The sequence below is a fragment of the Lepisma saccharinum genome, chromosome 1 (genome assembly GCF_977018435.1).
Source record: "Lepisma saccharinum chromosome 1, izLepSacc3.1, whole genome shotgun sequence".
Taxonomy (NCBI): domain Eukaryota; kingdom Metazoa; phylum Arthropoda; class Insecta; order Zygentoma; family Lepismatidae; genus Lepisma; species Lepisma saccharinum.
This window is the reverse complement of record NC_139229.1, coordinates 116,890,451-117,034,629: the sequence shown is the minus strand read 5'-3', so window position 1 is coordinate 117,034,629 and position 144,179 is coordinate 116,890,451. Positions and strand designations below refer to the sequence as shown.

General features: G+C 38.4%; 2 protein-coding genes across 7 annotated transcripts in view; both read left to right on the top strand.

Moving 5' to 3' along the window:
• Window positions 1-34,143: 34,143 nt before the first annotated feature.
• Window positions 34,144-98,574, top strand: LOC145999911 (pro-neuropeptide Y-like). Of its 2 annotated transcripts, none has more exons than XM_083137201.1 (3): window positions 34,144-34,202; window positions 93,361-93,567; window positions 97,852-98,574. In XM_083137201.1, the coding sequence occupies exons 2-3, from the start codon at window positions 93,374-93,376 to the stop codon at window positions 97,952-97,954; spliced, it is 297 nt and encodes a 98-aa protein (XP_082993327.1). In that variant the 5' UTR covers window positions 34,144-34,202; window positions 93,361-93,373; the 3' UTR covers window positions 97,955-98,574. The 2 variants fall into 2 exon arrangements, with proteins under 2 accessions (XP_082993327.1, XP_082993318.1); XM_083137192.1 differs by lacking the exon at window positions 34,144-34,202 and adding an exon at window positions 73,342-73,399.
• A 41,042-nt stretch (window positions 98,575-139,616) lies between these two features.
• The window catches only part of Dgk (diacyl glycerol kinase 1), a 506,799-nt gene continuing 502,236 nt past the window's right edge, over window positions 139,617-144,179 (top strand). For all 5 annotated transcript variants that reach the window (XM_083137145.1, XM_083137133.1, XM_083137139.1 and 2 more), the window contains exon 1: window positions 139,617-139,766. The gene's annotated coding sequence lies outside the window, so the exon portion shown is untranslated. The remainder of the gene's footprint in view (window positions 139,767-144,179) is intronic.

Genomic DNA, 144,179 nt, shown 5'->3' with positions numbered 1-144,179 from the left:
TAAATAATATTTTGCCGGGAACTACAGTAATTTATCTATAAAACAGAATTACGCAGAACTGAGTTACGTATAAAGCAGTCTCAACTGTATATCGAATCCGCATTTACTTTAACAAGTTAAATTTTCACTGACGATAAAATCCACGTAATTATTGTTATCGGTTACTAAAATAATTATATCTACCCCAAGAAAACGGGGAGGGGGTTTAGTTCTTTGAAAAAGGAATCGTATTATATTATCGCCCTAAGCTTAAGAATTTCTAGCTAGGGTTCTGTAATGTCTCGTGAAACAATAATTGAATTGGTCATACGTCTGGAGGACGTTATTTGGTTTGCCAAGGTTGAATTTTCTATCTATCTTAAGTTGAGAAACAATTTGTGTTAAATACTCAAACTGTGAGTTTTATAAACCCACTCACAAACACTATTTATATGCATATGGACAGTTTAACATGGTATTTCATTCAAATAGACATCAATTATTACGTATTCATCCAAACTATTTTTCTAGGATTATGATGAACGATTTTAGGGACGGTCTTGTGTGATGGACACCCCTGTTTAGGGAGGAGGGGTGTATAGTGTTCAATAAAGCTAAGGAAAAAGTTACTTTCGGTAAACACGCTGTCGTAATTTAATACTTTGTGGGGATTACAATATGGTTTGAGGGTGCGAATGATACGATTTGGGGGGGAAGCATGATATGATTTTGGGGGGAAGCATGATATGATTTGGGGGGACTCATGACATGATTTTGGGGGTGCGCCATAGGCCTTGGGGGGAGGGGATGGGCACCCCAGCAAATATTTACCTTAGGTTTGCATATATTTTGTAATATTTATATGAAAACAAAAATCTCAAAATTGATGGAACATGAGCTTTGGGTAGGAGCGAGTTTTTGAACGCACAAGGCGGGAAGAAGCAGTTTTTGAGCGGGAAACGTGTGGTCGAGTGGTGGAAAAAAGGAGAGGAGGAAGCAGCTGTTTTTTTCGGCGGCGGAACGGTGCAAAAAAAGGCTTGGAGGGAATGCACTTAGAAGAGTGAGAGCAGCGGCGGCTCTAAGGGGAGAGCCGGCGTGCCATGCTTCTACACTCAGAAAAAGAAAAGCACTTGCTTTGCCAAAATATAGTTAAATTAATACATTTACGAACGAGGCGATTCGAATCTCGTAAGCGTTCGAGCTTACAGCCGCCTCAATTCCTGCGCCGCATCCCCAGCTGTTCTCTCACTTGCTCTGGGCCAGCATAGGCTGGCTCGTGCGCAGAGGCATGCGCGGAGGCATGAAAAAGTCTCCGCAGTTAACGAGCGAGGAGTTTGTAGCCCAGTGGTAGCCATAAGACAACCAGCCGTGCCCCTTTTCGGCTGGCACGATGCGAGAGCTTTCGCATTTTGTTGACATAGTTGCAAACTTCACAGAGGAGTGACTAATCCTGATCGATTTGTAATACTCGCTGGAGAAGTAATTCGCGAGAAAGATACTTTCCTGCATACTTGGCAAGAACGAACGTAATATCTTCCCCAAATTTACGTAACCATTTAGATAGATGCGTCTAAAGAACCATCCGGAACTTTTTGTTATCGATTTCTTCCTTAAGAAAAGATATATCCCTTGCTCTCACGCACACAGACACTCACGTGTTGCAACTGACTTTGACAATATTGAAGACATTTTCTGTACAAAAGAATTGCCTAAATATCAAAGGGAATTCGCATCACCAGGGGATTTTTTACTTTAATATTTGTAAAAAATCACACGGAAAATCTATCAGTATAAGAATCTCACTTGGAGATATAATTCAATTTCTTGCATTGAATTCTAAAAATTGTAGATCTACAGTTCATTTAGCAGATAATCATATTTCAGTTGTTAGTAATACCGATCGTTGATGTACCGTCTACCGTGCTAGGGTTGCAACTTATAAACAAAGCAAGGCGAGAATACCGATCGACTCGGTGTCTCTAATTGTTCAGTGTTTTTCTTTTTAGTGAAGTGAAAGTGTCCGATGGTGTGTGAAAGGAAGGGTAGTTAGTAAAGATGAGTCAGATTAGAGCATTATTACATACACCGTTTTCCAAGGTACTATGCGATATTAAATTAAAAGTTAAACAACTTGGCTGTCCCACGCCGGATTTAAACATCAATTCTATTTAAAAATATCAAAAAATGGTAAAGGTGACAGGCTTCGAAATTTTAATAGTCGCATTTATTTCCTAGAAACTCTGGCCGACCTCCGCACAGCATGCTACGACGCCAGGGATTGCGTGTTCGAATCTCGGCCTGGGCATCGGTGTTCTTTGTGAGTGTTCACTCATCGTTATCCTCGCGAATTATCCAAAAGTAGTACAAATGCGAAGTAAAATAAACCAATCTTAGGAACTCTGAATTTTTGTAAATTTTAGTAAACAAAGCTCCATTAAAATTACCTCTTTCATTAGATTTCTATGACATATGCTAGAGAATTTTTTTCGATTTCTTGATCACGTTGGCACTAGCCGCCACTGAGTGAGAGTGCATAACTTCTCCATATAAGGACATGAAATGTCAGTGAATGGATTCCGTTGACACTATCTTTGGAGATACTTCGTCGGAGTGTGGGGGTGATGAAATTTACGCTTGTGAGTAAGGACCTTGAACTGACCCTCACTACACGTACAAATTTCAGTAGTACTACTGTGTAAGATGTCCGTTCGTAGCTAGCTCAACGCGCGCCGAATCGTATGATCAAAGATTGAGTTCGAATTTCTGCTAGAAGTAAGGAGACGTAACGCTATATTGCAAGAATTGACGTTGTACCCATTCTTGCATACTGCGATCACACAACGTGATGTAAAATTTGCGTGATCAAGGAAAAGGTGGCACATATATCACGTATAAAGAGTAACGTGTAATATGTACAGTTTAATATGAGTCAAGTGACAAAGAAATTAAACAAGTAAAGAGTATTTTAATGCGTGCAAGGTAATTGATTTCTTTCACCCGGGTCATGCTAATATATAGAAACGAGTCATTATAATTGTTTCATAAGGTATTTCAGTAATGTGAAATCTCTCTGTGTGGTATATTACTTTATGCTGTAAAATCATTCAGTGTGGTGGTTAGATAAGTATATCTAAATATTGAAATTTTGTTTCTGGCCCCAATTGGTATTTAAATTAATAGCGTAGAAGGGTTATATCTGAAAGTAAAAAGGGGAGGGAACTTGTTTCCAAAATATTCTTGAATTTGTGATTATGCTTGCTAATGGTAATGAAGGATGAGTAACAACAAGTAAATTCTCTGCTCGTTAATTTTGTGTCAATTTATCGTTAAGTTCAGAAGTGTAACTATGAGTCATTTGTGGTATATTTAAGTTTTTTACTTTCGCTTGATCTGAATAAATTCATATCTCATAAACCACAACAGTGTTGCGATTTCGTGTTACCTACATCTCTGGTGTAATTAGTGACATGGTTCACCTAATTTCATGTGCAATAATCTGAATTTCCTTTTCAGCAAGGGAAGCTCATGTTCAAGTCTGCTGTTCTGGGTTGGGGCGTACTGTAAGCTAGCACCCCCCTTTTAAGTCAAATATTTGGTCTTCTTTAATTATTCGAATTTCACTTATCAGTAAAGATTAGTTTTTTCCTCGAGCTTGCGGGAATTCGAATTAAATGTTCAGGCAAGGGGTGATCTAAAATTCAATCACAGGGCTGTTTATTCTTACCGGTTGGGTCAATATATATATATATTAGTGTTCGACGTTTATTTTTTTTTAAACTTGAAGCTTAAATGGAATAAGTTCGCAAGAGCAATTGGAATTCTGCGTGACTGTGCGTTGTCTGACGGGTCTGTCCAGAGTACAGGGGTTCAAAAGTTTTGAGTTAGAGTTTAGGGTTGGGAACATTGTAGAGCAAGTGTATGTGGACATATAGGGACGGGTAAGCCTCGCCAGCCTAGTCTCGTCATAGACAGCTAGCTTGCCCAACCGGGGATATAAAAAACAGGGGAATCTTATATCCAGTATAGCACAATTCAATAAGCACATACACTTACATCCAGTAATAACATAAAAGTACACTCATGGAAACATATTACTTAACCCTACACCTTGTAGCTGGGCAGCAATTAATTAATACAATATACCAAAACCAGTAATGGTCAATCCAACCATTACATAGTTCCCCCTTCAAGAGGGACAAAAAGAAACAATATACTCAAAACAAGGTCACCATATTTACAAAATCTTTCAACACAATTACACACCACACACTAAAAAAAATCAACTGTTCTCAGAGTAACTGAAAATAAAAGAGTAACTAGTTCTTTCATTTTATCGCATTGTTCACAATGTCCACAGATCCACCAAGCTTCCTGTTCCTTGCGAAGTCCGCCACTGAAATATCCTCTCTAGGATGAAGTCTTCCTGGCAGCATCTTCCCTGAAGTAGGTGTCATCTGATTCCTGGTTTGACTCTCCACCGAGTCCTTTGTTCGACTGCCAACTGAGTCCCTGGTTTGACTCCTGACTGAGTCCCTTGTCCGACTCTCCACCGAGTCCTTGGTTCGACTCTCCACCGAGTCCCTGGTTCGACTCTCCACCGAGTCCCTGGTTCGACTCTCCACCCAGTCCCTGGTTCGACTGTCCACAGATTTCCTGGTTCGACTCTCAACCGAGTCCCTGGTTCGACTCTCAACCGAGTCCCTGGTTCGACTCCCGACTGAGTCCTTGGTTCGACACTCGAACTAAAATCCGCACTGTGTCTTTCTTGTTTACAACGTGGAGACACGCAAATAAGGAATACTGTGTTGTGTAAAGGAGGAAAATGGGGGTAAGTTATGTACAAATGTAAACTAAATAAAAAATAACAAATAAAAGAAGATCGGCGGTCGGCGCCTATTTGTGACAGCTGGGTTCGCTGTCTAGGCGGCCTCACGGTGTCTTTCGGACCCTCATTAGCAGTTGTCGCGTGGCTCCCCTTGGCGGCCCACAGCCCTTCCTCCTCGCAGGCAAGAGCTGGTAGTTTTATGCCGGGGCGACTGGCCTGGTTCACATTCCACAATCGGACAATCCTTCCCATCCTTTGCTCTGAAAGTGTTTTCTTTAATCCCTTCAGACAATAAACAAGGACTTGAATATTCCGGTGAAAGTTCACCATAAACGCCAAGCAAGCTGCCAGATATAGTGTACTCTTTCAGCCACACCTTGTTTCCAATGCGAAATTTACATGGCCTACGTTTGATCTCGTTCTGTTCATCCGGGAACACCTGATGTAAGGCTGGGTTCGTCTTCAGTCTCACTTCTTCTTTCGTCATTTTGCTGGAAACTTTACAGGGAACGAAACTTCTCACGTAGCGAGCGATATCTCGTGTCATTCCAAGCCACGAATATTTCTCCTTGACTTTCGACAAAGTTTTCTGCTTTCCATTGTGTCCTGCAAGTTCTGAATCGTGATGTGACATCAATATTTGAGATCTCAAACTCAACGGGACCCATATCTTGGCTGTTCCCTTAGAATCTTGCTTGCAGTCTATCCTGCACAAAACTCCCTCCTCATCCAGAAACGACTGATTGGCTAACATAGCAACTTTCTCCTTATATTTCCTATTCCCAGAGAAATGCTTTCCCTCAGACGGTCCTCGTTGTCGAAACGATGGGGAAACACTGTTTTCTCTAAAGCCCAACTGGCCATTTTTATAGTCGGGATAAACGTCCGTGAACGTGGACCCCGTAGGACAGGAAAATTCCACTGCAACGTTATTTTGAAAGACAACTAGCTCCCCCAACCGGGGAGATAAAAAATAGGGGAATCTAATATCCAGTAAAGCACAATCCAATAAGCACATACACTTACATCCAGTAATAACATAAAAGTACACTCATGGAAACATATTACTTAACCCTACACCTTGTAGGTGGCCAGCAATTAATTAATACAATATACAAAAACCAGTAATGGTCAATCCAACCATTACAAGGGGTAGAAAGAAAGGGAGCAATGAACGAACGAAAGAAATAAATTAAAATAAAGGAAGCTAGAAGAAGAGGGAAAGAGAGCAAAAAACAACAGAGAAGGTAGTAATAGTTATAATTAGCAATAGAAAGAGGGTTTGTAAGACATGGAAAGGCGAAGGAAAGGGTGGGGGAAAATACAAGTGTAATAAATAATATATACATTCCATTTTATACACAGAAAGGCTTATCGGCACTGGACCTGCATCCTTGCAGAGTTTTAATGTCTGATCTGAAACACTCCGAAACCCCTTGATTTCAAGTGTACGAGTCACTAAATACGTTATTAGCGATGCATCTGTCCTATTGGGAATTTGAATCCGGCCATTTAGGATATCACACCAATTTCTTACTCCTTCAGAGAAATCAGGTCTGTTTTCAATAATACACCCCTCCCCTCCCTTGACTCAGGGAGGAACTTGACGGGGAGGACATTTTGCATTTTATCGTCCATTCATTCTCGCCTCCAGTCATGCACATAATTAATCGCATTTTTAATTTCGGTTCCGTTGCCCTCCCTACAACTAAGGATCATGCTAGAGAAATCAACCCGTTAAAAAGACACATCCAATGCTTACAAGCTAACGATGGTCTGGCGTCTGGAACCAGCCAGTATTATTAATCTGTGTTATTATCCTCTGTGGGGTTTTGTGATGTCCTCTTGTGTGATGAACGAGTTATCCTTTTCAGCCTAAACTTTTATCAAAAGTGTGGAGATTTTTAATTATCTGATACATGTGTTGTTTTAAGTTATGGTAAGGAGTTCTTCGCGAGTGCAATTTTAAAATTACATCACGAGACCTTTCGTACTACTTCATGAGGACAAGGAGCTTGATCTCGGATAACGTGATGGGTGAAAATTAAGGATGGTATCGAGACGAGACTTGGCATTGTCTCGAGTTGTAAATACCTGTCTTGTCTCGTTTCGAGTCTTGAAATATATAAAACAAACATATATAACATGTCATTGCACAAACTTTCACAATGTATCTGGGTTCTTAAAAAAGCAATTTTCCTTGATAATTTCCCTTGATTTTCCTTAATTATTGACGCCTCGTTCGGACGCTACGAAGCCTATGCAACCACGCAGATATCATTTATATGTATAAAATTCAGGAAATACTTTCGTTTTGTATGTCTGACGTCATTGCATAGTAAAGTAAATTTGATTAGGTAAATTTTTAATATCATCTGTAGCAACCTCATGGATTATATATAATACTTGGCAACGTCTCGAACGAGAACGAGAATCTCGGTTCTCTATCTCGATCATATTCCTAGTGGAGACAGTAGGGACATATCATACGTTTGATTTCAACCGATCAGCTATTCTACAATATACCTATTTAACCGCCATCTATTCGTCCTTGCAAAGAAAGAACAAAACTGAATTTTGTCACCGTTTCAATCCATATTATTTGAACAACACCTGAGACAACACATTCATTTCTCTTGATCTTGAATTTTCAACATCATCTCTGCATTCGTGGCGAATTTGCGATGGGCATTACATTATATTTGATGGATCTATTCTTACTCGCGCTTTTTAAAACTTTTTTCTCACAGGAAACCTATTTTCATATGGAATAATTTGTGAAGATAAAATGTAGTTCCCGATATTACCAGGAATTGTGGTAGGAGGAGGAGAGTTCGGCTGTTGATGTAAAATTGAATTTCATGTATATATCGTGTAAGTAATAATAATTGATGATAATACTTTCAATAATTATGATTAACTAAATAAGAATAATATATTATTATATCCTTGGAAATACTTTTTCTACTCAATGCACCAGATGAGCAAACACTTCTTATGAATGTTTTTTTTCTTTTTTCTTTCAGATTTCAAACTTGGAGTATGTGATCATTCCTATATTTTGTAATTGTAACGCAGTAACAAGTAACTGTTTCGTTTTCGAATAACCGTAACTGTAACTACTTTATTTTTTAAATAATAACTGTAACGGCAATTTAATTACTTATTTGAAATATATCGAGTATCAAAGTCAAGTTAGACTTCTTTTATAATCTTAGTTATTTTATAGTTTTCAGCATCAATGAAAAATATCAAAGTTGGCAATTTGTGGTGCACAAATATCCAATATTTTTTCACGACAAGTGCTCCTTCTAAAACCTTCGATGCAAATATTTTAAAACAATAATACTATTTAATTTATTTTTAATTTGGAAAATCTTTCTAATATTCTGTTCCAGTGCTCAAATGTGTGTTATGCTGTTCGTATCAGTCAAAATTACACATAATACCTGTAAATAGCGTATTGGTTTGAAGAACTTTTTAAGAAATATAAACTTTCTGAGATAGGAGAATTCCATAGTTTTGAAGCTTTGACCTTATATAGCTATTTTTTATCCCTTACGTGCATTCTCTAAAAATATACGTAATAGCATAAGCAGGGTCTCACAGGCCCTGTATGATACATACAGGAATTCTTCTCTTGTTTTGAATTAACATAACTTGTATTCCTGGAATCACAGATAGTTTGCTCTGAACCATGTTATTACATTTATTTATGTAATAATTCAGTTATTAAACTAATCTTATGAACATTATTTTCTTTTAAAAAATAATATTGATATGTGTTTTACACAGTTATATTTTGAATGAGTTTGTGTTGTAAGTCCACTTTATGTACAGCAGTGGTGGATTAAAGACGTTCCCTCGGAGGGGGCTGGCAGCCAATACGGCGCCCCCCTCCCCCGAACTTTCAGCGCCCAGCACACTTCACTCACAAAGTACGGTCCTACCATATGTCATAAAATCACTGTCATAACTAAAATGTTGGAGACCCAGCCGTGTACAATCTAATTTTTTTAAAGACATAAAATGCATGATAAATGTATTTCGAATATAATTTTTTTTTTACATGTAACATATACCCTTCCTTGAGAGGCTGAGAGATCGGGAGAAGTGTTAAGGGCGGCGCTAGTGGAGATGCCAACATTTTCGACCAGTAACTCCCTAACTACGACTCGGAACTTGGTAAGAGTAAGGAAACGAGGCACTGCGAGCGAAGCGAGCAAGTAATTTTTACAAAATGTATTTTTATTTGCATAAAATTTGAAATCGAAAGGGGCAATTGTCCCTCTGTGTCCCCCAGAAAGTGCCCTTGTCCGTCAGTATTTGCCTCCCCTAGATTTGATTCTTTTTTCAAGATTGGCGGGAAATGCCTCCCTGCCCCCCTGCGGTTGCGCCACTGATGTAACATGGAGCGACGTGAAACATAAAATACACACGCAACATGTGTAACCTAAATTACATAAATTTTCTCTCAAAAGTGCACTCTCCCTTTCTTCCAAACAATTGTTCATGCATTTTAGACAAAATCAGTAAAGAGAAGTCTTACTTCTCTCTCTGGTAAATTACAATGCGTTACAGCTAAGAAAACACATTGTGAGCAAAGCGAGGAAGAAAATTTTTAGATTCATTTTCTTGCAAACTGAAAACAATGTTGATTTAATAGGGCGCAAATAATTCCTCGGGGTGCCATGGCATTCTCTGTTTTACAACTTTTTAAAATTTATAATAGATTGTTCGGCACCCAGGGCTGACTCCCGCCTCCCTCTAGTTATGGTTCTGAACTTGATAAGATTTAGAAAAGCAGGCATTGCGAGCGAAGCGATCAAGAAAATTTTACGAAATGTATTTTCATTTGCATAAAACTTGAAACCTGGGGGGGGGGGAGGTAATTGCCCCCTGCAGGTGCCCTTGGCCGTCAATGTTTGCCCCCCTAGAATTGATTGCCGTCCAAGGTTGGGGGGCAATGCCCTATGCCTCCCCTGTAGTTACGCCACTGTGTAGCACACCAATCATTCTAAGTTGTTTAACTTCAATAAAATAAATACTGTAATAGATTTCTCAAAAATCAAAATTCATTAATTTTTTATTTCAATAGATGTGACTGTGTGGAACAGTGGAGCAGTTTAACCTATGTCTTTCCCCAAACAGGCAAGAAGAGCACTGTTGTGTCACCTTCCATGGTTCCTAATTCTTAGCTCTTGGGTATCTCATAAAATGCCACAATGTTTGATACATTTCGTTCCAATTTTGTGAATTTATCAATACATTGAAAAAAAACTCGCCTCCTCAAGTCTTTAATTCGCCCTTGCAGCAAGCTACTAGGATTGATAGTTGTAGTTCGCCTAATTGTTTTCCTTATATTTCGTCGCCCCTCCCCCTTTCTTCGTCATCCTTACCTTTATTCGCCCCCTCTTCGCCTCTTATCTGTCGTCTCCCTCTAATCTTTCGTCGCCGCCTCCTGTCTCTCGTCGCCCCTATCTTTGTTCGCCCCCTATCTCCCGTCGCCCCATCTTTCGTCATTCTTATCTTTGTTCGCCCCTATTTTAGTCTCTCGCTCCCCATAATAGTAGTTCTTCGTAAAACACCACAATATTTGCCTTATTGAAGAAATGAAATGAGATCCTTAAGAGTCTGTCACCCCCCCGTCCCCCTTTTTTCCCACTCTTGTATGTTTCTTAATTGACACTATGTGTGATATATTTCATTCCAACTGTGTAAATTATTTATCAATATGTGAAAAAAATAAAATTGGTCCTTGGTGGAAGTCGCCCACGACGCCCTCTCAAGGGCCTCGGAGGAGGCCAACGCCCCCCTTTAATCCGCCCTTGATGTACAGTAAGGCTAATCGGGACTTGACCTACAATTTAAAGTGGGATCCGAAGCACTATGTGCCTCCACCGGGTATCGAACCCAGGACCACTTGATTACAAGGCGACGACTAGTTATATTTTGGAGATCTAGGCTGCAGTTACTTTTTTATACATTGATAAGAATTATACTGTTACAGATGTAAGTCAGAAAGCACTTTCGCTTAGCAACTGTCATATTTCTGCGAAATGAACAGCTAAACAAGAAAATTGATGATGTATAATGATAAAGGAACTAGCTTTTGTAAACAGATTGTAATAATAATCAGTTATTCTTATTTTCAAATTCTAATATGATTCAGACAGTGGTAACGATTGGGAGGGGGGGGGGTTGGGGGAACAGTTGCCGCCCATTCTTTGCTACTCTTTGGCTCCAATATATGGCCTCTTAATGCTAAGGCTACTGTCCTTGTTCCCCATTGGCACCCAATCGCCTCTATTGGTTTCGGACGTAACAGTTTTTAAGTTATGGGCATAACGTTTTGCTGACACCACAGCAGTAAGAGAGCTTTATACAAAAATATATTATATAGTCAATCATAAGTTATTACGTCAGTTATATATAACAAACATGAATTACTTTGATGCATCTGAGAACATGTATTTTGGTTTCGCTTTTCATAGAAGTGGTAATATGGCCACCTTATGTTACCTAATCAAAGCTATTCCTCTTATCGTATGGAATATGAGCAAGTTTCCACAACAAAGCAGCATATTTGCCTGCAGTTCTTGTTGGCATTCTCGTAAGAATACTGCTATGCCTATCTTGTTACCAAAGAAGAAGCTAACGCTTCTCAACTTCTTCGCCCCCTTTGTAGTTCGTCTTCAGTCACGAGTTATGTGGCAGTAGAGGACAGTGTTATGAAATGGCTGGTGCTTTATATTAGATATATAACTCATTGCTCGTGGCAATATTGTCACATGGATCCATAAAGTGCGTTCATCGTCTGCTACGTCACTGTCATGTTTCTCGGTAAATCTTCAAAAATAGATTGTCTACCTCCCCTTGCCTTTGGGCTTTAATAACGGTTGGGCTTGTCCTATACTACGTGGTACCAAAGCTCTTCTACCCGCAATCGCAACTAGGAAAGAATTGCTTACTGTCGCCTACGTTCCCAAATATGTACATACAGATCATGACTGCACCTACAGTTGAAATGAGGTTCGAATCAATACAAATTATTTTCTTGTCTGAAAAGCCAGAACACAGCGGCGATGGGACTCGATACGCTGTCTACGAATCATCCAATGAAAAGCCGCTTGGCAGAGTTCATTTCTGCCCATCATCTCCACCAGGTAACGTTCTTCTAGGAATCTTAAGCGTCCTGGTGGGTGATGTAACTCGAGGTATCATTCATCCTCTGTAACGTGAGCACTCGCTCCTTGCAGATAGCTTAATGGTAATGAACGAGAGGTTAACTATACACACTTGAAAATGGCAAAACACAATCACTTGGATTCTACCTTCAAGTCTGGATCAATCATGGTTCAAATAGGATAATACATGTCTATCACCGATGACGAAGATCCTTGCAGGAAGCTCTTACAGTTAGCCTGTACTCGATCGCCCAATCTCTCCTGTTGCTTCTCGTTCTAAGACAAAAGACCTCTCACTACCGGTTGATCTCTATCTAATTCCTTCCTGTGTTTCCCTGGTCATTGCCCTGCAATATCCGTTGATCAGCACCTTAGTTGCCAATAATCCAGGAAGGTTTGTTTACTGACATGACATTCCTTGAATGCCTGAGAGCGCAACGACTGGTGATTGAGTTTATGAACTCTGTGTTGATACAATTCTCTATTTCAAGTAGATTGATACGATATTTCATTTTTACGTCCCTTTTCTGCAACTTCTGGTTAATTGCGACGGCGAGGATGTTTGACGATTAAGTGATTGATTGATTGAGTTGGTGTTTTAAGTCCACTTTATTCACAGTAAGGCTAAACGGGATTGGACCTACAGTTTAAAGTGGGATCCGAACCAATTACGAAGGTACACCCATGCCCAGGCCGGTACTCGAAGCCGGATCATACGATGGCGAGATCGTTAGTCGTCGAGACCTCGTTGCAACACCACGACTAGGAATCCTCTTCGGATGATAAGTAACGCTTCCTACTGAAGGTTCTATCTGCAACTGGTGACCTTGGCGACTGAAAATTTGAATCGCTGCGTGAATGTTTCAAGAATCGGGATGAAAGATTCCGGGATGGGAAGAAACGAGGATAATTCAAACAATACTTTGTTCGTGTATTAAAATTAATATAGTCACTCGAGTGTGAATGAGCATCGGGGGGAGAGGGGTAAACTCTGGAATCTAGGGGTGCGGAAGGGGTGCTGTGCTTCTGTAAGGAGTGCGATATGCATTTCATCGAAAGAAAAAAACATCAATTATATGTTTATTACTTGTATATGGAGCTATATTATTATTATTATTATTATTAATATTATTATATTATATAGTTATTTTAGCACTGTAAAATAAATTAAATTGAATTAATTGTAATTTACGGTATGGCTTTACTTAAACTCACATATATCTATTTTATATCTGTTATGACGAATAAGTAACAACTTTTAGTCCTCCGAACAAAAAAGAATTTGTTGTGGAGACTTTTTTAACATTATACATGGTAATATAATAAAAATAATTGAAAATTGCGAAAATAAAAAAGGTAATACGAGACAATAACAGAAGAAAAGAAGGATATCCGTAATTAATTGTTAGCGTTACTGCTTTAAAATTGTATGTGAACTGTTGTTAAATAACAATAGTTTTATTACACACAGGCTAATAGGAAATGGGCTTGCTCTCTTCTGTGATTTACTATGATTATCATTATCACCATTGGGAGGACATTTGGGGGTGTGGAAGAAGGTGCGAAGCATAAAAATGGTGCCCAAGCAGGCCCGTACCCAAGGCGGGGCAAGGGGGCCATGCCCCCCTTCAAGCCATGAAATACTTTAATGCGAACCTATAAAACCCACAAAATATCATGTACGATTTTTCAGATCTTGCTCCCAATTTGGTGGGGGCAGTTCACTATTTTTAATTTCTGTCCTGAGTTTTTTCGAACTGCAGTCTTGATGAGAAAATGTACTATTTTTTGGTTAATTAACATTCATACAAGTTTATTATAAGAATCATTTCTAATAGGTATCATTTAACTTATAAATATATTATTTTGTAAACATATATTATATCATTATTATACATCAAATCAAATCATGGCTGTTCAGTGGTGCTGGTATAAGACAAATAAAGGAAAATTGAAAATATTATTAATTTGAGAACACTGTATTATTCGAATACTTTTGAGAATGAAATGTAATCCATAAACAGCAAGCTGTACGCTGTGTGACAGCCAGCTACATCTAGGCAGGGGGGAAGGGGGGTGTGCAAATTCGGTGCAGGAGGTTCGAAAATCTATTCTCGTCCTGGCCGCTGAATTCTCTAGCTGCAGCTCTGATAAGGAAATATTTTCTTTCGAAAGACTATTAACAGATTTACACCATTATAGAAACATAACACAAAAAAGATGAAATTTTATTGATCATTATTAATAGAATGCAATAATTTTGTGTGTAGGTATATATCCACAGTTTCGCGCATGCCCCCTCTCAAACAAATCCTGGGTACGTGCCTGTGCCCAAGTAATCCCCCCCATAAAATCTATTGATTTAGTGATTTTCTCAAGATCTTCGCTTCTACTATGTGCATGAGACGCGTGGTGCCGTAGACTATAAGTTTACGTCTACATGTGTTGTCTACGCGTAATATACACGAATATTACATTGGCTTATAGTTACATACTCTACCGTAGACAATAAAAAACAACAGGGAAGAAAGAAATCCCAGTGGTTTTTGAAAGAGAAAGTATTGTTGTCTTCAAACATGTCGGTAGTCTGGGCCTATAACCAACTTAAGACCATCCGACGTAATGAAAGTTATCGAATTTTCACTAACGAGGGGAAAAGGGACTACCGGAAGAAAAACAAATGACAGCCATAGTGAAAACTCACATTCTTTATACACTGACAAAAGAGAAGGCTATTTTTTTGTCTTATTACTGCATGGGAAAGTGTATGTGTCTCTAAAGCAGACTTTTCCACGTGTGAAATGGTGTAAATAGAAGTAGAACAAATCTTGTCATTCTACGGATATCGCATTTTTTTTTTTGGTATGTCGCGACAAGTTCATTTTGCAGTTCAGTTAATACCTAGTGAATTGGTTGAACGCAAATAAATACTTAAAACACTTATTTCTGGACAGTGGAATACGTCACGCTCTCTATGTCCACCTGCTGATGCTGATTGCTGCTCCTAGAGAGAGCTCTGAGCGCCTTGTTGTCTACATTGATTACGTAGATTACATAGTTTACATAACTCCATTAAGCCTTGTTTCCATGATTATGAAAAACTAAATATGCTGACCAAGGCAGTAATTTATTTTATTAAAAAACATAAACTAACGTAACGTTTCAACCTTCTAGCAAGGTCTTCTTCAGACTCTGTATCAAGTACAAAAGTAACCAGATACAACAAGAAGGGTAATATATATACACAAACATTACTCCCTCCAGACTATTTAGAAAGTTGTTTGGAACTTTCTAGCAGATGACTTTCACTTTCCAACTTTACTTTCACCTAAAAGGCTAAACACTTCCATATAGAATGTGGTTGGACTTTTTAATCTCACGCTCTTTTCCCTTCATTTTTCTTCCTTCTCCTCTCCTCTTTTTCTCTTGTCCTTTCCACTCTTTCCAACATCTTCTTCCATTCTTTGTTTAACTTAAGTCCCCCATTCCAGTTCATTGTGTCTTCTTCGCCTTTCTTCTCTATTTCCTTGGCTTCCTTCCATTTTCTCACTAGCATTCTCTTCTCCCTTCCTATCTGCTTAGCCTCATCCCACTCTATGTCATGTCCTGTTTCTCTCGTGTGTTTAAATATTGCATTTCTCTCTCTCTTAAGTCGTACATCATCCCTATGTTGTTTCAACCTGTCTTTCAGCCTTTTTTTCGTTTCTCCTATGTACACACTCTGACATTCTTTACATTTTACTTCGTAGATAATCCCTTCTTCTTCCTCTTCTCTGTTTTCCTTTTTCTTGTTAGCATTCCTCGCTATTCCTAAGATGCTTCTTCCTCCCTTCCTGTAAGTTTTAATTCCTGCTTTCCTAAGCACTTTGCATATCTTTTCTGTGGTCTTCCCCATACTCCTTATTCCAAACCTTCTCTCCTCTTTTTCTTTCTCTTCCAATTCTCCCCTGCCCGTTTTCTTACTTCTTCTGTTTATGTCCAGTCTATCCTGCTTCTCATAGCCATTCTTTTCCAGCTGTTTCCATAGGCTATTTATTTTGCCTTCTTTTTCACATTCTTTCATGCATATTTTCTTGATTCTGTCCTCCATATTCTTTATAAAATTTATTTTTGTCACCTCACTTACATCACTTCTTTTGTGGCAGAATACCCCTGCTGCACACTTCTTCTGATGCCAAGCGGTTTCAATTTCTTGTCCTCTTTTCCTTTTCATCAATATATCTAGATAGCTTAACTTGTCTTTTTCTTCTATTTCAAGTTCCAATAATATCCCTCTTTCTTCATCTTGAATTTCTTTGGCAAAAATGTCAAGCTGCCTCTTCGTTCCCTTCCATATGCCAAAACAGTCGTCCACATATCTGCAAAACAGAATCATTTTGTCACCTCCCTTTTCTATCACTTTCTTTTCCCATTCATTCATAACCAATTCAGCCAATGCTGGGCTTAGACTGGAACCTATATTTAGTCCATCACTCATTAACATTATTTTATCTCCCAGTATACTGTAACCGTTATTCCAAATGGTTTCCAGCGCCTTCACTACCCTTTCACTATCCCATTCTCCTATAATTTCTTGTCCCATTCTCTTTTTAATAATGTCCAAAACGTGTCCCCTCTTGATGCTCGGGAACATACTTTTCACGTCTAAGCTAAACAGTGTCGTCTTCATCTCATTTAACTTAAGTCCTTTTATGAGGTCTACTACTTGTTCACTGTTCTTAACTGCTCTGCTTTCAGCGACAGTTAGTTTATGTTTTTTAATAAAATAAATTACTGCCTTGGTCAGCATATTTAGTTTTTCATAGTTTACATAGTCTACATTGTCTACACGTAGAATGTAGACAATCGTTGTTTACGCGTAGACACACATCACTGGACGCGTCACAAACGTTTCACGAACCCGCCACGAGTTGCGCCACTTGCTCAGAAGCACAATGTGGAGGGAGCCTCAGATAAATGTTGAACTGCCTCACTTACCTCCGAGTAAGTGACAGCTATACTGATACATTACACACCGTCCTCCTATGCAATTCAAAGCTTGAGATGCTTCAAGTCTTGTCAGCATAAACAATGGTAAACATGTTACTTTCTAAATACCTGCTGCGTACTATTGACATTGGCTTATTTGACATGCCAACATGTACAGTAATTTCTCAGATACCTGGAATCACTGCCATGCAGTAAACAGCAAATGGCTTCCGCTGAGCACTTGAGCTTTTGACGCATTACAAGGGTAAACGCACGGTGGAGGATTTGGCAACATTGATATCAGTGGATCGAGCTTTCGATAAGAGGTTGGTAAACTAATCACATGCTGCTTGTCAACGTGTCAATTGAATGGGTGGAATTGACGAATTGTCCTCTTTCTGAACGAAAGAGCCAAAAGAGATTGCGCTTGTGACAGAACCTTTTTGAAAAAATCTAAACCCTCTTTCTCTTTCCTCGAGGCGGCTGATCATCGTCAGCTCAGATGAGGCCATCGGTTGTTAGTAGGGGATCTTTGTGACCCAAGTGACAAGCAAGACATGGAGATTTCAGAACAAAGAAATAAGGGACAAGGATCTCTTCAGTCGAAGGGAACTTTCAGACAGATGCGAAAAGCGACAGGGGATTTCACACCGAAGCGACAAGCTACACGGCCTTCAGCCTATAAGCAAGTATTCATTGCGTATGCCCTATCAACAGACCGAGGCGACACAATACACGCTACTGAAGAAAAGGGCCTCCCCAATGTCGTAATGTGTGTGGGGGCTGCTTTTCAACTTTGGGAAAAGGTGGACGATGCTTGTATGGGTCAACATGGAGAATATGCAGTGCGTGGGGAGATGCTTTATGATATTTTTCTTAACTGGGGGAAAAATTCTGCGGGCGGCCTTGCCCCAAGAATAAAAAAATTGCAACCAAAGGAGGGAATTCCCTCGCCACCTTCATATACCACCCTGCTGTTACATTTTCTTTTACACGTTAGTCTATCGAGACTGTGCGAATTAGTACATGGAAATTGTTGAGAAGTGGATCGAAAATGTTTGGGCACCGAGCCCTCAGGCGAACAGAGCGTAAAAATATAAATGCTGACATGAAAGATCTATTCTTTGTTCTGATATTTTCCCCCAGGAAGTGACAGAAGAGAAAGAAGTTTCAATCTGGAAGGATCTGAAAAATCATAGCCTCGGGTTTGCCGAAGAAGTGTTCAATCAACGTCAAGATGTCTCAAACCGGAAGAAAAACCTTCCCTTCCGGCTGTTTAGACGAGCGAGAAAAATCAATCGGTGCAAGGAGTGCTGCAATACACGAAAAGAGACGAACACAATTTAACAGACATGCCATGGATACGAGGCATATCATGAATAAGAATCTCTGGGTTCAGCGATGTCTTATTGATTGAAGATTATAGCCTTGCAATGAAAAGGTTACAGTACTATTGGAATTGAAGAAAATATACTGGTGCGTGACGTCAGGAATTTATGTTTCATGCTTTGTTGTCTTGAAAATACTATAGCCTACTTAATAGAATACAGTTCAGATCGTATTTTTATTTGTTTTTGTTATTTAGCGTCGCATTTTTGTCACTTTTGGGTAATCGCGATGATGAGAATGAGTGACTATATGATGGAAATCATGAAGCGACAGCTCACAAAGAACCTTTGAACAGGCCGGGATTCGAACCCTAGTTCACTGGCATCGAATAGCGCTGTGCTAACCAGTTCGCCACGAAGGACTACAATAGACGTGTAGAGAATGAGGTCATTGACCCTTTTTAAAGAACCAGGGTAGATGACTTACCATCTTGTCGAGAAAATTTTGTTCTAAAGTTTGATGTATTTTTTAATTTAAAATTTTCGGTGCGTCAGCACTTAGGCTATTTTGCACCCGTCATGTTATACGGGGTACAGCCCCTTACCATAACAAATATCAAAACTGTAGTTTCGCGTAACTAAAATCTTAAAATATTCTGACTTAGGTTAAAAGCTGAGGCTGCACACATAAGGACAAAAAACAGGACAACACACAGAATTATACTGACCATAGGGCCAGTCGCCAGAGCCTTGTTAGTCTGCAAAAAGCCGTTCAGGGTGTACTACGTGGAAGTGAGGTTGACAATTGGGTGAACTACGTGGAAGATCACCGCTTATGCCCCTGAAATTTGATGAGAGACGTTGGCAGACCGGCGATGATTTATGACTGCAGCTAAAAATAAGATCTGAAGCCACGGAGGTCGACTTCAGATCGTATCATTGCAATAACAATAGCGATAAAGTGTATCATTAAAGCTATGTTTTTAAATCCTGAAGAGAGGGGGAGACGAGAGGGGGGGGCAGTTGACCCCTCTATTTGGCCCTGCTACTTCGTCTTTTCGAGTACTTCTCCAATTGCCATCAAATGCTCTGAAAGTCTCTTACAATCCGCAAACGTATTTCAAGCAGAGTTTTAGATCAAAAGAAAGCCTTGCGCAATATGCTGTAGCATATGTAAATCTGTTTATCATCAGCCATCTTGAACCGTGTGGATAGATTTCGCTAAAATGCAATACCGAATCAGCCGTCAAAGTTATGTAGTTACCATTGAATTTTATGGTAAATACTAGTATCTTTAAATTCACTGGTTATCGGTGTTACAAAATCAGTAACCTGCCTACCTTTCCAGTTGGCTCCACCATGAGAGACTGCAACAGTAATGACCGGAAATCAACTTTCCTCACAGTACAGGTAATGAGGAGAAGTACATTCACCTCATTTAGTAACACTGCAGTTCGTTTGTTAACACAGTGTCTTTGTAAAACATGGAAACTCAGTTACATTATTCGGTTACTTATAAGTAGGGCTAGGATTTTGATGACCTTAAAATTGCCAAAAAATGACCTTTAAATAATGCATTTATGACCTAATACCTAATGAAAGAAAATGCCCTAGAAACTTAGAAAAATGACCTAAAAATTCTGAAGGATTTGTAGAACAAATTTATAAACTACCAGGAGAAATTCAAATTACAAATTAACGTTACAGTATCTATCACATAACCATAACCCACAGCGCTACAGCCCTTGAAGGGCCTTGGCTTACCTACCGACTGCTGGTCTCTCTCCCACACTGTTCCGCCGTCACCTGTTATAGCGTGGAGGTCTCAGACCAGTGTTGGGGTGACGGGTGATCAGCCCGACGAACCCCCAGCCGTTATTGTAGGTCTTCTTGACCAGGTTACGCTCACTCACTCGGAGCTTCCCAATTTCCTCACGATGGTGGGTTGCCACCGGCCCTATACGTAGGCCGAATAAATTCCGACCAGAGCCGGATTCGAACCTACGCCGTCCCGCAGCGAACGATCTCAAGACGAGTGAACGCCTTAACCCGATCGACTAGTTCATTGCGTATCGTATGGTAGTACAAGTAAGAAAGTTCACTTTTTGTCATCTTTTACAGTTTAAGTACTGAGTTCCAGTACACAATGAAAATCATATGCAAATTTTCAAAAGTGAATGATTGTCGGTTTTCGGACAAGAGAGCCTTGTATATGGAAAAACTTCTCTCGAGTTCCCCCGACACAAGAGGAGCGTACTTGAAATGAACAATATCACTTGCTGTTAAGTCACTTTCAATTCCATAGAGTGCAAATTGCTTCCCTGACAAAATGTTCGATACAGAACACAAAATGGCCGCGGTGGCTCAGTCGGTAACGCGTCTGACTACCATGCTCAAGGTCCCGGGTTCGATCCCCGGCCGGTTCAAATCCGGAAACTTTTCTAACGTTGGAAGCGGCCCCGGCGCCCACCCAACGTCGAATGACATGGTTACCTGGGGGAAACCCTGGGGGTAAAGGCGGTCAGGGGCGTGATGCTGATCACATCATCCCCACGCATGACCGGATCAAGAAAATGTGGGGCGTTACCCCCACACCCTTCATGGCGTGGTGCTAAGCACAGGCGAGCACTTTACCTTTTACAGAGCACAAAACTTTGTACCCCTTGTTTTTTTTAGGTTTTTTTTAACAATAATCCGTCTGGCGACAATGTATTTACTGATAGAGGGGGAAATCACATTGTTTGAACTGAAATGTTACACAACAGCGTGTATCAAAAATACTGCACAGAATTTCTTTGTTTCTTCAAACACAGTCGTTCAGAACTGCGCTGAAAGCATTGAGACAAGAGTCGGAAACCTCTCTCTTTCAAAGGATTACATTTGCATGTAAAATGCCCCTTCTTTCACCAAAATGTAGAAAAATGCATAAGATGACTTTTAAATGGTCGAAAAAATGACTTGAACGGTCTAAAAAGTTTAAAACATGACCTCTACTTCGAAAAGGGTCAAAAATGCAAAAAAATGCCCAACAGAGACATCCCAATTAATTCACTTACGTGTAAAACACGTTCCTATCTACTTATGCAATGTTGCTGCCTTACCAAAAAAAGATGCATATACATCAAAATCCTAGCCCTACTTGTAAGTATTATTTTCTATTCTTTTGTAGAACCTGTACAAGAATGATCCAGAAAGTGTGACAAAATGCACAACACATGACAGCATTTTGTAGAGTTGGTTGCCATACTTTTTTATCCTCTAATAATATTATGCCTAAAAGTATTAATCTTTTAGTTGAAAAAGGAGTGAATTGAACATCCTCTGCGAAATAAAGATTAATTCGTGCACATGTTGTTGGCTTCTACAATGGCGGGCTAGAGCCTATATATTTATTATTTTTCACCTGAATTTGACATCCTTACATATTTTTTTTTTAGGAATTCCGTGCCCAAAGGGGAAGTTATGACCCCGTCACCCTCCTTGGGTACGTAACTGCTTGCTTACCAGGGACAAAATACGTTTCAGATGCTTGTGAAGGGTGCTGTTGTTTACACTGGGAGCTACAAGTTCAACGCATTTCTTACACGAGCATGTAGAAAATATTCTTTGTCCTCCAGGAAACTGAAAGAAAAATAAGAAGATATACGCGTAATTCCATGCGGTCAGTGGATTGCCTTTCAAATGCCCACGTATCGGATTTCATGCTTCAATAACTGGAATCGATAAAGGAAACCAACCAAGCGCTATGTCCAGTTTAGTTGTCTGCCTCCAAAGACACAAAACGGGAAGTGTCCTTTTAAGGATAAAAGACTGCTTTTCCAGCTAATTTTGTGAAGGAACATTTTCTGTCTTTGGTACTTAATGCGGAAAAAATTGAAACAAGCGAGGCCACCAGTAGTTCTTTTTGTTGTTGTTATATTTCAAAACAAGGAAAAATAAGAGGTTCTAACTGCTCCTTTCTGGGGACACCACAGTAGGAGACAGAACTGAGTATAAGACAACAATGTATGTTACAAGTTGTAGAGAAATCCTTTTGTGATTGACAATAGCGTGAAATCGGCGACATTACGTCATACTGTGTAAATGTAACACAAGTGATAAAATGTAATCCTTTGTACTTTTAGACATTTTAAAAGAGTAACTACGTTAGTGCGTTATAATATTAATATATTAAACTGTGGCTATGACCGTGCACTGGATATTTTCTAGAGGTGCAAGCTAAGCGGTTTCTCCAAAACGGTGCAGCCATTTAGAAACAGCTTGAATTTGAAATCCAATCCTTTACACCAGCAACCTTACATGTAAATTATCAGTTATTGAAATGAAATTATACGAATGGAATTCAATTCTCACCTCATAATCGCTTTCCCGGAGGGGCCTGTAGGTGTTTAGAAACATCGTGTCTACAAATCCACGTGTTGGAAAACCAACAAAACTATCCTACTTCGTGAAGTAGAGTTGTCGGATTATTGACTGATTGATTGGTTTGGTGTTTTTGTTTTAAGCCCACTTGAATACCAATAAGGCAAAAGTTCTTGGATTATATATATGCGAGGGTCATCCAGAAAAAAAAATGAACATTTTGGTGTAGAAACCAAACGACAAATGATGTGTGCAAATAATTTATGATACAGAAACTACATACCTTACTCTACATTTCCACATATTCGCCATACCCATACAGCTTGATACCAGTTTGTTGATACCATCATTATACTCGGTGCCGCCAATGTATTCAACCATGTGTGACAGCGTCTTTCACTTCATCAGCCCTGTAGTCAATGTAGTGGCAATATATCGGGTCGCATTCCAAGTCAAAAGAGACCAAACAAACACTCAGCACGCGAAAGGTTCTGGCAACTGTCTTTTGGGACAGGAAAGGCATCTTACTCATTGATTTTCTACCATGCAGAGCAACAGTCAATGCTGAGGCTTACTGTCAAACGATTCAAAGGTTCCGTCGACACTACATGATTGAATACATTGGCGATCATGAGTACATTGGCGGTATCCGAGTATAATGACGGTATCAACAAACTTGTATCAAGCTATGATAAGTGCTTGAATGGGTAAGGCGAATATGTGGAAATGTAGAGTAAGGTATGCAGTTTCTGTACCATAAATGTTTTGAACACATCGTTTGTCATTTTTTTACAAAATGTTCATTTTTTTCTGGATGACCTCTAAGAAATTGGGATGGATATGAAAGTAGTTTCAAGCTTGAGATATACCAAGATACACAACTAATTAATAGTACACAGTTTCCATTGTTGTAAAACAGAAACCTTGAATCTTCTAGCAACACATACAACAAGTAATCTCAAGAGAGAACTTCTTTATCCTTGTTTGAATTATTTTCACCGAAGCTACAAACATGAAGAACATAACCTGAAGAAAAGGTTGCTGCTCAGTTTTTTCATTTGTTATTTGATCCACATTGAAATCTGACTCCATCTCAGAAAAATTTAATTAAGTTCTCAGCTGGATTGGAGCTGAACGTACTGCAGCTCATTTTATGCAAATAATTACTTTCCGTGTGCTTTTTTACATTTCCGTCGAACGATGTTTCTTTGATTGTGGTTAAACACGGAACCTATTGTCGAGGAAAGAGAATATATTATTTCTTTAAATGAATGTAGGATGAAAGCTTGTCTGGAATCTGAGGTACAATGCAATGTTGTTTTCTGTTCAGACTGCCTTGTATAATTATAGAATGTGTATATTTAATCGTTGCCTCTGCACAGAGAATTGTAAACTATTCTTTTGGATGCTGGTTACAACGGTTACATAGCTCAAAATATTATGGAGCTTGTGAAAATGCGGCAGTGAGTACGTGTGTGCTCACATAAGTTATTTTAATTATCATGAGGATAATTCAGGGCGATCCGAAAGACGCACAACTTTAACTTTATCTATTTGAAAAGTCTTGAATAGAGCGCCAATCCATTTTATATCTGAATATCGAAAGGAAAGAATAATAATAGTAATAATATTTTATTTTAAGTGCTGAGCGCAGTATAAAACCTAAGACAGCACCAAGTTAAATAGATAGATTGATTGATTTGCTTTATTTTACTTCGCTTTTGTGCCACTTGTGGCTAATTTGCGAATATGTGGATGAGTGATGATATGATGAAATTGATGAATGGACACTCACAAACATCCATGCCCAGGCCGGAATTCGAACCCTGGACCCCTGACGTCGTAGCGCGATATGATAACCACTCCGCCACGGGGACCGGCAAAAGTCAAATAGAAAAATACAAAATACAATAGAATAGAATAATAGGACTAAGAGCCAGCGTGTTTACGTTTCATCACATTTCAAATTACAGTTTTCATAAGATCTGCTACCAGACCTCTGCCATTGTACGAGTTTAAAGACGTTAAACTGATTTGTTTCTTATGTTCCATTTGGATAATGTATAATATTGGATGGTCACAAGGACCCCCCCCCCCCTCCGTATTTCTGGCACAGTTTCGTACATATCCTTAATTTCTTTCTTTTATATGTATTATTCGTTTACACCCATTGCTGTTTTTCTGTCCTTCATTGCCATATACTAGGAATTTCTTCTTGTTTACTCTTTTACCATCATTGATTTCCCAATTTCTTCTTTATTCTCTTTCTCTTGGGCTTATTTTCTCTCACTTGTTTCTATTCCTTCTTATATATTATCTCGTAGGGAAATAACATATATATATGTATATATATATATATATATATATATATATATATATATATATATATATATATATATATATAAAGCAAAAAAGGAAAAAGGAAACACTCACCAGACAGTAGAAGTAGTCAAATTTTTGCGGTTGCGAGCCGCAGCGTCAGTCATAGATTAGGGCTGAGTATGTGTAGATATAGCTAAGTATCGGATGAATTTTCCCACCGATACCGTTAGAAACACGGACAAAAGTAACATTTATCCCTTTTCAAAGGTTCGTTCACCCTTCCTTGTGACCAGTTGGTAGGCCGGGACAAGAAGTTTCTGCATATACATTTTCCGAGAAATGCTGGACAAACCTCCACCCTCTTGGGAAGCAGATAATTGACAAGATCTACTTGGTAAGGGCTGTGTGGAAATAAAACAATTAATTTCAAATTTCTGTTCGCAAAGTCGTGCGGTAAGAAACGTTTATAACCAGCATTACTATCATGCTGAGCTGTCTCCGTGCCAGATGATTGCAAAGTTCTTGGGAAAGACGGATGAAGGTCGCTGTGAATTCTATTTGTTTTGTCTGCGTTCAACTGAGGAAGGAGGATTGTGGATTCAACAATGCTCTTTCCTTTTGTGTAAGTCTTTTTGTGCGATGGTATCGGCCGATACCGCAGTGACTTTTTTTTTTACTGAAATTGGCAGAGAATAAAGGAGAGCAGGGCATAGAGAGAGCCGGCCAGATGAGCGTTATTTTTATAACTGTTGCTTTTCTCCCTCTCTAAACGACAATAATGAATGTTATCAACATGAAATTGAAGAAGAGACAAAATCCACCTATTTTTTGGTATAACTGTAACACTTAGAAAGTCTTGTAACATTTAAAAAAAAATCTTTCTTTGCATCATCTGGGTCTGAAGAGAAGTTCACATAAATAAAATTACCAAATCTCACAAAACATTTTAAAGTGCTATAATACTACATGAATGTAACTCGGGAGTTATTTAATGTTATTGAAGGAATGTGATGTGATAAGTTAGTATGAATCGTTAACTAGCCTTTCTAACTTTAAACTTGAATTATACAAATATCAGTATCGGTGAGGGTATCGGCATCGATATCGGTTCAAAGTAGTATCGGCTCAGCTCTAATATATATATACACAAACACACATGGACAGAGAAAGAGAGGGAGAGGGAGAGAGAGAGAGAAGGAGTAATGAGACACATTGCCTCGACATATCACAATTTTAAGAGCACGAACGGATAGAAATCTCACATATTGCATGCAAGGGGATACTCAGGGGAACCAGTGGGTGATATGTCCCTCCTATTGTCTCAAATGTGTGCGTGTGTCTGTTTACAGCTGAATACGTGGGGATGATGGAAGTCAAAGCACTGTCAAGCATGAGGAGAAAGCATGTCTCCCTTATGAAATTCTCAAGCAGGTAAGTCTTCTCGGAAGCTGTAGATCAATATACGACTCCACTCGTACCTGATGTCACGTCAAAATTCCTTATGCGTAGCTCTGGCTCGATTGTGCATTTCGAAGAAGCAAAGTGGTTTGCTGTCCCTACCTCCGAACATACCTCGTTCACCTCAAAGGTCATTCTATAGCTCGCTTAGCTGTTCTTCAGTTGCCAAGAGACCTTTTGCCTTTCTTTCGTCGTAGGTTTTGTATTACAGAAGTACGAGCTTGGCACAAAAGCCGCGAGAGGCAGTAGTCCCTTCTTTTCCTCACTTTAATCATTGGTCGCACAATACAAGTGGTTCAGATGGCTTTCTTTATTGTGGTAGGGGGATGATCGAAAAAATTCGTCGCCTTGCAAAATGTATGCGAGCTATTGGTTAGTCTGCTGCTCCTAGTTGCTGTTATCGAGTTGTCTGCTGCTATAGGATACCATAAATTCATTATTGCCATCTTAGTTACTGACTCCCTCTAAATCATGAAAACCAAATTAGATTTGGTTTGATTTTTGTTATTAACGTCGCTTTTCTGCTACTTTTGGCTAATCGCCACGACGAGGATGAGTGATGATCTGATGAAATTGATGCAGGGACATTCACAAAGAACGCCCATGACCAGGCAGGGATTCGAACCCGGAACCCCTGGTATCATAGCGCATCATGAAACACGAATTGCAACAAGTAGTTGTAGCCCCACGAGAGATAAACAAAGCTTCAAATCTGGCCATTTTAACACAACCACAACACATGTCTACCTTTATTTCAAATAAACCATTCACATATTCGGATTAACCAGTAAATGAGTTTCAAGTTTCTGTCACCGGTATACCTGCGGGGTAAAGGGTACACCTAATTATCCTGCTCTCATATCGAACGAGAGAGAATGCGATTTTTGCGAGCTAGATCTGGTTCGTTGTCAGTGCAGTGATATCCCTCTTAACCTATCCACTTATATTTTCGCTGGCCCCATCTAACTTACAGTGCTCGTTCGTTCAATATTAACTTTACGTGGCATTTATACCCGCCTAGGATCCTTAATTTGGGAACATGTTTAGAACATACTAAGGAATTAGGATGCATAGAGAGCTGTTTTTTTCTTTGGCAACGCCGTAATATGATTTCCCCTTGGAAGTGATGTGATTTTCGTTCCATCTAAGATTTCATTTAGCGACTTTTTAATAAACTGGTTTGGCGACACCGGAACTTCTACTGCACAGGAATTTCTATTCTTCAGGAAACTTTGAAATATACTTAATTTGAAGCATACTGTTACAGTGTTTTTCCAAAAAGGCCTTTTTTTTTTTACTTGAGCAATGCCTATTTGCGAGGATACATCAGACTGAAATTGTGATACGGACAACAGCCGTTTATTTTATTGTAGGTTGAATGTTTCCATATTGTTACAAGTTTAACAAGAACAAAAAGGAAAGAATCCCATAATTTCCACTTAGGTGTAGCTCTGTTACACATCTTGTCCCTATTGTCATTCCAAACTACAGGGGCTCATTAAAGGTAACAGAAATACTGGCCACATAATACTTTCGGTTACCTTTTTTGGGGCCACCCTGTGTACGTATTGCGAATGAAATTCATAAATTGACACGATATTTCCAAATTTGCCATAAGATTTTAGTTAACATTAACAGTTTTCGAGTTTAGAACTATTATTTGATAATATACTTGGCGCGAGTCGATTGCATCATACCGTATAACGTTGTATAGTGGTTAAGCAAGTAGCACTAGCCCTATACCTATTTTTAAAGTACAATAATTTAATATTTCGAATTGTTTAGTTGGTCTACGTTGGTTAGTGCTATTAGAAGTTGTGTAGAAAGTTTTAGACTTTGTTAAATATTATTTTCATATAATACTTTATGTGTAGATTGTTAACTCCTTTCAGTTGCCATCATGGTACGATGTAGTATTTTTTTTAAAGAACTTATCGTTTAACCAGTATGTATGCATGTATTTCATTGTATTGAGAGTCTGTGGCATGCATCAACTTTGGATGTCGATAAAAAGACAGATTGTGAAATGATTGTGATTAAATTAGCATGGTGTAACGTAGTGGTATACCATTTAAAAGAACAAGGATAAACTACGTAGAAACAGGTTCCCCTTAAACGTACTCGTATTTCTTAAACAGAGGCATACGTCGCTCCAAACTAGTTCCTGTATCCAGATTTCACTCGTGTAACAATAAATGTCCTAATTTATTTTAACAAATGAAATGTAAGAAAAATCACATTTTAAGCGGATTTTTACGTGAAGGCTAGGCAATGATATAATTCCTGGACAAACATTCAGCAAACTCTCATTTCCCGCCTTGTTTGCATCCACATATGCACGGAAGATCCTGCGCTGAAGCAAGAACTATAATTTGATAAAGTAACGTTTCGTAGCATCCCTTTCCACTTTTTCCTCGACTCTTATTAAATGATTGCAGACGACCGTGTCCCTTCATCCGGAAATATCCAACAACACGAGTCCGAAATTAAAAATTACTACGTTACACCGTCCGAAGGATATTAAACATCGTGTTTTTAACGAGAAGATTGTCTACCCGTGCAGATTCATAGTAGCAAAGTTAGTGTTGTGTTCTTTCAATTTTTTTCATTATTTGTTAATGAAAAGAGCAAGGTTCACAAATGCCAAACTCTATGATATATCGTAAGAGAAACGACTTAACTATTCTTGCGTTTAGTAGAAATTTTCCGGATGTTTCGGAAACGAAATTAAAACACGTGTGTAATAGTCGCGTGCTCAGGAATTAATTATGTGTATGTCAGTAAAGGTTGTAGTTTCTTTCCTTTCAAATCTGGGCGAAGAGAGGGTTATATATCTCCACTATACTTGAGTACGCCAATATTAAATAAAGATAAAATAGAGCAAAATTATGCATACGTAAGACGAGACGCATCATTCCAAGCTTTCTTCGCATAAAATCCTTGCACAGAAACATGAAATTGACGAATTGTTCTCGGTAGTTCATGTATAAAGATCCAACAAATGTTAATTTAATTGAAATATTGGTTCTATAAAAACAGTTAAGTTTGTTGAAGAACAAGAACATGACTGATATGTGTGTCGAAAAATGCAATAACGATTCGAGAAAAATTAAACAGTACAGTATACTTAACCTGTAACCTGTGACAATGAACACTTCGAAAATATATTTGAGGAGGAATTGAAATATTTGTTATGCAATTTTTAATAGTTCGGTTTTGTTGTAGTTATTGACAACAACAACAACAACAACAACAACAAAGTCAATAATAATAATAATAATAATAATAATAATAATAATAATAATATTCTCGATGCCCGACTGCATTGAGTACTGGGCCCATGACATCGTCACCGACGGTCTCAGGTTCGAATTCAAGGCTGAACATGGATGTTCCTCTTTGACCGTCGCTTAGCTTCAATTTCATGTAGTCTACTCATCCCTCGTCCTCATCGTCGCGATTAGCCTAAACAGGCACAAAGTAATGTAAGATGAAGAAAAACTAAATAATAGTATTAATAATGTATATTTATTTCTATTTACTACTTAAACCCGAGTCCAGCAATGAATACTCCCTCCTCACCTGCAAAGCAAAATGTGTAATTCACACACTGGTTTCAATTTGCATTTCCAGAATAGAACATTTGTTCGAAATGCATTAGCATCGATCAAATTGTTTCACCCTGGGGACTAGAGGTGATATCGAAACAAGAATGGACAAGCGTTGGCATATCTAAACCTGCCTCACTCTCGGTCTCGTATCGGTTCATAAATATCCATCTCGTTTTCGTCTCTAACCTCAAAATGTATAATAATAAACAACATATACAAAGTGCCACCTCACCAACTTTCACAGTGTATAGAAGTTATTTAGACAAACAACTTTTTTTGATAACATTCTTCTGTTTGGGGTCTTGTTTCGACGCTGTTAGGTCTCGAAAATATCGAATTATAATATATCCTGAATATTGTGCAACTACGCAATTCAGGTTCTTAATTGTTACTAATAGATTTACATTGCAATTATTATATACAATGTAACTGAAAAAGTTACACGACAAAAAAAACAACAACTTGATTTAGACCTATACGAGATCGAGGCAGGGAAAATTTTACGTAAGTGTCTCGTTCTCGTCTGGATTTTTACAACTCCGTTTGGGTCTGCCTCCCCGATGACGTAGTGGTAACGCTGTCGATTTGTAATCAAGGAGTCCTGGGTTCGATCCCCGACCGAGACACATTGCACAATGGTTCCGCATGTTTCTCTCTTAGGAGCAACTTTAAAAGAGAATGCCAAGAGAACGAAGGATCAAGCTGGATGTAGAGTACTGGTGATGACGTTTCATAGCCCTTCCCAGAACTTAAAACGACGCAGCAGCCTCGTTTCAGTCGCTATCAACAACCACCAACGTGGTAATAGGCAAACACTCCACATGCAATTTCACCAACGACGTAACGAAGAGTCATCGGGAATCGGCACCTGAAGCCCTGTCGACGGGAACCAATTTGGAGATTGTTGCCAAGCGCACCTTATGGCCCTACGTCAAATTTATCGTAAAACTGAATCAATCACGCCGGGAATCAATCGTACCTCGTGTATTTGGACAGCGGAAGTCAACAAACAGGTGACAGGCGAAGACAAATATGGCGGGCGATTTGAAGGCTGTCAAGGAAGAGAAGCTGTGGCTATTTTTGAGCTAGGGGAAAAGTGATTCTTGTGAGGGGGAATAATTCATGAAATTTGTAATATCTAAGATTAATTAGAGCATCAAATTGTTTCACGCCAAGTTGGATACACTTGAAGAAAAGGTCAACGCTCTTAACCATAAATATTTCAGAAACTACAGAAGCTAGAAACCTGTAACTTGAGGATTATAATGGTCATATCCAGTTCATTTCAGGGCCATGAAAGTCGTCTCATCCGTCTAAAATATCAAGCGTATTTTAGTATCAATGTGTTTGTGTGATGAATCAGAGTTTCCAATTATATTCAAGAGTCGCTAAATCTAGTGACTAGAATTTTTAATAATGACGATGATCAAATTAATGAATTTTTCAATTTTATTTCTGATAATTCAGGAAATTGTGTAGCAGCGCATTTAGAAAAATAAACATATTTCATGTTCAGCTTCTTTTTTTTAATGATATCCCTATACCATGTCAGATGTCCGGATTGGTGGCCCAACTGACGCCATGAACTTATAGAATCCCTACTAAGGAGCTGTAGTTTTGTCAGTTGTCTAAACGATGTATTGTTTTTCAGTATTCTGATTATTGGAATTTTAAAAATTTCCTCCTTGTCATCATAACGTCACTCCTCAACCGATGAGTTTCTCCCTACTGATATGTAGAAACAGATCAATCGAATATTTTGAAACAGACTGTTTATCTTCATTTGTTTCAAGTGAATATTCAGAAGCAGATAAGAAGAGAGAGAGAGAGAGAGAGAGAGAGAGAGAGAGAGAACACTATTTCTTCTTTCACATTAAGAAATATATATTCTTTCCTATTTCTTCTTATTAATTAAGAGCTTTAAGTTTGCCTTTTTAAAGACACTTTATGCACAGAATGGCTAATCGGGACTGGAGCTACAGTTTAAAGTGGGATCCGAATCAATATATGCTTACACCGGGTATCGAACCCGGCACCACATGATTACAAAGCGACGATGTTACCAATACGCAATCGGGGAGGCCATTAAAAGCTTTAAGAACTACCTTTCTGTAATATATTCCAATTCTAAACCTAGGTGTCTTTAAATAAGTTATTCTTTTGTAAAACGTGTTTGTTTAATTTTCTCTAATATAGCCTAATATATTTTGGGGCCCAAATTTGGGGAGGAAAAGCTGATCCTGCTTTGGCGTACTTTTTTTTTAAAAAAAAAGTCACTTCTGACAGTTTTTCTTCCTAAATTTTATTATATTTAATTTTTATATACTAAATTTTATAGCATTTCTTGAAATGGATTTTGACATAGAGGGTCCTTTGGCAAATTATAGAAGCACCTTTTGACACTGAAAAATTAATTAAAAAATATAACCTTAAGAAAGTGTTGAGGAGTGTGACTTTTCATATGCACAAACGCACACACACACTTCAAGTAAATTTAAGAATCTTTCAAAGTTTCACTGCAATCACTTTAATACACACACACACACACACACACACAAGCATATCTATTTAGATATGTCTCAAGACAAAGGGACATCTTTAAAGCAAATAGCAAATTGCAAGGGTGGCATCTCTGGTGAGGTGGCACGCCTCAAACTTTAACGGTTACGATAATACAGTGTCCACGAAATGTAGACGTGACTCAAAAAAGTCAGGATAATATTCGGGACATACAGAAAAGACAGGCTCCCCTGAAAAGTAAGAGAACCGAGATGTGGCGGGATAGATTTCCAAGTGTCTCATTTCAGAGGTCCTTACTTAAATTTTCGCTCTACTTCTACAATATGTTCACCTACGCCCAGTGGTGTGCCCAAGATTTTCGAAAGGGAGGTGTTACTTTTTATTGGTAGTCCGCCCTCATTTTGTTATATTTTCCTACCATTGATGTTCAGATTTCTGAAACAACAAAACGGGATATTTTTCATATTTTCCTGAAGGAAAACAGGAAAAGACGGGACGGCAAAATGTACACAGTTTTAATATAAAACCTGGATAGTCATAAATACTTATGTCTGAGAACTAATTAAATAATTACTTACATAATGTGGTGATGTGCACTGTACTCCAACCAAACAGTCCTTTCGATTTAGAAGTCATTAATTGACATTTTGCCGATAAATGAATCTTCTTCAGTACGCCCTTGTTTTCAAATAACATTTTGCAAAATTTTACACGCATGTGATTAAATTTTACCTTATTAATCAACATAACTTTCAAAGTTTGCACTGAGAGAGAGAGTTCTTGTCATTTGTCCACAAACAAAAACGCTCGTTTAGTGGGGGCATTAGTTCCACGTAAACAGAAAGGAAACCCCAATATTTTTTGAAAATTTGGAATATGGCACATTGTTGATATTGAAATGTGAGATTATATCTACCCAACAATGCCATAGTTCGTTAATAGTAGAAAAGGTGTGTTTGTTGCAGTAATTATATGCCGATAAGTCATCGTCACAGAAAAGGGAACTTTTGGCGTCCCTTTGGCTTTTAAAACATCGGGACAGACACTCAATAAAGGGACTGTCGCGGCAAGCACGGGACGTCTTGTCACCTTATCAAAGTATCCACCAAATTTTAACTTTGTGTCCTTTTTATATTCTTAAAATTCGATGTATGACACGAAGTTGATAGTATCTTCTATGGCTAGATTAATACATATATTTTCTTAAGTTTGCATTTAATGCAATTGGTAGGTTTTTCAGTTTCATCTCCTTAGTTGTACATGGTATTAGTATACTTATATAAAAAATCTTCGTTAAAGAATAAACAGTTTTCGCCTTACGAACGAATAAACAAGACTTCTGTGCGAATAGCACTACAATGCGAACTTAATTGTTACGTCATCAACTAATGTTAACGTTGATCAAATTCTGGGGAAGGTGTAGGAGTATTAGAGACGTTCATTGCGTTTCGGGTGGGCGTCTACTGAGAACCAATCAGATGGACGGTCGCCACCGAGTCGGCCAATAGAACTCGTGGCCGAAACGTCGCGGGGAACCGGCTCACGTGTTATAAAGGTCTTGCTAGTCTCTTGTTGCCCCTGGATATAGACGACCCGCATCGCTCACCACATCCGCACGTCGCATAGCTCTCTGTCTCTACAGGTAAGTCAACCTGTTGCGCTTCACAGCGTGCTGTTGTTTGCGTCGTCAGTTTCGAGCGCGTTTGCTGTGTACGGTCACGAGAAGGAGTTGTTAAAAGCAGGCACAGGGATTTAATTTTCTGTGATCTTTTATTTGAGCTCAGTAAATGTAAATAACACTACAAATATGGACACGTTTGTTTTACCATTAGGTATACGATCAATAATTCACAATAACTGGGGGAGATTTTATTTTATTTGTACAACACGCTTTTGCTTCTGATTGTACAGGATCTTGATATAGCGTAGCACTACAGCGTAGTTAGTTCTAGTACCACTTATTCAAATATTAGACATTTTTCGAATTGCAATTTGAGATTACACATACGAGATTCATCGCCTGGTTATCAAACTAATTTCTAATGGATTCTCTTCCCGTTCCTTCACAGCCGGCCTCCGTGACGTAATTTTTAGCACAGCGCTAGGGATCCCGGGGTCGAATCCCAGTCTGAGCATGGGTGTTCTTTGTAATATCCTTTCATCATACCATCATCACTCATGCTCATCTTCGTGATTAGCTAAAAGTGGCAGAAAAGCGAAGTAAAATGAACCAAATCGAAATGAAACAAAAAAAAATCTTGCTTTATAATGCTGTAATTTTGAATATTCAAGGGATAGAGGGTTCGATTTCCAATAGTATTACAATTCCATATTTTGGATCTTCCTGTGACCAATATGTGTGTCTGTGTGTAAAGTAAACTTAAAACGAAGTTTTCAACGGAGCGTGGTAATCGTAGCCATAGCAGAGGAGCACGGTATGTATCTGTCAACTCCTTCCTACCATAGGCATAAGCCCAGTATTCAGCGACGTGTATCCGGTTCAGCCAATTTTGACACTGCTCCCAGTCCTACGTTTCTAGATCTCAGTAACTTTTTCTCTTAACAATCGGATTCACAAATTTTAACTAAATTTAATATTTGTTCTACCAATTTTTTCGTTGCTTGTTCGTACAATACTCACGCGACTGTGAGTATTGGCGAATGCAATCGTGACGTGGAAAGAACAATAACGAACTCCACGTTTCACCCATGTTTCGAATCCAGATTGCTTATTTACCACTACGTTACCTAAATGTTCAGTGACTGAACCCAAATGCAGAAAAGACAATCATTTGTAGAAAACTATGATCCTTTGAAATGTTTCCAACAATGAACCTCTTGTTTACAAAGTAATATATATCAATCTAGGGATCATTGTTCAGAATACTGTAAGTGTGCACCAAGGGCGTGTCGCTATTTTCTTGGGGTTTTATCCACTACGAACTATCCAGATAATGCTACTAATAATAGGGCACGGATGTGTTCTCCTATTAGATGGCAAATAGTATAAGGCCTCTCAACCTTCCACCTACTAATACAGTTTGTTTTGCTTTGTACATCGTCGTATATTATTACAATTATTATTAAAATTATTCGATAATAAACCAATTTCACTTTCAACTTCACCAATTCTGTCTTCATGTGCCATATATTGATATAAGTAATTATATGGTCCTTTTACTTACCTAACAACAGGATTCGAACCTCAAGTATTTTGTTTACTCATCGAACATTGCTTTACACTATTTTACCACATGAGTCAGCATTTCTTTCTAATGTATAATACATTGTCAATGGAACACAGTTCTGTTTTTATACCCTGCTTCAGTATGATTTCAACACTATGCTTGGTAAATATTGATTCTTGTACAACAACCCATTTTTATGTTATCTTAATGGATGCTGCATCTTTCATCTGCGAGAAGTTTACTTGGAACGCTGGAGAGAACGCACACAAGGATTAGAACGTGAAGGACCCAGTGTCCTCTGTTGGGTCTAGAGAATGTCCTTGTTAAATCCCACGTCACAACAGAGACCTGCAGAGCTGATCTTGTTGATATGCGGATTAGCTTCGTGAGCTCATAAGCTCTGGGTTCAAGTTTCGGGTCTTCAACATGGCGTTGTTATCTCGTTCATTAATATCCTTCTGTCCACATCGTCTCGTGAGGTAAAACAGTCAAAATTTACAAACAAACTAAAGTTAACGAGGAAGCTGATATAAACTCCTCTTCATCCCGTGAACCGGATACACGTCGCTGAATTCTGGGCTTATGCCTATGGTAGGAAGGAGTTGTCAGATCCATACTGTGCTCCTCTGCTATTGCTTCGATTACCACACTCCGTTGCAACCAAATTGGATATTGCTAAGTAAATAATTCCAACATCAATTATCGTGCTCCCAATAAGCAGCACATCCAACGATATTATATATGTATTAATCTTCCTTTAATTGAATAAGTTAATTGACCACGACATATGGAATTAGTTACAAATAGAATATAATACATAGCTTGTAAACTTTTAAATATCATTAAGTAGAGGAGGATCTAAAGCAAAACGTTTTTATGGATTTCATGTTGTGAACATTATTGAGAAGCTTTAAGAAAACGTACCTAGAATTTAAGGGGCGCTAAAGGAGAGACAGGGGGTGCTATATATATTTATATTAGGGCCCCACACTTTCTTAATAACGGCCGAATTTGAGGGTGATGTTATAAGCACCACAACCCTGACCGCCTTCACTCCCCCCCCCCCCCACCCCACCAGAGTTTCCTCCAGGTACCCACTTTATACGACGCCGGGTGGGCGTCGGAGCCGCTTGAACAGGTGGATAAAAAAATCCCGGTTCTCCCTCACCGGGGATCGAACCCGGGTCTCTCGTATGCTAGTCAGACGATATACAGTACATATTCTGTATAACATTTTCGAGTTTCTGAGAATTTTTGCCTACCCTTATCTGTCACTCTGGACGAACCTTTGGAACCCCTTTCTAAATTTTCTATTGTCTGAACTGTTATCTTATTCCAAACATATTACAAGCGTCATTGTTACTTAAAGCTATTATGTTTTTCATCATACAACTTATTCACTCTTAGGTGATGGTCGATAAAAATAATTAAATTTCAGTTAATTAATATTACAACAGATATATAATCACGTAAGCATGATTGGGTTAACTCGAAAATAGAGTAAAATTACACAAACCAGGTCATAACTTGCGGTTTTTCGCTCGTATTTCGCCACTTAATCCAACAATTAATAGTTCAATGAGAAATTTTCAACATTCCGAATATTAAGATTGTTGTGTGAAAGGTACACAACATAGTTTGTAACTAAAACTTCCTATTTCAGAAATTTTCTGTGATCGAGTACATTATATCAATGCTTTGAAATCGCATCGCAAATAAAAAGAACAATCTATAAGATACTTGCTCATCTGGTGTACCGATAATAATAAAGATACGTACTTTATAATTATTACCAGGTTATAATAATAATTGTTAATATTGATTATATTTTCATTGTATCGCTACTAGTTAATGAAATCCATATTAGCGGTCGCTTTTGTCCAACCCCAAAATTCCTATATTTTTCTAAAATATATGTAAAAATGTTTACACCTTGACACCATGCTGCAATATGTGTGATGAGGCGAGGCAGAGGAGGAAAATCAGAATATATTTCCTTACAAATTCATTTATTTTATCTGGTTTCAAGTCACTTTTACTACTTGGTGTTCCATATTTAATTTAGATGAAGAGAATGAAGAATTTAGGGGGGGATGGGGCAGATCAAGCAGACTTTCCAGTAAAGCTAAAAAAATGACTTACATAAATAGAATAGTAGTATAGAGGCTGTTGTAATAAATAGTTTATGGTATTATGACATGATCTGCGGGGACACACCATTGGCCTTGGAGGGGGGGGGCACCTCTAGAAAAATCAACATAAAATAGTTCGGTTTACATAAAACAAACTTTTGATGCCGTCAACAAATTTACTTGTAACAGAAACATCATGGTAATGATTCGTTGCCCAAAAACAGGCGAAGAATATTAGTACTATCTGTATATAGACACTTTGGCGTATAGGATGTAAAACTCTTTTCTGGCCCTAACACCATGAACGTACCTAGATTTTTTCCCAGGAGGGCAAACAACACTTTTTTCAGAGAAAAAGGGGAAGGGGAGCAAACAGCACTTTCCAGGGGGCGCAATGTTTAACTTTTTAAACATTTACAATTGAAATAACATTTATTTTACCATCCATTTAAAAAGCACAATGATCAGAATGAAGTTTTTCGCTAGTTCTCAGGGAAAAGGGGGCAAGTACCCTCCGCTTGATACGCCCATGCCTAACACGTAATCTTGACGGCCTTTTGAGGTTCCTTGCGGAGAAACGGCTTAACGTGATCCTTTCTACACGCTCTTGTTTGTTTCGTCGCTTCATTTCATTTACAAGTCAAACAGTGTACTTTTTCTCCTCTCAAAGGACGTTCGTTTCGTTTGCCGCCTGTCTAATTAGGAATGAGAAGTAGACCCTCTCTTCATACAAGCCTTTCCATAAAGTGACACGGGAAATATTTGGTGAGCATCTGTTGCCTAATTGTGTGCAGTGAAGGAGCAGGAAGGACAATGAAAGGTTTCCTGTAACTGAAGTGCCTTAGAAGCTACACTTGTCCTTATATTAGGGCAGTCCACGCAGTTCGTAAGCGTCCTGAGGAGGGGGAAGTTCAGTGCCACACTACCCTCCTGGAAAATGAATGTTAGCTTAATTTGATCAAAAATTGCAGGCTCGACCAGGACTTGAACCCGGATCTATGTCATAACGTGTCATTTCCCTACGAAGTAAGCTACCCAACAAACCCTGGCTTCGCCTGATTTGTTGTTTTTGCAGCTGTTTTGCCTTTCACACACTGGTAAAGCAATAACACGGCTTGCAGGAGAAAACCTGGGTTCGAGTCCTGGTCGAGTCTGCATTCTTCGCTGAAATTTCTACCTATTACATCTTCTGTGTGTACTAAATGAAGGGCTCGGGTGTAAAACATGGTAAGTGACATTTTGGTTATTTCTGAGTTCATTAAGAAAAAAGCTATACTGCAGATAAATTGTTTTCGTGTTGTGTTTACCAATTTCAGAAGACTTCACTGAGTCCAATGCAAATTGTATGACATGGCAATTTCTCTTGATAATTGAAGGATGGCTTTGTACCTCAAAAATTACCAAAATGTCACTTACCATGTTTTACACCCGAGCCCTTCAAATCATAACGTTATATACACATATATTTCCATTTGAGTCACAGTAATTTTGAGTAATTATTACAAGGACTGATAGTTACAAGTACAACAGGTCGCAGGAGCGCGATAACTTCAAACTGAAGGAGTGTTTTTTCTTTCTTCAGGGCACAGCTCTATTTGGGGGAAATGCGTATCTTGTCTTCTTGGAAAAAAAAAAAATCATGCGACGTCTGTCCCAGGATTTATATATTTGGAATCCCGAGGGTAACGTTTAGTTATTTTTTATATTGCCATCCTTTTCAAAGCTTTTCTTATTCTCTGCAGAGACCTCTTTGTAGCAGGAGTTTCTCCTCTAAATCCGGACTGAGTCCACGTAACCAAATTTTCTAGTAAAACGTCCTGCTGTCAGAAGGAAAGCATGCACGAATTGGAAACACACATCATTTTCTTTACAACTTGCTGCCGAACTGATTTTAACCAAAACCAACTAAATCGTATCGGTTTTGGCTACTGGTTTCTGTAAAAACTGCCTACTCTTGAAGTGATCGACAATTGAGGACTAAAAGTGGTAAACGTTGTAAGTGCCAAAAGCGAAAGTGTTGGGAAATGCCATCGTTCCGCACATCAGCCCGTAAGAACGTGCACACTAGTCACCTTCTTACACGTCCTTTGAACTACTTAGAGGGCTACCAGCCACATTTCACGTTTACCACATTATAGAGCATGACACATTTCACAGCTTAACGTGGAAAACGGTGTTTGAATTATTGTGGCACTTACAGCGTTTACCAATTTAATCTTCAATTATGCATCCTGAACAATTTCGTGTGGGAAGAAACCAGGTGTACTTTCTGGTGTACTGAAAAGTACAGGGTGGTCCAAAACTAAGGAGACACCCGAATAAAAGTTGAATAACATACTGTTCCGCAAAACTAACACTGTAGGTTTGTAATAGGGGTGGGGTGGGGGAGGATGTTACAGGACATATGACGATGACGGCCACCATATTGAACCCCGCTATTTTCAATTCAACTTCAAAATTTTAAATGCAAACCATAGCTTGTGACACCTCAGTTGAACAGGAAATTTCTCACGAGTTCAATGGTACGATTGTATACGTATTTGAACACAATTTGATACCTGGTTCTAGTAAGGCGTTGAAGTTACAAAATTACAAAATATATATATCTTCATAGATAGTGTGACAATGATTTTGACAGGGTAAGTATATTGTTTGAATGGGCAGACTACTTTCAGATGGACACTGATATGGTTGTCATGTCTTCTAAGTTCTTGTTGTCTATTGAGAATAAGTCCTTTGAATAGTAATATTGTTATAAATTTCATGCCATGGAAAGCATGTTTTTATTGTTCTTGGTTTTCATAAAAAAAGTAGTTCCTTTCCTTATTCACAGGAACGAGATTTTCACGCAGAGAACCATTTTTGGTTTATTCTTGCTCTTATGGAGCGAAACATACGAGCGGGCACATCACGCTCCATAAGAGCATATGGTAAAGCTGGGGCTCCCAGCGCACTCTTTCTTTCTCGCTCTCTTTTTCTTTCTGTTCCTCTCTTTCTATCTCTCACTCTCTCCTTTTCACTTTTTCTTTTTCTCTTATCTTTCTTGGTTTCTCTCTTTCTTTACGTTTCTTCCCTCTTTCCTTTATCTTGTGCGTGCTTAATATAAAGTTTTACTTAACCTGTACAAAGATTGAACATTTTTCATGAAGGCTCTATGGTTGGGAAGCTGGGTGTACACTCACCTCAATTAGTACTCCGGCAGTTTGTTTCTTTATACAGCATATTTGCAGAAGATACAATTCAATCTACAGGAGTATCAATATACGCTGTATAAAACACACCTTATTTACTAACTCCGCTGACCCTGTATTAAGACTACTCCACGATAGGTTACCACACCTCCGCCCACTCTGTGTGATCGGCACTGCAGTTGCAATTTGAGTGAGGCATGAACCACCAAAATGCGAATTAAAACTTAATTTCTAAAGATATCTAAATATGAACGTCTCTTTCATGTCGTACAGCCCGGACTGCACTTTGCAGATTAACAAGCTCTGGCGTCTGAACTTGGCCGGTCGATGTTGATTTGTAATTGTTTTTTCATCAATTTCATATCATCACCATACATTCTCATCTTCGCGATTAGCCAAAAGCAGCAGAAAAGCAAATTGAATAAAACAAAAAATAAAAAAAAGGAAAATCGGCTCAAATGTTGCCACTACCAAAGCAAGCTACCCTACATGTTTTGTTAGTAAGTGTTTTCATTATTGTAATAATTATCTCACCCGGAACAAATAATAGCTCATGGAGAATGTACATACGTAGTTAATTGATAAAGTTCAAGCAATGGTACCACATAGTTGCTAAGGCACTGCAATACTGTCAAGATCTTGTCCGCTAATCAATAAAATACACTGCCACGATTCTTGATCCTGCGGTGTGTTTGAACAGAATCTGCACACAAGAAAAAAAGGGACCCGTTTCAAAATTGTAGCCCAGAGATGTTTACTATCTCTGCGCAATTACAACGGTCCGGTGGAATTTTCGAGAAAATTACATCACTTTATAAGGTCTGGTACAAGGGACTTGGCAAGCGGTACAGACGGATATTTTTAACTAGCAATCAATGGTAATATGCATGCATGTCTACGTGAATAAATATGAGGATATTCATATTTCTTTTCTTATTAATTATACAAGATACGACGTCAAACGCAGAGGTTGTACCTACAAGTAGCATGGGAAGAAGTTCCAAAATAGATTTTAATTGAACAAGATCGAATCCACCGTGACGTCACAACCGTCAAACACGAAAAACACATCAACAGGAGAATGCACCAGCACACAGATCTTTGTCTATTAAATATTTTGTAGTTTGTAGTATAACAGTATCACTTCCCAACTGCATCGGTAGCAGAAGCCATCGACTAAATCGATTCACGATATTTCCTCAGAAAGTTCCGGCTTCGAGTTTCGGTGTTTCTTTGCGAGTGTGCCTTCTTCGATTTTATTTAATCTCCTTCATCCTTATCGTCGCTGGATAATGTTCGAATTGAACAAAATGTAGAAAGAGGTTTTCAGAAATTTCACGCACATACACACACTCCATGATAGCAAAATGTATGATTAATGCTCATTTCACAGAAGTCACTGACAAAGCGTGAAAATGTATTTAAAATGTATACAATGACAAGCTCACATAAGAACCAACGTTGTCAAGTTCTTTCTGTCCAGTACATGGCATCACGGCGCGGTATGATTATGGGATAATTTCACGGAACACTGGGAATGGTTTACCTATTTGATATACCTTGATTGTGGAGGTAGTATAGCAAGTCGTAATTGTTACAACTATGTCATATTGTGCTGTAATTTGTGTGCAAGGCAAGTTCCATACATAATAATGTTCACAGACTCCTGGATTATTTTTCGAAGTAATATAGATGTGGAAAGAGCAGCGGTGGTCTAGTCGGTATGGCGTCTAACTGCCACGCAGGAGACCCGGGTTCGATTGCCGGGGTGGGTGATCGAAGGTGGGATTTTTTCCGGCCTTGTCCAATCATAAAGCGACTCTGGGGCTCACCCAGCTTCAAATCAATGGTACCTGGGGGCAACCCTGGGGCGTAAAGGTGGCCGGAGCGTGGTGCTGATCACATCACCTCCAAAATAGCCGAGATCGAGAATACGTGGGGCCCTACCTGACGTCCCATAAATGTGCCTTCATGGCACGGTGCTATATGCACGGGGAACTTTATCTAATATAGATGTGGTTCACATATGGAAATTTCGTAATATATTCACGGATTACCTACGCGAAGCAGTCTACTAACTAGTAGGTTTGAAACTGCTCTGAGTTCGAATCGGCGATAATGCATAGGTTCTCCGTGTTTGTACTGTCACACACTTGAACACTCCTCTTTTTCATCGCTGTTGTTCTAGAGATTAACTTGATCCATAGCCAAAATAAAAGTTATTTGCTTGTCGCTTCCAACAAAACTCCTCATGCTTCAGGAGATAGACAAGAGCTATGAAAGAGCTAGATCTAGTTCAAAAAGACAAGTTGGGTACACTTACATCAATTACCATCCCTACTTTTTCATGCACACTTCTAATTTTGGCATTGAACAAACTAACACATTTGTAAATATCTTCTCCCCAGAACAGGAATTAATTCCTATTGTTGCTCTTGTCTCTAAATATAGGTAGATTATATAAAGCATGACCTTGATCGTTATTGTTGTGTGAATAAGTAAATAACTCGTTATTTGCCTGGCATTGAAGGGTTTCCTCTCTTTGTCGAGCTGAACAATGAAGGTATGCAACCCTTTAACAGAAAGTCATGGCATCGCTAGAAATGATAACCTTTTGTTTGCAGCGAAAATAATAGCATGTGGAACACTACTCAAAGTTGATTCGCGGGATAAATTAACCGCATTTCAAATTGTTATGGAACGACACATGTACAGTTTTAAAAATTATTAGGGTTGCGTTTACACCACACCTCAATCACAATATTATCAGTGCGAACAGAATCAGTGAAATATTTTAAATGGGAAAACTGACATAATGAGCATGTCTGGACCAGACTTTTATCGATCGTTCACGTGATACAGATTGTTGAGTCCCATTGGAACATATCAACCCGGCAATTAAATTTTGTTTAGTAGATTTGACAATCTACGGAATTTTATAATTCTTACACCTGTAGCAGTTCCTGGGATTTTGATGGGTTTCGTGGCATGGATATGGTTTTTAATCATATTGGAAAATAGAGGGACTTATAATTTTCATTACAATGGTCAAGTATTTGGTATCCCTTTAATTCAATCACAGTTTATTGACAGCTTTATTTGTTTTTGAGTTGACAACTGATCGCATGACATAGGCGTTGATACCAACAGACATATGGGCGGACCCATGTAGTAATGGTGCTTCATTTGTCTTTCATTCCATGAAATTGAAAATGTGATACCTCGGAAATGTGATACGTAGGGAACGGATTTTAAGGTGCAGCACTTTTCCAAAAATATAGCTGTTTTCATACCGATCGTTTTAGATATGTATTTTAGGACATGAAATCAAGTAAAATGAACACACTTTGATGCACCATTTTGCACCTCCTCGTGAGATTAGCACATTTATCACCTTTTTACCCCCTCTTTGATGCTTCAGCTCCCTTTTATTTCATGTTTTGTTAAAAAATTGGACAGAAAAATCAATTTTACTTTTCTTGAGGAGGTACATAAAATCCTATAGTCTCATCTTGTAAAGCAGAATGAAAGCTATAAAATGGTATAGCTCTCGTTATATAATACAGAATATATAATCATTGCAGCCCCAATAGTTCTCAAGATAATTCAGAAAAACCCGCGAGAGAAAACACAAACTTCAACAAAACCTATTCGGGAGAACTACAGTTCTCTATGCGGTCCGCGCGCATTATATACAGAAGGAGCAGAAAAAGATAGCAATGATAGAAGGTATTTTATCAGCACCTTTTTTTTGCACCTTTTTAAAAACATTTTCAGAACCTTCTTTTTCCTTTCCCGACCATAATTTTGCGCCTTAAAATGATATCCCTAGTGATACAATGTAATCATATTATAACTACAATTACCTTATATCCACTTACATAGAGTGTAAGAAACAATCAAGTGTTCTATATATTTTTCGCAGTATATGTGTATATGCGGGATGGGCCTCACGGTATTCATCTGGCTCGGGGCTACAATGACCCAATGTACTGCGCTCCATTACACTAACCAGTAGGTTACGAAGGTTAACCGCCAGCTAAAGAGGACTTCCATACCAACTTAAGTTTTTCTTAGTCAGTCACCCAGCCTCAGAGATCTTTCATATAGCTCCTAATAATTTACAGAGACCAACCTCCGTGCCAGAGTGGTTAGCACAGCGCGTCACGACTCAAGGTGTCCCAGATTCGAATCCCGGCCTGGGAATGAGTGTTCTTTGTTTCATCATATCATCAGTCATCCTCATCTTTGCGATTAGCCAAAAGTGGCAGAAAAGCGAAGTAAGATAAACCAAGAAATGGATCGAGTTAGCATTATCCTCTGTCAAGAAACTTACAACGGAAAATATTTCGGGTTCAAGAAGCATAATAAAGTTTAGAATGAAGTATACCTTGGTGTTTCTCGTGAAATTCTAGTCCATTTTTATATGTCACATGACCATCTTTCAATTTCATAAAATGAAGTTGACTACACGATGATGGACTTCAAAATGGGCACCATCAAAATGGGCACCATGTTGTTAATTTCCAAAAAGGTTTTCCCTTTTCATGTATATCACGTATCAGAAAGATTCATTCGTGTACCCACACTTATGGACCACCCTTGTACATTTCAAACACTGTAGGCTTTAAAAAGAAAGCTTGCCATTTTTTAAGAAGTGGAATTTATGCTCAAACTGGCCAATCAAAACCTTACGTACAGTCTATAACAGGATCCGAACTGCTGTGCCTCCAACGGGAACCAGGGGCTCCTTGATTACAAGGCGAGGCGTTACCATTACGCCATCGGGGAGGCTAGGCATTAAAAATTTGAAACTTAATCCTCATAGATAGAAACACTAAAAAATACTGCAGGCACCACTTGACACTTTTCCCTCTGTCGTTTTGATTCTCAGGCAAAAAATTCCGTTCCCAACTGCCTTCATTAAATTCAGTTTCATAAATTAAACCCCTTTCATTGGATGCTCACTTTGTGACGTAACTGAACTTTTGTAACGTACTGAATTCTCCAAGCAAGGCAGATATTAAATTTTCCGCTAGAGTTAATGTCTCAAGTCGCAATATCAAAGCTTCTGTTAAAAGATGTAGAAAGATTTCTCATGTTACTTCATCGTGCATTGGAAGTTACCAATCACTTTCTATGATCAAACCGCACTCATTAGTGCAAGATAGTAATTAGGCTTTAACCCTCCTACTCAGGTGTGATCTGAGTACAGACATGAGCGTGTCTGGCCACAGGAAATTGGTTATTTTATAACCTTGCAATTTGAGATTAGATTCATTATTTCACTGAATTTGAAAATTAGCTCTTTAGGTTATTTGCCCCAATCACGACATGTGGGAACAAACCCCCCTTTTCAACAATGAAATTATTAATCGGAGATAAACTCCTTGCCAATAATAAAAGCATAAAAGACGAAAATTGAAGTCTTCTTGTTAGTTTTCCTTATAAACAATATTAAAGCCATTATACTGAATTAATATTGTATTCAAGGAAATATTGCTTGACTTAGTTGTAACGATATTAAGATAACAAGTTCAAGTAGTAGAGAAGTACTCAGCACACAAAGACAGAATACAGTCACACAGGTCTGGCTGCAAGATCGGGGTACCTGAGTCTCGTTAGCCTCCAGCTTGCGCTACGTGGAACAGAGGTTGTCACTTGAGTGCTTCCGCTTCCATGCGAGAGACAGCGGTTTGATTTCCGAAACGGGTGATCTCAGCTTCTGATATGCCCAACTTCTCATCAATGGGTACGTAAGAGCAACCCTGAGAGGTATATTGGCCACAATTTGGTGCTGATCACGCCACCTTCACCATATTCGACGTCGAGAATGTGTAGAGCCTTCCTTCTAAACGACCCCGTTCCTTCATGATTTGCCGGCTCGGTGGCCGAGTGTTGGCTTCCCCGAAGGCGTGGTGGTTTCGTCGTCGACTTGCAATGCTGTCCCGAGTTCGATATTTGGTGGAGGTACGCCGCATATAGTGGTTCAGATCCCACTTTAAAACGTAGGTCCAGTCCTATCCTACGCAGATCTCCGCGGCGGAATGATTACCACAGCGCGCTTCGACATCAAGGCTCCCGGGTTCGAATCCCGGCCTGGGGATGGGTCTTCTTTCTGACTGTCCCTTCATCTGGTTTCATCTGATCATCACTCATCCCCATCTTCGCAATTAGCCAAAAGTGACAGAAAATCAAAGTAAAATAAACCAAATCAATCAATCAATTCTACTCACGCATTCTGCACCACTATGGTAGGGAAAGGAGGAGGAACAGTTAAATATAGAAAAGTAAGAATTAACTTTTTTTAAAAAGAAAAATACCCTTCCATTTTTAAAATAAAATATACGAAGCACAATAGGTCCAGACTCTCAGTTCCTTTGTTTGGAGGAGATTTCTTAAGCACTTAAGAAACCTGCCGAGTCGAGAGAAGGGGGAACATATCCTTCTTTATTACTTTGCAAAAGCCACCTTCCACCCAGCGCCTCAGGTACAGATTCACGTTGTTAGAATAATAAGGCGCAAAGCAATCGATATGTTCAAATAACGCAAGAAGAACCGAACAGTCAGTTCAATGTAAGTTTAAATTCTGGAGTTCGTTAACATCAAACTTCGGCCGTGTCGTTATCTGACGGTTAAAGAACTAAACTTTGAACACTGAATCTACACCCGATATAAGGATGTGTCTAACCCGAACGCCGCCATCTTGAAATATGGTGCCATTTTGAATTCTTTGCATCGATCGCTTTAATGACTAATATCTTGGAAACCAGTCAATCTATTTTAACAATTTTTGGTTTGAAGTGAAGATAAACGTGTAAAGATTTCCACAAATCTTATTATACTCGTATTAAAGAGTTTGTTCTCATCAAAGCACAGCCCAAACCCATGGGCCTAGAAACCTGAAAGTTTAAGAATGTCTTCCTCATATGACGTAAGCAGTGGCGTCGCTAGGCCATTTTAGGGGGGCTTCAGCCTCCCCAATCCCTCGATAAGCCCCCCCAATTTTTAGCTATTATTACATACAGTATTTCGAGAAAACATATTTGAACAATTGTTAATGCAGGAACATACCTCTAGATACATATTCTGGTAAAGAATCGTTTCGTTGTGACATAGTCTTTTTTAAACCACGATCTTACATCTGACACGTCATGTCTTTAGCTGGTAAAAGTGCAAACGATCGCCGTCATTTGTTCTATTTTCACAACGGTTGCTACGCGAGGAAACGGTAGTGGTGCGTTTTGTGTTACGGACATTTACTGTTGTTCGTACAACAATGGACAAATTTATTATTCGAAGTAAATGTTCGTGCAGTTAAATGTTCGTGCAGAACTAAAAAATCTAAGTAGCACTAGATGGGCTTGCCAAATAAGGTCTCTACTTGCGGTGAGAAAAACTTATGATGCTCTTTTGAAATATCTGAGGAAACAATCAGATTCAGCAGATAAATGTCCAGTACCTAGGCCTTTATGAATTTTTGAGAAAATTCTCAACCATGACGTCTCTGTTTATTTTCATTGAGCTTCTGTCCATAACAGAAATTCTCAATAACAAGTTGCAGTCACCAAGCCTTGATATTGTGGAGGCAATTGCAGGTGTTAATGCAGTGCTTGACACTTTACGCGGTATGCGAAATGAAGAATATTTTAACTCTGTATACAAAGAGACAGAGTCATTTGTGAAACAGAAGGTAACTCTCAATGAAACAAGTGTTGAATATTATTCAAAAGTTCACAAACGTGTTCACACATTACCATCATCACTGAAAGACCACGTTGTAAATGAAACCCTGGGGCACAAAACTGATACCGATAAACCTGCATTCTGCGGACTTTTTTACACTATCGTTGATCGAATGATAAATGAGCTGGAAAGTCGTTTCAAAGATAAAGCAACTTCCAGTGTTCTGGTTGGAATTCAGCATATGTCACCTTCTTTACTTACAACAAATTTTGACTTGTTTTTGAACCCTCAATTCTTGAGTGGTTTTTGTGACTATTTTCAATTACAAGTGCCGATCGCTGAAATGATGGTTGCAAAAAATTACCTAAAGAACTTGACATACACCATCACGTCCATAGTACATTTAATGAACGCCATTCCAAAAGACATGTTTCCGAACTTATGCAGAATGTTGCAAATTGCAGTGACAATTCCTGTGACATCAGCATCGTGTGAGAGGAGTTTTAGCTGTTTGAAGAGAATCAAGACATTTTTTGCGTAATGATATGGGCCAAGATAGACTTTCCTCACTTGCAATACTGGCCATAGAAAAGGAAGAGTGTCATGAATTGTGTGTGGATTGTTTTTATTGATAATTTTGCAATAAATTCAAACCGTAGAGTACAGCTGATACATAAAGACATAGTTCACCAGCATTAGAAAAACAGGACAAGAATATCCATCTGTTTTCATAAAAAATAATGCAGTAAGTCTATGTTAGTTTTAATTCCTTATGATTGTTATACATTATTGTCTTATTAATCACTTTGCTATTTTCAAACATTAAAAATATTTACAATAGTAGAAAGCCATGTATCTGGTTGCAGCCCCCCCAAAGCAGATGGTCTAGCGACGCCACTGGACGTAAGCACCTACTAAGAAGGAATTTTCCGAAATTCAACTCCTAAGAAGGGAAAAATGGGTATTAAACTTTATAACCCAAACCCTTATATCTAGAAACACAAACGTCCTTATATTATTAACAAAAGCCCTCAACGGATGGCGCTATGTACTTTATATGAGTACATCTCGATATAATTGTGTTTTGCGGCGAAGCCGGTGAGAGTCGCAAGTATATTATATTTAATAAAAATTAAAGGATTTATTTATTAATTCTTGCTTTTCTGAATCTAAAGGATAGAATTAGAAATATTAATTACATTTATTGTTTTATCGGAAAATGTGTACAATATCTTTATAGAGTATTTTGTAAGCTTTAATTTAAGGTACAAACGAGTAGATTTCAAAATGTGCATAGTTAGAGATCGGTTAGTTCATCGAACTATCCAGCCTAGCTATTGGCTATTTTTGGGGAAGCAGGAAAAGGTTTATAGTATCCTTGTCTTGACTCATCTCACCCAATAGGTCGTTAGGTGCCGGGGCTTGCCCCGAGTTGTTAGCTTCCTGGAGATAAGGCCTGCTCGAAGAGGTTTATAGTATAATTTAATGTACAAACATGATATTGACTACAGCTGTGTAATTGATAGTATGTGAAGCGAATGTCACTGTACCGTAGTAAATATCGTTTACGCAACGATCAGTGCAATTCAGTAAATTATAAGACTTTTAGGTCAATAGTTGAAAAAAGAACACGAACCATTCTCCGTGGTTAGCACAGCGCGCTACGACGCCAGGGGCTCCGGGTTCGAATCTTGGCCTGGACATGGGTGTCCTTTGTGAGAGACCCTTCATCAATTTCATCATATCATCACTCGTCCTCATCTTTGTGATGAGCCAAAAGTGCCAGAAAAGCATATTGAAATAAACCAAATCAATCAATCATTCAAGCAAGCAAGCAAACTGCATACGATCGATTCATATCAACACACAGAATGGAAAGATATTAAAAATATGGCGGCAATCACCTACATGGTGGAGACACTAACTGATGTTATCGTTCAATAAATGATTAAAGCACGAAAGTTTTGAATATCTCATATCTACCCATAATAATGGTGGATCACACTGTGAGCCCAGTCCCGATTAGTCTATCTGTGCATAAAGTGGACTTAACGCAAAGACCCAAAACTCAAACTCATGATATTGATTCAGTCTGGTGCGGAAGTGTCAGACTAACCTGTCCGCCATCTTAAAATACGACGCCATAATGAAATTTATCAACACCTTTTTTACAGTAAGTTTTCGCATCAATCATTGGCCAATTTCCACCGAACATTAAAACAAAATAGTCCATCAAAGTTTACTTTAAACTCTGAGAGTGAATTGTGCTTAGAAAAATGCGCTTTAACAATTGTAAAATTCGAAAGTCTCGATTTTTAAGAACAACAATATTTTCAAATGGATTTTAGATGAGTTTGAGATTTTGTTTTAAGTCCACTGTATGCACAGATAGTCTAATCGGGACTTAAACTACAGTTTAAAGTGAGTTCCAAACCACGATGTGCCTCTACCAGGTATCGTATCCGGGATTGTAAATGAAACCACAGCATTAGCGTAAAAATCGTTCAATGTGGATTGACTGTTGGAAAGTACAACTGTATATCATGGCAATAACGCTCTGCTTCCATCACATCCTTATGGCACAACCATGAACAAGGTTTTTGTCACAGTAAAGAAATGAGAACTCGGGACAATAATTATCTCCTGTGGAAACCTGCAATTAGTGGAATGATTAACGGTCCACAAGGGTCTCAAGGGACGTATTTGGAAAACCATATGGCGCCATATGGCTTGGAAATTAGCAAATAGGATGGATTAAATGTACAGGTTTCTTGGGTGGATTATAAACATTCCTAAAATGACTTCCAGCAAACATAAAGGACCGTAAAAATTGACAGTAATGAGGTAAAGCATTGGCTTCACTTTGGATTTTAGGAGTGAGTGCTGTACAAAGTAGCTGAGAATTTCACATATGTGAAACGCAAGCAGGAAGAAGGAACACCCATGTTAGAGACCACACCTACGTAACATTTATGCCATTTGTGTTATTATGGGAGATAACTTTCCTTTTACAGAATTACAACTGTAGAAATAGCAAAATGATGAAATGAGGATGATCTTCAATATGTAGCCTACTTATGTTTGGGTGTGAACAGTTATTAGATTTGAGTTTAAAATCTATATGTTTTTTTAGGTCTCTCTTCAAATTAGTATTTGTAACATTCTCTAGTCTTCTTGAGGAAGTTCTTAATATTGTTCATTATCACAGTTTTGATTTAAGAATTAAGAATTACGTTGTGAAAAAATCCAGAAAACATGCAAATGAAAAAATATTAATTTATGTTGACCTTGTACTATTACGTCAACTTTGCTATGTACAAACACTGGAAAGCATATACACTTTAAGCTTCAATTGTCTGTACAATCCTTTTGAATTTCTTGTGAACTTTGTGTAAGTTGCTCAAAACTTTCCTTGAGCTAGAAGCTTGTTTTGATTCACTTTAAAATGGAAATTCACGCAAGCACTTACAAGAGGACCTTATGGTTGAAAAAATTTGATAGATTGGACCACATACACAATTCAAGACAGTATTCTTCAAAACATGCATGCACACGGACAAACTGTTGATTTCCTGGGCGAGGTTTGAAAGTGGCAACAGCCCCCCATTGTTATGAAAAATTATAAAAATAAACCACTACATTTGTAGTATTAGTGGTGAATGAATATTGAAGTACTTTTTTTGTGAACCTCATAAGTGTGTCATTTTAAATAGTTCAGTCAGTGTGTCAAAAATCATATACAGTTTTTTTTGTCTCAGTAGAATGCTAAAAATCCGGCCTATGGTTACTGTACTGCACTACTGTGGAACTGTAAGTTCTTCCTTGCACTTCAGGAAGTAATTGAGGACATTAAAAGACTTGCATTTGCTTTTCAGCAAAGAGCTTTGTGGCAACTCCCATTAATCCTTTCACAAAGTAACTAAAATCATGTTTATGATTAAAAGCTACACTTTAAGCGTTCTTCTTGTGGACGTAAAAAAAGAAAAACTTTCGTTTGAAATCACCTCTCTCACTATCTCTGACCTGGCGTATCGCGATATGTTGTTTTACAGCAACATATGACATCAAGAACTCTCTGCCTAGCGTTTTAGCCATCAAAGGCTAGGGTAATTCCTACCACGACACAGTGGCGGTAGGTCGGAAGTCCACTCTAGTGCCGTAATGTGGACGGGAAGTCACCAGAAAGACGTTGATTGGTGAAGTTACGCCGATTTTTCGCCTCAGACAACTCGTAAAAATAAAGAGAGAAGTGCGTGTGGCTATTTTAACGAGGTAAGTAATTAAGAACATTGCAAAAGTAGTAAGAAAAATATATTTGCGAAGGAGATTTTGGTTAGATTTGGTAATACTATGTGAAACACTGTGAATACTATAAAGTTTCCAAGTTGCTATAGCTCGTAATGTTAATTGGTGAGAATAGTAAATCTGCTTTATAGGCAGTTTATAGTAAGATATATGTGTTTTCATGTACTTATCATACACTTTAAGTTTCTGTTATTTTATCTCCGGAATCTGAAAATATAGACACTTTTATATCATCAAGCCGGCCTCCGTGGCGGAGTGCTTAGCACAGCGCACTACGAAGCCAGGAGTCCCAGGTTCGAATTCCGGCCTGGGCATGGGTTATTCGTGTTTCCCTTCATCAATTTCATCATATGGTCACTCATCCTCATCTTCGCTATTAGCCAAATGTGGTAAAAATGAACAAATAGAACAAATCAATCAATCAAAAATTTACATCATGGCGCGAAGTTCCGTTTGTGAATAGTTCCGAGATTTCCCTGGAAGGTGCAAACCAATGGCGAACACTCCGTATACTCAGGGATAGCCTGCGCTACCCTTGTCTAGGAGCTGGGTGGTCAGTTTAGGTTGAATATTTGTGTCAACATTGTGTGAAAGGAAATATGACGTTTCATACATACTAGCATAATACAGAGAATACATGAAGGGGCGAGTGGGTGTTTCGCAGCTCCCACGCCTCTGGTCCAAACCGATGTCTTGCTGAGATCGTGTCAGTTGGACATTTCCCCCGTCTCTCTCAACTCAATTCTCTCTTTATTTAAATATTACCACGAATGAAATATGACCTCATTGTTAGACAAAGAAGCAGTAATCGAAAGTTGCTTTAGCCGTACAGCTTCCCAATTCGTCATGAGAGAACGACATTTGTTGGTGTTTTCACTTCGCCAGAGAATTTACTCTTATTCCTTCAGTGACAATAGATGATAGATTGCTTTGTTGCTTATTGTGGCTCCATCCAGTGACAGACGAACACATTATAAGTTCCATTTCACCGTGAAGAGAATCGATTGCTCTCCCAGGAGACTTTGATGCCATTCCCGGGCCGGGGAGGGAGGGATGTGCGTTCCCAGTGCATTCTCCAGAAGTGACAGAAGAAGAATAAATGGCTTAGCATCGGAGATGATCTTTAGAAGCCCTGGAGATGCGTCTTGGTCGACACGCTTTTGTGGTTCCGTTTGCTGTCGGTAAGATGGCTGCAGACAATGGAAGATCGGTTAATCTTCAAGCTAGCATTACCTACTACAGTGGCAAATTTGCGAGAGCCTTAAGGAATTAAGACACATTGGCCGTTTTTCAATTTTGGAATATGGGTGTAGTGTGGTGGATACGTTCAGAGTTTACAATATTTTGTCAAGTATGTATTTTTCTTATATTGTTCTGCTCCCTTTTTTAAGCTAATTACAACAATGAAGTTGACTTGTGATTACACGAATTCGATAAAGGGACATTCACAACGCAATGCCCATGCTAATATCAGCAAAAATTCTTAATAAAACTTGGCCTCCCCGATGGCGCACTGGTAGCGTCGTGGCCTTGTAATCAAGGGGTCCCGGATTCGATACCCGGTGGAGGCACATAGTGGTTCCGATCCCACTTTAAACCGTAGGTCCAGTCCAGATGAGCTTTACTGTGGAGGCACATAGTGGTACGGATCCCACTTTAAACTGTAGGTCCAATCCTGATTCCCCTTACTGTGCATAAAGTGGACTTAAAACAAAATGAAAAACTCAATCCAGCAATCATAATAAATCTTCAACTTTATGTAAAGGGTACACATCAATCTTGACTTGAATAACATTAAGTTACATGGAAGGCAGATTTAGAAAGAAAGCCCATATCCCCCCTGGATATAAAATTTCGGTTAGAGCGGTACAGCAATTCTCCATGCTATTTTAAATTAAATAGCGACCGTTGGATATTTTGAAGTATACTTTGGAATCAAACCTTAATTTCAGCCCCTCTATTATTTCATTCCCCCCGCCCTTCAACAATATAATATTCATGTGAACTTTGTATAGTATACTACATGTTTATGAAATTTTCAAATTGAAATCTTGGAAAAATAGCGGCACGTACGAAGTCCATTGTTAAAAACCCAGATTGAGCTGAAAAAGGGCTGTTATGAGGTTACTCCAACTTAATGTAAGCATTTTCTGTCCTCCGAAAACTTTGAATGGGTTTGCTCAATTGATAATCTATAACTGAAGATGTAAAAATCTAAAAATTGTCAATGTCTTGAAGACTCGTCCTGTGATTGGTTGGTGTAATTAAAGTCGGAAAACTATTTGACCTCCTAGGTTAACAGGAACGAGGTAGGTGATAATGTGAAAGGAAATACCATCACAACATTCATCTGTAGTAACTGTGGGTAATCACAGGTTTGGATGGGCCCAGGAATTTGAATCTGCATCCTACTGAATACGAGACTCAGCGTATTATATGAACATTTAAAACAGGTTGGTAACGACACTTCGGCCTCGTAAGTCAGAAAACAGAGGCTATCGCTTGCCACCCAATGAAAAGCGTTTGGCTTTGGTCATGAAAGGCCGTTACGCCACTGAGTTTTGTTAACACAATACATACACGCAACAACGACCATACCCTTTCACCCCTCAAAAAAATCATTACGAATATTACTTTCATTTTCTTGCACATCTTCGTTAAAAAATTGAAAACAATATCTTGTTCAGTTTGTATTCACTAGAGGTGGGTATCATAGTACTGCACCCTGTGCAAAATCGACCTCACGAGAAGCAATCGTAATACCTCCAGTTTCTAAGAGAACGACTTCTATCGTACGCATCAAATTGCGAGGATTCTTCAGGTTTCAAAGGAGATTAAATACATGGTTTGTACTTCAGGAAATCTAACTTCTTGCACCAATTGTGCCTCGTCTGAGAAGTAACAAGAAGTCAACATTGATCTGCGAATCCCAAGGTGAGAAACTTTGCCCAGAAGTTCGTCGGTGAATAATTAAGAATGCACGACCCAGGAGAAAAGAATCATTCCACTCGACTTGGAAAAGACAAGCTGAATAATTTAATTTGCCACAGTCAGTCAAAATTTACGAACTGTATGATGAATCTGTGACACCGAAAGGTTAAAGCTTGTTCTCCAGAAACCACAGATTGAATAAATGAGTTGAGAATTAAAGGATTCCTTTTCTAGATTTGTGTTATACATAAGGAACGCGGTATTCTCTTTTTCATTTGATGTATGGCGCTTCTATTATAGTCTTAGCCTCTTCAGCAATGCTGGTCTACTTCTTTCTATATTGTTCCTCCTTATCCTCAATGTTCTTCAGTGATCCCGGGTTTGATACCCGGCGGAGGCACATAGTGGTTCGGATCCCACTTTAAACTGTAGATCCAGTCCTGATTAGCCTATCTGTACATAAAGTGGACTTAAAACAAAAACTCAATAATAATCCGAATAATTTGAAACGTTGAACAATACTATCTTCATATTCAGGTACAAGTTTATTTTTTCAAATTATATTCCAGCCTAATGTTTAAATATGAACATTTTATAGCGGTGTTTTTTTTTCAAATGATTGATTATTTAAAATTACGTGGGTTGGAGATTTAATAGTGGCAACACTGCTGTACATACGCCATGAAACGGAACAGCTGCTTCTCGCGTATACCTAACCTACCTCCCAGTAAATGGACTCTTCCTTCCAACACTATACTCCGTCCCAGCTAACTGTGGAGCAGGCAAACGAAAACAAGTCTCTACGGAAGTAGTGACGCGAGACAGCTCCACCAATAAACACTTGAGAGTAACGGAATTGCGTGGAGTGGGGGAAAGCGACTGAAGTTACCAGCCTTCCCATCAGTGTCTGCTGCTTTGCTTTGGCCAATAGATTTCCCTCGCTTCTCTGACGCTATGCGCGGCCTTGCTCCACAGTTAGCTGGGACAGGTTATAGGCGCATGTGCAATGACGGGAGGAATAGAGTATCGTTGGAGTTGTCGGTCTAAAGTTGTGTAGTCACAACAATGTTTTCGAAGCAGGAACAGCGGAGTTGGATAAAGATTGAATGTGCCCGCGGCCTTACATTAGCACAGTGTCATCAAGGTCTTCGTGAGGCGTGTGGGGGAATCTGCGTTCACTGCAACCTGCGTTGCGAAAGAAGAGGTAACACTTTCTGCTGAATCCTCCCATAATTTTGCAGGACAATGCTCGGGCGCATTAAGCGCAACCTGTGGCTGATTTGTTAGCTCGATGGAGCTGTCAGATGCTCTACCAGCCCATGTGACTTTGATTTGAGTACTAAGATTAAGCTTCCGAACTGTTCCGGAGATTCTTCAGGCAATAGACCGCTCTATTCAAACCATCAACAGGACGAGCGCTGCTACAGGTATACTGCGACTTCCACATCGTTGACAACAGGTTGCACACAATGCTGCTGAAGGGCTGTAAAAGCTTCATAGGTTTCTCTATTGTATGATTTGTAAATAAATAGTTGCCACTATTAAATCTCCAACTAACATATAATCGATGTGGACATAAACCTCTTAATACCAACAAAAACTAATTTGAGTCAGCGAATTACAGTACTATATGGACATGAACTTTCAGAACAATGTAATCACACCTAAAGACTGAAATACCCACGTGTTTGATCAAATGTGAGGCTGTATAGTTGCTCGTCACTCACATGAACAAGACAGCTCACAACACCTTGTGGATATAAGAACCGTTAGTATACACAAGAGTCGTTTCCAAAGTGTGCTATGTGGAAGCGCATTCCAAACAAAACAGTCACTCATACAATAACGGTCAATGCCGGGTTGTAACGACCCCATTGTAAGAACACTGAAGCAAGCCCTCGACGTCTGACCACCAAGCGCCTTGTGTATAGACAACCCAACCAACAATGCGATTCTGCGGCTAGTATAGCATTAAGGGTATACATCTCAGTAAATTGAACAGTGGTGCCAAAGAGAAATACGAGATGGACATTTCGGACGCATTGTCTAGTGTTCTCGAGATGGAATAATACTCGGTCCACGTTATATGTGTTAATTTAATGCTGCTTGGGGACGAACCTGACGGACTTGATTTAATATTTTCACTCCTAATCGTTTTTAAATGGTTGATTTCGTTTCAAAATTCTACTTGCAACTTACGAGTATCTTCATTGTAAAACTCAACAAAATTTTGACTCAAAATTTTCTTGTCGGTTCTATTTGATGTTCCAATTATTTTACAAAGTAAGGTTTTACTCTTAACAAATTTTACAAAGAGTGAAGGGAAAGTTATCAAAATTTTCACTTTCGTTATTTAAAAAAAATCACTTTTGTGCAAATTTGAGAGAAGAAATCAAGGTTACGTACTGAGGCAACAAACCAGGATAAAATATTCTATATGTATATCTATGTATAGCCTACATGTTTCTGATGCTATGGATATTTCTTCTACTTTATTTTTTTAGATGTTTTTAATGTGCATAATATGTTTTTTAGTTATGAGTTGCTAAAAATATTCCATTCTGTTGCAAATGCACCGCAAATTTGAAACGGATGTTGAATTCAACAGATGTTTTGTGCAAGGGCAAACACGTGTAACTCGAGACATTTGGTAACAAATCGCATAAGTGGTTTCAAATTAGACCTTTTTGTGGCGTAATTAAACTCTCTCATTGTTGCGTCCGTTTTATTGTAGCTTGGCACAATTTAAACTGTTGGTATCTATTTGCAACTTTTCCCCCGTAGAATCAATTGGCAATCTTCCAATTAACGTTGGAATTTAATTTGTTTGAAATAAACTCCACTCCGCAGATTAGGAGGCAACGAAGTTCGATGTCGTTTTAATTGATTTCTGAACTTATCTGTCTAATTTAAAATCATGAATGAAACAGAGAGTGATCGATAAGGTGCGTGGGTGGTAGGTTGTAGGCGAGGGGCAGCGAGGGGTTGAGAGATTTATTATCTAGGAGTTCGTGCTCGATGTTACTCAATATGTTATTCCATTCAAATATATATTGCAAGTTGTTGATTTTTATTTTTCATACAAACATACTGTCATTTGCTGAAAATTTTGGACTTACAGTGTTTTCATATCAGGTTATATGACTCTAAAACTATGTCGAAGTTATATTCATAACAATCGATATCCATTGTTTGCAAAGCACAACTATTAATGAAGTTCTTTATATTTCTTTTAATGAAATAATATTGATTGATTTGGTTAATTTTACTTTGCTTTCTGCCATTTTTGGCTAAACGCAAAGATAAAAGAAAACATGTGTACTTACTGCTTAGTTTTTTCCGTCGGCTAAAGATTAAAGATATCACTTTGTAATTAAGAGTTCCATGTTAAATCTCTGCTCTGTACACGTTCAGTGAGTGGCACAAATTCAAACTCTAGGTCTCAGTCCCGATTAGTATAACTGAACATAAAGCGGATCTAAACAACATTTGACAAAACATTTACTATGTAGTGACAATGATATGCCCTAATTGGCACCGCAGCGCAGTTGGCCATCCTGATTCGATCAAATAGTTTATCGACCTGGTGTCTGTGTATGTCGAAACATATGATCTAGAGACGTTTACTTCTCTTTCGTGAATTCGTTCAGTAAAGTTTGAAATAGTTCAAACAGAATATATGAACTTGAAGGGAGAAATCACATCTTTTTACACCCGATGAGGTGTTTCTCAAAATACTCTGTATCTGTCTGAGTGTCGGGGAATTTCGCAAGTTGAGAATTTGGGTATCAAGGCTTCTTCTTTTTTTAGCAGCTACTCTTATATTTGCCGTCTTTTTCTGCACGCGACGTTGTTTTGAGGAAAGCTGAACCGAAAAGGGTTATGAACATTACACCCCCCGCCCCTTCAGTGTTTTCCATCCAATGCAATCGAATATCGAGTAGAAATATGCAAAACACGTGATATGAGAGGGGTTCGAATTGTCTGTTCAAGTGATCCCGCTTCCTCTTTTGTCAGTGGCCGTTCGACATGATATTGTGCAATTTTCAGCGCGGCTATTTCCGAGGTCTTTTTTTTTGACCCGATGGAAGTCGAGGAATTCCTTTCATCTTCGTTCAACCTACCGATCGTGACGTAATCAAAAGTTTCTTCAATTTACTTAAATTGGTCTCGTCCTCTGTCGATTCTATTTTGCCGGACACAGTTTTCGTTTATTCTGGACGAATGGGCATCGGTCTGATGTGTCGGCCCTTCATTCGAATTTATTTCTGGCAGAACGACGTGAAAGCACATATTTCTTGACGCGATATTACGTTGCAATGCAGCTTGCTACATGGTAGGATTCGACATATTGAACAGAAGGAAAATTCACTTCGAAATACTTCAAGAAAAATCCAGACAGGTGGCACAAGAATTGAAGACTAAAATTGGTAAACGCTGTAAGTGCCACAATAATTCAAACACCGTTTTCCACGTTAAACTCTGAAATGTACCATGCTATATAATGTGGTAAACGTGAAATGTGGCTGGTAGTCCTCTAAGTAGTTCAAAGGGCGTGTAAAGAGGTCACTAGCGTGAACGTTCTTACGGGCTGATGTGCCGAACGATGCGATTTCCCAACACTTTCGCTTTTGGCACTTACAACGTTTACCACTTTCAGTCCTCAATTAAAGAATGGAGTAAGTATAATGTAAATTTGTAAACATTGCTTTTACAGAAATGTAAAAGGTATTAAATAATTCTACAAATGTAATCCTATAGATGTTTAAATACATAGGTAAGTCAGTAAGTAGGTCACAAACGTTTATTAAAAGAATGCTAAATGAGATACTGACTTGAAAACTGTTCTTATTTTTTCAACATAATCTCCACCAACATTGATAATTTGTCCCATCGCTTTATCAATCCTCCAAAACCAGCTACATAGAAGTCTTTGGCCTGCAGTCCCAGGCAGGGTTGAACCTCACGTTCAACATCTTCATCATCCGCGAAACGTCTGCCGTCACCGTGCGTCACTTTTCGCAAATTCAAACCATCGTGCATTATGCTGTAGGATAAACCACGAGAACACCCTATTGCAGTTTCTATGCTCTCTATCATCACTCCGTTGTCAGCTCGAATCGTCTCCTCCACCCGTACCATCTCCACGTACAGTCGCCATTTTAAAACTAAACTGCCCAAGCGTGCGTCTGCTATCTAGCGATTGCTAACTGAATGTGATCAATTTGCATTGCGCTGCCAGCCACCTAATGACACCTTTAGAAACTGCCCACTACTATTTTCAGCTTTCCCACATCAGTTTGTGACCTATTTATCAATTTCACCTCGTATATGCCACATACAAAGGTACTATGTAATTCGTTCGTATGCAAAGACAAATGCCTTTAAGTTGTTTTAATCTATCCAATAATCCAAATTAAAAGGCGTGGCACCGCATAACAGTCTTGTGAGGGCCAGGACCTGTCAAGTGACGTTTCACTACGTGGCAGGTGGTCAGCAGAATGAGAAAGCAATCTATGTATTGAATTTATTCCATAACCACAAAGCTTCTAACAGAGCAAAATAATACCATGTATTTTATTTACGTTGAATCTATTTAAGCACTAACATACTACTTAACTCAAAATAATAACAGGAATTAAAACCTCGTTCCAATTCCGTATCTAAATATTTTCGATTGGGTCATTTACATAGTATGTATAGCTATATGTTTTATTGTGCTTGTGTTTTGATCTATTTGTATCTAATCATCCTTCATCCTTACCATCTCTATTAAGCTAAAGAAGTAAAGTGGTATTACATGACCAAAGGCAAAGAAACAAAAAATGTCACTGATCTGGTCTTAGATACGTCATATATATTTCATTCAATAAGGTGAGTGAAAAAGTTGTCATTATTTTCTCAAGCGGTTGGTAAGTCTACTTGAGGCAGATTCCTGGTAAAGGAACATGTTTCGGCATCTACTTAGAAACTTCAAGTTCAAACCTTAGATAGTATATATTTGTAAACAAAGCATTCTTTATTTATTGATAACCAAATTGTGCAGTATTATGTCTTTGACAGTGTCGACGATTAGGTGGGAGGCGAGAGGGACCAATTGCCACCTCTCCACGTTTTGCAACTTTTGCTCCTGCACTATGCTAAACCTTATCCGCCAAGGGAAAGTAAACTGTCCTCCCCCCCCCTGAGTTTTGAATCCTTGCCCCCAGGTTTTGGAACGTAATCGCCGCCACTGGTCTACGGTCTTCACAATGGCTATATTTGAAATGTCCACTGATCTCAAGAGAGAATATATTCATATTCCTGGTCGATAAGATGGATTCTAAACCGCTCGTATTAACCCGTGTCTCATTGAACCAGCGATTTTTGAAGCATTTATTTTACTTGACAATGAACAAGTGAATTGTTATTGTCGCAAATACACCTCATGAAAACATATGCACTACATTCACTCAGCTTATCGTCTGTACCGTCTGTTCCCACGCGCTCATTGGTTTTCGATTTTTTAAAAAAATCATTCTAAAGTCGACTCTGTTAGCAAGTTATGACACACCAGGATTGTTTCTCTCTTTCTCATTTTTGTGCATTGCTGAAAATCACGTGCGAGGGAGGGATGGACTCCAATTTCCCGTTTTTGTTCTGGAATAATCGCGTTTTCCAAGTCTCTCGATTAGTCGCCAATAGGGCGTAACGATTTGAAGCTTCTGGCTCGGCTAGAAAAATGAGATTTTGATTCATGCAACTGCAAATGTGGAAAGCCGATTTAGGCAGTTGCATATTTCGAATTTGTGGCAGCAGATGTCACGGCAAACGCGTGAAGCTAGAAGGGAAGTGTGTACACCCATTAGAAAAAGTATATTGGATTCAGATTTAATGAATAATGTAGGATGAACTCATGATTTGAGAATGCTACCAAATTTCTCGCAAACAGGTAACATGAAAAGCACACGAGATTGGTAGCGTGTATACCTTGCAAAGGCTCTGATGCAATGAATAACAACAATGACAAAAGTGACTAGAATTTGGTGAATTCCATTTCGTATTTCTTCCTGCTCCAAATGCGCCACGTTGTCGATCTTTAGGTCTCTAAGGTTGCCGTCTCGCTCCAGTCACCAGTCCCGAAACGACGGTTGCCACTCTATCGCGGAAACAAGGCGGCGCATAACGGTAGAGAAGGGGAGAAGGCGAGTGGGTGCACAGAAACAATACACGCTGCTGCAAAGGCTGGTAGTTGCAGTCGCTTTTTCCCCTCCACGCAATCTTTTTCCCTTGCACGTGTTCATTGGTCAAGCCCTCTCGAATCACTACTTGGTTCGCTCCAGAGATTCCCGGGACAGAGTATATACTAATAATAATTTGCCTGGATAAGTAAAGTAACTTTGATTTAGGCAAAATATCTACATGCCGTACATTCTAGACTAGCAAAGTCTAAAAAACAAGACGACACTGTCGAATTCTATGTCTCGGGACGAAATGGAGTCTTGTTTTTAGGGGTGAGCCGATACCGCTTTGAACCGATAATGATACCAATGCCGATACTTGAAAATTGCAATAATTAAACTTGGTTCAAAATATTGACCAATATTGGTGTGTAAATATTCTTCTTCAATGATATGCATCCATTTATCAAGAAATGTGCCTCAGAATATTCAAAAATTACATCAGAATATGAAAATAGGTATCATGTAATTGCAAAATATAGATTTCCGTGCAAAAATTGGTGCAAAATAAAAAGAAAGTTTGAATTTTCAATAATTTCCAAGATAATTAGACTCCCCGAAAGTGCCACCCGCCATTTTTGTGGACCTCATAAACCACTAAAATGCCGGAAAAGTATCGGCAGGTATCGGTAGATGAATTCCAACCGATACATTCCGATACCGATACATCGGCATCGGTATCGGCTCAGCCCTACTTGTTTTGCCTCGGTGCCATCCCTAAAGGTGATGTTGATTGTCAACTCGCATAGTGTGTACCGCTTGGATGTCTTTATTTCTTACATTATCATTTACACATGTCTGTTCCTGATTTTCCATACGAGGCTTACGAAATGAAGGCATTTCAACTTTCCTAATTAGTAACAGAATGACAGACAAATTGATTCATCTCTCTCCTACTCCTGGACAATTTGCAACACAGGCACCGACTTCTTTCTTCAAGCTTTCTCGCATTCTCGTACGCAGCGCTCTATTAAGCCTTCATTTACGATTTCAGAATTTAGAAATTCAGTTATATCTCCAGGTGCAGAAATATGCACTTGGAATTCAACGTGCTGCGAGACTAATTTGATTTCGTTGAAGCCGGGATAAGCTAGAATATGTTTCTTAAGAAATGTGAAAAGAAAAATAGGGAGAGGAAATAACGTTTATATTACGCTGACGAATTTTTACGTCAGCAGTTTCGTAATTTCTGTGTTTCAATGCCGAGGACAAATAACGCTCGTGTGTGTGTTTCTGCAAAAGAAATCCGGAATGAAGAATATCTAATTTGATTTCTTGAAAAGTTATTTATCGTCTTGAAACTTCTCACATAGTGCAGAGTTCACCGAGATTAGATCCATGTGTTTATTTGTTTGACATAAGTTTTTAAATTGCACACTCTACACGCAGTGCACCCTGGAAAATGAATTCTTGTAGGCAAACTAGGCTTTGGGACATGGGCCTACAACTTGTATAATAATCTTTGGGATTGTGTTTTGTACTGTCTCTTAAGCATCTTTCTGCCGTTGCTACTCTACAGCATTGTATTTTATGAATTTTAGTTTTCTGATGCGATTTAGTTTGTTCTTGTTACAGAGCTAACCTGCATATTATTTGCTCTCTGACGAATTTGTTCTGATTTTGCAGAGGTTATGTCTACTTCCTAGGTGAAGGGGACAAATAGCTTGAGTGCTGAAGCGCCTATTTTGATTTTTAAGAATTAATCAAGCAAACACAAAATGTTGCTTCGTAAATATGCAGGCCTCCCCGATGACGTAGTGGTAGCGTCGTCGCTTTTGTAATCAAAGGGTTCCGGGTTCGATACATGGTAGAGGCACGTAGTGGTTCTGAGCCCACCTTAAACTGTAGGTCCAGCCCCGATTAGCCTTACTGTGCACAAAGTAGACATAAAACACCAACTCAATCAAATCAAAGCATTATAAATATGCAACCTAAAACCAAAGGGAGCTGGTAGATTATTCCTTACAGAAATATATTCTAGGAAAGAATTCATAGCCACCAATGCCTGTCAGTGTCCATGGCAATTATTACGGTAGTGTGCTTAGAAGGGAGTCGTTGAGAATTATATCCTCTATTGGCTCAGAATTTTTCAAAATTAAGTTGGATATCGAAGCACTCAAGAACTAAAGACGAAACCATTTAATATCCTATTGTGGATGCATACAAACGTTTTTTTTTTTTAAAAAAAATACTGAGAGCAGCGTATTACATGCTTGCACGTAATTGGCGGTAAGTGATCATTCACTAGGAAGTAAGTTTCGGATACGCACACAGCAGAACAAACCAATCGCAAGTTTGTGGCAGATTTATGATGATGTACTCAATTTTAGAGCAAGCATTTGCAATAGATCTTTGAAAACACTATAAGGAAAAGACTCCTAAGAATGGATAAAATAGTGCATCGTTTTCAAGTATATGGAGAAACAGCAATTACCATCTACATTTTATCCTTTAAGAGGACCTTCGTTTAAATTTCCTGAGGATTTGCGATAACTTCCTCTTAATTAATTTCCCGTTAGAGCTTCTAGCAGTTCCTCAGGGTCAATGTACTAGTATAAAATTACCTCTTTTATGCACAACTTATCTTTCAGCCAGACGATGCTTGTTCTCATTCTTGTTTGATGTGTGCATCATTATAGAGTGCCCTGTTTAGGCTACATGTGTGTACTTCAGCGAGTGATAAAGCAAAAAATCAATGAGCCCCGGATCCGATATCCGGTGAAGGTTCTGGCGATCTATTCGTTGTTGAAATAATTTCCGAGAAGTGAAACGACCGTAAACGATAAAAAATACTATAATGCTGCTGTAGATGTAGGCGTGATTGAAGTGGGAGTCGACAAAAATATCCAGACATTCTCTCATTAGTTTAAATCCTCTTACACTCTTAATTCTCTATTTTCGGCTTCCTTACCTTTCGATATTAAGAACACTTTATTTTACAAGTTTTTTTATTTTTATTTTTCTTCATTGCAGACCCCTATAATAATGATCTTTTTAATTTTCAAGTGTGTTCATAACATTAATTAACGGTTCCATCAGCGCTTTTATTTTTTTAAAGGATCTTTCTTAAAACATTAATCTGGAATTTATGAATTGGTTCAGGCTTTCTATGTTATTTCTACTAATCGTTGTAGTTGTTAGTATAATATTTAGTTTATAATTTTTTAGTCAGGCGTAAGAGGTGCCGATCTCCGTGGTGAAGTGGTTAGATGAGCTACAACTCCAGGGTTCTCGTGTTCTATCTTCGATCTCGGCATGGGTGTTCTTTTTGAGTTCTTTTTCACCTTTTCTTGGCTCACACCGCCATTAAGCGATTTCTAGTCAAATATGCCGAATATTAATTTTGTTACCTTTATTCTTGTTCCAAAAACAGTAATATGTATGTATATTCACTTACCTCAGGAAATTAAATTCTCAATTGTCATTTATACTTTGTGGGCATCGCTTCATCAATTTCATCATATCGTCACTTATCCTCATCGTCGCGATTGGCCAAATGTGACAGAAAAGCGACGCTAAATAACAAGAATGAAATTAAATCAAAGTCATGAGTAAGAGACTTTTTTTATCAGAAATTTTAAGTGGTGCCATTTACATGTTATACAATAATATTACATTCTTCTATGGTTTATTTTTACTGCGAGAAAACAGAGAGAGAGAGAGAGAGAGAAGGAGGGGGTGCGGGTGCGGGTGGGGGTGGAGGGAAAGGGAGAGAAAATTAAGTGTAGTTCATTTGTTACCAACAGGTGAATTCAAAAACTTTACCTTACTCTGATTTTGACAATAGCTAAATTTTTTTCGCTCTTCGCCAATTGAAATAAATTACTAAATAAAACCGCGGGAAGTTTTCGCGGTTCTTCACTCCCTCACCAAACTTTCGGCTTCTCCACTGAGCATCCGGAAGCGAGTACCAGTCTTTCAGCTATCAACTAGCGTCTCTCTCTCTCTCTTTCACACTCTGTATGTGCGTCCGAGGTTGTAGGCAAGCGGATAGATGCGCCACACAACATGCAAGGAGGGAATTTTGAATAGATAATGAAACATATGAACTATATATATATATATATATATATATATATGTATAAATTTACTGTTTTCGTACTCTACGCCAACTAAAATGAGAAATGGAACACATGACATACACTTTTGTACTATTCGCCTTTCCTTTCACTCCTATCATTTCTGCGACAGACCACAGTTTCCACGGTTTAACGAACATCGCTGTAGCGACAGCATGTGCGGTATTGCCACATTCAACACACATATTTACTCTGTTTAATATAAATCTGTATAAAATCAGTCTCGCAATGTGAATTGACAATGATACTGGGTTTAAAAAAGCTTCAAAGAGCTTCAAAACAACACCTAGATCGTATTTGCTAAGAAAAAAACTTGTTTCACAAAATTGATAAGAATCTTTTTTGGCCGATTTAAAACATCTTAAAATTAAGAATTGTATTTAAAACTTTTCTATCTGCACTGTATTTAAATTTCATCACGATCGAATCACAAGTTTTTTTTATTTATAGAATTTTAAAGAGAGCGGTCTTTTGGAAACATCAAAAACCGACACTTATTTGTTCTCACGACGAAAAAAAATTGGTTACCATAGCTTAACGCAGAATTGAATAAGGTAAATTTTGATGTAACTTGTTTTTACTTAGATCTACTGTTTAAATTTTAATTGTAGTCCAAACTCGATTATCAATAATTTTTACTGACCCGTATATTTTATACCTCACGTCCCGCGCCCACCGAGAACGGTTGTAGCTTGGAATTTATTTTTAGGGAGAAGGCGGGAGCTCAGAAGTGTAGGAGTATGTTAGAATACTTGATTTCAAGTATACGTAAACATCAGGATACATTAGACCATTGTTAGGTTCCAGAATTTCCAAAACGAACCCAACCGGAGAACGCACTGCTGCGTGTGTTGCAATAAAAAAAATTGAAGCAGCTTCTCCAGCTCCATCCATAATGCATTGCGATGCACGTTGCACGTTTGACCGGCAACGAGTCGTGGCCTGCAAGAAGCAACAGGTGGGCCTGCGAGAACGACGCCGCAACCATCGAAGTCGATTTACGATCTCCTCTCTCCAGCTTTCCTGTTAAATTGGTTCCAGTAGCCTCTTCCTTCCCGTAGGACTCTCTGCAGGGAGACTTATGAAGGATGTGGTCTCCTGCTTGACAGTTCCTCGAAGGATTAAGGCGCGTTCTCTCCCTGCTTCTTTTATTAGATAATAAACCGCCTTTGCTGTCTTTTTCTTTTTCATCTGAGAGAGAATAGCTGCGGTGTATATCGCTCCTGGAACGACGCAGCAGAAGCAGGTGGGAAGGCGTCTTGAATGTTACGCTGAATTTCTTTTATGCTCTGCTCAAGACTGCAGACAATACGCTTAAAACGGGAAGCACTGTACAGGTACGGGCAGAAGTGAGCTGGTGTCTACATGGACAAAGCATGCCTTTTAACCAGATGGAAAATGGCTTTTCCCCTAGGAGACAAACAACATTTTTTCCAGGGTAAGTGCAAACAATTTCCCAGGGAGGACAATGTTTTATTGTGAACTGATTGGCTTATTTTACTTCGCTTTTCTGCCACTTTTGGCTCACTCCGAAGGTAAAGATGAGTGATGATATGATGAAATTGATTAAGGGATACTCACAAAGAACATCCAAGTCCAGGCCAGGATTTGAATCCGAGTTGCCTGGCATCGTAGCGCTATTTCAGCATGCACGTCGGCTTGGATTATTTGAAAAGGGAATAACATTCAGTTTACTATCCACCTAGAAAAGCACAAAGAATAGAATGAAATTTATCATTGCTTCGGGGTGGTGAAACTTGTCCTCCCTTGTCCTCCGCTGGATACGCTCATGGCACGAAGTATTTCCAGGTTGGCTCTGCCGGTAGACATGTTTCTCTCCATCTTTTTCTATCTCAATTCTCTTTCTGTTACTTTTTCTTACGTTCTTCGTTTCTATCCTTCTCTCTCTCTCTCTTTTCTTCTTTCTCCATCTCTCGGCTCCCTCTTTTCCCCCACCTCTTTCTTTATAGATTCCTTTCGTAGATAACATTCCAATTTATGTTATGTCTAGTGATATAGCCTCATATTTTAATTCCGAATCAGATTCAGTTAGCAGGCTTTTACAGTCATCAGAGAGTAACAGCTGTCGGCAATATACAACGTGAGACATCTTAAAGCCACTCTACAAAACCTACGTGAAGATGACGCATACTACGAAACCACATTCACAAACACTATTGAAATACGTAATGACTTGGATGTAGAAATTCTTCCATAGTCAAAAGAAAAAATGTGTCTCACCTACTAGATGATACGTGGCAAAATTAAGTCCAGTTCAAATCAGAAGAGGAAGAATTCATGGTACACACGCTTTTGATACACGCTTCTATCAGGAAAATGTAAATCTGATGAATTCAGCGGGCAGGCTTTTTACGTTAACACTTAATTGAGGAGATCTCAGGCTTATTTCTGCTCAGGTCAGTGTGTTTGAGATTGAACTACATGCGGAAGGCTGACTTCTAGTCTGCAAGTGAAAATCGATTTCCTGGGAAATGGCTTAGGTGGGTGAGTGATTCTGATATTAACTCAACTTCAACATATATACATTTTTGTAAAGCGCTGAAGATGTTATCAGTTTATTCTGTGACAATTTGTTCGTTTGAAAGACTGCTCTCTAAGATGGCGCACGTAAAAACTAAATTGCGATTAACATCAGATAATCCTTTAAATTATCTGATGTTGCTTTCTGTTGAGCATATTCTTGCAGCGCAGGTTTGTGAATGTAGTATAGGATATATTTTCTTAAGACCGTAGGAGTTCATTCTAATGTTGGAAAAACAGTGTTAACACTATTCAATATTTGTAAATACATGTTTAAATATAGTATGTGCCTTTAAATTACAAGTGTGTGTGTGCGTGTGTATGTAGTGAAAGTTTCATTTTAAGAAGACCTGTGAATTTTGTTTAGATTCTACTCTTATTAAGTTGACTCGCGTACTTTTGACTTGTCCTTTCACCACGTCTTGTACGCTTGCAGGCGTGGCCTTCGGCCACGTTGTGGGCGTAATCATATTATAGATGGGATGAAGGGGAACAAGTGTATAAGTTCGCTAATTTGAAAAGTTTAGAAAGTAACTTTATGTGTGTATGGACTCTAATAAGGCACAAATATTCAAAGTATTATTGTCTATTTTCTTAATAATAAACTGAGTAAGTAATAACAGTTTCAAGATTATTAGCTGGATGTCTTGCATAAACGAATTCAATAACGACACTAAATTGGAATGCAATATTTACGTCTTTTGTCATTTTCACATTTTTAAACGTAATTGGAAATTTATTGTTTTCCTTTATTTCCCTCAAATTCCTACCTTGCCTCTGTATTAAATTCTGACGCTTGAATTTGAAATACGAAAAGTCTAGCATAATTCACTTACAGTAGTTTTCCGGGTGATAATAAACTTTCTTTAAGTTCCTTAGCAACCTCTGTTTCCATGGTAAACAATAAGCACTGCAAACTCTCTAAATAATTGTTTGATATTATACCTCTAAACATTTAATTAAAACAAGGACGATGTAAATATTTTCCCATTGAGTTTACTAATATACCTATGCATAATTGTATCTGGGCTGAAACTCCTTATGCAGTAGAGGTCGCCCTCGTTTGAAATACCTTTTCTAACCAGGAGTTGATTCATCTCTTATTGATCTGTGAGAAATATAATGTATCTCGACAATTAAGAATTGAATGAAACAATGTGTGCTGTAAAAAATGTCCCTTGAAACGGTTGCTAGGGACGTGAAAAAAGGGCATTTTCACACTTAAGGAAGGGCTAATTGAGCGATTTTTTAATTTTCTCGGCCTTTTGGGGCGATTTCACGGGGGGTCGTAATCGGGCATTTTTCGCCTTCGGGGGCTTCCTTCATGGAGAAAATTTATGTCAGTGAGTGGTGGGATTGGGGCTTTATATATATTGGACTCGCGTACTTTCGACGTGGCCCTTGGCCACGTCTTCTACGCTCGCATGCGTGACCTTCGGCCACGTAGTGTGCACAATCATGTTATAGATGGGGTTCTTCATAGATCTTAATGACTTTGAAAATGTCTGCATGTTGTATTGGATGAAGAGGAACATGTATATAAGTTCGGTTATTTGAAAAGCTTAGAAAGTATGTGTGGACGTGCTCTAGTATTATACAAGTATTCAACATATTTTTGTCTATTTTCATAATAATAAACTGGGTAAATATTGTCCGTTTCAAAATAGTTAGATATTTCATATAAACGAATTGAATAGCTACACTATATTGGAATAGCAGTATTTACCCTACGTCTTTTGTCATTTTCACATTTTTAAACGTAATTTAAAAATAATTGTCTTCCGTCATTCCGTGAGCTCGCCGATGTGGTTCGCAGATTGTAAAGTTTTGAACGTAACTTTATGTGTATACTTTTTTTTACCAGAATTTTTTTATTTTTATTTTTTTAACTATGCTTACCTAACCTAACCCAACCTAACCTAACCTTGCCGGAAATGGTTCGTGGGGCTAACGTGAATGGTTTTTGGGGCTATCGTAAATGTTTTTTGGGGCTATCGTGAATTGTTTTTGGGGCTATCGTGAATGGTTTTTGGGGCTATCCGTCAATGGTATTTGGGGCTATCGTGAATGGTTTTTGGGGCTATCGGGAATGGTTTTTGGAGCTATCCATCAATGGTTTGTGATGACATAATGAACACGAAAGTAGGTATTTTTCGGTTAAGAAAGTTGCAACACTGCATGCCCATTCCAAATCGACAAAACACAAGCACGACGCGTGATGATCCACAGCTGTGCGCGAAATATTCTATGTTCCGAAACGGAAGAAAGGACCCAAAAGAATTACTCGTAATGTGAAAAATCGAAGTTATTTTCGTGTAAAAAGCATAATGGCACCTTGGAATAGGTTCCGCAATACACAGTTGGTAAGTACGAACCATTTGAAACTGAAAATATGCGTTAGAAATGTGTCTCCGATATAACAGACATTTACCACAGTAGTTTCAAGGGTGAAAATAAACCTTCTTTAAGTTTCCTAGTATCGATTTTTGAGATAATACACTAGATATATATACTGCACAAAACTTGAAACCTAACTTACGGTGAATGTAAATCTAGTTATATCTAACTTACTATCCATCAATGTTCATTTGTTTTTTCAAGAAGAAAATTAAGGAAATATATGGTATCTTCACCTGACAGATTCAGCCCATAATTTTCTACGCTATATTGTTAGAATCTCTTATTGTGCACCGAGTAATTTTTAAACAACATGAGCCATACTCTTAGTTTTCTTCTCGTAGTCAACTCCCCTAACAAAATTTATTTTCCGTAAGGTATGTACTGTTGATACGAGTCATATTTTACGTGACGTCACTACTTGAAAAATATGATATTAAGGTATAATTTTCAACGTCTGTTTCCAAGTTCAATTTCAGGTATGGCTAGCACGACAGTATTACATGTCTAAAACATTTCATTAAAATAACCATGATGTATCGAGTTTTGAGTACTAATTAAGTAAGTTATACATGACTGTTTATGTTATCTCTGGACTAAATCTTCTTATATAGATGTCACTCTTGTCCGATGCATGTTTTGTAACTAGGAATTTAATCATATGTGATGGTGATTATCTCGAGGATAATAAAAAAGTTTTCGAAGGCACTAAAAACTCTCAACTAAGCACCGAAAGATGAAAAGTGCAAGTTATTTTAATTGTTATTATTTTCTTGGACACCATGTGTCGCCTCAGTCGAATATGACCGTATACATTTTTAATCTAGCATTGCAACATCTGCGCTTACATTAATCAGTGCGATTCATAAAAATCGGAACATATGCAGGAGATTTGTTGTTATTTTAGATATCAAGATTAACTATTTTCCAATTTCGTTTGCAATCAAAAAATATTTAAAGAAGGTATGTCAATTTCAAATGTAATTATTGTATGTAGAAGTTGTAAAAGCCATGATGGAAAAATGGCGGATTTGTAACCCCTGGACGGAAACAAACGTTGCTAGGGAGTATGAAACGGATATGTTCACCCTTTGAAAAAGGCTAAGCGAGCGTCTCCTGCTCTCGCCGATGTGGTTCGCTTATATGAAAAGTTTTCAACGTAATGTTCTGTGAGTATAGTCTGTAATATGTTACAAATATTGTCTATTTTCTTAATAATAAACTAAGTAAGTAATATCAGTTTCAAGATAGTTAGTTGGATGTTTTGTATAAACGAATTTATTAGCGACACTAAATTGAAAAATAATTGTTTTCCGTCATTCCCCACGAATTCCTACCTCTCCTCTGTAATAAATTCTGAAGTTCATATTTTGAAATTCTAAAAGTCTAGCATTATTCACTTACAGTAGTTTTCGGGGTGAAAATAAACTTTCTTTCAGTTCCCTAGCAACGTCCGTTTCCATGGTGAACAACAAGCACCGCAAACTCTCTAAGTAATTGTATGCTAATATACCTCTAAACATTTAATTAAAACAACCCCGATGTAGATATTTTCGTATTGAGTTTACCAATATATACGTATGTAATAGTGTCTGGGTATCCACCAAGGGTCTCCAACTTGGATATCAGACTCTTCGTCCACTGGACCACGGCTGGACTTAAATTATATTTTTTCGTTAAACATAGGTTGTTTCTTTGTGAGTTCCAACCAACTTTTGCTTGTGGTTGTACAATGTACAGTTTCCTAATATTTCTGTAATTGGTTAGCAGAGATGTCAGGTAATGGTATAAATCAAGAGACAATGCACGATGTGAGGTTGTTTTCAAGGATTGGATGCAAGTTGTGAGAATTTCAGCGTGTTCTTCAATAAGTACCTTACAACGGCAATTTATTCCCGACCATATTATTTGCAGTATCTTTTACGTAACGGTGCCAAAGCTGGAAACTGTATAAATTAGATGGAACGGACTCGTATTAAGGGTGCAGGTATATGTCCACGAGAAATATGGAAGTGTACCATATTTTGTATCTGACTTATATTACGCCACTTTTCATTCTCGTCCGGCTGATGGCTACAACAAGGCTGATGGTTTGATGAAGAAACCCTAGAAAAGGAACAACAGATCGGGATTCGAATCAGGAACCTTTAGTAGGAAGAATCTTCAAATGAAGACTGCGAAGGTTCACTTCTTGTTTTCTTATCCACTACTTTCCAATTCTTTGTCTCTTCCTAAAATATCTAAACCCATAATGAAACAATCAGGATAACATTGCAGAACTTAAAATGCCTATGCATTCGTTTATGCAGACAAGGCAGGTAATGCCAACAATGCACGATGCGAGTTTTTTTCAGGATAGTGTGTAAGTTGTAGGTATCTTGAGTCTCTCTTCCAAGAAGTCTCTAACAACTACAATTTCCTCCTAAGTAAAGAAAGTAGGCCACCTTAACCAGTACTGACTGACTAATCCATTACACGAATTTGTCATTAGAGAAGAATTAGTCAAAGCTGGTTCACATTGGAGCAGATTTTTACGTATCAAAGACCTCTATTTAGTAGCACACTGCACTTCACATACGTGACCGTTGGGAGGGAGCGGGGGACGATTCTCCCTGGAAATTGACATCGTTAGTTTCAATTTACAAAAATAGCAAAAAGCTTGTTATTTTTATTGTTTAATCCAAATAATAAATTGTTTCAGAGTTTTCAAAATTTTTAAAAAATAGACTTTCGCTGAGAGGTTCCACAATAAAAGCTTTATGACTAAAATTTCCTCCTAACTTTTAAAGCTTTACGTGAACAGAATATAATTACCAGGCATGCATTTATTGTATGAAGTCTAAGAAAATAAGGAAGAACAGTTGTGCTGGATATTAACTTATGTGGTGTGGATGGAGTAGAAAAGTCTCCCAGTCTAAAAAATAATAATTTGGAATACAATTGGTTTATTTTTATTAGTTTATAATAATCATTATTTAGAAATAATAACCCTAACAATGATAATACTAATTATTATTGTTTTTATTTCTACTATTCAAGTTTTATTATTGTAAACATTTTTCTCACAACTTACATCCTAATTAATGGCCTGCCCCCCTCAAAAATTTCTGGCGACGCCAATGTTCACATACTACTCACAGTCACAAGGTAGAAGTCTCCTTCGTTCCGCTTCCCAACATTACATGAGCTACAACTGCAAGCACACCACTAGGAGCAGACGTAGACACAATAAGCCAAAGAAGAAGAAGAAAGAGCTGCTCTTTTTTTCTGAATAATATGTAATTTCGGATTTAAAACTTCTAGGACCAACTTTTCAGCGAGATCCCTTTCAAATGCCACTCAAAACAAGCCATAGCACAGCATACGCAGCAAGATCGGAATTATCCTTTGATTCGGCTGTTGACATTTTTATGTTACTCGCAAAGCTTGCTCACATCGTCAACAGTAGTGGAGAATCCTCCGTTGCCATGGCAGCGAGGTTGAGTCCATGGGATAATCAAGAGCCGTCGTCCCTCAGCGTTTATATACATGTTGCTTCGGAGCCGCAGGATTGAGTTGCTGTTTTAAGTCCACTTTATGCACAGTAAGGCTAATCGGGACTAGACCTACAGTTTTTAAAGTGGGATCCGAACCACTTGTGCCTCCACCGGGTATCGAACCCGGGACCCCTTGATTACAAGGCAATGACGCTACCACTGCGCCATGGGGGAGGCCCAGGAGCCGCAGGAAATCCATTGAAAACATTATAATGACATTTCAATGTTCGCTCCACAATGGGTGGCGAGTGGAGAGGAGGGAGGGAGTTCTAATATATCGGTGTGCTTATTTAACAACGCGCTATTATGATTTTGGTTCTGAATGCTGACACAACGGCTATCAAAAATACTCACATCGTTGGAGATCTTGTTGTTTAGCTTATATTTATATGAATAGGTACACTCAGAGAACTAAATGCATCATATAGATTGATGCACTAAAGTGTGTTTTATGGCTTCTTCAAAGAATCAGATTCACATTTGATGCATTTGGGTGCATTTTTGTATGTAGTGAAAGAAACACCAAAGTGCATCATTTGATTCAATTTAGGATTTCTTTCAGTCGAGATGCACTTCAATGAATCAGTTGGTGCGTTTTGATGCACCTTGATGAGTTTTGATGCACCAGAATGCATCAACATCAACTGATGCATTGAAGTGCATCTCGACTGAAAGAAATTCTCACTTGATGTGTTTTGGTGTTTCTTTCACGACATACAAAAATGCACCCAAATGCATGAAATGTGAATCTGATTCTTTGAAGAAGCCATAAAACACACTTTGGTGCACCAGTCGATGCATTCTGGTGCATCAATCTATATGATGCATTTAGTTTTCTGTGTGTACATGGCCATTTAATTGCTTTGAGATTGGACGAGAGTACTGTAGAGCAAGATTCCAGGTGATTAGCCCGGATTAGTTGAAGCTAATCCCTTATAGCACTTATAGATGTGTAATTATCATGCAGTGAATGCAAACTCCTGACAAAACATTCTACTGGCAACACTCACTTTAATTTTCTAAAACTCCTTCTTAATTTCTCCTACCTTCCTTACAAAAATACATTATTTCCTATCTTACTAGTATACCGTTCAATATATTGTATGCCACCTCAGTGACCGAGGACGTAGATTCATGATCTCACAACTTGAGGTTCGAGTCCTGGACTGGGCTTCATCTGTCCAATCTAATCATCATTAATCCTCATCGTCGTGATTAGTCAAAAATGGAAAGAAAACGATGTACATAATACTTTTCTGAATGTTGGTGAAAACGGTTCTACATATTAATTTTACAGGTCGAAAACCCTATAAGTTATCTCAGTGTAAGTTGAACCGCATAAGCCCCCTCTTCCCCTTTCTTAAAAAAATAGAGAGAAGGATAAGTGCACCAATAGTACAGAATTCTAGGGTGCGCTGTGGAGTGGTTGGTTAGCGCAGTAAAGTCACAGGGTGTCGTGGGTTCGATACTCACCACAGGTAAAAACGAGATTGCACAACTGAAGACGAGAGATGATGTGCTCTCTCTTAACGTAGTGTTAGAATAAGTATAGTTAAAAGAACTAGACAATGGATAATGTTCAATTAAGATTGCCTGCTAGAAACTGCAAAATCAGAAATTTGAATCAAATCCTTGCACAAGAAAACGATGGTTTAAACGTAAAAATTCCCCAACAGGTTAATTCAATTTAAATATCCTTTCTACATTTGTAAATGGAGGGAATGACTTTATATGTGGCGCAAATTGTAAGAACAATTCGTGATAAGTGAAAATTCAGAAGAACCCGTGGTCAATGCTCGGAAAGATATATTGCAAACCTCTGAATGATAGCGACAAGGATTCTTTATTAGCAATTTTAATTCAACTTTATCAATTGCCTACATCTTACACTTATTATTCTAACACTGCGTTTGGAGAGAGCATCTTTCCTCCTGTCTTCAAGTGGGCAATTCCTTTTTGCCTGTGGTGAGAAACGAATCCACGACACGCCTATGATTTTACTAGAAATCCGGTGCGCTAACTAACTGTCCTACGGTGCCTGTGGAGATACATACATACATGCATACACTCCCACACACATTATATATACAGGGTGTTTCTAAAGGTCGTTTACAACGCTTGGGAGGTGATTCCTCACACGAAAACAAGCTAAAAGTCTAAGTTCCATTTCTACGACTGAGGCTTCGTTTCCGAGATAGGAGCCTCGCAAAAGGTGACAAAGTGAACGTCACACCTGACTTGGACGAATACTATAACAGTTAGAGAGGCGGTTCCAAGGGAATCATAAAGGAATCGTATGTGCTCAGTTCGGAAGTCACTATGAAAAGTTCACTGCACGCATGCGCAATGGAGTCCTCAAAGGAATTGGGGATTTCCAGCAAGAACAATACATGGAAAGGGTATGTAACGCAGCAAGAAGGACCGTGACAATGAGAAATGCGTTAAAGACAACACATCCCGACCTCAAACATCAAAACATGAGCACCGAACACAAAATCCGAAAAGTTGAGCACGGTTGCATACCCCAGTTACACGCGAGGAATGAACGAATCATGTCATGTGGCATACGAGAGACACATTACTCCACCAGGAGGAGGGAAAGAAAAACACATTATCAGGTGATTGCGACAACGTGTATTTTTACACGCGACAACTACGTAATATCCCCCCCCCCCACACACACACAACAAACAACAAATGCTACAATATCTTACGCACAGACAGTGCGTGTCACTGTACACCAACTGAAGATGTCACTTTCACCACACAAAGGGGGTGGGGAGCAATACCAAGAGTGTTCTCACTGAGATTTGCCGAGGGCAATAATCACAGACGGTTTTCAAAATGTCTGCCATTCACTTCTACGCAGAGATGACAGCGACATTTCAAGGATTGTCGAGTACGAGCAAACAAGCCAGATGTATCTGCTACCGTCGCGGCGGCGACGTTGATGCGACAACGAGGTCCTCAGCTGATGTGACAGGTGTGTCGTATACGAGGGTTTTCATTTCTCCCCAGAAGAAAAAATCGAGAGGGTTGAGATCTGGCGACCTCGGTGACCAAGGCACAGGCTCATCCCTACCAATGAACCTATTGCGAAACACGTCATGCAGGAAATGTCGTACATTACAATCGATATGAGCTGGTGCACCATCGTGTTGGTACCACATTTCTTGCCGCAGTGCCAAAGGTACGGTCTCCAACAGTTCAGGCAGAACGTTACTAAGAAATGCATGATACGTGCGACCATTCAGGCGTACAGGGAGAATGTATGGTCCAATTAAATGATCATGTACTATCCCGCACAACACATTCACTGAAAACCTGTGCTGGTGATGGGCCACAAAAAATGCATGTGGGTTGTCAAAGTCCCATACATGACTGTTTCTACTATTGAAGACATCAATCCTGGTGAAAATGGCTTCATCTGTCCACAATACGTTTGCCCCGAAGTGAGGGTTTGTGTCCAGATGAATGCAACAACCATTGGCAAAACTCCATACGAGGGCGAAAGTCACGAGGTAACAGTTCTTGTACTTTCTGCAGTTGAAAAGGGTGCATTCCTTCCTCTGACAACACTCGCCAAACATTCACATGAGACGTGTTTCGTGCCCGAGCGAGCACGCGCGTACTAGTTCCAGGATGTTCTGCGACCGCTGTTAACACATCTTCTGCAAACTGATGTGTGCGTACACTTCGGGGTCTTCCAACTTCTTGCCGCGGTGGTAACACTGACCCTGTTTCACGCAGTCGATTGTCCACTACCTGAAAGAAGGTGTGAGACGGTAAAGGTCTATGTGGAAAGCGTTCTCCATAAAGACGCCTTGCCTCGCGGCTATTACCACGTGCCTCCCCATACATGAGATGCATGTCTGCTAGCTGCTGGGTCGTATACGCAGCCATCTGTGTAATAGGGAGCTGGAACTGCAAAGTATTGTTTTTGTTTAACACTGGCACACTGCACAAATTGGCCGTATCACCGTACGAACACCACATACCAATTGTTGCGATACTTGACTTGTCCACTCCACCACGTCAACTTCTTTCAATACAACATACTAGTACTCTTCAATGCGTATGACAACCTAGAGCGAACTGCTGATCATATCCCAGCACCTGCAAACGACTGGAACGACTGCCGGAGAGAACCAACCCTTCGAGCTCCTCTCGCGGGAACAGCAGTCATGAAGGTCAAACGTAGACTACGAGATCCAGACTTGCCTGTGCAGCGCTTCCAAAACTGGTCTCTTTTACGTCACAATGATCGCCTGCGAACACTTTTGGTATTGCTCCCCACCCCCTTTGTGTGGTGAAAATGACATCTTCAGTTGGTGTACAGTGACACGCACTGTCTGTGCATAAGACATTGTAGCATTTGTTGTTTGTTGTGTGTGTGTGTCGGGAGGGGGGATATTACGTAGTTGTCGCGTGTAAAAATACACGTTGTCGCAATCACCTGATAATGTGTTTTTCTTTCCCTCCTCCTGGTGGAGTAATGTGTCTCTCGTATGCCACATGACATGATTCGTTCATTCCTCGCGTGTAACTGGGGTATGCAACCGTGCTCAACTTTTCGGATTTTGTGTTCGGTGCTCATGTTTTGATGTTTGAGGTCGGGATGTGTTGTCTTTAACGCATTTCTCATTGTCACGGTCCTTCTTGCTGCGTTACATACCCTTTCCATGTATTGTTCTTGCTGGAAATCCCCAATTCCTTTGAGGACTCCATTGCGCATGCGTGCAGTGAACTTTTCATAGTGACTTCCGGACTGAGCACATACGATTCCTTTATGATTCCCTTGGAACCGCCTCTCTATCTGTGATAGTATTCGTCCCAGTTAGGTGTGACGTTCACTTTGTCACCTTTTGCGAGGCTCCTATCTCGGAAACGAAGCCTCAGTCGTAAAAATGGAACTTAGACTTTTTGCTTGTTTTCGTGTGAGGAATCACCTCCCAAGCGTTGTAAACGACCTTTAGAAACACCCTGTATATATGTGTGTGTGTGTGTATGTATATATATATATTCACGATATGAGAGATGTTTCGAATTGTGGATTTTCTTGATACCCACACAATTCCTTTCGATTCTTTTCTGATTCATTTCTATAGAAAAATTGCAGCCATCGGAGAGAGATTTATGTTAGCACGAAGGATTGGGAACACCTGTCAGATAGGGAGAAATATCAGCGAGAGATATGCTCTAAATCTCGCTGGATTTGCACCAAATTTTTTCGACTCCCATCCCGAACAGGATCAGGTGCTACGTGACCTAGTAATGGGTTTCCGAAACCTTAGCTTCTTGAATGATCGTAGTGGCAATATCCTTGGAGAGTAACTTTGATTTCTTATTGATGTTTGCTCCTCTGGATCGTTGACCTTTCACGTCCTACACCTTCGGTCTTTTGCACCTGATTGTCCTAGGTTCGAATTTTTGGAGAGACATTCATACTGCTCTACATTTATACCTTTAAATCTATGAGTGTGGAGACGTAAAAAGATAAAATATCAAATTAAATAAGAGTATTTGAAACTAACGATTATGAATCTCATTAATTTACTTAGAATCGCTAAGTCAAAATAGAGCATGAATACTTGATAATAAATATTCACTGTGGAAAGGGCAATTCAGGAGTAACAATAGATATATGATAATGAATTTATTTTTTCGGTATTCCTCAAGGCGACAAAATATGTGATTAGGTAAACAGCACGCAATTACTAAGTACTAATCATTATACAGGATACAGACGTAACATAATACACAAAGAACTTAGATATTACTGCACCATAATCCTTTCTTATTAATAATTACTATATCTAACAAACAAACAACAAATAGAGTGAAATTATTTTGGGGGACACTTAAAGCTATATAGAATTTTCATAATGGAAATATGATAGAACAACAATATGCAATAGGCATATAGGGAGAGTTTAAAGTATGGCATAGAAGAAACATATAACCAGGACATAAAGGTGTGACGTACCCAAGTAGACAAGCGAAGAAGGTAGTATTGACAGAAGCTTGGTTGCAGGGAAAGAAGTGTCCAAAACATTGCTTTGCTTTATGTTGCACAAGAAGTGTATGTGCTAGAAATGTTTTCATTGTTTAGAGATTCCATACTTACACAATACAATTACTAGAGAAGTTAAACAAGAAGAGATAGATGAAAGCGAAACTTAATTAAGATAATATTTAACTCTTACACAACTACAGAAGTTCAGATCCGTAGAGGGTTTTTGACTACACAAGACTTCACGAATGAAAACTTTCAAGGGCACTTGCAACAGAACAGTGACGTCACTTCAATTGATTTGTTCAATGCCATTGCAAGCTCTCATTCAATAATTCAAGACATCCTATTATCTCCCCCTCCCCGCCAATGCTTCTTAATTTTTGAAGCAACTTCCATTTCAGTTCAACCTTTGTGCATACGCCCCCACATTTCAGCGGACATGGTCTTATTCTTCTGTACTATTATTAGAATACTCCAGGGTGCCTGGAGTGGAAAACGGGGTTGATTTCTTCCACAACAAAAAAATGTACATTCAGCTCCAGGGTTGGTTGAAAGGTTTATTTCCTAAGCTCCCCTCGTAGCTGATATCTTTTAATTACCTTCGGAAAGTTGCAAGAAGAAAAATCCAGGGTGTTCTTTCAATTGCGAGGTGCAGTTAAAGGGAGGCGAATCTTTCTGGAAAACTGCTTTATTTCCCGAAGTTCCGAGTCAATTTCCTCTATTTTCCTTGTTCCAACGGCTTTTGAATCGCTATTCGCCCGAGGTGCGAGCTCCAAGTTTCTCGCGAGCTTTGAAGAAGAGGAAGAAGGTTCAACGTTTGATGTTAGCTCGAGTGTGTTGCTCTCTCTCTCTCAGGTCGTTTGCTGCTCTTTTGTGTATTTTCGAATCTCTGTTTCTTAGGATATTTTAACCCCAAGGGGAGATAGCTTTGTACGAATTGAGAGAAGTGTAAACGTTTATGTCATAGCGACAACATAGCATAACACGAATCCGTTGCTCAAGAGGTGAATTTCATGTGCGTCACTCCACGAGTGGGTGGACCGATTCCATTAGTGTCAGAGAAGCACCACGCCAGATATAAATGATTTCTTTTTTATGGGTTTCTTACGAGTTTTGGGGACACCTGTACTTCAGATGTCGAACTAAAGTGTTGCTTGATTTCTTTATTGGCCTTTCATTTATTTAGGTGACTTTTTGGCCAGTATGTTTCACTGCTTAGTTTTTCCTTCTTGCATTCTTCTTTTTTCTTTTCTTTATATTCTTAATCTTAAAGACATTGCGAATTTAAAGATGTACGATATTTCGATATATCAATATCGAGACGATACTTTAAAATATCGTTCCATCAATATTGTCAAAATATCGACATCCACATATCAATATAGATGATACCGACGTCGATATCGATATTATCGATATTTAAACATCAAACTGAAACATATTTAGTTATATCGAGACAACAACAGCATTTTGTTAATAAACGTCTCGTCCTTGACGTCTTGTTTTGACGCTACGAACCCTCGGAAAAACTGAATTCTATCCTAAATATATTTGTGCAACCGCGCAGCATATACTCACAATAATCACTATTGTATTGACTGAAATTACCAAGAACAAAATATTTGACTCTCCTATAAAAAATATGGTATGTGTGAAGAAGTCTCATAGTGAACTAAAGTTGGTTTAGGTGAATTTTTCAAATTACGCAACCAAAGTCCGGAACGAATCTGAGAATCTCCAACACTAACGTAAGTCTCGGTCTCATCTCGATTTTGCAGAGGTAGGCCTCGACAAGTCTCGAAGAAACTGGTTTATCGTCTCGTTTTTATTCGTTTTTGTCTAGTTTCGAATTCGAGACATTTCGTATCGGATAGATCTCGAATTTCAAAACGAGACCGAGACAAAAACGAGATATAATTCTCCTTGTTTCACATCTCCAAGCCCCCCCCCTCTTTGTGGTTAGTACCCCATTTTAAACTGTAGGTCCAATCTTGATTAGCCTATCTGTGCTATCTGAAGAGCTAAAACTTGGATTTTCTGTAGAGTTTAATGATTAGCAAGTACTATAACCATGATGGATATATTGATCGTATAACTATCTCTTTTTGCCGACATGGTGGAGTGGTTAGTACAGCTCGCTATGACGTCAGGAATCCCAGGTCCGAATCTCGGCCTAGACATGGGCGTTCTTTGTGAATGTCCTTCAATTTGATCATATCATCACTCATCCTTAACGTCGCGATTAGCCAAAAGTGGCAGAAAAGCGACGTAAACCAACATAATTAACCAAATCAACCAATTAACTCTTGTTATCTGCAGTTCATCACAAATATTGAAACGATCATGAACTGAGAAATAAAGCTTTTTCCAACGTTCTTAAATATACGTATATCCTTACTGATTATGCAACATGCCAAAGCCTTGAGTGTTTTTGTTGCATACATCTAAGGATACAATAGATGATTCAAAGACACAAGTTCGCATTTCTGCATTGTTTTCAGAGAGAATTCGAATTCGACTCTTTCTCGTGAGTGTACACAAAACAAGGTTATAGAACTGAACACAGAGAGAACCGCGCGTCTTGAGAGAAGAAGGTGAGAGGTGAGAGGTGGAATGCGACTCCCAGAGAGCCGTTGAACGTAAGCGTAGATGGCAAAGTTGTGTAACCTACCTTTGGGGATTCTTTAGCAAAAACATCCCAGCGGAAGAATATGTAGATGGAAGGGCGCAGACCTTTCCTCGTAATCCGAGAGAAATTGAAACGGAAGGGTCATCTTACAACCGGACTCTGCCTTCATGGAATTCGATTCCCCCAAAAAGATGCAGACGTTCACTCGTTCTTTGTTTTGATATTAACTTCACGGGTTTCCAGCACTTCTGCCCAAGATGTCTACGTGGTACGGCCATAATATAACTGGAATGGAGAAACGGTGTAAGTTGCCTCAGTAAAGAATGTGTTGTTCCTGATATGTTTTAAAGTTATTTGCACTTTGGATTCTTTGGTCCAGCTTTGCTTTTTAAGAAATTTAACGTCAATGACTCGAAAAGATGATAAATTATGACTGACACAGGCTCTTTATAAAGCATGCGTGAGAGTGAGAAGAGGGGTGGGGATGTAATGTTAAGAATAGCGAGGAATAAAGATTGACACACACACACACACACACACACACACACCTACACACACACACAGTTTTCCTAGTACTTGTGGGTGAAATATAAGCTTCGGTCCAGGCATACTCCAAGGTACCTGCCCTTGTTGCTGTGGAGTATCAGCCTATTGAAAAGTAGATGATCCATGTTCAGGCCATGTTCTGGTTGTTGTTGGACTCTTTTTCTCCGCATTGACTTTTATTCTCCATCTCTAACATCAGACCTCAAAGTGAAACAGCTGCCTTTGGACATGGAAATAGCATATTTTTTAGATGCTTTCGCGCGGAGAAAAACGCTGACTCGTCTTTGTAAAGTGGTTGCAGACAACTATTTCATTTTCTCAAGGTATATCCAATTCATACAGTGAATACAGGATTGGCGCTAAATAGGAACCTTTTGGAACACAAGCGGTGATGGAGGGTGCAGTAGGAAGTCGGTTCAAAGTTACGCAGACGCAGAAAGTTCGGCCGTGGAGGAAAGAGTCCAGTACTCTTAACAATGTGTAAAAAATGTAGCCTATTTGTATAACAGGCTCTCGGTCCAAATTTTATCTTTGTTTATTTAAAGTTTTGGTTGTAAGTCCACTTTATGCACAGGAATGCTAATCCAGACGGGAGCTACAGTTTAAAGTGGGACCGGGACCTCTTGTGCCTCCACCGGGTATCGAACCCGGGACCGGAAACCCTTGATTACGAGCCGACGACGTTATCATTACGTTCAGGGAAATTATCACAACCCTCCTGGTAGTCCCACTCTCCGCTGATATCGAGCGAGGTCAAATAGATAAAACATTAAAAATATATTAAAATATATACAAAATATATGCTTATATTAAAACATGTAACGAAATCTCGGTACACTATTTAACCTAAAATACGCCCTATAAATGTAGGAAATGGTGTACATGTACGATGATCTTGGAGCCTTCATTACCTTATTACCTCATTACCTTAGGGAGCTTGCTAATCGTTTCCTGTTGCCAGGATAATAGAATCAAGGCTAGATGCACTGCTTGGTTGATTAAAGGTACATCAACGAGCCATATAATTCGATTATAGTACTGTTTACCTCACGTTCAAAATATGCAGGTGTTTTTCTTCCAGACATTTTGATAGAACTATACTGATCTGCCGCAGGAATGATAAAATGTTTTGTTATGTTATGTTATGTATTCGTTGCACACGGTCACTCACAAGTTCGATTTCCAACGGAGAGTGCAAATTGTATGTTGACCTAGCGACTTCAATGTGAAGATACCTTGGGTTTATAAGCAGTAATAGGGGCAGTAAAGTGTTGGCGACTTTAAGCCTAGAGTGTGAATAGGCCCCTCTAATATTTTCTGTAAATGTTTTTGTAGAGTCTGGAAATGTAATATTATTAGAAATAGAAATTCATGGATTTCCCTATATAAAGGATGGGGCACGGGAACCAGACGAATTTGAAAAAGTCACTACAAAATTATTTTTTGCTGGAAAAAAAAATATTTACAGAAATATATAGTGAAGATCATAGCATTTTATGATAGACATTCAAATGTTCCGTTACTAGCAGTTTTGTTTTGTTTTGGAATGCTTACACGTTATGAGGAGAATGAAGACATGGTGTTGTTGATGAGTGATGAAGCTCACTTCCACCTAAATGGTTCTGCAAATAAACAGAACTGTCGCTACTGGCTGTGGAAAATCCCCGACAACTCCATCAGAAACCCTTCCAGAGCCCAAAACTGACCGTGTAGTGCGCTGTAGGAACTCGACAGAGACATGCTGCAGAAAGTGGAGGCCAATTTCCATGATCGACTTCAAAGTTGCATACGCAAAAATGGACGCCATTTGGCCGATGCAATTTCTCGCATATGAATAGCATAACATGCTATGATCATCACTATATATTTCTGTAAATATTTTTTTTTCCAGCAAAAATTAACTTTGTAGTGACTTTTTCAAATTCGTCGGGTTCCCGTGCCCCACCCTGTACAATTACTGCCAGATGTAAAAGTTTTGCAACAATTCGCGTGCCCCACACGCGGGAGACTCGGGTTCGATTCCCGAGGTAGGTGATCTAAGGTCGGAATTTTTCCGGCCTTGTCTCAGCATAAAACGGCTCTGGGGTTGACCCAGCCTCAAATCAATGGGTACCTGGGGCAACGCTGGATGGTAAAATTGGCCGGAGCGTGGTGCTGATCACATCATCTCCAAAATGGCCGAATTATTTTTTCAACACGTTCAGTTTCACATTAATAATGGAAAACAAGCACACAAACTATTTTTGAAAGACAGAAAATGCTTGATAAATGCATTCCAAATATAATTCTTACATTAACATGTATAACTTTCATGCACGATATATGTTTCACATTATTCAACATGGAGCGACGTGGACACTAAATTGTGTACGTATTCAGTTTCTTTAATACATGTACTATGTACAACATATATTATTTAAATATATTACACAACCAATTCATCCATCTCACAATAAACCAACAGCAAAAATTACATAAATTGTCTCCCAAATGTGCACGCTTCCTTTCCTCCAAACAATTGTCCATGCATTTAAAACAAAATCAATTAAGGCAAGTCTTATTTCTCTGTCTTGTAATTTAAAATACATTACAGAAAACAATGAATGAAATATTAGCGAAGCGAGGAAGAAAATTTTTGGATCAATTTTTTTTTACAGGCTTTAATCAATATTGATTTAATAGGACGCAAATAATTTCACGGGACGCCATTGCATTCTCACTTTTACAATTTTGTACCTCTCCGATGGTGTAGTGGTAACATCGTCAACTTGTGATCAAGGGATCCCTGGTTCAATACCCGCTGGAGGCACATGGCGCAGTGGTTCGGATCCAACATTAAACTGTAGATCCAGTCCCGATTATCCTTTCTTTTCGTAAAGTGAACTTACAACACAAATCAATCAATCAATTTTACAGCTTATTTACAACTTATATTCCCAGCGCCAAGACCAAGATGATTGCCAGCGTAGCGAGCAAGGAAATTTTACGAAAAGTATTTTTATTTGAATAAAATTTGAAGTTGTGGGCGGTAATTGCCCCCTACAGGCACACTTGGCCGTAAATGTTTGTCCCCCCTAGTACTCATTTCCGTCAAAGGTTAGGGGGACAAGGCCTCCCCTGTGGTTGCGCCACTGCTTACTTCCACATCCCCTAAATGTGCCTATGTGACACGGTGCTATATGCATGGTGAACTTTTTTTATTATTTTTAAGTAGTTTTCTGCCTTTTTACAATAATTGCGACGACGAAGATGAATAGTGATTAGACGAAATTGAAGAAGAGGCTCAGAAACAAATACCAATGCACAGATCGAGACTCAAAATCAAAGCCTTCAGTGACGAGATCAGTCCAAAGCAACTAATTTGCAAATGTACAGCTATACAAGGTATACTGTTCAAATTATTAGCAAAGTAAAGCATTTTAACAATAAATGTTGAGTTATTGTAAACTCCTGAGATGGACAGGTACCTTACTTAACTAGAATACTGCCTCTTACCCCACCCCCCTTTCTCACCCATTGATAATTTTCACATATAAGGATTCTATGCAACAGTTACATCTTGAAGGTCCCCAGAAGCATACGAGATCAACTTATAGTCTAATCACTGTCATATAAGTAATTCATACCCATTATAATTCTTGAAAGCATAATTACTTTTTCAAATAATTTAAAAATTGTAACAATCATTTGTTAGTCACCTACTTAGACAAATATTAGATTACCGGTACTTTTCTTGACTATTGCAAATAAACATTTTGTTCTTGCGCTGAATTAAGATGTTCTCGCTTCATATCATTTTCTGTACATCAGAAGAGCAAAGAAGCAAAGCAAGGGTAAATAGTGAGGGATCCCTTAGGGTTGTAGAAACGAGGCCCTGCAACACATGAAGACAAAAGAGCTGTTTTATCCCCTTAACAATCAGAAACATAATAGGTGCTTTCGCAGGGATCGGAACACAGGCGCATGAGGCTGATTTATCTACCATCCCCATGTAACGTCCTGCAACAGTCCGATATCTACTTGATGCTCTGTTTCCCGTGATTTCATGGGGTTAATGATCGATAGTTGGCTATAATCCGTTCGCAAGTTCGAGACATTTGTCCAGCTGGAAACTGCTGGTAGATTATCTGTCATATACAATAGAGTCCCGATAAAATGTATAAAAAAACTAAATTAAAAAATGGTGATATACGGAATAACCTAGGGAAAATAGGAAGAGGTGAAATAAAAAAACTATAACAAAAAACTACAGTATGTTTTTTGATTGATTGATTTAGTTTATTTTACTTCGCGTTTTGTGCCTCTTGGCTAATTTGCGAAGATGGGGATGAGTGATGAAATGATGAAATTGATGAATGGACAGTCACAAACAACCAAGCCCGACCGGGATTCGAACGCGGGACCCTTGGAACTACAGTATGTGAAAAATGGGATGTAGTATTATTATGAATATTGTACTTACATTCCTCAGTACAGTAGTAACAATGTTAAAGTCATTACATTGTCTTCCCGTTCACAAACACTTTTATCTAAGTGCTTATGAGAAGATAACTTGGATCTTTTGGCCTCGGTTTACACGGAATATCGAATTAACGAGACTCTACTGTAATTGAATTCAGACGACAAAAATGATTCGCTACGAAAAATCTATGTTTAAGCTTCTTCAGTGCTGTAATGCACTATACTATCCGGTCATTCTCAAACTTTTTAGGAGCATCAACATATTTTTCGAGCATTTTGGGGGAACAAAACCGTACTACCTACAAAGTCCAGCAGAATTAACTTGAGACAAATGGCTGCCGGCGCCGCTGCAGGAGTACCAACCTACAGCGAACGCTTGACTCTCACGCTAATCACGGGCAACCAGCTCACAACGGGAGATGGGAGATTTTAAAAATATTTACATTGTGTAACGGAAATATCACTGTATTAAGAGGATATGCTAAGAAAATTATAAGCATTATAAGTATTCTATCTTACACAATAAATGGATAAACAGTTTATTCTTTACATTTAATCCGTAATTTGAAATCACTGCCACTTCGCTTGCTTCGCCAGTCACTGCACGTGAGTCCTTTCAACAGTTGGTATCATTTCGCGCGCCCGAGCATTATTATAGAGTTTCCGTTGGCCCGTTGCAGCGGGAAGTCCCCCGCTGTAGCCAATTCGAGCGCAGTTGTATCACTCACAGAGCGGCCATTTCTCTCAAGTTAATTCTGCCGCACTTTAGGTATAATTGGCATGAAAATATGTTTTCTCCCAAACCAAATGTTTGAGAGATTTATTTATATATTCCTAACCCTCGCTCAACCTCAATGTTTTCCATACCTACAAAGCCATAATACATGTTTATGCTCAATTTGATATTAAACTTACCGTTATATTCTCCAACTACTCAAAATCTCCAGATATAATTTACAAACCTTTTGGTATTGAGAAACATAAGTGTACAAATTTTAGTTCACATATCTGCTGCCGCCTTTCTGTTATGACGCTGAAACTAACAACATGTAGTTTGAGGGGAAGAGTGTGGAATATATATTTTGAAAGCAAAAGTGACGTCGTCAGACTAAGAAGATTTCACCCTCCAAACTTTTAAATAGACGGTGTTAAACCTTTTTTTAATGACGTTCATTTAACACATGAGTCTTTGGCCCAGATTTATTAGGGAGAATGCAATTACTTCCCCCACCTTAGGAGGAATGTTCATCAGTTACGTTTACACAAAGTCTCATCTTCGCGATTGTCCAAAAGTGGAAGAAAAGCGAAGTAAAATAAATCAAATCAATCTACCTCTATCCCTTTCTTCCTGTATTTTTGTCTTTCTCCAATTGATTGATTGATTGGTTACTTACTCTACGTCACATTTCTGTCACTTTTAGCTAATCGCGACGATGAGAATGAAAGGTGGTAAGATGAAATTGACGAGAGAACAAACACAAACATACTTTACATATAGACAGGACACAAGACCGGTCCCACAGAAGATTTTGCTTTGAGAGTCCAGGCGCTACAGCCTCGTTCGTCTGCAAAGGCAGTGCACGCTGTACTACGTGGAAGAGCGATCGACAGTTGGGTGCCTTCCGAAAATGTCTTGTCTTACGTCACTTTCTTACAATTATTTCCCCCTTTCTCTATGTCTTTCTGTATTTCTGGCTTCCTCTCTTCCTGCCCCCACCACTCTGTGTCTGCATGTGTGCGCACACACTTCTAGCTTTGCTCTCCTGTCGAAATGCCTAGTGACATTTGAACGCTCCCACACACCCCTTGCCTGTAAGGCATTTCTCACGAAGGCTCGCTGGGTGTGAAACTGACTATTTCGCGGTAAGCCACATCACACCTACTCACCCCGCAATGGCAACACCCATAGCCATGTCTCCAGTCGATAGAAATATTCACAACCCAAGATTTTCCATTGTCATGTGGTGTTTGCTTTATTTACACATATCCTGTGTGTTCACAATACCGTCTTTCTTAGTTTAATCCATATCCAAGCAGGATTTTTTAATCCTATCAGAATTTTTTTTTGATCGTCGCTTCTTTAACTACGTTACCATTTGGCAGTTTTCAGTGTTGAGATATACGGGTAGTAGAAATACACGGCCTGATATACCATCTACATAAATAAGCCTGAAAATACAACAACAACAATAATAATAATGATATATTTTTGTAATTTTCAATACTTCCTCCTGTTATTAATTTGAAGGTTACTAATTAATAAAGCACCGATAGTCTGAAATTATCATATCGATGTCGCAGCCTTTGTGAAAGAAATGACCCAGAAGGAAAGAGGGGAACATGCCCAGCCCGTTCCCCTTTCCCCAAACGGCCCTTTCTGAGAATGTAGTGTTCTAATTCTGCCACCTAGCAGTGCCACCATCTTTGGATGGTAACATGTGAACAGCTTCGTAGCTAGATATTTTAGCGCCCTAGGCAGGATTGTGGTTTGCCCCTCTCCCTTCCACCCGCACTATAAGGGACCGGTATTTTATGTGCGTTCTTGGATGTTTTCTTTTTATACCATGGTTTGTGATATTTACATCCTAAAAATTTTGTAATGAGGAAAAAAAGCAAAACTTATCAAAAAAATAATACAGATCACTATACAGGGTGTTTCATAAGTAATAGCGCAAACTGACACAGGTGAAAGTACACGATAATAGAAGCAAAAAAGTCTCAGTAAACATGGGTCTGCTAACGAGCCGTTTTCGAGATAATCGCGAATGTGTGATTACAAACCGCTACTGACTTCATTGTTTGTAAACGTCGTCCTAGTTGTTAAAATGCTAATTGCAGACCCATGTTTACTGAGACTTTTTTGCTTCTATTATCGTGTAATTTCACCTGAGTCAGTTTGCGCTATTACCTTTGAGACACCCTATATTTAAATATTCTTAAGTTGAATTTATGATTTTAAAAAGTTTAGAATATTTAAGAATATTTCAATTATGTCTTCGTGTCTGAAGAAAATCTTTAAAATCGTACTGTCCCTACTACTCTGTGAAACAGAAAATTCCATCAGTGTGTCATCACAAAAATATAAGCCTATAAGAGCCGGACCCTGTGGACGAGAGGTTGGGGTAGGTGACACTCGACCTTTAAAGGTATCGCCCAGCAAGAAAAAAAAAAGTCGACCTCAGTGGCGGAGTGGTTAGCAGAGCGCGCTACAACGCCAGGGGTTCCGGGTTCCAGTCCCGGGTAAGGCAGGGGTATTTGTGTTTGTCCAGATGATAAGAAACTGAGAAACTGTAACAATTGAAAAGTGTAAAAGTGAGAAAATGTGTGAATGGTGGAGGATACCTCCGTGTAGGGGGTATTTCCTTAAAAAAAAGTGGTTAGCACATCGCGCTGCGACGCCAAGGGTCCCGGGTTCGAATCCCGCTCGGGCTTGTTTGTTTGTGAATGTCCATTCATCATTTCCATAATTTCATCACTCATCCCCATCTTTGAAAATTAGCCAAGAGGCACAAAACACAAAGTAAAATAATCTAAATCAATCAATCAATCAATAAGCCTATAAGTAGAAGAAGAAACAAAAATGTTAATAATAATAATAATAATAATATTAAAAAGAGGAACAAATACAATGCTCAGTACGGTATATTTTCAGTAGAAAAACTTGTAATTTAAAATTATTCAACTCTGCTTGATAAAAATAACATCGTTATAAACTATGTATTACATAAATTAAGTAAAATTTAATAAATAGAATTTCTCCCAATCATATTCTGGCTTTGTTGTATTTTTAAAAAAAAGCTTTGAATGGTGTCCTCTGTTCATGGCGCCCTTGGAATCGGGCCCCACCAGCTTACCCCTCGCTACGGGCCTGCATATGAAAACATGTTTTGTAATTTAATAGTCGTGAAATCCTATATAAATAATTCTATTTCATCTTTCCAGATTACATCCTGCAATGGGTAGTTCCTGTGTCGTAGCGATCGTCTGCTTGTGCGTGGTGAGTCTGGCGCTGCCCGCCTGCTGCGAATCCCCGTTGGGGTCAGAAGACGCCTCCCGCCCCTCCAGACCGAAAGTTTTCACTTCCCCCGATGAGTTGAGGACGTACTTGGAAAAGCTGAGCAACTACTACGCAATAGCAGGACGACCTAGGTGAGATTGCGATTCACACTTTTTTTTTTAAATAACTAACTTTTTTCTTTAAGATAACTAACTTTTTTTGAGTAACAGTACCTGTAAAGTTATTTGAATCACTCTTAGTAGTTTAACAATAAAAAACAAAATTATGCTTTGATAAAAAAAATACAAATAGAATGTTAATCTTCACTTATGTATATTTGTTACAAACAAATGTTTTAATTTTTCACATTTAAACTAAAAAGTTTATTATAATTTAATGAAAATTAATGTTGATATCAGGTGATCTTCAGTGAAAAAGGCATGTGAACACCTTCGACGAGCTACAGCATATCTAGAATAAGATAACTGTAGGAGTAAGTTGTATTATTTTTTAAAGTAACGGTAAATGTAACTGAGTTACTTTTCAAGATGGTTAAATGATACTGGGTTACTTTTCACAATTATTAAGTGATTTATTGATTTGGTATATTTTAATTTATTTCTGCCACTTTTGGCTAATCGCGAAGATGAGGATGGGAGATGATATGATGAAATTGATGCAGGGACACGCATAAAGAACACCCGTGGCCAGGCCGGGATTCGAACCCGGGACTCCTGGTATCATAACGCGCTGTTCAACACATTTTCCCTTTTATTCTAATGCCTTTAGATGAGATACTCAAGGTGCTGGGACCGAGCTAGGAATTATCATTAAAGATATCGCTATCGAATAAAAGCAAACATGTTCCATTAACATGTGCAATGCCCATCCCAAGATTGGGTTGTGGTGTAAATTAACTCTCTAATTAACGATTTTTTCCCCTAATGTATCAGTGGCTACTATTAACTATGTAGCCAAGAGGTACCTTATCATTACCAATTTTAAAGTGCAGGAAAACTTTATATACTTCGTATCTGGCAATATTGATTATGCACACGTGGCACTCTGAGTTGATGGCTTGGAAAATTGAAAAATATTGATGTTACAATAGCGGGGATTTTATGATGTTCCTAACGGGCTCGGAGATATTGTTCAGATATTTCCAGAGGATTTTTAGAGGCAAGAAAGTGCACTGGAAAGCTGTTTCATAGTTGAGAACGGGGGTTGGTTGGAGAGCTTGTGCATTTCCAATTGAATCCTGGAGATGTACAGTCACAGACAACAAAAATTGTACACTTAGATCCTGAAATATTCGCTTCCCTGCAAGACGTTATATGTATTATCTAACTAGATAAGTAGATTTTAATAGCAAATTTTCGAAGGCAATTTCTACCACCGCCGTAGAGTTAGGCAACACACATAACATCTTGTAGGAAAGCGAGTATTTCAGAATTTACTGTCGGATTAAAAATTATAGATACTCAAGTTTGGACTCCAATTACAAATTAACCAGTAGACCTACATAAAAACGAGTTACGTCAAAATTTAGCTTATTCACTTCTGCGTTAATTTATGCCAATCAATTTATTTTCGAGTATTCATTGTATTTCTAATCGTCGTGAGAACAAAAAAAGGTTCGGTTTTTTTGCAAACGACCGCTCTGTTTGAAATTCTATAAATAAAAAATGGCTTCTCAGATCGTGATGAAATTTTAGTATGGTGCAGGGAGAAAGATTTTAAACACAATTCATAATTTTCAAATTTTTAAAATTTGTCATAAAACAGTTTTTCTTAATTTTTCGAAACAACATTTTCTTAGTATTGGGTAGTCCTACAAATACAATATTGGTGTTGTTTTGAAGCTCTTTGAATCTGTTTTTAAAATCCATTATCATTGCGGAGTAAAGATGTACGTGGAACGTGATAACACTGCAAGCACCGACTCTCAGTGCCAGCCCGCAGTTTGCACGGTTCAACGGACATCGCTGTGTGCCAAAATCGCAAAATTCATGTTTTTTTTAGAAAGCTTCCCTCAGATCTATCACAATAATATTTGTTAAACTTAAGATGGCTATGAAAGGTAACTGGTGTGTGTTCAGAACATGTACAAAAGGGAGGGGTCGTACGTTTGTCTGGTGCCTTCATTTCATACTTTTTTAAGCGTTGTGACTTATCGAACGCAAGCACTTGGAATGTCAACCTCTATGGCGAAGTGGTTTGTATAGCGCTTTGGGAAGCCAAAAATCCTAAGTTTCTTCATCTATTTAATCGATTCACCATTCATCCTCATCTTCGAAATTTACCTAGAGAGGATGAATACCACGTTAAATCTAAAAGCACAAGAACAAGCACATTAGACTTATTTTTGTTAATACAACAGTAGCAATGAAAGTGTATCCTTTAATTCAAATTTATGAAACCAGTTATTTAAAAAGAAACTTGAAATTATACTTTTAGGATTGTTATTTTGATCAAAGATATAATATGCAATTATCGCTTCACCTTCCTAAAAGTACGTCCTAATAGTGAAAAGGCTCATCGAGTAAAATATAATGACGTATACATTCTAGCATTGCAAGAAAAGTGCATGTCCAAAATTACGAACCTATCTTTGCCGAGGTTGGCCAACTTTTGATGATTCCATTGAATAAGAAACAATCTTCCGCGTGGGTAGTCGAGCGCTTTAAAGTCGTTACAGAATGATCCAGGTGCGAGTCACATTTTGAATTTCATGTAACGACTGTTCATCCTCATCGTCGCGACTAGCCAAAAAGTAAGAGAAATTGACTAAAAGAAAATACAACCAAAATATTTCTGTTGTTGTGTATTTTTATACTCGTTACAAAATTCATATTTTATTTCTAATGTATCAAACTAATTAAGCCGACATTAAACAAAAAATACTAATATTTCCTGTCCGTTGATAAAATATCTTTAACGTCTAATAGCAGCACTTTCACAGCTAGCTCGTGGGCAAGCTGCGTTAAGTGGTCACTTTCAGTCTCGCCACCAAAGTTCCCGGGTTGAAGTTCCGGCCTGGTTATAATGTGTTTCCTTCATCTATTTAATCTACTCATCACTCATTCTCATCGTCGTAATTAGCCAAAATATGCAGAAAAGCTAACTAAATAACTAACTCCAAAGCCTTCTCAAACCAGAAGGTTCATGGCTGCAGCAACACAGGCCTTCCATCTGTCCTATCCTGAGCAAGATCTATATAATCTTTTCCATCCCTATCGATGTCCATTAGGTCCATATCAACGTTATCCCTCCATCTTCGTCTTGGCCTTCCTACAGGTCTCTTACCATCAGGTTTCCTAACAAGAATCCTGTAAACTCTTCTATCCTCTAAAATTCGTGCCACATGACCTGCCCACCTAAGTCTTCTTGATTTAATCAATCTAATAATATCTGGACATGAATACAAATTATGTAGTTCTAAATTATGTAACTTTCTCCACTCACCTGTCTCCTCATCTCTTTTATGTCCAAATATTTTCCTAAGAATCTTATTTTCAAATACTCTCAATTTATTTTCCTCTTTCAATGTAAGGATCCAAGTTTTGCATCCATATAATATTACAGGCAAAATTACTGTTTATGCAGAAAAGCTACATAAAATAACAGAAATACGAAAAATAAGAGTAGTACTTTCACACATGTCGGGTGCAACGATCACCCCCTTCCCCTCTTACACGACCTACGACTGCAGTGATGTGCCGTAGACTATAAGTTTACTTCTACATGCGTTGTCTACGCGTAATCTACATGAAGATTACATTGGCTTATAGTTTACATAGTCTACCGTAGACAATGCAAACAACAGGAAAGATAGAAATCCGAGTGGTCTTTGAAAGAGAAAGTATTTTTTCTTCAAACATGTTGATAATCTGGGACTATATCCAACTTAAGACCATCCGACGTAATCAAAGTTATCGAATTTCCTCTAACGAGGGGAAAAGGGACTAGCGGAAGAAAAACAAACGACAGCCATAGTGAAAACTGACATTATCTTTTACACTGACGAAAGGGAAGGTTAAAAATATTTTTTGTTTTATTGCTGCTTAGGAAAGTGCATGTCTCTTTAAAGCAGATATTTCCACGTGTGAAATTGTGGAAATAGAAATAAAACAAATCTTGTCATTTTACGGACATCGAATTTTTGTGGGTATGTCGCGGCAAATTTATTTTGCAGTTCAGTTAATACCTAGTGAATTGGTTGATCGTAAATAAATACTGATGCTTGTTGCTGCTTCTAGAACGATGCGCGTGCCTTGCACGGAGAACGCCGAGCGCCATGTTGTCTACGTTGATTACGTAGATTACATAGTTTACATAGTTTACATAGTCTATATTGTCTACACGTAGAATGTAGACAACCGTTGTTTACGCGTAGACGCACATCACGAGTCACTCATTGTTATCATATTTTTCAGGTTTGGCAAGAGGACTTTACCCAAGATGGCGGACTCCTTCAGCTACCGGTATCCCCAGAGCACCAATGACGTGTACGATCTTCTCATGCAGTTCGACGAGTAGTACTCACATGATTAGCCACGCCTCACCTCGCTACAACATGTTGTTCAACTGAGTCCGTCTTCATACACTATCAGAAGTATGAAAAACATAATGACTGTACGAATAAAACTATTTGTTTTCGTCTAAATTGGCTGTCTTCTTTGTGTAACGCATGTGAAATAGGTGAGAAAATACTGCATTTAAAATGGACCGTAGAGAATATGTCAAAATATCTCAAACTAAAACTTATTTATTTATTACTTTCTGCCAATAGCTATTGAATCCTTAGTTTGATAACGAGGTCTTTTTTTTTGTACAATCTTTCAACTGCCGAAGCTTCTTTATGTTAATCAAAAACCAACGAATTTAATCTTTCATAAAATGTTCTGCACTTCCAATTTTGTTTGTGTCATTTTTTTTGTGTAAAATAATAACCAAATATTAAAACTGGATGAAATTTAATCGAGGCAACTCTCATAGGGAGAGAATTTTCAATTGTTTGTACTAATTTGTGTGTCTTCACTTCAATAATTTCCTAGTGAGAAAAGTAATATACCTTTGCACCTTTATCTCTAAGGCGGGGTGCAATCTGTCATGTATCGATAATTGTATACTTATATTGGAGATCAAATAAAATAAGCTGAAATCCTTCAACCCTTTTTTTGTCCAGATTTTTTGCTTTACAATGCCATGCTGTAGTATATCTTAACGAAAATTAGTTGTTATGTGCTCTCTATATTTAACTTGATTTCTATAGCGATTATACACTCCAAGCTTACAGGAGAAATCTGGTAAGTTGGGGAAGGAGTGAGACCACACACACATAAACCTTAAATCTTAAATCATTACCAAGCATTTATACAGTCCTAGATTTAGTTCTGCGACCTGTTAACTAGTCACTACTGGCAACCGTGTTTCGTGTTTTGAGACGTGGGCGTGTTTACAACAATTATTGTAGTTGGTATAGTGCAACTTTGTAGAAGCCTTCACAAGACTTCTGACACTATCAATGTACACACTTTAATGACTTTCAGTGTTGTACAATAAATATACACTCTTGTGGAGGTTTGCTGTGAAGTAGTTTGTTTTGCTAAGTACTATATTGAAATACACTCGCATATTGAATTTGAATTTGAATGCACAGATAGGCTAATAGGGACTAGACCTACAGTTTAAGAGGGATCCGAACCACGGTGCAATTTGCCCTCACTGGGTACTGCTATGTTGATGCATACGAACTTATTATCATATGCAAGCATTGGCTGAAATTCAAAGCTAATAATATATCTGTCACAAAAAAGAGGTAATATATTTTTGTATTTCTGTAGCTATGTGTTTGCTTAAGGTGGAATTTTCTCAGTTGGATCCTTTTCGTCCCGGATATTTAATAAACACAATTATGTGACGTCACGATAGAGAACTCCTTCACTTTCTGGATAATAATTTTAACTGTTTTATGCAATTCATTTTCCACATATACATAAATTTACGTTAAATTATCCTTAGTGGGCAGCGGCGGCGCCAGGATTAATCATCTAGGGGTGCTGAGGGGGTGCGGAATGAAATTTAGGGGGTGCAATGTTGAAAATAAAGAAAACATGAAACACGCATGCATGTTTTAGTCCCTATATAAAATATCAAGCAACTTTTAGTAGGCATCTATGATAATATGTTAACGAGACTAAACAATACTAGCGACTTGCTTCATTTCTGCCTGATTTTAGCACAACGCCATTTGGTAATTTGAAAAGAACAGTTTTTTTCAAGGGAGGTCAATGACATGCTATGGACGACTGGAGGATTATTTCCATGCAGAGGCAAGCAAGAGAAGGCATTTTTCCACGGAGAGGGGTCGAGGTATATTTTTCCCCTAATAGTGTTGCTCACTCTCTCTAAAAAAAAATCTTCAATTTGAAGTTACCATGTTCCTGTAACGCTCTTATAATAATTAACATAAATGACTGTGAATAAAATGTACAATTTTAGATTGGCATACATTGTTTTAAGTCCACTTTATTCACATATAGGCTAATCGGGACTGGACCTACAGTTTAAAGTGGGATCCAAAGGGTATCGAACCCGCGATCGCTTGATTACAAGGCACAACCAATTGAGCTACAAAATTCAGTTATTAATGAAACATTAAACACGTTGTATAGGTGACAACAACTGCTGAGTGTTCAGTTTGTGTGCGTTGGGTAAAATAAAGATATCGCTACTATGCAACCTAAAGTTCTGCAATTTGAAAATTAAAATAACACAATAAATTCGAAATCATGTAATCACTGTCATGTAATTATCAATTCACTGTTTTTGGACTGCGTCACTTTTCTGAAAATGTTCTGTTACCTTGTTATCCCTCCTCCTTTCATATGTGCTCGTTTTACATAATATACTTTCCGTCTTCCCAGATGCTACTGTGTCAGGACAAAACGCTAAGTGCGCACACAGCACCTTCTTAGTTAAAATCCCTTGGCCGCACTGTCCCCAACAACGAACTATAACATTTCTTCGCGAATTTTTGGCCTCTTCGTAACAGTCTTTGAAAACGTCTGAAATGGTACGTTTACTAAATCAAATAGAACGAATTAACAAGGAAACTACCGTCACGATACAACTCGCGTTAAATAATTTCCCCAGCACGACCTGATGATACTTGAAAGTAACTGATTTTTTTGTTCCAATGCGACTTGAAGAAAGGAGGAAGAACAAGTAGGCGGACGACAAAACCGTGTATCTACAGTGCAAAGGAAAACATACAACAACTGACAAACATACTACTTGAAACACAAGAAGAAATAATTCTTAACAACAATTCTGAAGAAATAAAGACAAGGGCCGCTGTTGTTTATAGACTGCCGACAGTACAGAATAATAAACGGCGAATCTCTTTGAGAGTAGGATCCATGCTTGTCTGTTTTAATAATAACAGCAGTTTCACTTCAGTACCTAACATTCGGCCCTGAATTTGACAACGACATGATATAATATGACACTGTAAGAGGTAATGTTTTCGGTGTTTTGAATAGGGGGTGCGGAAGAAAATTAAGGGGTGCGCAAGCACCCTTTCGCGCTCCCCTGGTGCCGCCCCTGTTAGTGGGGCCTCTCCAATGTATATCAGGAAAATTCCCGAACACGAAAGTAATCGAAGGCCCACTCGTATGAATTCTATCTTGGAATTAGCTAGAGTAAGAATGTTATATTATGGAATACATTCCCCATTATCATTAGCGTGTCTGCATGTGAACGAACAAGCAATTGATCAAGATCTTAGACAAGGCATCAACAACCCGTGAGATGAAATCTCCAATTTTGTAAACTTTCCAAAGATAAACTTGAAAACATTTCAGCGTATTTTAGCATCCCACACTTCAAAACTATACTATCTTACAAAAAAATCTAATCCACTCCCGAAGATACATTTCTTATTAATATTCCTATTTTCGTTATTTTACATCACTTTTCTATTTCTTGGGTTATTTTCAACGATGATGAATGGTAAAATAAATGTAGCATACACAATAATACATCCACGTAGCCGCCTTGGTAGCCAAGGGCATTTGGGTGATCCAGTTTCGAGTCCTGGCCTTGGCATGATTGTTCATCAACTTTATCGACATTCATTATGATAGTCGCTATTAGACAAATGTGGCAAAAAAGCAACACAAAATAAGAAATATACAAGTAAAACAAATGAATCAAGGTTACGAACTTGGGACCTTTGTATTTGTAGTGCATTTGGCTAACCACTCTACCAGAGAGTTTACATTTACAAAAGACAGATAAACTTTGAATTACTGGAAATGAATATCTACACTTTACCCCCATTCCTTTAAGACTCTCTCGAAAAACAAGGAACAATTACCAACGTAAGTACTGCAAACATTCTTTTGCAAAATTGAATTATTTAAATGTTTTATTGAATTATTTATTAGTTTCCTCCTAATTTTAGCATGCGATATTAATTTCTTTGTTCATAAAAATAATCTGGCAACTCTGCTCGTTACAACGACGCGCGCGAACACGGAGAAAAGGAGGGAAATCATACTGATTTTCAAAAGTTGAAGGTCTCAACATGAATGTGAAAAGCAATACGATTATAATTCTCCCAGAACTGTCACCTGTTGCGTGAGCAAAACGGAATAATAAGATAGAAATAATAAATTTATCCAGCTTGTATATAAATTACCCTCCAGCCCAGTGGCGGCGATTAGGGGAGTAGGGCAAGACCATCTTGAGGTTCAGGCCACAGCGCTCAGTCAAGACGTCATCATCTGGAGGCGATCGTCTTAACGCTCTAAACTCCTTGTCGTAATTTTACCGTAGATAATGAAGGTATATTTATTTCTCTTATGAAGTTAAATTTCGACATTTACCCTCCCGACGAATATAGTTAGAAGAAAAAATGATAATATTGAATATTTGCACCAAAATTTTCATTCAGGAAGTCACAATGGCCACCACAAAAATTCCTACCATATAGCACAAAGAAAGAGTTGAAAACCGTTAGAAACTTCCTGGCGGAAAAATTTAAACATTGTATATCTTTGAAAAATATTATCGGGAATATTGGTCAGCTACAGTAAAACTCTCGTAACCGCTTTTGTATGAACTTTTGTATGTAAAATCAATTGATTAAATAAAACAAAAAACATGTTAGGTTGACAGTAAACTTTCCAAGTTACCTAATCAATTAAATTGTCTTTAAGTTTACCCAAAATTAATCAACCAGATAATGCAGATATTCTGTGTAGCTATACAATCTCAATACAAAACCTTAATTTCTATATTCTTGCAGCAAAAGCGAAAGAAATTGGTACAAGGGCAATGTTACATTTCTGTGATAAAGACTAAACCTAAATCATTTGTCACATTGTAATTTCGATCCTATGGACTTTATTGAACGAAAGATAATAAACAAATTGAATATTTTCATTGTCGTTAGTAAGATCTGTGACAATAACTTAAGAGTTTCATTGGGAAAAAAAGCAGATTAATATTTCCATTTTAACGTTCACTTGGGAAATACACATTTGGAATATTTCCTTACACTGTGTTTTATTTACATTCTGTTAAAAACAATCGTGAAGAATGTTAATAAATTATGAAACAATAAACATTATCACTGATTTAATAATCAAAGTTACGAACATTGAAGCTTCACAAAGACAAAAAATAAAAAGCAGTTCATATGAAACAGTTTTAAAAATTTAATACATTTGTAGTTCGTATTAACATAGCTAGGTAACAAAATGATTTCTGTGTGATAACATTTGTATTTGAAACATAAGTAATATATTCTTGGATAGTTTTACACAGGAATATTTCATCGAAGTTCTTGTTACACATCACACCTTTGTATTTGAATGTACAACATATCTTCCATTAGCCTCCGATTAGCATAAAGAAGCATAAAGTGGGATAAAATAAGAATAAATGTACACATGTATCAACTTTGCCCCGTTCTATAGCTTTCTTTCATTAAGCACATTATGAAACTGAAAATTTGTGTAAATAATATGAATAATTTATCGAATGTTTGCATAAAATTTACACTAACAAATTGCTTTGGTAGACGTAATATTAACCAACGTTCGTAATTCAGGGTAAATTATTTGATATTTCTAAAAAAATGTAGACATGTTGTCCACATTCACGAGTATATTTGATACCTATTCCGGACACATGAAATGTTTACATCATGAACTATTACTCTTATTTATTTTTTAGTATAAAACATTTGTTACTTGTATCTTTTCGTAGTGACTGAATCACATGGAATTGCCCTAAAAATTTCTCATTTTTAACAACATCTTGAAGAAATGTGAACGTTACTCTTACCTTTCTCATTGTAATTGCCTCTGCAATTGAGTACACAAGACGTATACACCATACCTCTTCCACATTTAAGCATATTTACACGTCATGTAAACTCGATTACAGTTCTTAAATTTGCATTACAATTCCATATTCACTAAAAAGGTCCAACATTGATTCCGAAGAAGCAAATCAAACATGGAGGCTATCTCGCCTCCAGTTGATGACGCTTAGTCACGTGACCGGAGCAAGCCATGAGGCTTTCAGATTGAGAAGGTAATGAGTAGGGCCTCTTTCAATGCAAGAGGATATTATACGATCTGCCAACACTGCAACTCAAATGAACAGGAGAGTTCAATTCTCCGTATTTTTTTTTTTTATATAAAATATTTATTGGTTGTGGACAAAATCCATGCACCAGTTAACAATTTATCAATTGGTATTATATACATGTATGCACATAATATTTACTCACAATTATTCCTTTCATAATAAATAGTTTCCAAATTTCATTACACTTTTACAGAATTATATTAGACTTATTAAGATATTTTGTAAGAATATAGATTACCGAGGATGAAGGTGAAGTCAGTAAACAAGGCAGTGTCAGTGGCGCTTGATGTCCACTCCTGTACAATTCCTGTAAAAATGGTTCTCTGTAAGTTTCATAAAGTTTGCATTGAAATATAATGTGGTTTGGAGTTGCAGTATATTCATTGCACAAACAAACTGGCGAAGTCACTAAATTCTTCTTGTACAGATGAGCTGCGGCGATAGTGTGATTTAACCTGCAGCGCATTATAGTTGTGAGGGAACTCCGGGAGAGTTGAATCTGTTTAAACCAACATTCCTTTGGAATTCTTTCTTGTATAGAATAGTAGGCCTTACCGCATTGAGTGCCAGTATTTGTCCACAAGTTTTGCCAGTCAGTAAATAGTATTTTTCTAGTGTGTGATTCCAAAACTAGGGACGGAATCTTTATTGAAAGCGGCCGTTGGATTGTTTGATTCGCTGCATATTTTGCCAAAGTATCTGCTATATTATTCTCTTCTATTAAAGAATGTCCAGGTGTCCAAATAAAGTTGATATCATATCCCAATCTCGTTAATTTCAGTGTGAGTATTCTTATGTTAACAATGTACCATTCCGTATGACATGACCATGATGCAAACTGTAAAGAATTTAGCACAGAGGCTGAATCGGTTGCAATTAGAACTGAATTTAACTTCTTCTTTTGTACATAAAGCAATGCCTGTCGTATTGCAAAAGCTTCTGCAGTGTATATTGACAGATACGATGGCAAAGGAAAAATTTTGAATTCTGCAGAATTATCACAATAAAATGCTGCTCCTGTTTTTCCAGACGTTGATTTTGAAGCATCTGTATATATGTGATATTCACATTGTAATTTTGAATGTATGTAGTCTTGATATATATTATTTGAAATTGTAGGGATTGTCTTCCTGAAAACTCTACTTGGGTAGGCAGGAAAATGAATCCTCATGGGAGATATCATATTAAAGTAGTCTGTCATGAAGCATGGTGCATTAGGTAAACGAATAATATTAGCTTGAAATTTATTAATGTCCTTATAAGCATAATATAGTATAGGTAATCTGGATTTATATTTTGCTGTACGTCTGTTGAGCATCAAAGAGTCTAACAATTGAAGTTTTGGTATGATCGGAGATGTCGTGTTGGCAATTTTCTTAAGTAAAAATTTGCTCGCAAGATATTTAACTCTAAGTTTGTATGGTGGATCTCCCACTTCTACGAAAGTTGCTTGTTTTGGAGTTCCTTTCCAAAGGCCATAAATCCTGGATAAACTGCTATATTGGATAGAAGATAGCGTGTTAAAAGCCCAACTTAAATTATCATTGTACATAAAGGAACCATACTCTAGTCTTGAGTTTAGCATCTGTTTATGGATCTGATGTAATAATTTAGGATCAGCACCCCACTTTTTCTTAACTGTCAACATTTTTATTATGTTAAACACTTGAGATCCCTTACATTGTGCCAGTTCTACTTGTGACTTCCATTTAAGTTTTTCATCTAATATAAGTCCCAAAAATTTATGACTTCTTTGTTGACTAATAGTTTTTCCGTTTATATTTATTGATATGCATGAATGAGATCTCTTCTTATTAAAAACTACCACCGAAGACTTATCTGGATTTACTTCAATTCCATTGATATCACACCATGATGATAATTCATCCAGAGATTTTTGAATTTTTTGAGCCCCTTCTTGAATATTTTTACTACTAGTGTATATAACAATATCATCTGCATATTGTAATATACGAGTGTGTTGAAGAATTTTTGAGCCTAAATCTGCCGTGTAAATATTAAATAGCATGGGACTCAGCACTGCGCCTTGTGGTAGACCTTTATGTGTATAACGTGCGGTGGATAACTGTCTTCCATATCGAATGTACAACTTACGTGCCAATAATAATCCAAGAATACTTTTTATAAAATTACGTGGAACGTTCATTTTCTCCAATTTTTGTAACAGTATATTTGGAAGGACAGAATCATAGGCGCTACTTAGATCGAGAAAAACCACGATACAAAATTCTCGCCGTATGAAAGATAGCCATATATCTCAAATTAGTGTCGCTAATACATCTACTGTTCCAGTTCCTTTCCTAAATCCCATCTGATGTTTCGGTAATTTCTGATTATATTCGACTCACCATGTGAGTCTGTTGAGTATTAAATGTTCATATAATTTAGCAAGGCATAATGACATTGCAATAGGTCTATAGTTCGTATGTATTCCTGATTGTTTACCTGGTTTTAATATGGGTATTATCACCACTTCTTTCCACTGTGATGGAATTTCTCCACTATTACATATTGAATTGTATGTATTTAGTAAAATTTCATATCCATTCAAAGGCCAGTGTTGAATACATTCGTATGTAATACCATCTAAACCCGGAGACGGTTTCTTTCGTTTATGAACAACATATTCTAATTCATCCATAGTGAATAGCGATTCTAACGTGGATGTTTCTGGATAGTTCATAGAGTTTAACAATTGACAAAGATTAGTTTCAACCGTATCTGGTGTAAACTTGCGGTGAAATTCTTTTATCCAGGCTGAATTGATATCTCCTCCAAAATAATGACAAGTATTATTATTGGACATACTTATTATTTTCCAAGTCACTGAAATAGAAGAATCTTTAGTTAATGTAGAGCAAAATGACTTCCAAAAGTATGATTTTGATTTCTTTAGGAACCTCTGAGTTTTTGCTGCAATTTCTTTATATCTAATAAAATGATTGATGGTAGGATTCTCCTTATAATTTATGTATGCTTTTTGTCGTTCGTTTACCCATTTCTGGCAATCCGTTGTCCACCACGGAGTCACTTTTCTTCTAGATCCAAAATTAGATACTGTTGCATTTATTTGTTCTTGTCGAATGAGAGACACCAATGTGTCATACGATACTTCTTGTTTCAACAATTCATTCTTTATTGCATTGTTTACATTTCCGGAGAATTTCTGCCATTCAACCCTTCTTGATATATATTGACTATTGTTTTGTTCAGAGCGCATAGTAAACCACGTTATATTTTTATTATGTTGAAAGGTTATCATAATTGGCATGTGATTACTGTTGTAACACTTCTCTAATACACTCCAATGGATTTTTGAAGCTATATCATTTGAGGTAATAGTTATGTCTGGAGCACTCGGCTGTTCATTAGGTCTTGAGATTATTGTAGGTGTTCCGTCGTTGAGTAATATAGCTGAGGAATCTTGCAAGTAATTATACAAATCTTTACCTGATCGATCAGTTAGAGAACAGCCCCACATAGGGTGGTGTGCATTAATGTCCCCTGCCAGCACAAATGAAGTGTTTGGTGGAAGCTGCCCAACGATATTCTGCCACACTGTAACAGGGAGGTGCACTGTGGGAGGGCAGTAAATTGATACATAAGACGTATCAGCAATCCGAACACCTGTAATCTGATTTTGACTGTTTATATTTTGAAACAAAATAATGTCATACTGTATATTTCTTTTAACACCTATAGCTGAACCACCGTATCCATCTAAACGATCATCTCTTATCCAATTGTAACCTTTAAACTTCAATGTTGAGTCAGTTTTCAACCACGTTTCTTGTATAAGAAGGACATCTGCAGAAAAATAAGATAAAATATGTTGTAAATTATGTCTATTAGGAATTAAACTTCGTACATTCCATTGTAATATTTTCAAGACTTTGTCTGGCATGCTGGTTGTTGAAATAAGTATTGCAAAATACTTGTAGCAATGCAAGTCCAGTCCTGGTTAACGTTCAATGTCGAAGTCCCTGCTAGGCTACATAATTGTTCTATAAATAATGAAAAATTATTTAGGAATTTTGTAGAATTTTGTTCTTGTGCCCGATTTGGCTGGATAGCTTGAGCCGCCTCTGCAAGAACAAATAAATTATTTTGTTGGCATGTTGTCGAGAAATCCGGAGCATTGTCTTTTCGAGATCCTGACAAAGAATAATCAGGGCTTGTCATTCTCTTTTTATATTCATTTTGTCCAAATGGTTTCAATGTTTGAGAAGATTTCTGGCGTTTTCCTTGAGAAGACTCAGTCTCTTCCAAATATTTTCCAGCTTTCTTTGAACTGTACAATGGCCTTTTATTAGATACACTGTATTGATCTTGTATTATATTATTATGATATGAGGTGCTACTCGAATTGTTAGATATTGAAGCATATGTAAATGGCATTACTGTCTTTTCTATTTCCTGAACATGGCCAGTAGATATCTGTTCATATCCATACATATAATTAATTTTTGGGACTTTCTTCATAGCTTCGTTAAACGTAACATTCTGAACTGTCATAATTTTGATTATTTCCTTTTGGCGTTGTTTTTCAGGACAGTTTTTGTCAATTGCAGTGTGCTCCTGATTACAATGGAAACACTTGATCTTATTTGTGCAAGAGGACGATTCGTGATTCTCACCACAGCGTTTGCATTTTAATTTACTTTTGCAATTAGCCCTGAAGTGCCCATAATAAAAACAATTAGTGCACTGTTTAATCAAGGGAATGTACCTATCAATATCAAACTTTTTGTAAAACAGTGTGACATATTGTGGTAAGGATTGCGAGTCGAATGTTACAATTACCGTTCGAGTTGGAACAGCAACGCGAGTACCCTCCTCGTACTTATACTTCACAATGCGTTTTACCTTTATTACTTTGGCTGTTGATGAATTTATATTTTGCAAAATTTCATCTTCACTTATTGACTGATGTACATCTTTCATAATTCCCATTCTTCGTACTCGGTGTGATGGAACAAAACCTTCCCAATTATTCTGTAACAGTAATGGATTCGAAAGGAAATCATTTGCATAATTAGATGTCGTAAATGTAAGTCTAGCTAGATTTTTCCCAAGACTATCTATCTCTTTCAAACCTCTAATATTTTCTTTGCTGACTATTTGGCCTAATTTTAAAATGTGAAGTTGACCAATGTTTCCTTTGCCATTTCCACCTGAGGCATCCTGATGTTTAGATTTCACAAATATTTCATACGGACCTAAATGATTACTTCTGTACTTCAATACCTGTTGCTCATAAACTTTTTTGGAACTTGATTTACTAATTTGTTGGGTGTAATCTATATTATTACACTGAGAATTCAACTTATTAACTTCTTCTACCGAAGTTATGATTTCCACGTTGCTGGAAAGTTCGATGGCACTAATGTCCGTGTCCATGTTGGATTCAGCTGGTTTTGTACCAGCAAATTTGGCTTTACGGCCTTTAGATTTTTTCATGAATTAATGTTCACATTGTAGCACATATATTTAGAACGACACTAATATTCAAACAGTAAACTATAAAGTCTCAAATTCTAACTTAGAACACAAAATTATCTTTGCAACAAATCACTTACACAATCACATCTGTAACCACAGACTCAATCTCAAAAATCTATCAATTCTCCGTATTATCAGCCTGCAATTGTAATTTGCGCCATTTTAGCGGTAACCGATAAGAATGTTTTATTTCCAGAAACAAATGGCATTCGAAAAGTATATTTGCAACATAAATACGAAAACATTTTGCTAGTAACTATATGTACAATGAAAGTACGTAGTTTCTCATATTGATTCAACTTATAATGTCAGCGAACATACAATAGTACTGTATAGTATGTTATTTGTTAAATATGTGGATTACAAGGCAACTAATGTTTGTATTGAATATTCATCAAGTTCCTTTGCTATAATACGTTCTCTGTGTACCTCTCGAACCTGTGTTGCTTCACATATCCGCCAAGTTGAAACTGTCTCGCATAAGGATCATTATGTGTCTAATGATTTCACATGTACTGTAATGTTTGTCTATTCGTGTTAATCTGATACAGTGGTTGATTTACACATTTTCGTAAATGAGAAAATCTTCCATTAATCCTGAACGATTTCTTGTGCTGCCTAACCAAAATTGTAAGAACAACAACAACAACAACTAAGAGCACCTAACAATGAGTTAGAAAGACCCAATTAACCTATCGGGATGCCATTTTGTGCATTGTTATTATTATTATGGGTTATTTGACACCTTTTGGTCGTCGTGCTTGTACAATCAAGTCCTTGTTACTCATATTTTAAAAACATATATTCCTTGGTTCGGATTCAAAATTAGAGTGATTGCGAGATCAGTATCATGTAAGGATGTTTGTTTGAAGGGTTTTATTTTTAAAATATTGCTCCCTCTGTTGCTCAATTGCGAACACACCAAGACTTAGAATTTGTCTCATTCACTAATTCTGCTCATTTACACAGTTATGTACAGTTAATCCAGAGGTGCGCAGCCTTAAAGTAATTTTTAGAGGTGGTACCAAAATAAATTTGATAATATACGCAATAAGTAAAAATCTATTTGAAAATATTTTTATAGTTTATCTACCATTTCTGTTATCTTCGGACAAAACTGTTGGGGGATTATTTTTTTATTGCCTTCCCCGAAAGTTAAATTAGTGTTATTGTCAGTTTGAGAAGAAATAGTTTCAAATCCTAGTCGAGCCAGAATTTTTCGCTGAAATATCTACATACAAACCAACATATATTTAATTTCAGAAGCAATTAAAGCTACAAGAATATGATCTGGGATACCGAAAGGTATATGTGTACAATTAAAATTCGTGGACTTTAAGTATAGGGGAAAGACAAGAGGAATGGAGGTAAAATCTGTCTTGCTGGAAATGGCAGGTGACATGGAATTTGCGTACATAGACAAATACTGAAGGCAGGGCATAAAATGGCAAAATCTACTGAAACTCATTGTGATAGCTTGCCAGGTTCGAATCCAGGTCTGGGCATGGGAGTGAAACGTTGCTGCTGATTGGCTCGTTCCACATCGTAGCGGTATGACAGGCCGCACAAGCGTCAGTACGATTGATGGAATCCTCAAGCGACACATGTGGCCTGTCGCTTCGGTGTGAATTCTCCCTCAGTTTCAAAACAAGACGTCAAAAGGAAAAAGTTGTTGAGAAAAATGGTTTACCTTAGTGTGAATAATTGTACGTTGACGCACTGTAGCTGTAAGTTCCTTTCACTGTTTATTGTTTCGAATCTCCAGACATGAATGAGACGCGTGTTATATGCAAATAGAGACAAGACCGAGGACAAGACAGACTTTCCCGTATACGAGACGAGACTCTGCCAAGTCTCGTCACGTCTCGATACCATTCCTACGCAGCGTCGGCGCCAGGATTTATTGTCTAGGGGTGCTGAGGGGATGCGGAAAGAAATTTAGAGGGTGGTGTGATGTTGGAAATAAAGAAAACATGAAAGACACATGCAACTACATCAAAACCAATCAACTTTTATTAAGGATGTATGCCAATGCAACTGAAGAATACTAGCTACATTCTTCATCTTTACTTGATTTTAGCACAGTAAAATGTTTGGAAATTTTAAAGGAACAGCTTGTTCACGGGAGGCTAATGGCATACATGAACGTCCGGGGGGCCGCAAAGGAGGCATTTTCTCCACCTTAATAATATTGCCCTATAAAACAAAGCCCTCCTTCAGTTTGAAGTTATCATGTACCTGCAACATCCTTCTGATAATTAACATAAATTATTGACTGAAGCGAAATTATATGTGTGAAATACGTATATGTTAGATTAACATCCATTTTCCAGGGGAGGCTGTGGTCCCCTTTGCCCCCCTCTCCTCTACTGGATGTCCATGATGACATATATTAAGTTTCGTCTTGCACTCCAAGAAAGTGGTCATAGAGTGTAAACCTTCAGACACACGTTACAGTCTTATTGAACTATGTAGTGAAATACAACATATAATCACCCTTGCCTTTAAAAACACACTTTTTAAAGCTCTGCAATACGACCAATGGAGGAACGAACAAAATTCAGTTATCACTCAAACGTTAAGGCACTGTTGAGATTTCTTCGCGAACTTTGGGCCTCTTCGTAACAGTCTTTGAAAAGTCTGAAATGGTACGTTTACTAGATATGTTACCAGTGGCGTGCCCAAGGGGAGGGGCCGGTTGGTGGGGTCATAACCCCTCTTCCTTGGCCAAGTATTTCTAAAAGGGAGGAAAATATGGCAAAATGAGGACCCACCCTTTCCAAAATCCTGGGCACGTCACTTCATGTTACGTAGAACAAATAGAACCTATTAACCAAAAGACTACCCGTCACGTTTCAACTCGTGTTAATTTTTGGAGCATGACCTGGTGATACCGTGGAAACAACTTACATTTGTGTTCCATTCCGATTTGGAGAAAAGAGAAAGAACAAGTAGGCGGAAAATGAAATCGTTTATGAAGAATGAAAAAAAAATCACACTGAGCTACAGGGAATTACCAGAAACCACAAACAGATCACTTGAAGAAACAATTCTTAACATCATTGCGGACGAAAGAAAGACAACGGCCGCTGATCTTTATGGAGAATGCCGCCAGTACAGGGAAGTAAATAGGGCTTCTCTTTCAGAGTAGGATCAATGCTGCTTGCCTGATGTATAAAATAATAACGGTCTCACTACAATATCTAACATTCAGCACTCATTACGTTGAGTTGAGTTGGTGTTTTAAGTCCACTTTATGCACAGTAAGGCTAATCGGGACGGGACCTACAGTTTAAAGTGGTATCCGAACCACTTGTGCCTCCACCGGGGATCGAACCTGTGACCCCTTGATTAGATGGCAATGACGCTACCATTGCGCCATGGGAGAGGCTCAGCACTCATTACGAAGACATAATATGACACTGTAAGAGTTAGTGTTTTCGGTTGAACATAGGTTTCGAAAATGAGGTGCTGAAGAGGGCGCGGAGGAAAATTAAGGGGTGCGAGAGCACCTCTTCGCACCCCCCTGGTGCCGCCCCTGTCCCTATGTGTAACTCTCTACTAGGCACATAGCTCTAAAGAAATACAACATTGCCAAACTACTCGTAGACTTTAGCAAAATAAATCAAGAACCATCAACCCAACTCGTTGCTCGCAGATAGTCTCCGGCGCTGACCACCTGATCCGGACTAATTGAAAAGGAATCTGCTCCATAATTGATCCGTCAACTGCAAACATTACCGCGCATCTCCAAGACATTCTGCTGGGACTCTTCCCGCTCAAAGTTCTGGAAAGTCGCTTCGACAACTTGTGTAACGAACAGTGTGGCGAGAGGGTTATGTAAGAATGCTCCTGTTCATGTCTTCCACTTGCGGCCAAAAGTTTACTCGAAGTGTCTTGTTTAGAACCGATATCAAGTGCAGATACTGTTCGGTATTACTTTCGTCTTATATTTTTTGTTTGACTTCGCTGTAGGTGCACGAGAATGCTGCTTATCACCAAGTTCATAAGGATAATACTAGGATAAGACGAGACAGAACTGTGTGAAATATCGTCTCGTCTCATGACTGAGGAAGCATGTCCCATTCTCAGTCTTGTCTCGGAGGTTTGGGGGCAGCACTTGTTCTGTGGATCAGGTGTGCTGATAGAGCTTAATTAGTTAAAATTCAAGAGAAATGAGATAGTATAAAACGTTTGCCTTCAAAAACATTATTTCCATACTTTCCGAGGTCTATATATTCCAATATATTTCACATAGCTAATGTTCCATGATAGTTCTCAATTATTAGCTATTTTTTATTTGGAACTCTGCAGTCCCATCAGGCCCTCTTTCGGTACTCCTTTGATTAAAATATAATTTTAAGATGACGGTGTGACTTATAATAGTGAAATGTTATTATTTTGAGTTTTTTTTGTTTAAAGTCCGCTTTATACATCGGGCTGGAGGAGGATCAGAATCATAATTTACCTCCACCGGGTATCGAACCTGGGAACCCCTTGATTACAAGGCGACGACATTACCTTAACACTACGCCATATGGGAGGCCCACTAATACTGGAATGTCAGACGTTTGTGAAGAATGGAAATCCTCGAAATATAGATTATGTAAACTTACACAGCATTCTTATCTTCGAGGGTGCCAGATGGCATCTCCGCACGCGAAGGGAACTGCAACACCAGAACAGTCAAAATTTGGACTTGCGTCGGTACACTGCATGCCTACTTCATTAACCTAGAATATGCCAATAATTTAGTGGCTCCAAATAAAAAACATTGAACAATCAGAATATAAATATTACAATTGCCTTAAATGTTAAACGTTAATAACTAATAATCAATTCACAACACATCATCTGTATCTTGTTGGTTCACGCTAGATATTATCAAAGGTAAAAAGATCAAGTCACACCATCATAAAAAGTGGAAACAAAAAACAAGGGAATGTAGGGTATCATGAAGCTAACTTTAAAGCCCTAAGAACAAAAACAAAAAAAGAGCGGAAATAAACAAAGCTTACCAAAACTACCTTAACAGCTGCAAAGCTAATATGACTCGCGACCCAAATCTATTTTGGTCTTTAGTTAAGAATCAAAGAAAGAATCCACCAGCCCAACCAACCAAATTCAATGGCGAACCTATTAGTAACAATAATATCCAGAATCTTTAACATATTTTGAATCTGTCTTTTCCGCGGAACTATCCTCTTACGAAACAATACATACAAACGCGCTCCTGAAATCTGAACTTAGTCTCTTAAGCATCCCGGAAATTTCCCTAAAAGAAATCGAACAAGCCATCAAGAAACTCAAACCAAAAAGAGCAGCTGGACCCGACCTAATCCCCCCCTACGTAATTAAAGGTTGCTCAGAGGCGCTCAATGCCCGACCCTGTGGCCGAGTGGTTAGCACATCGCGCTGCGACGCCAAGGGTCCCGGGTTCGAATCCCGGTCGGGCTTGGTTGTTTGTGAATGTCCATTCATCAATTTCATCATTTCATCACTCATCCCCATCTTCGCAAATTAGCCAAGAGGCACAAAACGCGAAGTAAAATAAACTAAATCAAATAAAAAAAAAATAATCAGAGGCGCTCAAGTTTCCTCTCCACACCCTCTTTAATTTAATCTTGAAAACTGAAAAATTCCCCGCAAGTTGGAAAACGACGGAGATTTGTCCAATCCCCAAAGCAGCAGATAAGACAGACATAAGTAACTACAGACCAATCGTGAAACTGTCAGCTCCAGCTAAACTCTTTGAGCAAATAATTTATAATCATATTTACTCGCATGTCAAACCTATCCTTTCGCCACATCAGCATGGATTTGTACAAAACCGTTCAACTGTGACTAATCTCGTCGAATTAACAAATTACGTTGCGTCAACTATTGACAATAAAGGACAAGTTGATGCAATATACACGGACTTCTCAAAGGCCTTCGACACGATACACCACGATACTTTAATTCAGAAACTAGCCTACATCTGCCTCTCCCCGCAACTTATAAAACTATTTGCTTCATATTTACAGAATAGACGACAATACGTCATGCACCAAGGACTAAGATCCTCCTATTACATAGCCAGCTCCTGTGTCCCGCAAGGTTCGAACCTAGGCCCCCTGCTGTACTTGATTTTCATTAATGATTTACCCGACGCACTAAAAAACTCCGAAAAGTTCATTTTTGCTGACGATGTCAAAATTTTCAAACACATTAAAGCGATCAAGACTGCACGAAATTGCAAGACGAACTTAACGAAGTACTTGATTAGTGCAAGAACAACAAGGTTAATCTCAATCTCAAGAACTGCAAAGTAGTATCATTCACACGTAACAAACATCCCACCCAATACTCATATGGACGGATTAAAGTTACAGTGGTGTAAGTCACCTTGTTAAAAAGAAAAAACAGTCTGACTCACAGCACCTTGCTGATCAACACAACAGCTGTTTCCTTTATTACAAGAACTTAAACTCTCATCTGTTGACAGTTGAAGGAATCTCTGATTTAATTCACGTTCTCTGTTAACAGATTAACTTATCTCGATCTGGTTTCTATGTCTGTTTTTTTTTTTAAGTGACTTACACCACTGTAACTTTAACCCATCCATATAGCATTTCCGACGTAGAAATCCTAAGAGAGAATACTGTAACTGATCTTGGAGTCACATTTGACAAAGCTTTAAATTTCCAAACACACACTGCGCGCATCCTCAGTGAAGCACACACAGGAACCTAGTATTTGTGATGAGAATGGCTAGCCAGTTTAAGAAGAAAGAAACTTTTTTGCTACTTTACTATACTTTTGTCAGATCAAAACTTGAATATGCCTCAGTCGTTTGGGACCCGCTATTTAAAAAGGAAATAAAAAAATAGAGAAACTCCAAAATAAATTCTTAAGGTATTTAGTATATAAATTAGATGGCATTTATCCAAAATTCACTTCGGGTGACAACTTACGCAACATGTTGAGTGTCCCGTCCCTTGAAAAAAGAAGACAGATGCACCAGTTAACCTTCCTTTCCAAACTTGTCAATGGAAAAACAGACTCCTCCGCACTTCTCTCAAAAATAAACTTTTATGTTCCACATTCAAAATTAAGACCCAGAAATGACCTCTTCCAAATTTCATGTGGTAGAACCAGGAGGGCTGAAACGGATCCCATGCGGAGGATGTGCGTGTTGTACAATACAGTCTCTAATAATACTCCTGACATTGATCTTTAGACCTAAAAGCAATCATATTATGTGAACCCTGTATAAATGCATTGTAACAAAGTACAAGGTGTACAACTTTGCTTCCGCCGTTTTCCGACAGGTGGCAACAACAGGAAGTAGCGGTCGAAAGAAGCAGATCGCAGACGTCACGCAGTTAGCTTGGACCTCTGTCAAGATAACCCCATTCAAACATTAGTCGAGTGATGTGTGCATCGTGAAGTTGTTCGCGATTGAAAATGTCAGTGTACAAGCCAAATTCTCGCCATTTGCGGGAGGTTCTACTTTTTTGTTTCAATATGAAGAAAACTGCGGCTGAGGCTCATCGAATGCTCTCCACTAGGTATGGTGAGGACGCTATAAGTGAGAGAACCTGTCGTGAGTGGTTTCAACGCTTCAAGAACGGTGACTTTTAACGTCGAAGACCGGCATAGTGGTGGAAGACAGAAAGTTTTCGTAGATGCAGAATTGGAGACATTGCTGAGTGAAGACTCGCGTCAAACTCAAGAAGAATTGGCACGATCATTGGGAGTGACACAGCAAGCCATTTCAAAACGTCTGAAAGCCATGGGTATGATTCAGAAAGAAGGAACTTGGGTCCCGTATGAGTTGAAACCAAGAGACGTTGAACGGCGTTTGTGTGTTTGTGAACAGTTGCTACAGAGGCAAAAACGGAAGGGATTTCTGCATCGGATTGTGACCGGGGACGAAAAATGGGTTCATTACGATAACCCAAAACGCAAAAAATCATGGGGATATCCCGGCCATGCTTCCACGTCGACAGCCAAACCGAATATTCATGGCTCCAAGTGAAACAATCACAGGTGCTCGTTATCGAACGCAATTAATGCGTTTGAGCCGAGCAGTGAAGGACAAACGGCCGCAATACAGCGAGAGGCACGACAAAGTGATTTTGCAGCATGACAACGCACGACCCCACGTTGCCAAAGTGGTGAAAACGTACTTGGAAACATTAAGATGGGACGTCCTACCCCACCCGCCATATTCTACAGACATCGCTCCCTCTGATTATCACGTTTAGATCAATGGCTCATGAACTGGCTGACCAACATTTCCGATCTTATGAAGAAGTCAAAAAGTGGATCGATTCGTGGATCGCCTCCAAAGATGAACAATTTTTTAGACGCGGCATTCGTACGCTGCCCGAAAGATGGGAGAAAGTAGTGGCCAGCGATGGACAATACTTTTAATAATGCCTGGGTAAGTAATGTTTTTCATTACAGCGTCATATTTTTGGGGAAAAACGGCGGAAGCAAAGTTGTACATCTTGTATGTTGTATACTTTATGATATACCACCCTTGTATTATATATTGTTGTTATGTAACGATCATTCTGTTCGTTTTTATAGTTTCTTTTCTCATTGTCTTTGTTTTCTCTTTCCAATTCTTTATTACTTGTTTTTTGTCAACATGTATGTGAACTTAACATCAAAGAACTGTAACTGGGCATTTGCTTGTAGTGTTTAATAAATAAATAAATAAATATATTTATTATATTTGTAATCTTACATGTAACAAATAGTTAAAAAAAAGTCGGGGGAACCGTTGAAATTCAAAGGAACTGACGTCCTGGTATATTCTTAGGCACCAGGACAACAAGCGCATACCCTTGAATGTATGGTGGTGGAGACGGGTTTACTTCGGGGGTTTGTTTCCATGATATGAAAAACTCAATAGGCTGACCAAGGCAGTAATTTATTTTATTATAAAACATAAACTAAACGTAACGTTTCAACCTTCTAGCAAGGTCTTCTTCAGACTCTGCACCATGTACAAATGTAACAAGGTACAAACACAGGACGATATATATATACACAAACATTACTCCCCTCCAGACTATTAGAAAGTTGTTCTGGAACATTCTAGCAGGTGGCTTTCCCTTGTCAACTGTACTTTCACCTAAAAGGCTAAATATATTTACTTTCTAATAGTCTGGAGGGGAGTAATGTTTGTGTATATATATATCGTCCTGTTTTTGTACCTTGTTACATTTGTACTTGGCGCAGAGTCTGAAGAAGACCTTGCTAGAAGGTTGAAACATTACGTTTAGTTTATGTTTTATAATAAAATAAATTACTGCCTTGGTCAGCATATTGAGTTTTCCCTTTCAAAAGTTTTCTTTATAAAGAAGGGGACTTCGGTTTTTAATGAGTATGCCTTAACTAGTGCACTTTATTGTTACTGTTATCGTGACGACACAATTTGAATCCAGTTTTATCATTATGTAGGTTGCAACACATGAAGAATCGAAATATGAACATGAACATTTCTGAGACGTTGCAATTTGTAGAATTTTGTGCTAGGGGGCTGTTCTCGAGTCATGGTTACCATCACTTTCTCATTTGTAAAAATCTATCAGTGTGGTATTAGAAGGATTTACATTTTTTTTGGTGGGGGTGACATTTCTTACGAAGCATCAGGCCAAGAATGTACATTCAGAGGGGGGAATTCCCTCTCATCATCACCCTGAGTGCTACCCGTATATTCTGAAGGTAGAAGGTTCTGAGGTAGTAAAATTGTAATACAATCACTGACTCGAAACACATCCAAATTTTCACGCACACGCAAAAAAACAAGGCACCGCCTTCCGAAATGAAATCGTAAATACACTACCAGCTGTACCAATCATTATTCTCGTGAAGAAGAGTCGTTCATGTGAAGAAATTGAGCGAAATTGTCCTCCATGGCAGACAGGTTACGTTCATTTAGGCCTACGATTCAATCCATCCTCGCTCCGTGCCAACAAGACGAGGTAATTCAGTTATCGTACGCGCATCTCTCGTCCGCCAGTGGAAGCGAGCAATCCCTCCGACCAGCAGGTGGCGCTCGCAATCTTGCTCATAATTTTCAACGTTTTTGAGCTACTGTTGCTTTAGGCTTAGAGACGAAGGCACTAATTTAGTAACAAACATCGTGAAATCAGACAATTTGCAAAAAAGATTGTCAACTCAATGGCATTTAATGTTCTTCCTTCTACGAAATGCGAATTCTCGCGTTGCATCAAGTTTTATTGTGCAATGAATAAAGAATCTATGTATTATTACTTTAGCACAGTTTAGCAAACATTTCCTCAGTTGATTTGTGCAGGAGCTCTGCGCGATTTAAGTGAAAAACATTTTCCTTACTATACTCTGTCTGTGGAATCTGTGGAACAAGTCCGCGCATAACGGAAAAGGTGATAAAGCGAGTTTGGCGGAGCGAGCCATACTTTGGAATGAAATATCTTGGCTTTCTGAGACTTACATGTCACACGAAATAGAGCACTATAGCAAGCGAAGCACTGCGCGCTTCTGCAAACAGCTGGTAGCCGCAGTCGCTTCACCTCTCACAAGTTCATTGGTCGAGCCCTCTCGAGTCACCACTTGCGCAGATATTTATTTTCGTTCGCTCGCTCCGGAGATACCCGGGACAGAGTATATATGATTACTAGGGGCATGCATATTTCGTTTTTGACGAAAAAACGAAATTTGAAAAAACACATTGTAGTGTTAATTTTTCATGTTTTTGAAAGGTGTGAGGTGCATTTTGTGACCATATTTTGTCACGAAATAATGCGAAATGAACTGCAAAAAGCGAAATTAACTCTTAAACACGAAATTCAGGGTTTATTCACCGCCGTGACACCTTCCGAGGTCTGAATTATCCTGAGAATTATGCAATTCCCGGAAAATTGATTATTTCTGCTGTTAATATTGGAGAAGCAAAAATGGACTCCTTTACACAGAAATAAACTTAATACTCTGATGATTACATAAATGTGCTATTAGAAGTGAAATGTTAATTCTGTGGAATAAGTGTAGTTTTTAAATCAAATTTAGGATTATTTTCACAATTTTAAAACCAATATGTCTTTTTATATACCACTTTTCATCCATTTTTTCACCGCTATAACACCGATATTTTATTTTATTTACCGCTTTTGAACCCGAAATTGACTCAGTTTTTGTACCGAAATTTTGCCTTTTTATTTACCAAAAATATGTGCCTCTAATGATTACTAATTATTATAGTAAACAATATCACCACTTTTGCGAGGCATCACAAATGAAACAAAATTCCTTATTTTCTTTTTTACAAGAATATTATTTTTATTATTTTAATGGTAGTTTCTTCATTAGAGGATGCTCAGGCACCACTGGCACCCCCTCCCCCCTGTGCACGCCTATGATGGTAAAGTGTTCCTCAAGTTCACCGAGGCTCATTTTTGCTGGGAAATTGTTACTTGTATCTTCTGACTTTCCGGTAGACTTTGTGATTGGTGTAGACTTTACGAAAGAAACGAATTCGACTTTAGTGTGGCGAGTGGAATAGTTGTTTGGCGAGTCGGGATATGAAGAAATACTATTTAGGCTTTACGAATAATATAGTATAGGTAATTAGTCCCATATTTTCAGGAACAGAATAGGAAATTCAGTGCTTGTGCCGGAACCAGAAATCCAACTTAGTTGACCCAGAGGTGCATGATTACAAAGTCGAACCTCTTTTCAGGGAAGGAATGAAAGGAAAAGCAGAGTTGAAGGCCAAGAAGAGGGGCAGAAATGCTTCAACCTGCCTGATGCTATCAGTTGCTCCTGCAGTGAATCAATCGTCTGGAGTAAAGCTAGCTGCTGCTGCTGACCTTCTTTCTGGCAACACAGAAGTGTTCCCCAAGAACATTGGACACGAAACCAGGTGAGTTATTAGGAAGTTATACAGATTTTATTTCGGGTCAAATAGGAAAGTGTTATGGATTTGGTAACACTTTACTATACCGGAGACGGATTTCTTCAAATTTACAGGAGAAAGTACTTACCCAAATCATTTTCTGTAGCGTTGTTGATGTTCGGGAATGTAGTTTTGATCCATTTTAATGCGAATGCATGTGGTTTTCTACGAAAATCTATTTCCGACACGTTATTGCTGCTGCCGCCATTTGCTTTCTGCACGAGAGCACAATACGCTCTCGTATGGTCCGTATATGCTAAATTTAACGAAAGGAGTGCTAATGGAACCTAACCTAAGAGGCCTAACCTAACCTAGTAGGCATACCTCGTCCCCGTGATGGTTCGTGGGGCTATCGTGAATTTTTTGGCTACCCGTGGATGGTTTGTGGGAAATAAGGAAAAACAGTAAGTACTCGTTAATGTAAGAAATAGATGTTATTTTCGTTAGAAATTCATTATTTCACCTAAAGAAATGTTCCGCAATGCAGAATAGTACGTTAACAATGTAAAAAATTGCGAAATAAATCATTGATAGTTGTCTCCGGTATAGTAAGTAGTACGATGGATTTAAATACACTATTAATCTAAGTGTCCCACCTCCCGTTCATGTGCGTCGGTAGATTTTTTGTATGGGGGAGGGTCAGTGCAATGATAAGACTTGAATAGTAGAAAAACTAAGAATCACAAAACTATTATTATTATCGTGGTTACGATTATTATTATACAATAATAACTATTACAAACTGTAAAATGTACCAATTTCATTCCATATTTATGGTAACGGTTCCGATTGTTTTATGATTTCTCCTAGCACAAGGACTAATTATCATAGAATTTTGGAAATCATTGAACCTTCCTTAAAGTAATGAGCGCTGTTTGGACTCGAAAGAAAGTTATTTATGTTGAAAAAACAACTTGAAAATTACCTTACGCACTTCTCATGGACAAGATATTCTCGGTCGACAAGCGACTGTAAATATTGAAGCGTGGGAATGAATGTAGAAGTAAATTGAAACCTTAGTAGAATGCATTTAGGGATTTTATTTTAATGCTAAGGGAACCAAACCTAACCTGCCTAACCTAACCACGAAAACATATATTGAACAAAACCTTAAGTAATCGCTAAAAGTCCGCAGTTTATGTTAACAGACGTACATTGAAATCGAACCATGTAAAAATTCTATTCGTAACATGATGAAATTGCAAAAAACAAAAGGAACTTGGGCCGACTTATGCTTTACATTTTACTCAGGAATGTGTTCTTAAGAAGATCTAATGAAACTAGGTTGCTATAAAACTTAAGTACGAGGTTAATTGCTTCTCTCTTGTACGGTTATGTAAACGCCTGTCACCAAAGGAATTTCAACCAAACAGCTTATATATTAACGCAGAGGAATACCTTGAAACTGTGGCAACGCGACGCTAATGCATAAATAATTGCAGAATATAGGAACGCGGAAATGAGCAGGTTATAGAAACTTGCAATTTTGTATTTGTAGAAAAGAATTCCTTCCTTCCTTCACTCTTCTGGAAAACTGTTCTCAAGTAAAATACCTCTTCTACTCATGAACTGCGACAAGCGAATTTTTGAAACTTTTGTTACGGTGTATTTAATGTTTGCGTTTTGGATAGACCTATTCAGTTTCAATATCGCTTAAGTATCACGCTGCACGACGCACAATATTTAAGAGTTTTATTACTAGAATGCAGTTCAAGCACTGGCTTACGCACGATTTTTTTTTCGGGAGGGGCTGGAATTGTAACTGTGGATGGCTGGATGCACAATAAAATATTTCGCATATTTGGAGCCTTTCACTATTGAAACTGTACCCGAAGACAAATTGGTAATCGAGGGGTCATTTTAAGTGTTTCTTTCATTTACACCATTCTTTTATTTCAAGTTCTCTACTAATTTTCACTTGAAAAATTCGATTTTCTAAAAGTTTCGGGAGGGCTTGTAGCACCCCCGCTCCCCGTGGTTACGCCAGTGATTTCAAGTAATGACATAAAATGTTATGTAGATTTATATATTTGTAAAAAATGTACAGCAAAATTTCCTTCAAATTCTATGCCATACTAATCCTTCAACAGATTTAGGCTTACGTATTCTAAATTTACAGCAGTTATCCTGGTGACAAAATTTGTGATTTTACACCCACCCCTCTCATCCTAAACGACGCGTTGTATTTCAAGAGTTTTATTGTAAATTTAAAGCGCGAGCGATGCCCTAACAATCCTATGAAATTTCTTCCCAATCTACAAAGAAAAGTATTGCACACGAAATTTTGAAAATGTCAGAAATATTAGAAATGATTGTGTGTTTGTGCGTTTCTTTTCATTCTGTAGCATGGCGTGCTTGATATGTGCGTTCATTATTGCAAATCCCCTGTTCTGTATATTTCGGCTGACGCAAATGTTGCAAAGTTCACTCGAGCCTTTGGCGTCTCTATACATTTAACGACTTTTTTTTTCATCCTCGTTTGTAGATTAATCACAACCATTGACGAAATTGAAAAAAGAGCACACACATTCAAACCTTTACAAGGATTTGAATCTGGAACCGTAGAGTTCGTATCGCACTACGTCACCAGAGGACGTTTGTGCCATACCTAATCACTGCTTGTTGATGCAATATTGCAGCTTTCTGTAATGATCAGACAGACAGGGCGAGCGCGATATTTTTTTTTTGTTTGTAGTCTCTCACCCAACAAGTACATCATCTCCCCAAGAGATGGCACTAGCATACACACTAGCAAGAATTGTTGGCAAGCTTCTATCCTGTATTGCACCCTTCAGGGAGATACTTGAACTACGTGGATTGTGCCCTCAGAGTAGGAATGTATCGCGGGAGATAAGAAACTGGCAGATCACGTATATACTTATTGCCGGAATCGGTTTAGCACAAAATATAAATCATTTATTCAATCACATCACTTTCACACGTAGGGAAACATTTCATTATAAGGTATCTAGCGGGGCTGGATGGGACATCCGAAAAGAATCTTTTTTAAAAAATTCCCTACATTTTGATCATCACGTAATTTGCATGAAAAAAAACACGTCTCCCAATTGTAGAAAGAGAATCACATAAAGGGACATTACTTATATCTTTTTTTCCGGGAGGGGGGGTATTGTCCTAGATGAGTGCCCGTCTCCCCACGACCTATGACGCACCACAAATTGAAGAACCTCCCTTTGTGCTAAATTCTTCATGCAAATGATTTTGAGCAGAAACATGTACACAAAAAATAATAAATACAAATTTGAAGCATTTTTACCGACATTGCGACTGGATCTATAGTTTAACATGAAATCCTAACCACGGTATTTGGAGCTCGCCCTCTTAAAATTGTAAGAGGCAGATAATAGGTAATTGATACAAATTCCCTAAATTGCGCAATTGAGGTTTATCATGATTTTCTACTACAAATGCATTACCATAACAATGTAAATGTCATATTTAGTTATGACTACAACAGTGGTAAGGACACAGTATGCTACGATGCCAGGGGTCCCGTTCTCTGTTCTCTGTGGGTCTTCATTCAGCAACTTCATTATTCATTTTCATCACTCATCTTCATCACGATCAGCCAAAACTGGCAGAACAGCAACGCTAATTGACAAAAATAAAAGATCGTAAGTATACCTTGGTATCTCTAAGTTGTGCCTCAAGTGAGCGTGTTTCTGTACAACAAAACCCCCTTTTTTAACTGTAGGAAAATCACCTGCTAAGACAAAAAGATTCAAATCCTCATTTGCCATTATTTATTTCTCTGCTGCATATCTTAATTTATATTTGCTGCGCAGTATATTTACTATGATTTACACAGTATACAGAGAACCGATAATACGAGGGCGTGCTGAAAAGTAATGCCTCCTATTTTTTTGTGACGGTGTAAAGACATTTCGGATTTTAAGCAACCATGCATTGTACTCTTCAGACTTTCCCCCTTCTCCATTTCAAGTTTCAAACTTCTATCGTCAGGGGTTGCTGAACTAGAGCGAGGAAAATAGCAGCAAGTAACATACTATGTCGGTACACCCGAAACAGCGTGTGGTGACCGAGTTTCTAGCTGCAGAAAATATTCCCCCAATTGACATTCATTGGAGAATGAAGGCTTTTTGTGAGGATGAATGTGTGACGTCAGTAATGTATGATGTTTGGGCTGTTCATGTTCACAATGAAAACCCCAGCCGAGGAAGTCTTAACTATCAAGAAGTTCTTTGTCACACACATTACTTTTCAGCACGCCCTCGTACATTAGCATTTATAATGGAACAGCAATGTAAATACGATGCATGTGCTTTAGATACAAATATAATAGAAGACCAAGACAAAGTAGTATTTGATAGCACATTATCAATCAAGGCTGAGAATGTGTTTGTCCCGTTTGAGTTTTAAGTCCATCTTACGCACAGATAGGCTAATCGGGACTGAACCTACAGTTTAAAGTGGGATACGAACCGCTATGTGTCTCCACCGGGTATCGAACCCGGGACTCTTTGATTATAAGTTATTATATTACCACTTTGTCATCTAGGAGGCTGTTGTGTCTCATAATGCAACTATATTGTATAGGATGATGCAATAAAAATGTAACTTAAAGTATCCAGAACAAATCAAACATTGTCTGCCCATACTTACGCAACTACATGCTGAAAATGGCGTCCGTCATTGTTCACTACGTCGATGATCCGTGCAACCATGGCAGCCTACTGATATGGAGCTGTCGCTGATATCTCAGGTTAAGTGCTTGCTCGAGGGTCTTGAAGGGTACGTGCTACCGGGTTGAAACAATTTTCATTTACCGTGCCCCAAAAGAAAATATACAGTTCTGCTGTAAGTAGTACACGTTTTCAATTATGTACATAAACGGGGAGTACTCTGGCATGCTGGCAGTTACTCAACGCCTACTGTAAAATTGAAAAAAAAAAAACTTAAGGTACAGTAAGTGACATTACTTTAACTTACTTTTAGCAAGAAATACACAATATTTAATTACCTTTATTACCTTATTTACCTTCTTCAATTTTAACAAGAAATACACAAACACTGTTCAGTCATCTTTGCTTGGAACACCCTGTACACATTCATAATTACTTCATCAAAATTCTAAACACTTATTTCTCGACTTATACCGTTCCCAATTTTCAAAGCACCCTTGCATATACTTTTAGGTATCATCAGTAGGGAACGGATTTTAAGGTGCAGCACCTTTCCAAAAATATATCTGTTTTCATACCGATCGTTTGAGATATGTATTTTAGGACATGAAATGAAGTAGCTAAAATGAACACTTTTTCATGAGATTAGCACATTTATCCCTTTTTTACCCGCTCTTTGATTCTTCAGCGCCTTTTCCCTTTAATTTCTTTCGTGTTTTGTTAGAAAATTGGACAGAAAAATAAATGAGTTTTACTCTTCTTGAGCAGCTCCATAAAATCCTATGTCTCATTTTGTAGAGGAGAACTAGAGATATAAAATAATGTAACATAAATTATATGCGGCTTATTACTAATTAATTATTAGTAATTATGTTATTTGCTACAGTCTTGAATAAAGAATGTTAATGTAACTGGTTTAGACCTGAATAAAGGTATTTTATCAGTATCTTTATTGCATCTTATTGAAAACATTTTCAGACCCTTTTTCTTCATTTCCCGACCATAATTTTGCACCTTAAAATCCGTTCCCTAATCATCAGTATTTTGTATATCACATTACATCCTCACGAACAAATCGTATACTATATGTATATAAGTATACACACACACTGTATAAAGCATAAAACCATTAAGCCTTGTTTCCATGATATGAAAAACTCAATATGCTGACCAAGACAGAAATTTATTTTATTATAAAACATAAAGTAAACATAACGTTTCAACCTTCTAGCAAGGTCTTCTTCATACTCTGTACCAAGTACAACTGAAACAAGGTACAGCCACCGGCAAAAAAAATGGGACACCTAGATCTTGAAATGCTCGCTAGCCCGCATGACGTTATGTGTGTTGTCTAACTTTACGGCATTGTGAGAAGGTCGTTACGAAGCGTTCTTTTTACACTCGAGTAAGAAACATAATATGTAGTGTTTCAAACATCACTAAATTCGATGTAACTGTCTCTTAAAATTTTCATGTTATAACGACAACAGTTGGCTTTCAAAATATTCTTTACATATTTATTCTAAAGACACATCTTAATAAAATTATAGTATTAATATAAACTAATGTAGACGTTTACAATGCTTTTCTACCGTCCCATAGGACACACCGTGTCCTTGTTCAATCTTTTCGTACGGCTGTCACAGTTGGTTTCAAAATACAAGGACATGGTGAATGAGTTTCTTGTTATAGTTGATCCCTTGGAAAGAACGGCCCCGTGTTCGATTCCCAGTGAAAGTACCCAAAATTATAATGTTTATTCAGCACCCTGGCAATAATTGTGCAGCTTAATTAAAAAGAAAAGTAACGCAGTGAACAACGATGACGGGACTCTAAGCACTGATCACACATTAATTACCCAATGACAATCTGCTTGATAGATGTGGCTCACAAAGGTTTGTCGAGTCATGGGATTTATATTTATCAACAATTTTCAACTCTTCACGAAATTAGCAAGCGCTAATTTATCATTCTGGCGGTTGTTGGAATGCCTGCGTTGGCCTTACAGTAACATAAAGGAGCATGCCTCACAGAACTACGCGATTCCACTTTCTTGGGGTTTGAGGGAGGAGGGAAGGCAAGTTCGAGTGACTGCAGTGTTTTATAACTCTTTCATTCGTAACTCTTTCCTCTTCCCTTATATACTTAATCATTGATTTCATTGCATTTTATATGCTGAGAATTTTACTGCAAAATTGTCTGCATTTCCTCCCGCTGCACGAATGTCTTTATGGTTTAGAAATATATACCATTCAATAAAAAACAAATAACTATCGAATAATACGTCTTCCATTTCTTACATAGCAACGAGTGCTTCTCCGATGGCGTAGTGGTAAAGCCATCGCCTTGTAATCAAAGAGTCCCTGGTTCGATACCCGGTGGAGGCACAAGTAGTTCAGATCTCACTTTAAACTGTAGGTCCACTCACGATTAGCCTATACGTGCATAAAGTGAACTTAGAAACCAAGACCCACACTCAATATTACATTTGGAAATTATTAAACAGGCAGTACTGAATTATCTGTAGTTGCACTTTTTATTGCTTATCTAAACGGACACCACTAATCACTCATTATACGATAATCATTATCCTTAGTGTCACACTATGAAAACAAGAAATTTGCATTAGTGTAGAGAATGTGCGTTATCTTATATTAAATATGCAACAAAACAACATTACGTGACTTATTTCCTTATCTGGTTACATACTGAAAAATGCACAATTTTTATTGACGATAGTCTCTACCAGTCTACATCACTATCAATACGACACAAATAATTAAAACATAAACGAAATTTATTGCATCTACAGTAGTGCCAAATATAACTATAAGGTGTGCTGCTTGAGGAATTTGTAGAAATTTCCATTGTATTGTATATTCTGGAGAGGTAGTCTGGATTTCTTCACATAAAACTACACGTGGATATAAAAAGCATAAGTTTCCTCGTCTGCAAGTTTTGAAGATGGTAGAGAATAGAGCAGATTATTCTATAAATTGACATTTCCTCAATATGAATAGACTAGAAGTGAGCAAGTGAAAAGGCATGAATGCAAGAACAGGCCATGAGATCAAAACACAATCTGCTCAAAGTATTTCCATTCTCATTCTATACTACAGAATGACGAAAATCGAAAACCACGTGTCCTCGTCGAAACAACGCAACAATAAAATAAAATATTTATAATATTCCAGTACATTGTCGCAACAATACATATTTTTATATACTTTCCAATGATCTTCTTTTACGTAGGTCGTTAACCCTGTTTCTTTTAACGCAGATACATTGATTATTCAACAAGAAATGCGAAAATACTATTAGATACCAAAATTGATTCGATATTTCTTCAAGTATTTGTCTTGTAGAAATATCTTTAATAGACTTTATGTGAATAATTATTTGGTACTATAAAGTGCAGTTGGAAAGTTAACATTTAAAAGAAATTGCAATTGTAAGGAATTTTAAGGCAATAAATGTGGTATTCAATTTAAGAACTAAGAATTAGTACTTTTAATTCTTTTAACTTATCTAGCATATCTTATTATTGCATTCAACAATGGAATTTCTTTCATTGCAGATAATACAAGATCAAGGTGTAGTGTGGTGCTCAAAGTTTAAAGTAAATAATAGAGAAGTTACATATGAAATGTGTTAGTTTTGTATATCTTCTAAATGTAATACAAGCAGTATTTGTTTTCAATTTTCAGTTATTTGTTTTAATTTGAGAAATATCTTAAAGTATTATTTATCTTTTGAATTCATTTTCTTTTCCCGGAAATGTCCACAAAGTATGGAAATTTCATAAGTGCTTTTCCTATGAAGGATGTTGTCTTATGTTAAATGAAGACCACCACATGATTCAACGATGTTACAGATATACGTAGAGAAATTACCAAAATTCATCACGTCAGTAATCATCTAGTTATGCACATCGTCGTTAGAGATTAAATCACCAAAATTAATACGTATAAAATTCGATCACGCTCCCCATTCTTGTGCGAACGTAAATTGAAAATGTAGATAAACTGTAAAAAATATTTTAAATCACATTATTTATTAGACTATCGAGGTTCAATAATTTGTCACCCTATAAATAATTCTTATAACTCAGCAGCAAGCGTCAATATATAACCCACCGGGCAATCCTGTGACGACTACTCACATATCTCAATACAATGAAACTTTAGCACTGTTAAATATACATCCTAGTTTCTTTTTAACTTTGCATCATTGCATTATACAAACTTTAACTCGTTACAAAGGTGTGGTTTCCGACGGTTTCTGACTTCTCTGAGTGTGCCTAATCTTGTCTTTCATTTCTCGAAATGGTTTATCAACACAATATGATGGTATTTACGGCATACAGATGTCCGTGAATCTAAGCGAAAGTTGTCCAAGAGGACCAGCGATCTTTGGTTGTCTTTGTACTATTATTTAGTCCTTAAACGAGGTAGGACTGAGTCTGGCAGTCTTATGTGTAGTTTTAAATCTTTGATGGGTTAGGAGAGATTTTTCTAATATTACCTAATTCTCGAGCAAGATTGATAGTTTCCGAAAAATAAGTCTCTGTCTCGTCTCGATTTTAAAGAGGTATGCCTGCCCTATCTCGACAAGTCTCGAAGGATCCAACCTAGTGCTCGTCTGTTTCACTCGGCTGTCTCGGTCTTGTTCTAGCCTCGACATACATGCGCTGAGTAAAATTCAAGTACTCTTAATATTTTTCTCGAATGAAAAAAAAATGGTTTGTGGGGGATCCGGACTACATAGACCCTCCCTTTGGATACGCCATTACTTCGAGTGATTTTGTATTCGGTGTCTTTCTCGAAACAGAATGGCATAAGCACCAAGAAATTGACAGAGGGAAAAGTATTTAAAAAGACTAAACAAGAATTCACAATGCGTGCGGAATAAAACTTTGTTTAAACCAAAATTCCTGAAAAAACGGAAGGCACGTTTTTACTTTAGGCATGGTTTTACGCATGTTGTAGCTCAAACACGATCGAAAAAGCACTTCTGAGCTCTTCATGAAATTGGCAGCGGCAGCTCGAACAGGTACTGCACCTGTATCGCTCTATCAGATAAGGTATAGGTTCTGTTGAAGCATGACTCATGCACTGATATGAAGACCAACACGTAGCCCAGCGAAGCCAAGCAGAAACTCACAGCATTACGTGTTGCTTTGTTGGTGTTTAGGAGAATGGTGGGAGGGTGGGGTCGAGGTTGAGTGACCTAATGCAGTTTTTGTAACTCACTTTCGTTGCAGTTTACTTTGATTTTTATTACATTTTATCTACTGAAAACTTATTGCAAAATTGTATGCAGATCCACACGCGGTACTAATTTGTTTATTCGTTAGAGCTATATAAGATTTCAATAACAAAAACGAAAATTAAATAATGGGTACATATATTATACATATCTCCTATTTCTTATCTAGCAACAAATTAACGAAGCTCCATTTGTTAATAACAAATTTCTCTTTCTTTCTCTCTCTCACGCACCCCCTCCCCCCACACACTTTATGTATATACAGGGTGTTTCTAAAGGTCGTTTACAACGCTTGGGAGGTGATTCCTCACACGAAAACAAGCAAAAAGTCTAAGTTCCATTTTTACGACTGAGGCTTCGTTTCCGAGATAGGAGCCTCGCAAAAGGTGACAAAGTGATCGTCACACCTAACTGGGACGAATACTATCACAGATAGAGAGGCGGTTCCAAGGGAATCATAAAGGAATCGTATGTGCTCAGTCCGGAAGTCACTATGAAAAGTTCACTGCACGCATGCGCAATGGAGTCCTCAAAGGAATTGGGGATTTCCAGCAAGAACAATACATGGAAAGGGTATGTAACGCAGCAAGAAGGACCGTGACAATGAGAAATGCGTTAAAGACAACACATCCCGACCTCAAACATCAAAACATGAGCACCGAACACAAAATCCGAAAAGTTGAGCACGGTTGCATACCCCAGTTACACGCGAGGAATGAACGAATCATGTCATGTGGCATACGAGAGACACATTACTCCACCAGGAGGAGGGAAAGAAAAACACATTATCAGGTGATTGCGACAACGTGTATTTTTACACGCGACAACTACGTAATATCCCCCCTCCCGACACACACACACAACAAACAACAAATGCTACAATGTCTTATGCACAGACAGTGCGTGTCACTGTACACCAACTGAAGATGTCATTTTCACCACACAAAGGGGGTGGGGAGCAATACCAAAAGTGTTCGCAGGCGATCATTGTGACGTAAAAGAGACCAGTTTTGGAAGCGCTGCACAGGCAAGTCTGGCTCTCGTAGTCTACGTTTGACCTTCATGACTGCTGTTCCCGCGAGAGGAGCTCGAAGGGTTGGTTCTCTCCGGCAGTCGTTCCAGTCGTTTGCAGGTGCTGGGATATGATCAGCAGTTCGCTCTAGGTTGTCATACGCATTGAAGAGTACTAGTATGTTGTATTGAAAGAAGTTGACGTGGTGGAGTGGACAAGTCAAGTATCGCAACAATTGGTCTGTGGTGTTCGTACGGTGATACGGCCAATTTGTGCAGTGTGCCAGTGTTAAACAAAAACAATACTTTGCAGTTCCAGCTCCCTATTACACAGATGGCTGCGTATACGACCCAGCAGCTAGCAGACATGCATCTCATGTATGGGAAGGCACGTGGTAATAGCCGCGAGGCAAGGCGTCTTTATGGAGAACGCTTTCCACATAGACCTTTACCGTCTCACACCTTCTTTCAGGTAGTGGACAATCGACTGCGTGAAACAGGGTCAGTGTTACCACCGCGGCAAGAAGTTGGAAGACCCCGAAGTGTACGCACACATCAGTTTGCAGAAGATGTGTTAACAGCGGTCGCAGAACATCCTGGAACTAGTACGCGCGTGCTCGCTCGGGCACGAAACACGTCTCATGTGAATGTTTGGCGAGTGTTGTCAGAGGAAGGAATGCACCCTTTTCAACTGCAGAAAGTACAAGAACTGTTACCTCGTGACTTTCGCCCTCGTATGGAGTTTTGCCAATGGTTGTTGCATCATCTGGACACAAACCCTCACTTCGGGGCAAACGTATTGTGGACAGATGAAGCCATTTTCACCAGGATTGATGTCTTCAATAGTAGAAACAGTCATGTATGGGACTTTGACAACCCACATGCACTTTTTGTGGCCCATCACCAGCACAGGTTTTCAGTGAATGTGTTGTGCGGGATAGTACATGATCATTTAATTGGACCATACATTCTCCCTGTTCGCCTGAATGGTCGCACGTATCATGCATTTCTTAGTAACGTTCTGCCTGAACTGTTGGAGACCGTACCTTTGGCACTGCGGCAAGAAATGTGGTACCAACACGATGGTGCACCAGCTCATATCGATTGTAATGTACGACATTTCCTGCATGACGTGTTTCGCAATAGGTTCATTGGTAGGGATGAGCCTGTGCCTTGGTCACCGAGGTCGCCAGATCTCAACCCTCTCGATTTTTTCTTCTGGGGAGAAATGAAAACCCTCGTATACGACACACCTGTCACATCAGCTGAGGACCTCGTTGTCGCATCAACGTCGCCGCCGCGACGGTAGCAGATACATCTGGCTTGTTTGCTCGTACTCGACAATCCTTGAAATGTCGCTGTCATCTCTGCGTAGAAGTGAATGGCAGACATTTTGAAAACCGTCTGTGATTATTGCCCTCGGCAAATCTCAGTGAGAACACTCTTGGTATTGCTCCCCACCCCCTTTGTGTGGTGAAAGTGACATCTTCAGTTGGTGTACAGTGACACGGAGTGTCTGTGCGTAAGATATTGTAGCATTTGTTGTTTGTTGTGTGTGTGTGTGTGGGGGGGGGGATATTACGTAGTTGTCGCGTGTAAAAATACACGTTGTCGCAATCACCTGATAATGTGTTTTTCTTTCCCTCCTCCTGGTGGAGTAATGTGTCTCTCGTATGCCACATGACATGATTCGTTCATTCCTCGCGTGTAACTGGGGTATGCAACCGTGCTCAACTTTTCGGATTTTGTGTTCGGTGCTCATGTTTTGATGTTTGAGGTCGGGATGTGTTGTCTTTAACGCATTTCTCATTGTCACGCTCCTTCTTGTTGCGTTACATACCCTTTCCATGCATTGTTCTTGCTGGAAATCCCCAATTCCTTTGAGGACTCCATTGCGCATGCGTGCAGTGAACTTTTCATAGTGACTTCCGGACTGAGCACATACGATTCCTTTATGATTCCCTTGGAACCGCCTCTCTATCTGTGATAGTATTCGTCCCAGTTAGGTGTGACGTTCACTTTGTCACCTTTTGCGAGGCTCCTATCTCGGAAACGAAGCCTCAGTCGTAAAAATGGAACTTAGACTTTTTGCTTGTTTTCGTGTGAGGAATCACCTCCCAAGCGTTGTAAACGACCTTTAGAAACACCCTGTATATCTGAGACTTCTATCTCAAAGGGCTAATGTCATATTTTGATAGAGAAGTTCGATACGAACAAATGGAACTTCGTTAATTCGTTGCTACGTAAGATATGGAAGGTGCTTATATGCATTATTTAATATTCATTTGTTGAAATCGTAAAGGGGAATTCACTCAGAAGCGTCAGCACACACGTGTCGCTTGTGGGGCCTGTCATGCGGCTACAGTGACAAACGTTACTGCTGATTGACTAGTTTCCAAGCGGCATGTGTCGCGTGTCGCTTCGGTGTGAATTTTCTCTAACACACACACACACTTACACTTCATATATAATCGTTGGGAGTGGTTCAGTTGCTGGTTCATTACCTTGTGTTTCAGAAAATTGAACTGCCTGATTTTTTACAATGAATTACAAGATGCATTTAGTGACACGTTCTAGTTACTAAAGAAGAATTGAATAATAGATCATCCCGATCGGCATATTCGTTAATCCAGTTTAACAATAGAGTTGACTGTGTTGGACAATGGAAGCATACACACAAATTATTCGATACCAATTATATGAAACCTGTAATACTTATGCATGACATGAGAAAATATATTGCATTTTACTTGAAATGAGAAAATACGAACAGTTACGGTTCATATAATATTTGTGTGTTTAGATAAACATCGTCCAATCCTTCGTATCTCCTTCTGGAAACTGAAATATGGTTATTAAAAAAGAAAGGAAATATTGACTCGGAGGCCGGTAGCTCGAAGTGTATGTTGTCATGATTAACAGAAACCGAAATATGAAACTGAACATGAACGGAAAAGTGTCTCAGAACGTTCAATATTTGAGAAAAATTTACAAATTTCTGCAAAACACATGTTCGTAACAATTAATTCACATCTAGAGGTTTCTCTACGGCACAAATTTGCAATTAAAAGTATTAGAAAAACGTAGAAAACCTGGTGTCAATATGTTTCACAGCTTTCGATTTAGAAGCGATCAAAGTTAGAATTGCGTGACGTTTGAAACACTGCATATTATGTTTCTCACTTGAGTGTAAAAAAAAGCTTTGTAGAGACCTTCTCACATCGCCGTAGAGTTAGGCAACACACATAACGCCATGCGGGCTAGCGAGTATTTCAGGATCTAGGTGTGCCATTTTTTTAGCCGGTGGCTGTACAAAACAGGACGATATATATACACAAAATTTACTCCCCTCCAGACACAAGACTATTAGAAAGTTGTTTTCCTGGAACATTCCACAGGTGGCCTTCCCTTGTCAACTGTAATTTCACCTGACAGGCGATGTAGCTAAACATTTTGTTTCATCTGGAAGGTGGTTGGACTCTTTATCTCACCCTTTTTTCCCTGGAGGGGAGTAATTCCCCTTGTGTCTGGAGGGTGGTAATTTTTGTGTATATATATCGCCCTGTTTTGTATCTTGTTTCAGTTGAACTTGGTACAGAGTCTGAAGAAGACCTTGCCAGAAGGTTGAAACGTTACGTTTACTTTATGTTTTATAATAAAATAAATTTCTGCCTTGGTCAGCATATTGAGTTTTTCTATAAAGCAATGTTTATAAGCGGATTTTGTAGAAACATTTGTATTTCAAGCGATGCCATCAATAATTCTTTTTTTTTTTTTTTTTTGCAGACTTACAATAATATAAATTTAATAGGGCAACTTTACTTTCACGGGGAGCCGTGGAATTTACATTTTTTTCGGCTTTTGCTCGTCCAACGCCCCCTTTGCCTCGGCGCCCAACGCGAACCGCACCTCCGGCTCCAATCTATAGCTCTGCATACGAGCTCTGCATTCTGGGTTCGAATCCATGATGGGCAAAATAATGAGATTTCTACGTAGCGTTTCGTGTGCATTTTGGAAAGCAATTACACACAGCCACCGGTTCACCAGTCGGGTCATAGCATAAAAGCACTGTCGAATAGGACTCTTTTTGAAACTTTGAGTACAAACTACTAAAATAGTCTGTGTCTGTTTAGTGAATCAAATATCCACCAGAATCCTCTACAAATCCAGGGTTACGGGGTTCGTATCCTGGGTAAAGCATGTCCGTTCGTGTGTGAGTCTCTCAATCTGTTCACTAATCATCTACTCATCCCCATCGTCGCGACTAATTCGCAGACAGGGTAGTAACTTGATGGGAGGTGAAAGGGTTGATTGATTGATTGATTTAGTTTATTTTACTTCGTGTTTTGTGCCTCTTGGCGAAGATGGGGATGAGTGATGAAATGATGAAATTGATGAATGGCAGGCGCGGCTCGTGCATTATTTACCCGGGGGTTCACTGAAGTGATGTGACATATATTCACTTTCCGCAAAATATACTTGCTTCGCCCAACAAAAGGATGGGGGAGGGTTTAAAAGCTTTGTCAAGAATTCTTTTTATCTGGGAGTATAAGGTTTTGTTGTAGGGGTGTGCGAATAAATTTAGGGCTGAAACTACAATAAATTGTGCCTTTATGAAAAAAGTTGAGTTTTGTTGGAATATCATGGACGTCCTCAAGTAGGGGCAAGTAATATATTTTTTCCCCACGAGGAGCAAAAAACACTCCTTCAGTCTGAAGTTACTGCAACGCTTTTATAATAATTACCAAAAATTACTGTGACTGAAATTAAATTATATGGGTGTAATATATAATTTTTGGTTTACATTCAATTTCCATGGGGGGGCGGCCCCCTTTTCCCCTTCCGGACGTCCATGCTGACTAATCAGAACTGGTCCTACATTTGTTAAAGGGAAATGGCAACTAATGTCATGCGCATACTAGAAATCGAACCTGAGACCCTTTCATTTATACGCGACAGGTTTGTTCAAATTTGGGGCTGGTCGACCAGCACACGCTTTTTTTCAGTGGACAAGGAAGTTTGTTTACGTTAATTATGTGCATTTCTATCGGTCATTTCTTACCTGCGCGGACAGCAACGCCTACACTGCATCAAATGACATAACCTAGGTAAAGTCCATCCCTCGTTTCACTCGCAGCATCACTTAATACTTTCCAACAAGTATCCAAGCACTTCAAAAACTAAAAAACTTGAGACTTTGACACCGAGCGACAGCGAGTCACGTCTTCGCGCCATTCTTTCTCTTTCGCGAACCCGAAGTGTTTCCACCTTTAAGGAAAAACCTCTGAATGCATGCACAAGGTATTTTTGTAATGTATCTCCTTTATTTTAATTCATCGCATCTAATTCCAGCTTCTATTTGTTTCCACTCATCCATCTCTGACACAATCTTGCATTTATTCCAAGAAGTTCGGTGCAAAAATGATACAAGAGAAGATTGAATATGTAATGTATCCGCTTCAAACTTGAACAGCACACAGAAACACTGGAAGGGAGGAAGCAGCGAGAAAGGAGCCTTGTCCCGCGGCTTCTGCGAGAGAACGAACTGCGCATGACCGTTGGGTAGAGACATAGGTTCTGGAATCTCATCTCCCATGTATTTTGTCCTATACCCTCCTCGCGCTTCTGCTCCCGCACGAAGCTTTCACAATGGCACGAGTTGTCCTGTGGGGGTTCAACTGAGGGTCTGTATCAGGGCGGCCGATTCGCGGTTTCTTCTTCTCAGCAAGAGAGTTCGCCGTGTTACGGGCACAAATACATGACTTATTGTGTAGAATTTTTAGCGAAATAATGTGAAAATTTAAAGACATTGTTCATTGTTCATTCTCGAGGTGATTATCGTATATTACTGGGGGTTCACTGATCCTGTGCGCTATAGGGCCAACCGCGCCTGATGAATGGATATTCACAAACAACCAAACCCGAGCGAGATTCGAACCCGGGGCCCTTGGCGTCGCAGCGCGATGTGCTAACCACTTGGTCACAGGGTCTGGCTTGAAGGGGGATGAAAGGGAACCCCCCATCTGTGTACTGCATTCCCCTCTTTCTGGTTGCTATATTTTGGCGCCGATGCTCCCCGATTGGAGATTTTTCAACTGCCAGAGTGCTCACAGATTGGGAAAAATTATTAAATAATCAAATTTTAAAAAAAAATTATTCCATACCCTCTTGATGTTTGCGAAGATAATAGAAGTAGTGGATAAGCTATAATATATATATAATATATATACACCACGAACTTTATTTTTTGGCCCCCTAAATTCTCACGACGCAACGCGCATCATGAACCTTCCTTCCTTCTATGCACTCCTGTACTCTTCTATATAGATATAAGAACTGGCGTATGCAGGACTTTTTTCGGAGGGGGATGTATTTGTAAAGGTGGATATCACATAACTGCGTTCTGTGAGGTGGGGTGGGGGGCGGATACGCTATGAAATATTTAAGAATTACCATTTTTAACCTTGGCTTTAAAAATATTGTTCAAAGACAAAACAAATTGTAATCGAAAGTCATGTTAAGGCGGGGTTGCATTTACTCATTGGTTTTTACAGAGTTCTTTACTACTTTCATTTGAAAAAAAAAATTCAAAATTTATGGAGGGTCTGTAGCCTCATCAGCGGCGACTCTGCGTACGCCAACTAGTTTCTTTGCAATAGGAACTAACATGATTTACAGGAATCTTTGGGTTCAAAATAATAGCTACAAGGAACGTTCCAAAATGTAATTTAAATAACTGATCTACATCACACATTTAATAAATATTTCAAATTGTATTTCATTCAAAAATGTTATGCTCACTCTGCCCCTAAAAGAGACTGTTGCGCAGTAAAAAAACAGTTCGAACTAGTTTTGTGTCATGGAAACTTGGAGCGCCGTTTTGTTAAACTACACTTTTAGGCGCTATTCATCCAGTACTAAAATTCATAAACTTTCCACAATAATACACGGACAGAAGTCAGTATAATGGTTACAAAACTTTGTTTTATTTCAGTCAACAAATTAACAAACGTTTCGCCTCATAGCAATAAGAACAAAAGATCGATGTTCAACTTGTCCCAGCAAGTAGTGACATCTAGCGGTGAATCGTGGAGTTATTCGTCGGTGACCGGCATCGGATTCTGTGGTCGACTTGTTTTCAGAGCGTGGTGCTGCAATTATTACAGAAAAGTTTGCTGGTTGTTTTCACTCTGTAATCAGGTTTTTGTGGCTTTACAGAGACGAAATGAATTCGGTTTCTATAGACAGGTCCAGTCTGGGCAACAGGAAACGATAGACGAAGGTAGGTGAACGTAGAAACTTTGTAAAACAATTAGACCCTCCCTCCCATATGGCGTAATGCGATATTCATTAGTTTTACTCAATATATAACTTGCGTGTAATGTACGAAAGCTTTACAGATAGATATCTGGATATTTTCGAAACAATTTGTTTGTTGTTCCATGATACGTCATTCAAGCAGTGTGGAAATATTACAAACGCAAAATGTTGACAACTGGTTTCGCATTAACTTGAAAGTCTAGTAAACAAAATAGGTATAAACTTCGTGAAGCAAGTGACGACAGTAAGAACTTCTTGTAAACGTTTGCCTCAAATGATAACAAAGTCCAGTATTTAACCAAAAAGAACTACGTCATTTAACTTTCGTATAACGAGCGAAGTGCGTACACAACCACCTGTGGCAGGACTCTACATTCTTGCAGCAAAGCAGAACGTGTTTTTGTGCTGATAACATCCACAAAACAGATTTTCACAACTGGAAAACCTAAGCAGCAGCACCCGTGCAGAGAATTCGTCATAACATTTGCGTCTGGTAAATTTTTTGTGCTAGAGAGGGACGATATTTCAACCCTAGCATCACAGAAATGAGATATGTATTGTCCAAGATCAAATTTTCATTTATGAATTTTCCCCTTGCACACTTTTTAAAATACATCATATGTATTGTGTGTGCGTGATATTGGCATGTAACGTGAGTTATAGAGTATACGTAACGTCCCTTCTGTGCTGAGCACGATAGGTTAGCTTGAATTAGTTCGGTTTAGTTCGATTGCAATACTCCGATCTATGATCAATCTTTCCACTCTTGAATTGGGACATTTTTAATGTTTTCTTTGAAGAAGGGGCATTTAGAGGTAGCTTTCAGACATTTTTGGAATGTGAAAACATGGTTTTACCGAATGGAAATAGGTGTTACAAATGAACGATTACATAACGAATTCGAAGGAAGAATGTGTATTTTTTCCCCGCACAGTTCAGGTATATTTCAAACACTATTGTTGTTTTGTAGCAGAAAATTGAAAGTCAGTGGAGTTAAAATACTTTGGAGGAAGATTAAACCTATCTGTCTAACCTAGCCACATGAAAGGAGAATAAAATTAGCCACAGACTGTCACATTATGTAGCGAATTGTGGATTCTTACATAGAATAATGTATAACACAAATTAACGAAAATTACGAAGAATTACCCCTTGCACTAAACAGCTTTTAAATAAGGCCTGTTTTAGAAAGAAGGGAGTTCTATAGAACACTATAGAGAAAAAGATCAATTAAATATAATTTATGTAACATTAACCTGCACTGAAGTACTTTCGTTATCTTCCATGAAGGCAGATTCGGATTCATCATGTTTCCTGCTTCAGCTGTCTGTCGTTGCAAATGCTTCTTTCCCCCAACCTCGTTCGATTACTCGTTTCAAGCTTCCATAAAAAAATGCTCATTACATAATATGGAACTAACGTTTTTTATTTAGTTCGTTAAATTATGAAAAACATGATTTGCTTTGAATTAGTTTATTGTTTACATAACTGATGTAAATTAAACAATATAAAATCATGTTGTTATTTCGAAATAAGAAATTGAGTGTTTTTACAAAAATAACCTGAAGCTTACTTTCGATTCCATTTCGGAAAATTGTACGGGGAGAGGCTAAGGTATTTGTATAGCATGTAGGAATTTCATGCACTTGTACAGTCACGGACACTTCTGGGTTGTAATATACTATTGACTTGTAATAGAATCGTTACAAATCATAAATGTCTGACTGTACGTACCTTTTAAGCGCATATAAGACACAACTTGTTCTTGAAAAAGGCGATATATGAACCCTAGGAACACAAAAATGAAATTTGTATGGTCAAAGTTCCAATTTATATGTATGCATTTTCCCACTTCACACTTTGTAAAATACATCATATAATTCTGTGTGCGTGATGTTGGCATGTGACATTAGTTATAACGAATACCTAGTATCTCGTACGTTGAGCACGTTAGGTTTAATTTGGTTGCAATATACGGGTCCAGGATATACGTATCAGTCCACCGTTGAATTTTGACATCCTGCTTAAGGAAATGGAAAATTCGGGTATTACGATCTTATAGGACATCAGTGTTTCAGATTTTGAAATTACCTCCAATTTTCCAGACCTCATGAATTCATCGAAATAATAATTGTTAATTATATGCCCCCTACCACCTACGGCAGATTCAGGTTAATGATATTTTCGTGGCATGTGTAGGCTATGTATGTAACACTTCTTGCGACATAATAATTTAACATGCGTACATAATGACTGTGCTAGTTTGCCTAGTTGGCCAGAGGCTCACAAACTTATGTTTTAAGAACCTTATTGTTTTTTTAGAAGTAATTCGTCACAAACTTTTGTCCTTGTTGTGCCAACACAATAGTGCACTTGTCGAACTATTATGCGATTCACTGTAGAAGTAATTGCTGAGCTAAGGGTAAATCTGTATTGAAATTGAGTTGTAAAATTATGTCTTCATTTTTTTCGTGTTATTTGTTCCCATGAAGCACTAGTCAGTGGCCTAGCAACATATCGCAATTAGAATGCAAGGCCCCAATCAGTTCTTAAATTTGAAATCCCAATGTGAATCGATACAAAATCTTCAGAAATATGTCAGAAAATTATCATATTTAAATAATAATAAATTACTGAAGAAAATTATATTTAATTTCACACCCTGAAAATGCCTTTGTTTTCCGGGAGCTGAAATATGAAGCTGTAGGAAGGAAGTAAGAACTGTTTATATTATCCATTGCCTTCTTGAGTTGCATGCAACCCAAGCATTTAAATGCCTCGCACTTGGTTCGGGCCTGTTGGAGGTGCATTATTGTTAACATATTAAAATCGGGAGTGCAAGGTCGAGAGAAAGAAGAAAAGACAAGACAAATTGCTTTTTATTCGAGAAAAGAATAAATGGTTAAAAATGAGCACGCAAGTTATCGTTAATTTTTGCGTAAATGTTTCACATGAGAAATATGACGAACATTTTTACTTTTTCTGGGCCCACTTAGGTTTAGAGCCCCTCGCCTGTATGTTACGCTCCTGATTTGACGTATTAAAACTAACTAGAATTTATATCCAGATAAAAACAGAATATTTTAATTTTATTGCCTACAATAATTAGCATTTTCCATCTTTTTCCCCCTCACTTCTATTTAGAACATTTTTTGTATGAACCCCATGAGACGCGAGGCCCATTCTGGTACGAGGCCTCGGGCCTCGTAAAAGTAAAAGTGCATCAATTGTGCACGGTCATCTCAAAGAAACCAAGATTAAAAACTTAACTGCGTCAATCGATGCACGAAAATGCATCAATGCATTTTGAGTTGTGTTTAGCGAAGAAGAAAAAAAAATTATGTAGTCATCATGGATAGAGTAAAGTGCACGTTGAAATTCTTTCCGAAGGGGAGTATTGTTGCACTGATAACCTCTAGGCTCCTCCCTCGTGAAGTGCTGACGTCCATATACACTCTCTGGACGCTCGCATTCAGCACCTACCAAACAACTCACTCGCTTGTGTCTTGTGGGACAATTGCGATATCAAGCAGGTGGGCTTGTAATTGAATTGTGTTCCCTGGTCGAACGGCAGCATAATTCAACACCCGACAGGCAGCAGTGCGTCATTGCCCCCATTTTTTTTAAAGTGGCACAAGTACTGACCCATTCAGAACATTGTATTGTTGCATTTGTGCTTTGGCTATTTTACACCGTTTTTCTATTTTACAGGAAATTACAATACAGTCGAATTTCAGTTCCGATGTAAGTTTATTTGAGCCACCCGCACACGATTGTGTTCGCACTGGAACAGAGCGTTCAAGACATAAATATCGGCAATTGAATGGCAGTGAGTAAAAGAACGTTCATGTCGGAAAATATCTGAAAATAAATATTTGAGCGTGATTTCACGTTGTACCGAAAAATGGCAGTATTTTTCTCATCATAGATAGATTTGCCGCAACGAAGATTATAAATTTCTTTCCAAAAATGATGTGTTAGAAAGTTGAAAATGTGTGATGTTCTTTCTCGATATTGTAAAAGAAGTAATCTGAGACACACGAAGAGAAATTGTTTTGGCATAACGGTGTGTGTATAAAAATATACATACTGTATGTATAAGGTATATTCGCAAGACACATATATAAATTAAACATTGTTTCAGTAGACATTTTCAGCACATCTTCCCACATTTTTACGGTTGATTGTCAGTTAAAATTTAACTCTTATTTCAATTTCGGTTATTTTATATAGATTTTCTACCTCTTAGACTAATGGCGACAATGACTGTGAATTATGAAACTGGTGAAAGTACAAGTACATTGCTGCATGCCTTAACTTTAGTTCGAACTTAGCGCGTCACTTTCATCACTTAGCGACGGAAGACGCATAGCCG

Excerpts from the sequence above, each read along its gene's own strand:
- LOC145999911 (XM_083137192.1), top strand. The coding sequence starts at position 73,359 with ATGTGGTTCGCTTATATGAAAAGTTTTCAACGTAATGTTCT. Across the intron at positions 73,400-93,360 it reads AGTTTTCAACGTAATGTTCT|ATTACATCCTGCAATGGGTA; the intron begins GTGAGTATAGTC and ends TCATCTTTCCAG. Across the intron at positions 93,568-97,851 it reads GCAATAGCAGGACGACCTAG|GTTTGGCAAGAGGACTTTAC; the intron begins GTGAGATTGCGA and ends CATATTTTTCAG.